The sequence below is a fragment of the Pseudochaenichthys georgianus genome, chromosome 24 (assembly GCF_902827115.2).
Source record: "Pseudochaenichthys georgianus chromosome 24, fPseGeo1.2, whole genome shotgun sequence".
Classification (NCBI taxonomy): domain Eukaryota; kingdom Metazoa; phylum Chordata; class Actinopteri; order Perciformes; family Channichthyidae; genus Pseudochaenichthys; species Pseudochaenichthys georgianus.
In genome coordinates, this window is record NC_047526.1 from 11,347,257 (window position 1) to 11,487,120 (window position 139,864).

A 139,864-nucleotide genomic window follows, 5' to 3' on the forward strand; every position below is an offset into this window, starting at 1 on the left:
TTTGTGGGCAGCCACCTAAGCCCCACCTGGGCCAGGGGCTCGAAGGGAGGAGATGATAGGGCATCCGGCAGCAAGGGCAGGTCCCAAGCCGGAGCCCTCGGGGTGCAAGGGGGACGCTGCTGTAAAGCCCCTCTCATAAAGAGGGACACCGACCTGTGGCACCCCGCCGTGGCGCCGTCAACCCGAACATGTCGGGCAGAATCGCAGCCACATAAATTCAGAGTGGAGTGAGAACGTCCACTATATAGAAGGGACTGTTGTCTAAGCAACAATGTACCTGCTGTCCCCAAGGAACACGCACATGCTTGCCCCCCAGTTGGGGTAGAAAGTGCGTGAGTGCAAGCTGCACGGCCCGAAGCTCTAGCACGTTGACCTGGCGTGCACTCTGCTGGGCAGACCGCTGACCCTGAACGGTCCTGCCCTGCCGCACTGCACCCCACCCTGAGAGACATGCACCTATGGTGATGGTCTCCTGGCGGGATGGGATGGCGCCCATGGGCACGCCTACCAGGAGATAGGCCCTGCCCCTCCAGCGTGACGGAGAGTGGAGCAATGCTGCGACACCCTGACTTCCCTGTGCCTGTGCCACTTTTCGTCCAAGTGAAGGCTGTTCAGCCACATCTGCATGGGGCACAACGACAGCGGGCCTAAGGGCCCAGCGGCCGAGGCAGCTGCCAGTCTGCCCAAGGGCCGGAGGAACTGAATATAAGGCACCCTCTTGCCCGGCCCACGTGGAAGTAGGCATCCCTCGGTTGAGAACCACTCCACCTGTGCGTATGCAGTAGTCAGCATATAGAATGGCAGCACCTTCAGGAATCTGTTGATTCCTCTGAGGTCCAAGATCGGGCGAAATCCGCCGACTTTCTTGCTCACGAGAAAGTATGCCGAGTAGAACCCCCTGGCTAAGCAGAGGGTCTTACTGGGTTGATTGCGTCCTTGGACAGAAGGAAGGACAACTCTTGGCCCAGAGGTAGGGCCCCTGCCGGATCGCTGACGACTGTCAATTAGACCCAGCCGAAGGCTAGGGGCCGGAGCTGCGGTCCGTACCCCTGGGTTAAGGTGAAAACCACCCAAGGGACGGAAGTACAGACTGCCCAGAAACTGAGCTGCTGCTGGGAAAGCAGCCGCCGACCACCCCCGGGATTCCAGGGCCCAGCCCCCCGGACCCTGGAGCCTCTTGGGGGGCTCCGGTAAGGCTCTGGGGCACGAAGCCGCCAGGAAGGCGGGCGACATGGGGCACGAAAGTCATTGGGAGGCGGTTGAGTGGGCCGCTAAGACCTCTGCAGACCACCCCTGTAATCCGGCGGCTGAGTGCGGCTGCTAGAGCGGCCCCTGGGCCTGCTGGGAGTGGGCACAGGTCTGCGAGGACCCGAGTGCTGCTGCCTGGTCTGCCTAGCTTGGGCGGAACGCTCCAGTGCCTCCAGGGCAGCTGACAGCTCCCCTGGCTCGACTGGTACGCTACGGAGGACTCTCCGTCAACCGAAGGAGGTGCGTCAGCCGAAGGAGGGGCGCCAACCGAAGGAGGGGCGCCAACCGAAGGAGGGGCGCCAACCGAAGGAGGGGGGGGTGGACGGTGGACAGGCGGCCCACTAGCAGCCCCTACACCGGGCCCAGGCTGAATGGCCAAGAGGCGACTTCATCATGCCCCTATCGGCAGCTAGCCGATCCACTTTAGAGGACAGCCTGTTTCTAGTCCTTCTATTGGGGGGAGCACACAGCCATCGCTCCCTCAAGTCGCTGGGAACGGCCGTATTGATCTGTAGGAGGACGTGACAAGGAGAGGTGTCTGTTGGCTGCTGCCGAGCACCCGAGGCATGCAGCTACAGCTCATGCAGGCATTTACCGTGAGAACCTCCCTCAGATGCTCGAATTTCGTCCCCACTGACCGCCAGAGGCGGCCGAGGCAGGAGGGGCAGCGGTCGTGGCCGTCCTCGGGCTCAAGAGAAGCCATACAGGCGCTACATGAATGAACCATTCTGTAGGTAGCCAGATGCAGCGTAGCCGGGAGCGGGTGCGGGAACACAGCCTTCACCAGCTACCTGCTTAATGGAAAGAGTAGAGCGTTGCTGCTACTCGCCGAACAGAAAGAGGGATGTAATTACACCCACGTTACCGGCAGAGGGAGCGAGAGCACTGCCTTCACCTGGCTGGATTAATAAACACGGCAGTTCAGCGTCTACCAGGAGCGGGGGCGAGAACACTGCCGGCTGAGTTAGAGACGAATGCCAGATGCAGCATAACCGGGAGCGGGTGCGGGAACACAGCCTTCACCCGCTACCTGCTTAACGGAAAAACAGGGCAGTTCCGCGTCTACCAGGAGCAGGGGCGAGAACATTACCTTCACTGGTTGAGTTAGAGACGAATGCCAGATGCAGCGTAACCGGGAGCGGGTGCGGGAACACAGCCTTCACCAGCTACCTGCTTAACGGAAAGAGTAGAGCCGCGCCGCTACTCGCCCAACAGAAATAGGGATGTAATTACACCCACGTTACCGGCAGAGGGAGCGGGAGCGAGATCACTGCCTTCACCTAGCTGGATTAGTAAATAAGGCAGTTTACCAGGAGCGGGGGCGAGAACACTGCCTTCACTGGCTGAGCTAGAGGCGAGTGCCAGATGCAGCGTAACCGGGAGCGGGTGCGGGAACACAGCCTTCACCAGCTACCTGCTTAACGGAAACCAGGCAGTTTAGCGTCTACCAGGAGCGGGGGCGAGAACACTGCCTTCACTGGTTAAACTAAGACGAATGCCAGATGCAGCGTAACCGGGAGCGGGTGCGGGAACACAGCCTTCACCAGCTACCTGCTTAATGGAAAAAACCAGGCAGTTTAGCGTCTACCGGGAGCGGGGGCGAGAACACTGCCTTCACTGGTTAAATTAAAGACGAATGCCAGATGCAGCGTAACCGGGAGCGGGTGCGGGAACACAGCCTTCACCAGCTACCTGCTTAACGGAATAAACAAGGCAGTTTAGCGTCTACCAGGAGCGGGGGCGAGAACACTGCCTTCACTGGTTAAATTAAAGACGAATGCCAGATGCAGCGTAACCGGGAGCGGGTGCGGGAACACAGCCTTCACCAGCTACCTGCTTAACGGAGAAACAAGGCCGTTCCGCGTCTACCAGGAGCGGGGGCGAGAACACTGCCTTCACTGGTCGAGTTAGAGACGAATGCCAGATGCAGCGTAACCGGGAGCGGGTGCGGGAACACAGCCTTCACCAGCTACCTGCTTAACAGAAAAACAAGGCAGTTTAGCGTCTACCAGGAGCGGGGGCGAAAACACTGCCTTCACTGGTTGAGTTAGAGACGAATGCCAGATGCAGCGTAACCGGGAGCGGGTGCGGGAACACAGCCTTCACTAGCTACCTGCTTAATGGAAAAACGAGGCAGTTTGGCGTCTACCAGGAGCGGGGGCGAGAACTGCCTTAACTGGTTGAGTTAGAGACGAATGCCAGATGCAGTGTAACCGGGAGCGGGTGCGGGAACACAGCCTTCACCGGCTACCTGCTGAACGAGAAGAGTAGAGCGGTGCTACTACTCGCCGAACAGAAAAAGGGATGTAGCTACATCCGCATTACCGGTAGAGGGAGCGGGAGCGAGAGCACTGCCTTCACCTAGCTGGGTAAAATTAAGAAGCTTAACAGTATACGCAAGACGTTAGCCGAGCGGCTGCTGCTAACGATCAAGCGAGATCAAGTCAAATAACACACATGTTTAAGACCAGATAACTAGCTTCTAAAGAAGAGAACAGCACAGAGCCGTAATTACAGCAGTAACCATGGCCAGGGCTCACACGGCATCTAACCGTAGTTACAGTAGTAACTATGGCCAGTACTTACACGGCTTAGAACCGTAGTTACAGTCGTAACTATGGCCAGCACTTACACAGCATCGAGCCGTAGTTACAGTAGTAACTCTGGCCAGTACTTACACAGCATAGAGCCGTAGTTACGGTATTGTCTATGGCCAGTACTTGCACGGCTTGGACCGTAGTTACAGTAGTAACTATGGCCAGTACTTACGACTTAACCCCGTAGTTACAGTATTAACTATGGCCAGTACTTACACAGCTTGGAACCGTAGTTAGAGTAGTAATTATGGCCAGTACTTACGGCTTAGAACCTTAGTTACAATAGTAACTGTGGCCGGTGCCTAAAAGTGTCAGCCAACGGCTGCCCACTAGACAATATAATATTGGGAGGATGGAATCCTCCTTAATGGCCATACATGCAGAGCACACAGCACACAGTGAAGATTGTTCTCTGCATATCGTCCTAGTGCTAGGAGTCTAGTACTAGGAGCAGTAAATACAACGATATAGCGCTACTGCAACCATACCATGCGTTTACCGGGAGCGGGAGCGAGAGCACTGCCCTCACCGGCTGAGTTAAATAATGAAGCTTAATGCAAGGTGTTAGCCAAGCGGCTGCTGCTAACAATCAAGCAACCAAGTCAGAACACAATGTTAAGACCAGATAATTTGCTTCTAAGAAAGAGAACAGCCCGCATAGAACCGTGCCTGGTTACAGTAGTAACCGCACATGCAGAGCACACAGCACCCGCAGTGACGATGTTCTCTGCATATCATCCTAGTGCTAGGAGTCTAGTACTTGGAGCAGTAATACAATGATCTAGCGCTACTGCAATCAAACCCTATGCTACCGGGAGCGGCAGCACTTCCCTGAGTTAGTTAAGCTCAACAGCAAGGTGTTAGCCAAGCGGCTGCTGCTAACAATCAAGCGACCAAGTCAGAACACAAATGTTAAGACCAGATAATAGCTTCTAAGAAATAGAAAGTACTTACCTTACTTTCTGCATCTAAACGAAAAACGGGTTTAAAGTATGACCCTCTGGGCTTCCATACTAAATTGAATGAGGGACGCAGCCAAAGCTGGGACTCAAATGCTAATGACAGCTCGGGCACAACGCCACAAGCAGAACTTTCAAAAGAGCATAAGGGCAACTTTATGGGAGAGGAAGCGGGAACACTGTCGTCACCAGAAAGTCTAAGCCACAAACAATAAGACGGTAATCAGGACAACTTGGCTGGGAGAGGGTGCGGAAACACAGCCATCACCAGCAACAAGCTGACACAAACCTGTCTGTCGAGGCTCTGCACAGCGCACAGCCGGCCACAGCTCCTGGAGGACGCGTTTAATGACCCGTAGCTCCGACTGTCAGTCGCGAAGCTACACGCGGCCAGCTGTTTGCAGAGAAATCCCTCAGATCAAACGTTCAAACCTGAAAGCTGTAGGCTACAAAAATGTAGCCACGGTACCCTCGCGCAGCGAGAAGATGAAAGGAACAGATCCTCTGACGACACCGGCTGATATAGCCGGTGTCACGTGGGTCACAGGTGACTTTGTTGTTATTGGTACTCGAGCTGCGCATGCGCGCGATGGACATATCCAGTGCTAAAGCACCGCCTCTGGCGGTCAGTAGGGACGAAATAGAACTATTATTTTCTGCCTCGCTCATGAGAGTAACAGCTGGCGAAATTACAGCCTCGCCTACTGATTTTAATTTAACCATATATCGAGCCTGATTGTCGATTTCAAATGTGTGCTCAAAAATGATATTTATAAATGACTATTATCATTATTATAAGCAAGACAATAAATGGCAAAGATATGTAGAAAATAAACATATTTAAGATACGTTCATAACAAACGTAACATGGGAGAAAATACGTTTCTAGCTAAACGTAATTGAGAATGCAGTTTAGTTCTGTGGGAACGTAATTTTTAGGAGGCAGGGTTGCTCACACACCCCAAAAACAAACGCAACAGAAAAACGCTGCAAATACAAAAACGATATGCAAAGTCAAAAACACATACAAACCCCAAAACACACAATGCTCCAGGCCTCTAGGGGGCACGTTACGTGGAACAGATTGATGTCTGACCAGACATAGAGAGAACGAACGAGAGTGATGGAAATTGAAGCCGGAGGAAACAAAGTTGATTGAAGTGGACAAAGTCGATATAAGAAGGTACGTTTTGTTTTGTTTTTATACAAAGAGCGTCATATTTACCCAGCTAGCGTTAGCTTGTTTGGTAAAAGAGCTTGCAAGTATTATAGGTGTAGAGAGGAGTTGGTTTATTGTGCCCCAATGTAAATCCTAATGTGAGAGTTAAAGGAATGGTCCACTCATTAGATAATTAATCAAAACTTCAGTATTTAGTGAAACATTATGTTTAAACCATACCCTGAAGAAATCAGCGATATTCCCCGGTAAATAATGATTTTATAGCTCTTTTTTATCAAGACCTGTATATTCCGTCTGGCCGCCGCCATGTTTGCCATTTTCAGTAGTCACGTGATGGTCGTGACGTCATCCATGCGTTCACTTTGTCAACACACAGAAACATGGCGGAGTATTTCAGTTCGGACTCGTCAGCAGAGGAACAAGTTTTGACCAATGTGAAGAGATTGGAAGGGGGAATTCAGCCATACATATCAGTATGACAATACGACACCCTCTGTTCTTAGACCCTCACATCGTACAAGGAAAAACTTCCGAAAAAACCCCACAGTTTAAAGGGAACATGGGAGAAACCTCAGGGAGAGCAACAGAGGAGGGATCCCTCTCCAGGACGGACAGACATGCAATAGATGCCGTGTGTAAATTGAAAAGATAATACATTTGCAACATAGGTAGTCCAAATGTTTGCAAATGCATGTGTGTATAATAGGAAGATGATATAAGATACTATATGTATGCATGTAGTACCACCCTTGCTAGCGATTCCCTCTCTAGTTTAGCATACTCAGCTTCGTTGTCTCTGGCCATAGAATCACGATTTTATGGGGCCGGAAAAAACTGGGGGAAAATACACACTAGTCGGTACTACGCTATATGGAAAGGCCACCAAAAACTGTCCTGGCCTGGACGCTAAAGGACGTGAAAACGGGGCTAGCCGCTGCAATGGAAATGCGCTATAACATACCTTATTCTTACTCCGAGCACTACTTCTGCTCCTCCGTCGCTTCACACTTGCAGAGGGCGATTTCTCAACTGGCCGAACTGGTGTCCTGGTCGGTGATGACACCAGAAAGACCGATGGTACTGCATCTCCATTAAGTAATGGTTGTTCCATAAATCCCATGTTATGTTTCATCATACTCTCAGAGTAGTCGTCCGGAAATTTGAAATGTTCGCTGCATACATGAGCCTGTGAATCTTTCGGTTCGGGCCGGCCACATTTCGCTAGCCACTGCCTCCGAATGTACTTCTTACGCTTACCTTTTGGCAACAGATGGAACCGAGCATTCCGTGGATTGTTCCTATCAGAATTGTGGCAATATTTCGCGATACAGTGAGGCATATTTGAAGAGAGAAACTACAGTAAATAACATGGAGATCAACGTGTCTTCGAAAACCAAACGCATGGTTTACGTCACATCCGGAAAATGGCGGCGCCCACAGTGTTGATGTTATTTCGGTATATAATCAGTTTAAAATCACTGATAATGTCGTCGGATTAAAATAAAAAAAAAAGAGAGTGGCAGAGACTGGTCTGTTTTATCGGATGATAATTATTTAAAAATGAGTGTCATGAGCATACCATTCCTTTAAAGGACGGTCAACAATATAATGTACCTTGGTCCGTTTGGATTTAGCGTGGCATTTATTCTTAATTAAAGTTAATTTATTTTTATTTCAGTCAGTCATTTGTGTGTATGCAGGTGTGAGACATTCCAAATGTTCAAAAAGTGAGCACTCCAAGAATGGACAACAGTTTGGCAGGGTAAAATAAAACATTGTCAACATATTATGTTGTGCCACAAGAAGCAGAATGTTTTAACAGTACAGTAGTTTGAATATATTTTTTGTTTACCTTTATCAGACCTCTCAAGCACCCACAACCAGCGTCTGATTTTCAATGACTCTCAAAGCGCTCCTTACAAATACACATTACACATACATATCATATATACATGTAATGGTCATGGACTGTGGACAATACCCACAGGAGCAAATTCAGGTGAATCGCCCAAGGACACAACGGCTTTACAGACGCAGTGGCGGCGGGTTTCGCCCCCTTGATCTGATAATCAATGCACAGCGCACTGCGCCACACCGCCCATCTTCACACCTTGAAGTCATCAAGGCACTTTACAAGTACACATTGATATCATACATGTACTGTGGACAATACCCACAGGAGCAAATTCGGGTGAAGTGTCGGCCTGACGCAGTGGCGGGTTTCGAACTGGAGTGCCCTCAACTGTCTTCTCACTGCAGCAACTACACACAAATGTGTATGCACCTATCATTATTGATAGCCAGTCTGAGCCAGAAGACAAAATGGAGCAAACTGCAGAGGAAAGGTATTAATTGTTACTATTACCACTTAATTTATTTTTTTAAGCTTCATCATTTAATATTACAATTAGGGCTGTCAAATGATTACAATTTTTAATCAGATTAATCACAGCTTAAAAATTCATTAATCATGATTAATCACCATTCAAACTATGTCCAAAATATGCCATTTCTTTATGTATATTGTTGTGGGAATGGAAAGATAAATGAAAGAAGGCGGATATATCCATTTAACATACAGTAGGCCTATGTATGTATGTTTATTGTAACATTGTTCTGTGTGTCAAAATGAAAGACAGCCCACACACCTATCAATCATCAAACCGTGGGGTCTTATTTCATTACGTAATGTTGTATCGATGGGCCATTCTACCGAATTGGACCAAAGTAAGGTTGGAAATATTTTGACATTTTGTATGTTTTTTTTCCAAAACTTTTTCCATATATATTTTGTCCCATATCTAAATTACACATATCTAGTAAAATAACCGTACATGTTTATATCGTATTTTCAGACTGTATTGGAATGTTCTTCCTCTCCCAAAAATGGTCACTACCGAAACATAGTACATACACTGTAGTAAAAAGGTATTATATGAACCTGTTAAGATTGTTTTACCTTCCCTTCTCTAAATAGTATTTTAACAAATATTTCTTGAAGGTTTTCACAATTATATCAATAAAAGTGAATTTGTAATCAAATTTCAAAGTTCAATTTATACAATTCATAAAAATCTTAATTCATAATACTGATCATATTGATTCCAGAGTTGATGATTGTTGAAATTGAACATACATTAAACCAATCAGTATCATATCATTTTAGTTGATAACTCAATATACTTTATTTTTTACAAAACATCCAGTGTTTCGGTAGTGACTGCACTGTTTCGGTAGTGACCACAGTATTTTGTTCTCAAGGTTGTATCATATTCCCTCAACCTTATTGCTTAATCTTAAATCATTACTGCCTTATGTTGGAAATATTACAAACACAAATGTTTTGGGGTCAATAGAATCATTTTTTCTTTTTGAAGACATAACAATTGTTCATCCATAACCACTTAAAGTACACAGAAAATAATTACCCAGGTGGGTTCAGAAGAAAACATTGACACAATTGATATTATACTGTTGCTGTCAGGCTTCTGAACGCTAACCAACGTATCCCTGAACGGTTTGTAACGAATAGATTCAACATCTAAAAGAAAAATGCACTAGAATCTGAACTGATCATGATCACACATTTCACCACTTGCACGCGCACAATTGTAACAGATCAATTGGTTTTAGTACAAGTGCAGTGAATACACAGTAATACCCTTTCTACAGTAAATACTCACATTTCCCAACACAAAGCTGACTCATGAGACCCTTTAAACACCATATCTGAATACCTGTGATATCACCGTATCACAGTTAATCTGTCATTGACCTTAAAGAGAGAGTCGCATTTGTGGTTGAAGTCCGACCTCAAGTTAATTCTCGATGCACTTTAATTATCCTCTTACCTGTTCTTTCCTTTGTTCACTTGAACACCCTCTAATCCAGTAACACTTGCCCACAAGTATACCTGTGGCTATATTTCCCCTTGAAGAGGTAGCTTTGGTGAAAAATAAACTTCATGCAGTGTTAATGTGGGGTTAGGGGAGGAATGGCACCTGATTTCATGCAATCAATCCGCTACTACTACTACTACTACACACGCTGGCTCAACCAAAGACATTCTTCTCTGCTGTTTTCTTTCTAATCTCTATACTCAGATTACCAGCTAGAGGGCCCGACCAGATGAGAGGAGTACCGGATGGCATGCATGCACGCACATGTGCCCAAACAAACACAAACACACACATACACCAGCTTTACAGACAGGCGACATCTATTGAAAATCACTGCAGTACACTTTGGATGCTACCTAGCATGCATGGAAGACAGCAGTTCCATCTGGTAAATCTATATAGTTTGAAACGGATCTTGGTGACACACAAATGAAATAAAAACACACCAACACACTGAAGTCATTACCTGAAAGCTTGTTTTTGTTCTAAACCCAAAGAAAACAACACCCTGCAGAGAATTCTGAGAGGATTCCCACATGACAGCCACCCATAACACACACACACACACACACACACACACACACACACACACACACACACACACACACACACACACACACACACACACACACACACACACACACACACACACACACACACACACACACACACACACACACACACACACACACACACACAGTACTGTATGTTTAAGGGGGTTTGTCAGACACCATCACAAATGAATTTACAAATTGAGTTTTTTACATACTGCAGCGAACACTCTTGGGCTGATCTGGACATGCCTCTGTGTTACGTTTTCTGGTGCAGGGATTAAGGCAGCGTTTCTCAAAGTGTGGGGCGCAGAGATGTGATAGGTGGGTCGCGAAAAGAAAAAAAACTATTAAAAGAAAAAATCAAATTATTATTATTTTATTTTTTTCACATTTATTTATTATTTATACACTGGTGGAATATCAAAACAACGACCCGCCCGGGGCGCAAAACGCATCAATGAAAGCGACCCTCTACCACACAAAACAACACATGTAGATAACCCAATTTGTGTTCTTTGAAATTGAAAAGGATATTGCATTGTGTTTGTTACTTTCGTTGCAGTTGTATGTCTTAAGTGTAATTTGGCATGCTTTTATTTTGAAGGCGAGTTTACGCTGTTGACAGTTGTTGTTGCTATGGAAACAAGAAACGTTTCACAGCGGGCGGAACTTGTCATAATGTCCGCTATAATAAAGCCCACCCATTTAGAGGGAAGATATGATTGGTCAATTGTACTGTCATTTGACATTACTCTCTCGTTCAGTTACTATAGCTGGCCCTCTGTGAATTCATAGCTGGACGTCCAATCAGCTCCTGTCTTCACAGACTCGCAGAGACGAGCTTCTTTCATTTAACCCTTCACATTCAAATAGAAACTGAATAGGCAGATTCAAAGGATTTATTTCTTTGGAAATGTTATTTTAAATACAATTTAATCATGTTATTTTTGGTAAAACTAATGACAAATATTACTAAAAACATATTTAAAAAATATATATAAAGAAAAATATAATTTGTTTTAATGTTTTTAAATATTATTTTGTAGAATATCTTAGGCCCTCAGAGACAGGCTCGCCACTGGTAAAAATCTCTCATACAGACGTGAAATTCTCTCACAGACACACACAACAGCATTGCAGTCGGGAAGAAAAGCAATGTGGAGCGAGAGAGAGAGCACACCTTTATCTATTTAATAAAGTTGTAAAAAATAAAGTAAGAAATCATTCCAATGTGTACTATAGGACAGTAAAAAGTTTAAAAGGGGAGGGATTATTCAAATATGCATAAATAAAAAGAAAGAATGCTAACTAGGTAACATAAGATAAGAATAAACAAGTTTAAATTATTTGTTGTGATCATATTCTAAAGATGTTTGGATTATTGAAAAGTATACAGCTCCCTTTCATCTGAGTGTTGAGAGCTATATCCATAAATTCATGTTGGGCTCAAAGTAGGGCTGCTCGATTATGGCAAAAATCATAATCTCGATTATTTGGGTCAATAGTTGATATCACGATTATTAAAAACGATTAACCATTTACTTTGAAAAACATCAATTTATTGAAGAAAATAATTTGAAAAGTATGTTTTTAACAGTTGATTACCCTGAACTTTAAGTATAATTCAACTGAAACCCTATTTAAAAAAAAAAAATCGTTTTATTTCGATTATGTTGTTTTCATAATCGTTGCAATCCAAAATCGTAATTGCGATTAAAATACGATTAATTGAGCAGCCCTAGCTCAAAGTGCACCAGATTGATGCATTGAACTTCAACATTTAAAAAAAATCTTCCTGGGGGTGCATGCCCCCGGACCCAGAGGATGTGACGTCCACCACCAAATAAAGCAGGTTAAAATAATTAAATGGCATACATTTTATTTGAGTAAACCCTGAAAACGGGTCCCACAGACCCAAACAGCACTCAAAGGTTAAAGGTAGCATATAATAATGTTAAAATGTGCTAAATATATACACTGCAAAAAAACAAAAAAGAGGAGTAAAAGTAGCTCACGACTTGTTTTATTTTTTTAAAGTAGCCCTCATCCTAAAAAAGGTTGGAGACCCCTGTTATAGAACGATACATTGGACAATTTTAAGCTTGGCCTACCATTTTATTGGAGCGATGAGGAACAGGTGGGGCTTGAAAAGGCCCACCTGTTCAAAGTGGGGAATGACAGAAAAAGTTTGAGAACCACTGGATTAAGGTGACAACCTTGTCCACTGTGTACCAGATCTTGTCCTCTAGTCGCGGCCAACAAAAACGGTTTCGCCCAATGTAGTGCATGACTTTGACCTCAAGGCCACCTGCAGACAGATAACGGACAAAAAAGGACATTGAGCGAGACATGATAAGTTTTGCTTGTATTGCAATCTTATAATAATATGAAGTTATGTTTGATTAAAAGGGAATGGGAATATGAGAATAGAAGATGGCCAAGTGAGAATAAATTGAAAGAGAGAAATATCATGCAATGTAGCTAAATGTTGAAATGTGAGACGAAAAAGAAAAGAATAGAATATATCTTTATTGTCATCACACATCAGTGCAACGAAATTCAGTTGGCATCTCTCAATGCAATACATAACATAAATAAGAACACATCCATAAAATATGTACAAATCATCTTCTGCTATGTCTGCAATGATTCCCGGATATGGGTTATCGTCATATGTGATGACACACCATTTTCCAAGAAGGTCTTTAGTGATGTCATCAACTGGACAGAGAGTCCCTTCATACTCAGAGCTTGGGGTGGAATGGCTTCCATTTTCTGGGGCTGTTGGTTCAGATGTTCTCACATCTCTTCCAGGTTGTACTTGAGGTGCAATGTTGGTGGACGATGGGTGGAAACAGGGACAGATGGCCTCTCTGTTGCAGAAGCAGCTCAGCACTCTATAGTAGATCGTGCCAGGCGTAGTGCAGATAACCCAACCCAGTCTCACAAAAAAACGTGTAATAACTACGTTGGTCCACAACGTAGGACGTAGTATTTCTACAAAAACGCCTCTGAAATTGTAAGATCCCTACGTTTTTTTTCACCATTCATTCCAATGGCTGGCATGTATGTCACGCAGAGTCCTGCATCGGGTCGGGTACCCGCGGGTACCCGACGGGTGACCCGCAAAAAAGGTGATTCGCGGGTGGTATTTTTTCAAACGCCTTTTTCCGGGTTCGGTTCTGGGTAAAACAAAGATAAAGCTGGTCGGGTCGCGGGTATTGCATAATAAATATATTAAAAATAATAATAATTTAGTTTAATGTTTAAAATCCTCAGACCTCTCCCCCGCGGGACCGCACATAATCATAACCTTTGCAGCGCATCAATCTGCTGCTGTGCGCGCCACATTCTAAATGGCTGAGGTGAAGCTCTCTAGCGGAGAATACAGCATTTTCAATAACACTTCCTCAAGAGCGAAATCCAACGTCTGGGAGGCTTTTGGTGTCATCCTAGATGGAGAAAATAACCAACATCCCACGTTTTTGAGACAAATATGCAACTGCGTGTGTTAATAATTGCACGTTTTCACTGCTCATATATATGCGGGTTCGTGTCGGGTTGCGGATCTTGTGCCGACGGGTCGGGTCGGGTTGCGGAACTAATTGGAAATATGTGCGGGTAGCGGGGCGGGTTCGGTATTGCACGTCGCGGGTGCGGGGCGGGAGCGGGTCTTGAAAATCAGACCCGTGCAGGACTCTGATGTCACGTGATCTTCACATTTCTCCCTGCAGAAAAAAAAAAACATGGCCGAACTTCGTTTTATTCTCGGTGTAAAATGCCTATTTAAAGTTACTTTGGCCATTAAAATGCGTTTTGATGTCATTTGATGCGAGAAATATGAGTTGTTATTCCAGATTATGTGTACAGTGGATGTACATGATCTTTAGTTTGCTAGTTATTACGAAGATTACTTCAGGAAATGGTGTCTATACAAAGTTTTGATTGTTACCAAGGTGGTTGCTAGGGACGCTGCTATCAATATTATTTCTGTTATGTTGTGTAACTGTTTAATGGTGTTATCTTTATTGCTACCTCCTTCCCCGTCAAAGTATAGTGTTGGTCAACAGCGCAAACGTATTAGTTTAACAAAATCCGCATCTAAAATGGTGCAGTTCTAAACGTTATTTTCCCCTGTGCAATTCCAGTCTCACATCTCACAGCACATCGTCATTAACAAATACCGGAAACAGACCTAAAACACTTTATTCCGAGTGTTCTTGCTTTTCTCTTTGAAAGTCATCACATAACGGCATTGTAATACACGGTTCGGCTGCATTAAATGTTACATATCTGCTGTAGTTCTCTATGTATAGAGCCCTGATGAGAAGACTTCTAGACAAACATGAGGAACTGCCGCCAACACTGGAAACGTGACGTGGAACATAAATATATCAACAATTAAACAACATCTTACATTTATTTTCACACAATACGTCTCCTTGCAGTATCAACACTAATTCGGCTGACTTTTATATTTGATCCAATTGGTCGATAGGCTGTATTTACACAATAAAGGTGCACAGCTGATATAAAGGGACACCTAGTGGTTAAAGCATGTTATTGAATTTCATTATTTTTATTATTAGATATTAATAGAATCCCTATAAAGTATGTTCATTACTCGTTATTCTCTACTAATAGTTAATTAAAGACTGTATATAATGACTATTTTGCACATCCCTTTCAAGATTTCAAGATTTTCTAAGGTTTATTGACATATCATATACACAAACGGTGTAGTTATGCAATGAATGAAACACTTTGTGTATACCTCCAGCAATGTTAACTATGTTGAAGTACTTATTTTAACTGATATTATACATATGTATTATACTCTTATAAGATGTATGTAGATAGTATAATAAATGTGCAGAATATGACAATTTAATGGTGGAGGTACACAAATATTGATAGATGTCTTGTAATGCACTGTTGAGGAACCTGCGACCCAAGTTTTTCATCTCCGGCCTTGTCAGGTATTAAACAATCAATAAATAAAGAACACAGAATTATTAAATATAAAACACAGAATTTGTGTGATTATACTAAATGATTTACAAATAAACACCACTGCATATTTACAACTATACACATGCTGATGTAACGCAAATGTTCCAACATGGGATCAATAAAGTACATCTTATCTTAAGATGATTGATGGCTACTGCCATATTTGCAAAATGTGCCTCTGAACCTTGACAAGTGCATGTTTCAGGCTCATCAATTAACAACAGGAGGGGTCACAAACATAAGACCAGCTGTTAAATAAAGCTCTTCTGACCTTAGCTGTCGTGTGGGTATATTAATGCTGCCCATTATGGGCACCAGCAATTTTCACCCATATATTAATTATATGTTTTAAATGTGAGTGTTTCCTATCCCCTAAACCTCCAGGGATGTACACAGTGTAATACTGGCAACTTCTTACTATGGGAAATATGAAAACGTCTTTTAAAACTACAACTCCCAGTAGAGACGTGCCATAGATAGAGAACATGTTGCGAAACACAATAGCCAGCATGTGTAGTTCTGGGGACGGGGTGGGGGAGGGGGGGGACGCGGTGGACCCGTTCAAATCCAGTTTTGGACAGTCTGCCGTGGTTCCATCCCATTTCAAGTGCTGTTCGACGCTCTGCACACTCTCCAATCACAGAGCTTGAGGACTATCACGGGGTTTGTCAAGCGAAGCGGAGAGAATACTTACTTCCGGGTGTAATATTCTGTAAAGCAAATGAGCTGCTCCGACCCTCGGTCCTGACGGACTCCAACTTGTGTTTATTAATCAAACAAATAAATAAACACAAGGATAAGTATGTGTTATTGTTGAGTAAATTGAGAATTGCACAGGGGGAAATAACGTATCTATTGTGGTGATTGACATTATTCACCCACGGATCTATGGGTTAGGGTATTGTTCTGCACGGACATTTTAGTGAGCCGGACTTCCTGTCTCCGCCGGTCTTCGCTTCCCGGGCATGAAGCTGTTTACATGTGTTTTGAGATGCTAAATAAAAGTCTAGCTTGTACCTTTGATACCCCGCCTCCGACTCCCATCTCTCGGCACCACACTATGCCACAATTTTAGATGCGGATTTTGTTAAACTAATACGTTTGCACTGTGGACCAACACTATACATTGACGGGGAAGGGGGTAGCAATAAAGATAACACCATTTTACACAACATAACAGAAATAATATCGATAGCAGCGTCCCTAGCAACCACCTTGGTAACAATGAAAACGTTGTATAGACACAATTTCTTGAAGTAATCTTCGTAATAACTAGCAAACTAAAGATCATGTACATCCACTGCACACATAATCTGAAATAACAACTCATATTTCTCGCATCAAATGACATCAAAAGGCATTTTAATCGCCAAACTAACCTTAAAATAGGCATTTTCCACCGAGAATAAAACGAATGTCGGCTATGTTTTTTTTTTCTGCAGGGAGAAATGTGAAGATCACGTGACATAGACGCCAGCCATTGGAATGAATGGTGAAAAAAAACGTAGGGATCCTACAATTTCAGAGGCGTTTTTGTAGAAATACTACGTCCTACGTTGTGGACCAACGTAGTTATTACACGTTTTTTATGAGACTGGGTTGGAGCCACTGGTACCACCATGTGACTTCTGATGTACCAGTACTTGTTGTGTTTAAGAGAGACTTGTTCTTACATGAAATACATTCCCTGTACATGCAAGCTTTAGCCTGAGTGTCACAGCACAACTCCTCTGCGACTTTGCTCAAGCTTGGTGACTTAATAATGCCAAGGTGCTTGAGCCTGTATGCCTTCATTTGGGCATTGTCATGCAGTTTACAGACACATGTCTCCCTGTTGTTGATGTTTGGGGCAACAATCTAAAAAGGTATTTTCCTGCAGAAAAGCTTCAGATGAGGCATCTCCAGCATCAACTTCTGATGCAGATTCAGCATTGTGTCAGAGAGGAACCTCTTTTGTTTCTTCTTTTTGAATCTTGTGATCGTTTCATTTTTCCCTGCTGATGCCCGACTATTGTCATCTCGACTTAAGAACATTTTGACTATCTCCATGGTCTTTTTATTACTACTTCTCTGATAGGTGAACCTCGATTGTGGCTTGTCTAAAGTCTTGTTTAACTCTCTGTGGGCGATACCTACAGTTTTTTTTAGCAAATTAACAAGTTTGTATTTTCTGAGCAATCTGTCTGAGACAGCTCTTCTTAATGCATTTTTCTCTTTGTAGCTGACAGACTTGTATTTGTTCTTAATTTGGTGTAGAAGTGTGTTGTGAAAAAGAAGGGTCTTTCTGATATTAGCAGGAACTCTGTGCTTCTGTACATCCTTCCATGTTTTTGTTCTTGGGGAACAATTTGACCCATCTGATGTCAACTTCAACCTTAACCTCTGGCACCTTTTTTTATATTTTGCTTCCCTCCGCTGCATGTCTTGGACCTTCCGCTCTAGCTTCTGTAATTTTCTGGAGGTACACATTTTTTCCTTTCTCCTTTTCTTGTCTTCAGGTCTATGTTCTGGTGTCTGATCAGCCTCGCTAGAAGTGCTAGTTGCACTTCTCGTCCTTTTCTGGTCTGCAGGCCTATGCTCTGGTGTCTGATCAGCCTCACTAGAAGTGCTAGGTGGTGTGGAAGCCCTGCAAATTGTCTCCATCTCTCTCTGTCGTTTCACAGACACCCTGTGCTTTTGCTGTCTTTTCCTCCATGATTTTCTGACCTTCCTTTGTTCCCTGTTAGATAAATCGCTGATACATTTCAATTTTCCTTCTTCCTTTCGTTTTTTATTTCTTTCTCTTTCCTTTCTTACATATTCTTCGTGTTTCAGTGGGTCATCCCTCACTCTTTGTCTGTATTCTCTCAGCCTCTCTGATCCACTTTTTCTAATTCCTTTTGGCATGTTGGTGTCTTATGATTCTCTCTCCCTGAACAATTTCAGACAGAAATTAGCATTATCTACATGTTTAAACTTTAGTCCACAAAACATAGCCTAGCAAATGTTAGCCTACATAGTTACTTACATCAGAAGACATAGACTAAACTGTGGTCACACTACTTAGGTATGTAGCCCTAAATAGCACTTTAGTAACAGGGCTGAAATAGAGGGGGATGAGGCTAGAATGGGTAATCTGCTTAGTATTTTGAGCAAAACACTTCATAGACTTGTTTTTTATATATCCAAGACCTATAATATATGCTTAAAAATACTATAATAGGAGAACTTTAAAACATTTATTTCAAAATAACCTGCTTACCATTCATTTTTGTCACTACCGAAATAATCATGTCGTGACTGTTTCGGTAGTGACTGTTTCGGTAGTGACGATTCTAGCTAAATTTGAGCATAACTAAAGAATGCTAGCAACTACATGGCTAGCATACACGTTTTTGAAGAGGTTTACACACATAACAACCTAATACTTTGCATAAAACCCCCAAAAAGTTTGCTTAATAGAAGAGAATATGTGTTCGGTAGTGACAATTCTTAAGGTTACACACCGATTTTCAGATTTTGGAACAGATTTATATCAAAAGTATTGGATCGAGCTACTTACCATTCAGCCATGAGGGACAGGGATGCAGTGTCACTGCCTTGTCAAAAATGCAGGGGTGTGGCTAAAAACCAGGCTCAGCCATTGGACTAAAACCCCTTGTGTTTCGGTAGTGACATGAAAACTGGGGACATGATTTTTAAAAAATTAAACCCACAATAAATCTAAATATTCCGACTTCTGTTTGAATGTAATCATAAAGATCTTCTAAATACACCATCGAACAAAATAAAAAAAAATGTTTTAAGTGTTATTTACAGAACATGAAATGTAGATGTCAGGGTTGGGGACAGCTACTTCCCAATAGAAAGTACCCTATAAATGATGTTTTTGTATATATTAAGCTTATCACTATCTAATTTAATACCTTGTGTTTAATAGAACATAACATATTCTTAGTAAATATCTATGTCTGAATACTTAATTGCTTTGTTAAATAGTTTTTCTTGTTGTGGGACTGCACTTTGCACAAATTCGGTAGAATGCCCCATATAGAGATTTACTACAGCAAACGTATTCTCCGTCGGGACTTCCTGCAACAACATCACGCCGTTATCTTGATTCTGATTGGCCAGAAGACATTATCAAAGATGTTCTATTGAGAAGACGATCACTACGTGACAAAAGTTTTCAAAACCGTTTCTAGTCTTCGGTATTTCCAGACAAGTGGCTACTGAAATCAATCTTACTAACTGCTGTCTGTGCAATTTACTCCGCGCGAGTTGGCGGGCTTTATTTAGCTTACTTTAACATCATTTTTCATGCTGGGGGCTAAGCCATGTCTTGGTATGGCTGGAGCCTACCCCAGCGCTGCCACTGGTGGGATGTATGGGGCGGGCCATTCTGCACATGCGTTAAATGCGTTAAATATTTTAACGCAATTAATTCAAAAAAATAATTACCGCCGTTAACGCGATAATTTTGACTGCATTAATTACAATACATCAGTGTGTCTTTCCCAGCACAGAATACCTGACTGCAGAGGACATCGTTGCAGAACTCTCTGCAAAAATAACAAATACATCTTGCAGCAGGTTCAATATTAATAGAGCCAATGTATTCAAAGGTGCCTCATTTGACCCCTCTCATGAGATGTCAGTTAAGTTCACTGATGATGAGGGACAAACTGAGGATGGAGTGGACACTGGTGGTCCCAAGCGTGAGTTCCTGACCCTCCTAATGCCTGAGAATACGAAGAAAACATCATGTCATAGCAACTCTTCTCATTCATAACACTCCGTTCGATGTCTCACTATGGGATGCGCGGAGCAAACAGAAGCATCAATCTCATTACGCCAATCCTGATTGGCTGGTGATCTTGACGTCAACGTCAGGGGAAATCACCCCCTATAAGTAGCCTGCTTCGCAAGAAGACTATAGTACTAACACACCAGTTAGTATTATAAATAATCAACCCCGCCATTCTTCCTCTGGAATTAAGGTAAGGTTTTGATTTTCAAGTTAGCAACACACCCGTTGCTAGCTTGTTTTTTCCCTCACTGCCGACACCACGGTAGCGAGGACGCTTTTTTCTTTTCTCTTCTCACGGAGGAGAAAAGGATTAAAAGAATATTACCACACCAGGTAATATTCTTTGAGAAAAAAGACCCACACCGTCCTTTTTTCTCCGGATTAAAGACAGGTTGGTAACACTTTTTTCTCGACGTACCTGTTACGAGCGGGTCCTCTCCACGCCACGCGGCGAACGAGATGGACGCCTCGCTCCCTCACACCAGAGGAGTCAGGGACTCGGAGGCTCGACTCTGTGGCTGCGGGTTGAAGGTATCAGGCACAGACTCACACCAGGTCTGCTTGTCCTGCCTCGGGCTGGAACACACCCAGGAGGCTATTGACAACCCCGGCTCGTGCGGGCATTGTGCCCGCTTCACCATGAAGAGCCTCCGCCGACGGTTAGCACGACAAGCTAGCTTGTCGGGACAGGAACCCCTCATGTCCATTGATTTGCCGGCTGGCAATCAAGACGCGGGGGCGTCCGCCGCAGAGACTGAGCCCCTCACCATTACGGTCTGGGGCTCATCAACAGCGGCAGCCGCGGAACCGGATTCCCGCACCATATCAGGCAGGGACCCAGTGGCGGCAAGAGACGCGGGAACGGGGCCCCACGCTCTACCAAGCTGGGGCTCCCGGCTGGACCTCACCATGGTTTCACCCGCGGAGGATGTCCTAGAATTGGATTACATGGAGGACGAAGAGGATGCCTCTGAGTTCCTCCTGTCTGATTCGGATGAGCAAGAAGACGACATCTTCATGTCATCAGCTCAGACTGCAAAGCTGGGAGCGATGGCTGCTCTCCCGGGCGATAGCACACCAGCTTCGCCCTGTCTGAGCATGGACCTGCAGGCTGTGTGTCAGCGCACTGCGTCCAGGCTAGACATCCCGTGGCCCGAAATGGCCAAGGAGACCTCCAGGTCCCGTTACGAGGGGAAACATTTTCCCCCAAACAACGAGGACGAAGAGGCAACTCCTTCCGGTCTTCCCGGAGATGTTGGATGAGGTGTCGGTCTCGTGGAGAGACCGGCCCTTTAGCAACAAGGCCCCAATCCAGGGTGCCTCCTCCCTAGACTGTGACGGTATGGAGAGGCTCGGCCTGCTCCGCATACCGCCTATGGAACCGCTGGTGGCAACCCACCTCCTACCGAGGATGGGCCCGTCACCAAGCAGGAACCCCACACTGCCAGCAAAGGCGGACCGATTCCAGTCGACCATGACTGAACGGTCCTACAGAGCCGCAGCGCTGTCCGCCAGGGCTCTGAACGTTTCCTCACTGCTAACTGCATACCAAGCGGAGCTCTGTGAGGATCTGTCGAGCAATCCTGGACCGGCCACTCTGGACGAGATGGCTGCGATCACAGACATTTGTCTCCGTGTCCAACGCTGCGCCGTCCAGGCCGTGGCAAGGCAAGGCAATGGGGATTATGGTGGTGCAGGAAAGAGCTAGATGGCTCAACCTCACCAACCTCCCAGACCGGGAAAAGGAGGATGTGCTTGACATGACCATCGTTCCCGAGGGGATTTTCGGCTCCGCTCTCGCCTCCATGCAGAGGAGATGCGAGTCGAAAAAGAAGGAAGACGAGGCCCTCCACCTCTGCCTCCCTCGAAGGGTCCAGCCGCTGCCTTCACAGCGGCAACCCTTCGCCCAAGCTGCCCGAACCCTGCACGGTTTAAAATACCGAAACAGCAGAGGTCGCAGCCCGCCCCGAGTCCCCAGCCCAGGCAGGAGACGAAGGCGAGTTGGCCTAGAAAGTCTCCGGTTCCGGCTGCAGCCCAGGCTCAGCCAACCCAGACTTTCGACCAGCAGTCGAGGGAAAGAAAAAAAAGCGAGCGGCCTGACAGCCCCCCCTTCTCCTCTCCGTGAATGTGTTCCCGCCGCCTCGAGAGATGCCTAAACACTATCCTCAAGTCTGCACAAACACATGTCACACACTGGTTGATCACTCTGTCATTAAACATTTGCCGCTGACGCATCCAGGCTTCAGGCCGAGGGCGCAGCTCAAAAAAATGAATAGAAAATCAATAAAACCAATAAACAGCCCGCCAATTCTTCCCCTTTTGAGAGCAGCTACGGCATCTCTCAAAAGGCGGATTATTGACGGGTCTGTGAAGGCACCACCGCCACGCGCATGCGCAGTGCCGGTTGGGGCTTTAAGGGCACTACCGTCACGAGCATGCGCAGTGCCGGCTGGGGTCGTGAAGGCTCCACCGTCACGCGCATGCACAGTGCCGGCTAAAGCTGTAAAGGACAGCCCGCCAATTCTTCCCCTTTTGAGAGCAGCTACGGGATCTCTCAAGAGGCGGATTATTGACGGGTCCGTGAAGACACCACCGCCACGCGCATGCGCAGTGCCGGCTGGGGCTTTAAGGGCACCACCGCCACGCACATGCGCAGTGCCGGCTGGGGTCGTGAAGACTCCACCGTCACGCGCATGCGCAGTGCCGGCTAGAGCTGTAAGGGCACCTCTGTCACACGCATGCGCAGTGCCGGCCAGAGCCGTAAGCGTGACATCTCAGCTGGCTCTAAGGAGCAGACAGCAGGAGATACTCACGACATCTGCCTGGGCTTCTCAAAACAGTTATACTTTATCTGTTTTCACAAACCCAGAGAGAGTCAACCCATATTCTGGAGAGAGAGGTTCTCTCTCTCTCCTAGAAAGAAGGGTTTTATCTATAATGCCCACCGAGCGGAGTCAGATTACGGGGGGAAATGTCCTCGTAAAGCACCCACTCAACATGGGCCTCATAATAAAACTAAACCACTCCGCGCCACGGTGTGCGGAGTGTATTGGTTATTATGTAATGCGTAGTGGCACTACACCCGACTTTTCTTGTGCGGGACGCGCCTACGGGTGCTGTCTTTTCACGGAAGGTGGTCACCACGGACGCAGGTCAGACAGGCTGATAGGGTATTTACGAAGGTCGCCCGGTGAGAGGTCCCTAGAGCAGAGACCTCCAGCGGGTGCACGTAAACTACCCGGAGCTTTTAGCGGTGTTCCCCACCCTAAAACGCTTCCTGCCTTCTCTCAGAGGACACCATGTCCTCGTGAGGACAGACAACACTATATCGTGTATGAACCGCCAAGGGAGGTTGCGTTGTCTCTAGTCACACACACTGGCACACAAACTGATCCCTTGGAGCGGCAGACGTCTCCTCTCTCTGAGAGCGACACAGGTACCGGGAGTTATGCACCTCGGGACAGAATTTCTGTCCAGAGGTGCACCACTCTATGCAGACTGGACTCCTCATCCAAGGATCGGGAGTCCACTGTGGGTGCGTTACGGCGGAGCCGCGTTAAGTCTGTTCGCAAAAAGAGAAAATGCTCAATGACAGTTGTTCTCTTTAATGCACGATTTAAACGCACTGTTAGGCGGGGACACACTCGTACACGATCGACCTCCGGGTCCTCTGTGCGTGTTCCCACCCCTGGCTCTGTTACCCCGAACTCTGGCCAGAGTGAAGGAGCAACGCCACACACTTACTCTGATGTTTCCGCCCTAGCCCGCAACGTACGGGCTGGCGGAGATATATCAGCTGTTGTGCGGGCAGCCATGGCAGCCCCCACCACGCAGGGACAGATTGTCTCAGGCGGGGGGGGGGCAATCCTTCACCCACGACCAGAGCGCGGGGCACTATGGGCCTGACCCGTGAGTGGTACAATCTGAATACAGTGGGACTCCCTCAGAAGGTGATAAACACTATTCAGAGTATGAGAGCTTCCTCCACCAGGTCTCTTTACGACTGTGAGTGGAGGGTGTTTGAGGAGTGGTGCCTTCAAGAAGGACACATCTCTTTTCAATGTCCTGTCGGGGTGATTTTATCATTCCTACAGGACTTGATCGATAAACACAGAGCTTTCTCCACGATCAAGGTGTACCTGGCTGCTATTGCTGCATGCCATGTGGGCTTTGAGGGTAAGACGGCTAGCCAACATCCTTTGGTTTGCCGTTTTATGAAGGGAACTCGCAGGCTCCTCCCTGTCTCCAGGTCGCTGGTGCCCTTATGGGACCTGGCAGTGGTTTTAAATGGGCTCAAAATGACCCCATTTGAACCCTGGAAGGAGCTGACATGAAACATCTGTCACTCAAGACAGTGCTGTTACTGGCCCTGGCATCCGCCAAGCAGGTCAGCGATATCCATGCACTGTCTGTACATCCCTCATGCACTCAGTTCGCCTGTGGGCAAACGAGAGTGTTGTTGAAACCCAACCCTGCCTTTACACCAAAGGTGGTTGGTTCGTGTACCCCAATTGACATTGAGGCATTTCCTCCGCAGCTGGTTTCCTCCGGGGAGCAGCAGCAGGATCTGTTGTGTCCAGTCCGGGCTTTACACACATATATGGACAGATCAAAAGAGCTTCGTCTTAATGACCAACTCTTCGTGTCCTGGGCTAATCCTCACAAGGGTAAGCCTGTTACTAAGCAACGGCTCTCCCACTGGATCGTGGAGGCAATTGCTTTGGCCTATACGAGTCAGAATCTGCAAGCACCTTCGGGTCTGCGGGCTCACTCGACTCGGGGCCTGGCTACATCCTGGGCTTTTCTCAAGGGTGTTTCCATCCAAGACATCTGTGCAGCGGCAAGCTGGTCTTCGCCGCTCACTTTTGTCCGCTTTTACAGGCTAGACGTCTCCGCTCCAAGCGTGGCCCGAGCGGTGCTGGGCACCTTGTTGAGTCGGGACTCCACCTGTTAAATTCTGGTTGATCGGTGATCTTCGAGATAAGCTCGTCTGGCAATACGGGAGCTACAATATCCCATAGTGAGACATCGAACGGAGTGTTATGAATGAGAACTATAGGTTACTTACGTAACCCCAGCGCTCAGAGTAACATGAAGTGAGATGTCTCACCAGACGGCCCTCCTTGCTATGGTGAAGCGAGAAGAGGTGCTTATTTTGAATGACGCATGCCTCGTGGCGCAGGCTACTTATAGGGGGTGATTTCCCCTGACATTGACGTCAAGATCACCAGCCAATCAGGATTGGCGTAATGAGATTGATGCTTCTGTTTGCTCCGCGATGAGGCGCATCCCATAGTGAGACATCTCACTTCAAGTAACCTATAGTTTGTGCCACATGGCGGTGTGACTTTCCCAGCCGCTCACCGTCTCAAAATCAGATTTTAAATGTATAATTTTCTCTATAAAGATAGAACTAATACACAATTATTAATGTATAATATAAGCTGTTTTGTGTATTTAGTGTGAATGGATAATTTACAAAGGCTTTAAAAATACAGCAGGAGCCCAAGACAATTATAAAACTTGTCATTATTTCAGTACAGTTCAATTGGTTTTATTTTCATAAACGGTTATCAACCATTAGTGCCAAAGCATTAGGCTATAATATATTAATTACTGCTGTAGACTACAACCACTACTTGTTTAGCTAGCATAAACTCAACAAAGCAAGCGTTAGCTGGCTAACTGATGTTATTTTGCCGCTAAACTGCAGTGCACGATATAAAACGGTGGTCTTCAAAGCGGATTTAATCCTAAATCACAATAATAATATTCAAAGTAATACTGGGCAAGTAATGGGCAAAACTTACCGTTGATTGACGCGCCATGTCAGGGGACTGGTAGCGACACGAACCGTTAGCCATCCGGTTCGACCTGACTGTGGCTGTGACCATAGATATAGAGAACCGCAGTGACGCGTCCTAAAACCCGGATGTAAACTCCTTCCGGTTCCTTCGTCAAAAACGCAATGCAATTTCTCCATAGGATTTTGGAAAATAGCTCGCAATAAGGTCTGTGGTTGACACACATTTAAGAGACAGATCACGTTTTGTTCAGCCGGATAATATCCACATGCCTATCCTACTTTTATAATTTTCGAAGCATAAATCTAGTCGCAAGAACCAAAATGCTAACATTATGCTATAAAGGAACTACAGCAGGGTCGCTGCTTCAACGTCACGCCAACTTAAGATCCATATTCAAACATACAGATTGTAAATGGTACGAGTTGAAGTGTTTGTTTGAACAGTTTGCAGGAGGCAGGTACTTGCTTTCAAGCAGATCAGGGCAAACAAACTTAGCGGGAGTGTTTTACGTGTTCGGTGTAATGACGTAAAACGGCCTGGACAACTTCTGTAGTCCTATTCAGCCACTTGTTAACAACCATTGTTTTTCAGACACGTAAACTCTTCAAAAATCACCAGCGGGGTCACTGCTGATGTATTTAATGTCGTAGAACAAAACGTGATCTGTCTCTTCAATTTGTGTCAAACACAGACCTTATTTGGAGCTATTTTTCAAAATCCTATGGAGAAATTGCATTGCTTTTTATCGAAGGAACCGGACGTGGTAAAAATGCTAATTTACTTCCGGGTTTTAGGACGCGTCACTGCGGTTCTCTATATCTATGGCTGTGACTCTGACTGACTCGAGCCTCCCATCAGAGCCCTAGGGCTCTGCCTCCCATGAGCCTCGTCGTTCTGATAGCTCCGCCCCTTCGCTCCAACCCCCCTCCCTCCCCCACATCTACAGGTGAAAATTACTTTTGCGACACATTTATCGCAAGAAGTGTAGTGCCAAAGCAGTAGGCTATAATATATTAATTACTGCTGTAGACTACAGCCACTACTTGTTTAGCTAGCATAAACTCAACAAAGCTAGCGTTAGCTGGCTAACTGATGTTATTTTGCCGCTAAACTGCACGATATAAAACGGTGGTCTTCAAAGCGGATTTAATCCTCAATCACAATAATAATATTCAAAGTAATACTGGGCAAGTAATGGGCAAAACTTACCGTTGATTGACGCGCCATGTCAGGGGACTGGTAGCGACACGAACCGTTAGCCCCGCAGTCTCCAGTCACCGAGCCTCGTCGTTCTGATAGCTCTGCCCCTTTGCTCCAACCCCCCTCCCTCCCCCCACATCTACAGGTGAAAATTACTTTTGCGACACATTTATCGCAAGAAGTGTAGCAAAAGTCAAGACCGCAGATTCGTCGATTTATACTGCCACAGAGCAGATTCGTCAAGTTGTAATGAATGATTTGAGAGGTTGTAATGACCAAGTTGCAGTTGTAATGGAAAATATATTTAAATAATATGTATTTTTCTGCAAGTGAACATTTCATCACTAAGTTCATTTTTTTTCTACAAGCTACAAAACTTTTTTTTTTCTTCTGTGACTTCAAATTTGGTACACAGTTACGTGGATATGTTATACAAGTGTAAATGTGGTTCACAGTTACGTGGATATTTTATACAAGTGTAAATGTATGCACACAAGCTCAGATTTATTTTCTGCAAGTGCTCACATCAGGTTTTACACGCTCTCGCATTTTGCACCATATCTACCTTCATATCCATGCTTCCCTGGTGGGAGGGACTAGTCGCAGGGAAATGACGCAAGTGAGGGACGCAAGGAATCCATTTAACCGAAGTGAAACGCAGCATTTGTCCACTTCAATCAATTTTCTTTCCTCCGGCTTCAATTTCCATCACTCTCGTTCGTTCTCTCTGGTCAGACATCAATCTGTTCCACGTAACGCGCCCCCTAGAGGCCTGGAGCACTGTGTGTTTTTGGGTCTGTATGTGTTTTTGACTTTGCATATCGTTTTTGTATTTGCAGCGTTTTTCTGTTGCGTTTGTTTTTGGGGTGTGTGTGTTGTATTTAGTTTGCATAATTTCTGTAAATGCAGCGTTTTTTTGTTGTATTTGTTTTCAGGGGTTGTTTTCATTTCATTATTATATATGCGTTTTTGGCCGTTGTTCCGCGTTTGCACCTGCCGGCCACCGTACGTTTGGCATACTTTAAATTCATCTTGTAGGCTTATAAAACAGTTACAGAGAAAAAACTAATGAGGCAGTGCAATTTTGAAATATTCTCAACACATTTGTCAAGGACTGCATTCATAAAGTTCCCACATAGAACGCGTTTCAATTGTTTCAGAACTCTGTCTTCAACCAAATACAATAAAACTCTAGAGATCTTTCAATGGCATCACAGCAGCTGCGACCCCTTTTTTGGACTATGCCTTAATTCTATCTCTACACATCTGTGAAGTTTTGTGAATCCCAATCAGGCCATCAGTCTTCCCAAAAAAATGTGATGAGTTGTATTAAATTGAGTATATTTTTAATTGAGTGGATTAAAAAATCAACAACTGCATTAGATTCCAACGCTCTAACCCACTTACTGAAACATCTCCAATCCCAAGAGACAATCATCCCATCCCATTCACCCACATGACAATAAATGGTGGTTGATAAAATATGATAATTATACAATCATCCCCAAAACATTAAAGCCCTAATGGAGTGTTGGCATCTATTACAGTGGCTTCTGTGTCTGACACCACTCAATTATAACTGCACATTTCCAAATTCCTTGACATTTTGACTTTCAGTGGTACACGCTTTCTCTGGTGCCTATAGCGGAGCGAGTGTTTCCATGAAACTGTACAGCGTGTAGGAAGTGGAGCTGTTCAAAGTGCCTGCATTCATTGTCCTTCCTCTAGTGAATGGCTCTCTGTGTTTTGCCCTGTGAGTGATATTTGTGTTAGGCTGTACGCCTCGTAGCGGAGCTCCGGAGGACCAAGAAAATTGAATCCCATTAGTGTTCTATTCAGCCTGTGTCTCTCAGTGTGTGTACAGCGCGTTCTGAGCCGGGGAGATTCTCCCCTCTGTGCCGTGTCTTGTACTCCGTGCATGAGTAGCATGTCAAACTAGCCAGCTCTGTTGCATTGCTGTTTATTGTGTCCGTGGCACAGAGGCAGCCTTGACCCGGTCTGTTGCGGGAGTCGTACCCCCGTCTGGCTCCTGTTGCCGATCGCTGGCCATTACAGCAATCACATGTTAGATTTATACCCCCGCCTGATGTTTAATGGCTTTATAAAAGGAGATGAAAGTGGATCTGAATGGCTGGAAAGAGAGAGAGAATGAGTGATAGAGGAAAAGAACAAGAGGATAAAAAAGAGGGAGAGGGAGTTCTGTGATTTTCCTCCCATGATGCCTTGTCGTTAAAGGAGAAATTGTCATGAGCCAGCAGTGCAAATTAACTATTACTTTCTGCAGGGAAGAGATTTTTGTGTACAAAAAAAAGGGGAGCAAATACATTAAAAATATTGTCATGGGTCACATCAGGAGCTAAACCAAGATTGCCCCCCCCTTACACAACACACACACACACACACACACACACACACACACACACACACACACACACACACACACACACACACACACACACACACACACACAGACAAACACAGACATACACAATCTCAATCCCAGCCCCACTCCACTTTCCTTGGCTCTGAACGGCAGATGGAAGGCTTCATTACTGCTGTAGCTCTGGAAATGACACACACAAACACACACACACACACACACACACACACCGGGAGATACTGCTAAAAATACCTAAAATAAAACTGCTGGTCGTGCCCTCTCCGCTGCATTCCCACCATTAAACATACCTGTGGATGGTGATAAAAAAAAGCTGTGATTCATAAAATGTAGGGCATAATTCTCCTCTGAATACACACACACCCACACACACTCACACAGAGACACACCCTCACACACACACACACACACACACACACACACACACACACACACACACACACACACACACACACACACACACACACACACACACACACTCACACTCACTCACACACAAGTAACTCTTGCAAGACAGCCATCAAGCCATGTCTCTGCAAAACCATAAGCTCGTTGGTTTTGTTTATTGTTTGTCTCCCGGCACTGGGAGGCCTTTATACACACACACCAGCAGCACACACACACACATTTGCAGGCGCTCCAAATTGTTCGATTAAGTGGGTCATCCTCTCCTACAGTCTCTTGAAAGAGAAAAGAGCTTTTTTGTAGCGTTTCTAGCCGAGAGGCAATCGCACCCTTCCATGGTTTTGGCTGCACCTTTTAAGAGTATTTATGGAAATGACAGTACAGCACTCTGGAGGGCTGCACACTGCTCGGTTGCTTAATGTGTGTGAGTGTGTGTTTGTTGTATGTGTATCCACGTGTGTGTATGCACAAGGAAGGATTTAAAAGCTCAGTTGCGTGAATATCAGCCGGCATCTGTGGTCGTGCACGACTAATGTGTATGTCCAAGTCTAAGGTCTGTGATTGTTTATTTTTCTGTGTCACTAGAACTGGACTGAGACTGCCACACTGCCGCACATTTGGCGTGAGGGTTTTTCCAAATTAACATCAGATTTAAAGGAACTTTTTTATAATTTGAGCATCGGTGTTGTTATATCATTATAATTATTTTGTGAGCTCTAGTTGGCTTTTGTGTACAGTTTTTACTAGTGCTGTCAATCAATTAATCGCATAAAACAATGATCTAAAATACATTTGATAAAAGAAATACACGTGTGGTGTTGTACTTATTAAATGAAAGACAAACTGCAAATTAAAATCATAGGGTCTCTAACTTTATCATAATGTGATTTCTGAATCGTTGGCATGAAGTCCGGTTCAAACTCAGTCATTTGATTAATTTGCGTTATTTTCTTTTTTTGCGTTATCGTTAACAGCCATAGTTTTTACACAAATGTTTCGTTTTTTCCTATAGCTTCTTCATTTTGTATTGTTAGTTGTACCAAACTTGCCCTTTATAGAGTTATTAGACTCAAAAGTACCCTTTATTTGGGGATTTTCTTCTTCTACATATGCAAAAACTTGCTAAAACATTGTTCCCAGGAAATGTTATTATAGTTATATTATCACCAATGCATGCACCTTTTGCATTTTGAGAATATCTTTTATCGAAGGCAAACAGAAACTCATTTATGCTTTTAGATTTTTTACAATTTACATACAATTTCTAAACGTTGACGGCTCCTTCAATCAATCAATCAATGTTTATTTATATAGCCCAATATCACAAATGTTACATTTGTCTCAGTGGTCTTCACAGTGTGTACAGAATATCAGTATGACAATACGACACCCTCTGTCCTTAGACCCTCACATCGTACAAGGAAAAACTTCCGGAGAAAACCCACAGTTTAAAGGGAACATGGGAGAAACCTCAGGGAGAGCAACAGAGGAGGGATCCCTCTCCCAGGACGGATAGACGTGCAATAGATGCCGTGTGTAAATTGAAAAGATAATACATTTACAACATAGGTAGTCCAAATGTTAGGAAATGCATGTGTGTATAATAGGAAGATGAATCCACGATGATATCCATCCAGGACCTATGATCCAGGACCACAGCCACGACTCAAGATCCAGGACACAAGACCGCAGGATCATCCATGTCTCCGGATCCCGGCGTATATAGACACCAACACGAAAGACTTTTGGGGAAGCTGGGTTAATCGGAACATGAGAGTACACAGGTATAGACAGAGAGAAGGAAGAAGTAAGATGTCCCCCGACAAACTAAGCCTATATCAGCAAAACTAGGGGCTGAATCTAATCAGCCCTAACTATAAGCTTTATCAAAAAGGAAGGTCTTAAGCACACTCTTAAAAACGGATAGGGTGTCTGCCGCCCGAACACAAACTGGAAGCTGATTCCACAAATGTGGAGCTTGATAAGAAAAGGCTCTGACTCCCATTGTACTTTTAGAGACTCTAGGAACAACCAACAACCCTGCATTCTTGGAACGCAATGCCCTAATAGGACAGTAGGGTATAATGAGTTCTTTAAGGTAAGATGGCGCCTGCCCGTTAAGGGCTTTGTAGGCGAGAAGAAGAATTTTAAATTCTATCCTGTGTTCTATAGGGAGCCAGTGTAAGGCAGCCAGAACAGGAGTAATGTGGTCCCTTTTCCTGACTCTGGTTAGTACACGAGCTGCAGCATTTTGAATCAGCTGAAGCGACTTGACTGACTTCTTGGTACTCCCTGATAATAAGGAGTTACAATAATCCAGCCTTGAAGTAACAAATGCATGGACTAGTTTCTCTGCATCGTTTTGAGGCAAGATATGCCTGATTTTTGCAATGTTACGTAGATGGAAGTAGGCGGTCCTTGAAATTGATTTTATGTGGGCGTTAAAGGATAAATCCTGATCAAATATAACACCAAGATTCCTTACAGCTGTATGTGTGGTGTTCAGCAAACAATCTGTATCTGAACACAAGCAAAACAAAAGAAATCATAGACTTCAGAAAGCACCGTCCAGAACACGCCCCCCTTCACCTCAATGGAGAGAGAGTGGAGAGGGTCTCCACCTTTAAGTTCCTGGGGGTTCACATCTCGGAGAGCCTCAGCTGGACAGCACACACCACTGCAGCAGTTAAGAAGGCCCAGCAGCGACTACACTTCCTGAGGGTGCTTCGGAGAAACCGACTGAACAAGAAGCTGCTGGTGTCCTTCTACCGTGCGACCATCGAGAGCGTGCTGTCATACTCCATCTCGGGGTGGTATGCAGGATGCTCAGCTGCGGACAAGAAAGCCCTGCAGAGAGTGATCAGGATGGCAGAGAAAACCATCAGCTGCCCCCTGCCCTCTCTGGAACACATCTCCACCTCCCGCTGCCTCAGCAGAGCTAACAAAATTATAAAGGACAGCTCTCACCCAGGTCACAGACTGTTCTCTCTTCTGCCTTCTGGGAGGAGATACAGGAGCTTCAAGTCACGGACAAACAGTTTCTACCCCTGGGCCGTCAGGCTGCTCAACCACCACACATAATGCAATAACTGTAACCATTCTCACACATACACACACTTGTAATGCACTTTATACACTATTTTTTATATCACTATTTTTAACTATTTATTCCCCCGTATTATTGTATGTTGTCTGTCCTATTGCCGTGTTTTTAGTGTTATGTATTTGTTTGTATTTTTTGCACACCGGGACAGAGTTGCACTCTGAATCTCGTTATACTCTGTGTATAATGACAATAAAAGGCTTTAACTTTAACTTTAACTACAGTCTCACTGGAGGCCAAATTAATGCCTTCCATAGTTAGTATAACTTTAGATAATTTGTTTCGTAGATTCTTCGGGCCAAGTACAATAACTTCAGTTTTGGTCGTGTTTAACATCAACAAATGTAAGGTCATCCACGTTTTTAAGTCCTTAAGGCAGTCTTGAATTTTATTTAGTTGATTAATTTCATCAGGCTTGATTGATAAATATAGTTGAGTATCATCCGCATAACAATGAAAGTTTACAGAATGATTCCTTATAACGTAAGCATATATAATGTGAACAAAATAGGTCCGAGCACTGAACCCTGTGGCACTCCATGGCTAACTTTGGTTTGCGTGGAAGATTCATCGTTAACACGTACAAACTGAGAGCGTTCAGATAGATAGGACCTAAACCAGCCTAAAGCAGTTCCCTGTATGCCAACTAAGTGCTATAGTCTTTGCAATAGGGTGTCATGGTCGATAGTATCAAATGCAGCACTGAGATCGAGCAAGACAAGAATAGAGACAAGTCCCTTGTCTGAGGCTATTAGAATGTCATTTGTGACTTTAACCAGAGCTGTCTCTGTGCTATGATGTGTTCTAAAGCCAGACTGAAAATCTTCAAATAAATCATTGTTTTTTAAGTAATCACACAACTGTTTTGCGACCGCTTTCTCAAGAATCTTTGAGAGGAACGGAAGATTAGAAATAGGTCTATAGTTGGCTAAAACCTCTGGATCGAGGTTGTGCTTTTTAAGAAGCGGTTGTATCACTGCTACTTTGTATGATTGTGGAACATAGCCTGATAATAAAGAGATATTCATAATATTTAATAAAGAAGTGCTAATTAATGGAAAAACTTCCTTCAACAGCTTAGTAGGAATTGGGTCTAACATGCACATTGTGTCACGATCACAGGTACAGATCAGAACCCAATAGCACGACTCAGATACAACCAGTATAGTAATGTTCAGTTTATTCCAGGTCAAGGACAGGCAGAGTCAAAACCAGTAAATCCGTCAGACATGCAGGCAGGAATCGAAAACTGGGCAGGACAAAACTCGGGACTAGAGCACAACACTCACTGGAGAGCTTGGCGGAAACGACAAGACAATCTGGCAAAGGACAACTGATAATGAGGTGGTATAAATACTGTGGAGTGATGAGGGAATGAGTAACAGGTGAGGGGAAGGGCTGAGGAGACCAGGTGAGGGAAATGAGCTGATTACAAGGGCCTGGAGGAAAGCGGGATCTGAAATGACAGGAGAGTTTAGATGAGGCATCAAACAAACAATAATAGAAGTGTCTAACTTGTGACACATTGATGGTTTAGAAGAGAGAATCATTGAATGTAATTGTTCAAGGTTAATGGCTGAAAAGCATTCTAGTTTACTATCTAGTGTAATATTAGAACTTACGTTTCCGGGAGCTGTTGATAACACTATACTGGTCAAAGGCAAGAGGTCATTAATTTTGTTTATAAGAGTAACAATTGTATCGTTAAAAAAGCACATCAAATCATTACTACTGAGTGCTATGGGAATAGAAGGCTCAATGGAGCTGTGGCTCTCTGTTAGCCTGGCTACAGTGCTGAAAAGAAATCTTGCATTATTCTTATTCTCATCTATTAATGAAGAGTAGTAGGCTGCTCTTGCTTTACGCAGTGCTTTCTTATATTCATTGAGAGTAATATGCCAAATTAAACGAGATTCTTCAAGTTTAGTGGAACGCCATATCCTTTGAAGTTGTCTCGACTTTTGCTTTATTTTGCGGGTTTCGGCATTATGCCATGGAGCTAATCTATGTTGTTTTATTTTCTTCTTTTTCAAAGGAGCAACAGAGTCTAATTTTATTCGCAGCGCATCTGTAGCACTATCAACAACATGATCAATTTGGGGTGGTGTACATTTTGTATAAGTTTCCTCCCTTACATGCTGACATGCTATCGAGTTAAGTATTGGTGGAATCTCTTCCTTAAATGTGGCTATAGCACTAACAGATAGGTTTCTGCTGCAAGAGCTTTTGACTAATGCGTTGTAGTCTCGTAATAGTACTTCAAAAGTTACTAAGAAATGGTCGGATAAAGCAGGATTATGCGGTTCGACCAATAGCTGCTCAATCTCAACACCATAAATCAGAACAAGGTCGAGAGTGTGATTATAGCAGTGGGTTGGTTTATTTACACTCTGACAGAAACCAACAGAATCTAATATAGAGTTAAATGCAACAGTAAGGCTATTTTTATCATCGTCAACATGAATATTAAAGTCACCTACGATAATTACTTTATCCGTTTTAAGAACCAAAGTTGATAAAAACTCAGAGAATTCTGATAAGAATTCTGAATAAGGACCTGGTGCACGGTATACTGTAACAAATAAGATTGGCTGCAAAGTTTTCCAGGTCGGATGCGTAAGACTAAACACGAGGCTTTCAAAGGAGGTATAATTTAATTTTGGTTTAGTATTGATAAGTAAACTTGAGTCAAAGATTGCTGCAACTCCACCTCCTCGGCCCGTGCCTCGGGCAATATGAGTATTCATATGGCTGGGTGGAGTGGCCTCATTTATGCTGACATATTCTTCATGTCTCAACCAAGTTTCAGTGAGACAGCATATATCAATATTATAATCTGATATTAAATCATTTACCAATATTGCTTTAGATGCTAGAGATCTTGTGTTTAAGAGACCACATTTAATATTCCTGTTTTGTTGCACTGTAGTAGTTGTTACATGTGTTATGTATGACACCTCTATTAGGTTTTACCTTAAATTGTCCTTGGGCAGACACACACACCGCTAATATTGGGTATTTTATTGGGTTCGGGATTCCTATGGATGACTGCCTAGGAGAGAGCGCAGAGAAGCGTGTAAGACTGCGACTCCGCCTCCTGGTCTCAACTCCAGTTTGTCATGGATTAAGTCCACAAAGCCCTGAAATGTTTGCCGAAATGAGATCTGCACCTTCCAAAGTAGGATGAATGCCGTCTCTCTTAATCAGACCAGGTTTTCCCCAGAAGGCTGTCCAATTATTTACGAAGCCCACATTGTTTGCTGGGCACCACCAAGACAACCAGCGCTGAAATGATGACATGCGGCTATACATATCATCATTGATCAGATTGGGGAGGGGACCAGAGAAAATTACGGTGTCCGACATTGTTTTAGCATAACTACACACCGACTCCACATTAAGTTTGGTGCATTCTGATTGGCGTAAACGAACATCATTACCACCGACGTGAATAACAATCCTACTGTATTTACGTTTATTTTTAGCCAGCAGTTTAAGATGTGCCTCAACGTCGCCTGCTCTGGCCCCCGGAATGCATGTGACTGTGGAGGCTTCGGTCTCTAAATTCACGTGTCTCATAATAGAGCTACCAATAACCAGAGTTGGCTTCTCAGCGGGTGTCTCGCTGAGATATGTGAACGGGTTGGTGGAGACCTGCAGGTTTCGCGTTATGACCCTTCTGAACAGTCACCCAGTCTCCCTGCTGCTCGGGAGTTGCCAGGGGACGGCTAAGAGGAGCTACCTTTTGCCGGTCCGCACCGGCTAACATGGGCTTTACTGTAGCTGAGTTACTTTCTAAGATGCGGAGCCGGGCTTCTATGGCTATGATTCCTGCCTCCAACCTAACAACTATACTACATTTAACACATGTATCGGTACCAGTAAAGGAGGTAGGGAAGTAACCAAACATGAGACAGTTAGAACAGGAAATAGCACCCGAGTGTGGGGAAAGAGCCATGGCTAGCTATCAAGCTAAAGTAGCTACCGTTAGCAAACCCGAAAAGAGTGTAGGCAACTGTGGAGTTACAGTCGCTAAGAGAAGGAGAGTTGTGAGTGCTTAAGCTGTAGTAACGTGTGATTATAACGTCAGGCAGTTGCCGTGATCAAGAGTTTTAAAACGATCGATTAAGTTAATAATAATAAGCTATCAGCAACAGAACAGGCACACGGGATACCCGGAGATGACAATGACAACCGGAAGTTACAACATGCTTTACCGCAATAGTGGTCCGTGTATTTTTACATGATCACTTACTATTTAAATACTGCTGCTTATTTTGTACCATTGTGTACTTATTTGCTGATGTGTGCTGGCCTTTTGCTGCTAACCCCCTAAATGTCCTCATTGCGAGACGAAAAAAAGATTTCTGATTTTCTAATAACACATATCTTACAGCATATCGACTTTGGCTGTCTGAGAGAAACACATTGAGAGAAGAGATGAAAGAGTTAAATTGTCAATCTCTCCCTCTAACCGTCCATCCCCCCGTCTGTGTCTCTTTGGACAGCTCCGCGGCGGTCCACTCACATCAGACTCCCTCTCATTGAGTATTTGGACTCATTCGCCTCCAACAGCCACAGCTGCACAGGAAACGTTGATGCTGTGCGAAATAAACAGGCTTCAAATGAAATGAGGGTTGATGATGGATGGTATATTTCTCGTGTTTGGTCAGTGGTGGAGAAATAACTGTTTATGGAGGTATCATCTGGAAGGATAAATGCTGGGCCAAATGACAATTAAATAAAAGCTTTGAATTTCAAAACTTCAGATGAAGGCACAACGCCAGTAGTTCACAATGGGACTGGGCTCTAGAATAAAAAACGTAATTGTAATTACAATGTAATGTAGTTTAAATAACCTTATACGTGTCACAAAAGCATGTGTTACTACATTTTCAGGGCCATTTTGACATTCATTACATTCTTATCAGTGGCCTTTAATTTCATGAAAATTACTTTATTGTTTTTTTCTTGCCTTGTGAGCTTTTGTGCAAAGTTGGTACACGGGAATTTTTTTAATTTTTTCCCTTAGCTCCTTCATGTTTTTTTCTTAGTGAATTGTGAGCCAATAGGGTCCTTCGTTGAGTTATCATACACAGCTAACTCCAATCTAAGACACCATTTACACGGGAACGTGTAAATGGGGTATTCGTTATCAGAAAATGATAACGGCCATTTGGCCCCCCAGAGCATTCCGTTTGCAGATCTATCCACCATGGGACCCGTTATCGTTTCCGTTTCTATCGTTTTGTTATGGCCTCGTGTAAACGAAAGGGCTATACGCAAGAGAAACTATGCGGATACAACCCGTATCGTCCTCGTGTAAACGGGGTCTAAGTACAACTTATTTGGTCCTTTTTCGTCTAAGAGTGTTCTATATACGCACAAACTATTTTATCATAGTTATATTATTACAGTTTCATTAACCTTTTGTCATTTTGAAAACAATCTATCCTAATCCATCACCTGCAATGATGACAGAACAGATAAATTTCATCTCGGCCAGTTTATCAAAAGTGGACACCAGTACAGGTGGTAAAGTGACAGAGATGTCTTGTCTCTCCGAAAAGACTGATGCATATCTTAGGTGTTCATACCCTTGTCTGCTCTAATAGGTGCCAACTAATCTACTATTAGAGTGTTGTTGTCACATTGCATCATCAACAGTCTGAAACAGTTGCATTGCTATTTCTTTTCTAATCAACTTTGTGTCGAATTTCCAAAGTTGGCTCCAGAAGGTAATGCATGAGGCTTAAAGGATCAGTCCCCCTAACTAAATAAAAAAAAAAGAGTTAATTAGGGTTAAGGTTAGGCCTAGATGCTAAACGTTGGGGATATCAGGGTTAGGATTAGAGTTAGGTTCTACTTTCCAATATAATGGAAGTAGATGGCACTTAGCTTGTGGTGCTCAAACTGCAAAATATATACATTAAAACATCTCAATGGCAATAACAGAAATCATGACCTGGTTACCAGAGATGGGAGTAAGTCCTACATGTGCAAGTCATGAGCAAGTCTCAAGTCTTGACCTACAAGTATCAAGCAAGTCCCAAGTCACTGTGGTGAGAGTCAAGCAAGTCAAGTCAAGTCATTAATCAGGTCAAGCAAGTCAAGTCAAGTCATACAAAATTCTGATGAATAAGCCCAGTTTCCGCATTTACATCAGTTAAAAGACAGTGGTTATGAAAATGGATTCAACCCACACTATGATCTTCATTACATACACAGTTAATCATTTGAAATCTAATTTAGACCGATGACAATCATATTAGATTCATATTAACCCTAGAACTGCAGAAAATATAGCTAGGACTCAATCAAAAAGTCTGTTCAAAAAGGCAAAATTCCAGGTAAGAAGTATGGCATTTGCCATTACACATATTTAATTTAAATGTCCGTTAACACTAGAACCGCCAACAGCGTCAGCACCTACATAGATATCATTTTCAAATAATTTAATTTGTTCCTCTTCATAATTTCCTTATAAACTAAGTAGGACGATTTAAAACTCAGTTAATTGGGTTCATTTTGAAATTGCTTCAGTTTATCATCATAACAGATCGGAATGATGCACTTCTACAAACAAAAACAACATAATTAAAATATTTAAACAAACTACTAAAAGTAGATGAACTACATTATTCAAAAGTTTACAGTAACTTCTGATAATACCACAGGGGAAATAAACGAGGCATCTCTTTTCCTCTCTCTCTCTCCTGACAGCCCGTCAGTATCAGGGTTAGTCAAAATGAATCCCTTGGCGGTTCTAGTGTTCATTTACCGTTTTTTCTTCTCTTTGCAATGCTTAATCGATTTGAAACCAAGTCTAACGTAGCTTAAACTTAACGTTAGCTTTCTAACTAACACAACACATGCACGTAGCCTACCTTTCTCTGTGTTTTTTTTTGTAGTGACGAATGAAGTTGGATGTTGTGGTGGTCGTGTCACTGATCTTTATGCTGCAGACCCTGCATACCGCTGTTCTCTTCTTATTAGCGTCATCAACAACATAATCCTTGAATCCAAACTTGACTATTTGTGGAGTATCGCTAGCCGCTGCCATGTTAGTGGGTTGCCAGGTTTGCGCGCATGGCGCTATAATCACCCAATCACATTTCGAAAAAACTAAACGTAATATCTCAATACAAAAACAAACGCAAATATTTAATTTTAAAAAGTCAAATCCTTTCAAGTCATCTGTCTCGAGCTTAGGTCAAGTCTCAAGTCATGAATACCAAGTCAAAGTCAAGTCAAGTCTTTTATCAATGTTAGTCAAGCAAGTCTCAAGTCCAAACATATGCGACTCGAGTCCCCCCTGGTTACTGAAGATAACAAACAGAACTTGTTTTAACCAGTTTAGTCTGAACTACTTTATTTCAACCAAACACCTGCTCATGGTTCACGGATAGTTCAGTAGAGAGAAAATAATCCCACAAATGGTCCACAGATTATTTTAAGTAACTGGTTCATGATTTCTAAAAACAGATATTGCAATTAAGTTTTTCAAATTTAATTTTTGGCGCTTTAAAGCGCCGCAAGTTCCAATTAGTTCCATTATATTTGAGAGAAGGCAGAGTTTACGGCTAGTATCTCCAACACTCTGCAACACACACCAAGATAACCTTAATTGATAAATGGAACTACTTTCAAGAGAAACTATTCGATTTTTGAGTGAACTGTCCCTTTAACTGTCCCGTGTTGAGTTATTGGCCAGTTAAAGTGCTAAAATTCAACATACAATAGGCCTATAGTGGCTTGGACACAAAGTAAGTGACCTTTAAATATTAAGCTACTCTATGACATGATCTCACTTTATTTAAACATTTAATGTGAAAATTAGGTTCAAAAGTTGTTAAAGTAAGTAATTCTATTGCACCGTGTCTGTTTGTTAAGGATAGCAACTGTTAAACCCTGGTGGGTGACTTCATTGTCTACAAGGAACTAATGTAAGTGGTCACAATGTAGGTGGTTTCATCCTTAAAACTGTAAAAGAATATGTATTTTTGAAGTTTTTACCCCAGAAAATCGAACGTGACTTTAATGTATATCATGGCATCTGAGTAGAGTTGTGTGTTTACGTGTGTGTACCTTTGCTGCGTATGTGCACTCTAGCAGCAAGGTTGACATGAAGCTGTGAAGGGCAAAGCACCTCAGGAGGAATGACACAACACATGCGCACACACACACACACACACACACACACACACACACACACACACACATATACAGTACACACAAATACACTTCCTCTCCTTTCCTTTCTTCTCTCTCTTCGATGACTCATCCCACCCAGGGACAGCGAGTGAGGGAGGAGGAAGACAGAGGAGAGTGTGAGGGATGAAAAAGCTACTTTACAGATTCACAGAGGAGACATATGGCTTCAAGCATTTTCTTATTGACCTTTTTATTTCAATGCAAATAACTTTGCCCCCAATCGGATTAGCAATCCGATTGGGGGCAAAGTTATTTGCAGTCGTTTATTCCCGGCAAACACTCGATATGATCCTCCCCAGTCCAACGTGAAGTCTTGTGGATGATTCCCTCGCCCGTTTCTTTTTGTTTCAAAACGCTTTTCATTTTTTGCATCACGCTGGAACAACAGCAATCCTCTTTAGCAGCTCAGCAACACGCTGAGCTTTGCTCCAGCCTGCGCCGCTGTACTCATCTGATGGTATCTGTTAGAGAGAGATCCCAAACTGCCACGCGCTGGTATCACTGTGCATCACAGACTGTTAGACCCAATTCTTAACTCTCTCCAAATCCCATGGTCTCTAATGTCTTTATCTTATGGTGTGAGGGTATTTGAGGAGGGGAGATCGACTCCTGAGGAGCCAGGGATGTTGTCACAAGATGTGATTATACTGCACTGAAGGAGGTACACATACTGCGCTGGCTGTATTGCTGAGGATGTGTCTGGATTGCTGACTGCTGCAAAGCCCAGGGATAGTGGAGTGGTCAGGTCCCATGTGCCTGTAGAGCAACATCCAGCAGATGCCCTGACTGCACCATTATTCTCCCCTTACATATGGTTGGAAACCAGCATGCGGTCCAATTACACTTGTCGTCCCGTCTATCTCTACCGTCAAATCTGCCCACTGGGGGTTCAATTATGGCCACTTTTTGGTTAAAACTGCCATTTTGGATCCTGAAAATGGCAGAAAGGGATTCAGCATCTTCAATAATCCTCAAAATCACTCCAATATTGATCAAATCGGCCACGCCATTTTTTAACCATTAGGGCATAATGCTAACCCAACAATTCCGGGTTCATAATGCTGGCAAGTAGACTAAAAGGTTAAACATAAAAAAAATATACACTATACACCTTACCATTACGTTCCTTGCCTTAGAAAAATAATTTATTCAGTACGGCGTTAAATTAGCCTGAAACAATCCAAAATGAACCTCAATTTGAACTGTGAAATACTCATTCAGGGTAAAAGCCTTTCCTAAATGGATCAGTGTTTCCGCTTTTGGTCATTTTTACTGCTCTCACTTTGCCCCGCAGCGGGATTCGTGGTGCTGCTAGATTGCCTCAGATAATGCAACGCTCTCAGGCGTAGCACAGGTGTGTGTGTGTGTGTGTGTGTGCGTGCGTGCGTGCGTGTGTGTTGGCATGCCTGGCTGCCTCTGAGGGAAACGTTTCTGCCCAGAGATCCAAACTGATCCCCCAAAAAGTCCAACAGCAAGCCCTGACCAGCCCTCACAGCATGCTGCCAAACAAACCCTCCGGAGGGTCTGCTGTGATTATTGGACCCCAATACAAATCATACGCTGCATCCTCTCTGAAAATGTAAAAGCCATTTGCAGTGATTTCTTATATTATGTTCAGGAAATGGGTGTTAATTGGTAAAAGACCCAATGGAGTTACACGGTTTTCAGACCATTAGTTGCATATGTCTTTTTACACTACATAAATGTGCCTGAGGACTAGCAGACTTTTCCTGACTCACTCTTCTATTCTTAAATAGCCCTCGTCACTGCATCTTCAGATGGAAATAACACAATTAAGTTTCAGGCTTCAGCTGCTTTCTCATAACGTTTCTGCACTGACATTGTCGTTGTATTCCTATGAATAGGGCAGTGCCACCAGACTAGGCGCTACCACAAACTGTCGCAGAGTTGCGCTCGAAGTTCAAATATTTTTGTTTTGACCTTGTTTACTGCTTACCTTTCGACACGCAGCTGTATGAAGCAGCACAAGTTAGCAAGTTAGAAACAACATTTAACAAGCCGTTTTTACTCATGCGCCCAAGCTAGTGGTGAGCAAAGAGCGAAACGTGTATTATGTGAAGGCAGCTTTACATTGTTGAAACAAAGAAGCTTCGTTTGGTGTTTCGGTATTGGCGTTTTAAGTTTTAGGGTTATCAGTTTTCCATATTTGTCCCAAACGTCTACTTGGACACATGCATTAAAGCAGGGGTGTCCAAACTTTTTTCACCAAAGTTAACCCATATCCGACATACAGGAAAATATACGAAGGGCTGGGCCAATCACCAGAGGTTAGGTATATTGCCTCATAAGTTAAGATATTTGTTAGCAAAATCCACATTTTGCTTGATACTTGAACATTAAGAAAGTGTTTGCAAATCCCTTAAAACAGAAGCCTCAGATTGCATATTGTTGGAGAAATACTGTTTTCTCCACTCTTTGAGTTGTTTTAATGCACTGATACTGTGGGTGACTCTGAACTGTGTATGACCTTGCAGCTGCCCCTTCTTGTGATAGAGGAGGCAGGGCATTTCATGTGGTTGATATTTATGAGAAGACAGACTTGTTGTCTCCTAAATATCTCTTGTCTATGAGGCGTGAAGGAAGTACGTGACTCTTTCCAGAAGATGTCGCAGATGATCCTGACACCTTTCCGACACCCGCGGTTGATATTAGCGCCACCTCGATTTACGACTTTGTTGTTATCTCCGTTGAGCAACATACCTCATGTGTGTGAGTTAACCCATATCCTTTGTATGTGATTTAACTCTGCTCCTTCTTGCAAGAATAAATTAGTCACCTGATCATTGATTCTCAACCTGGTGTCAAGTGATATTTTTCTAACATATATTAAGAAAAAGAAGCTTTTTTATAAATTCAGATTTTTTTTACTTTAATCGACTGAATGTATTGAAAATTGGGCATATTATCACATGAATACTGTGTAATATATTTCTACATATATATTTGAGAGATACAAGCACACGTTTCATGTGTGGGCCATATTCCATTATACTTTTTGAGTTTTCTGCGGGCTGATTCAAAATGGACTACGAGCCGCAGTTGGCCCCCAGCCGTAGTTTGGACACCCATGCATTAAATAATTGGGTATTGGTGGCTCAAGTTCACATCTGTTCCATTATTGTGAACCCTATATGAAAGGGAATATACAAAAGCGATCTTTTATTACAGAGCTCCATCTAAATTATTAAAAATGGAATCCCTGTTTATATCGGTCAGGGAGGCGGGAAGAAAAAAGTTCCTCTGTGATTGTAGAATTATAAATTCCTGGCAGGACAAGACAGCCAGTGGCTTGGAGTGAGCGTACAGAGAGCTCCAGCCCAGCCAGCTGCTGAGAGCTGCTATCCCCAGAAACAGAGACCTTGGCAGGGGACATTGTTGAGACACACTGGGTCCTCTCCTCCAGCCTGGAGCCCTGTGAGTCCTGCTCAGTGGAGGATAGAAGCGAGCCCAGCCCAACAGGAGGCCTCGCTCTTCAGGCCCTGAGCGAGTTTGAGTGTGTTCTTGTCGTTGTGTATTAACATTTAGTGTCAGTTTGTCTCTGCCGTGTTGCGCTTATGTGTGCGAGCGCAACTCCAGCTGCAGCGAGATTTATAATGTTGCACGCATGTGTGAGTGTGAACGTGGATACTGTCACCCACTGGGCCTCACACACATTCTAAAATAAACGGCTCCCATCGAGGATTACTATCGATCCGCGTGGAGCACTCAGCTGCATTCGGAACGAGAGACTATACAATTTCCCCTCTCTCTCTCTCTCTCTCTCTCTCTCTCTCTCTCCTGAGTCTTCTTATGTGTCTGGCTGTCTGCAGAAAAAGTGTAAGGGATGATCTAAAAACATAGTCCACTAAAGTGTTACAATGACAGACCCCTGCAAGCTGTCTTTCATACATACGAGACAAAGAGAGTATGTGTGTGTGAGGAAGAGAGGGAATGGTCCCTCTCTGAAGTAAGTGAAAATCTTTTTTGCTTGTCAGACGTGAGGGAGATCCGGGGTGAGAAAAAAAGAGACAGTGAGAAGCCGGAGAAACGCACATGGAGGAGAGGAAATAAAGAGGCAGTTTGATTGACAGCCAATACGCCTGCCTGTTTCCTGTCACACACATGATTGCTGACCCACCCCTCTGCCTGGCTGAGGCCTCCGGGTAGACAGGCCAAGATGGCAGCCCCATTTAAAGAATGAAGGATCATGAATGGGTGGACGCCTCCCAGGCCGCTCACTTTCTCTGAGCTGTATACGTGTCTGCGTCAGAGTACTTACAGTAAGTGCATATTACATGTGAATGTGAATGTTAGATTCAGCATTTTACCCAGTTTCACCCTGTTACCATTAGCGTTAATCTCTAACTGTTAATCCCACCAGAATGACCACTGCAATTTGTTTGTTTAAGCATGTGTTGTCCAGCTGGATCCTGGTAACATAACCAACAAATACAACTGTGGTCATGTAAGTGTTATTTAAATGCAGGGAAAAATCTATTTGTCATACAAACCCCATGACTGATAGAGTTAATATTGTTCAGAAAATACATTACGTGCTTTTCCATGCATCTGTTTTTATCTGCATTTTCTATATGCGAATAAAAAAACCTGCGTGGAAAACCCAGAAGTTCAGTCAAACATTTTTAAGCTTTCCTAAGGTGAAATATTTTTTATATTGATAAAATCAAAACACAATGGAAGCAGTTTAAGTGATCAAAATGATTAAACACATCAAGCATGTGACTTGAACGTCCAATGACGCTTCAGCTCAACTGAAGAGAGTGAAAACATATATGAAATGTCTCCTCAACGCTCCATACATCTCTGATGTTCCGCACTTATAATATATGAATGCATGGAACAAACAGAAATGTCATATTTCAATACAATATTTTATTGAACTGGTGCTCTTTTAGGTACGTATTCTTGTTGTGCTGTCTTCTTCCAATATAGAATGGTGCAGGAATGAGTTCCAAATGAGTCAGCATACTGCTCCTGGTTCCCTCGTCTTGAAGTCAATGGTTATTTGAACTTGTTTTGATTGGATGTCTGAAATAAAGTCTGAGGTTAACACGAGCATAAAATAATTTTACGGTTTGTTCTACGGCATAATATACGTCATTAAATACCCCACTACTTGAACGTGTTATGCTTCTATGTGTCATAGGACAGCAGTTGCTAAATGAGACAACTAAACTTCATCCCGCCAAACACGAGTCTGCATTTAGCTTAGCGGTGGTGAAATGAAGTCATTTACTTCTGGTGATGGCATTCACGCTTCAAAAATCATCGAGTGTTGTTAATATGTGGAGATTATCCTGATTAACAAAATGTGTGATATCATACACATTTGCCAAATATCTTATTTTCTGCAATATTCCAAAAGCCACATTGCTTTTGTCAGGGAAGCACTTGCTATGCTAACTTCCTACCCCCATTAAAAATAAGTCATCACTGCACGATCTAATGGTTTTCTAACTAGGTATCAAATGTTCCTGGTCACACCTCAGCTAAAAACTCTGCACATTAATGTGAAACCATATGGCGTTCATTCTAACCTTGCGTAACATTTCCCAAATACTAGCCAAAATCGTTTGGTTAAAATCCGGCAAGTTCAGGTTCATGTCCAAACTCATGTCAGAGTCCTGATGACATGCTATCATTTTTGTCAGACATCTGGATGTGTCTGAATGTCTTCTTGGTCTGGTCTGGTTTAAACTCTAACAACGGTGGCCACTTCCCTAAAGCTTTAAAAAAGTTGATACAAAGTCGTTTTTAGGGCCTTTCTAAAACAAATCTGCCCGACGACCCATTGTGTTTGTCAACTAGTACGACGGCCCCACCTAACTAATGTACTGACTGTAAGTTGCACTATTTAATGTCTTGGATTTCCATACTGCTCTACTTGTGTGATTTTCAATTTAATACATATTTAATGAGCATTGTTGGAGGGAGCCATGATTTCCATTGCCAACGACTGCTTCACTGAAACTGTTGTGTATAATCAAAATGTGGGCATGATGGCATTAACAAGAACATTACCACACTTTTTAATAGCAGACGTACATGCAACGACCAAGATACAGATTGCATGTTTATACCAGATATAAATGGGTATCGCTCATTCTGTTCTCCTGGATTTGATTTCCAACTCTTCACTCGAAAAAACCCAGCCAAATTTGAAACATCTTGGAACACTTTACCTTGATTTTCTGCAGATAAACAGCTGAGCCAATTCCATTGTACTTTTGTACCGTAGAGAGCATCACATATATCGGGGCTTAATCTTACCTTACCTGGACACTTCCTTGTTTGCTAACCCCGTTTTTCTGTTGTCTTTCATCTCTCCTCTCCTATCATATCTTGTCATTTCTTCCTCTCCTCTCCTCTTCTTGGCCGTTTTTTGGGGCTCAGAGATAAGATCTCTTTGGGAGTCATCTTAAAGATCCCCACTGTCACTTCAGCTTAATGCAGCCCTCTAGGCTCTCAGTGCAAACACACACACACACACACACACACACACACACACACACACACACACACACACACACACACACACACACACACACACACACACACACACACACACACACACACACACACACACACACACACACACACACACACACACACACACACACACACACACACACACACACACACACACACAGCCCCAGATGTGTCCCATGCTCAGGTCTGTTTCCCCCAGAACAGAGAAACAGACCAAACTAAACGAACAGAAAGGTAGGGAAAGGCCTCCCACTAATAATAGGGGCAGGGAGAGGCAGACTGGATTCACACCTCTTTCTCTTTGATCTTTATCAAACAAAACCACTTTCCTTGGTGTATTTTATGCTTCCATCTCTCAACTTGAACATGCTACAATGCACTTTTCCCACTTCGATTTCCCCACCCATAAATAAAACGAGAGCCCATTTGGATTTCCTGACTGTGGGCTTTCAGTAGGCCGATCACTGCCACGTCTGTCAGATCCATTAATTCAGAAGTGTGCGAGCAAGTTCTGGTTAACCGTTTCTTGGGGCAACATGTTTACATCTTGAAACACTTCATTTGCATATCTAATTAAATGTGGTTTATTTTTAGCAACGTGCCAGGATTCTAGACAGGCATTACTTGTCTTTTTGAAGGGTTTAAATGGATTACCAAAGCTCATTTTCACCCCAAACAGCACCCAGCAAAACTTCCCTCTGCAAAGCCATGCAGTGCTACTCTGGGTGTTTAACTAAGAATGAGTTCAAGCTTCCTTGTTAAGGGTTCCCACTTCCTGTGTTTGCAGAAAAATAAATAAAAATCATGTCCTTCAGTTTCTGGATCCCATGGTCCATAATGATCTGATCTCTGTCTCCCATAGGCAGGCCGTTGCTATGGCAACCTGATGACGCTTGGAGGGAGAAAAGAGAGGGAGGTGCAGGGAGATGAGGAAGAAGGTAGCTGCACCAAAGATCAGGTACGTTTGAGAGGATGACTCACTCGATTCAAAATACAAGAGCTGTATGCCATTGCTCACATTTGCAGTCTTATTTTTGTCACACATAAATGCTTAATGTTTGGAAACATTTTTGAAAGTGGAAGAGGGGGGATAATATGTATGTGTATGAGTGGAGGGACCTGAGATGGATTTGCACACACAATATAAAGGAAGAGGTTTGAAAAGGCTTGACTAGGCCCTGACATACGCAGACAACGTGAAAATAGTGCTTTATTATCTGAACAAATCAGGTCTTACAGACGTGATCATATGCAGAGGGCATGTCCCCTCCATCCTCCGTCCTGTAATGGTTCCTGCACCCTTGCATGGCTCTCTGCCTCAGCTACTGCCCTGCTGTTGCCATAGCGACCACTCTGGTATAGACTCAAAACAACTTACTGATGAAAACCTACATTTTACCTTTTGGTTGTTAACTGTTCTAAATGAGCCATAGATGGGGTTGAACAGCAGTTATCCATAGCACTGCTCATTTATCTATTTGTTTCTGCAGATGGCCTGAAAATATGTGCCTGTATGCATTTTGCTAATTATGTTTGTGGTGTCAGGAAAGTTATATGCTTCTGATGTTTATTTTTCCTGCACTTACACAACAATTATTACACATAAGGCCAACGCTTTTTGTGTGGTTTTATTCATTTATTCTCTTAATTGCCTATATTGTATTGTATGATGTTGGTGTGTGTGTGTGTGTGTGTGTGTGTGTGTGTGTGTGTGTGTGTGTGTGTGTGTGTGTGTGTGTGTGTGTGTGTGTGTGTGTGTGTGTGTGTGTGTGTGTGTGTGTGTGTGTGTGTGTGTGTGTGTGTGTGTGTGTGTGTGTGTGTGTGTGTGTGTGTGTGTACTCCAAAACAGACTTTGTTGACGTTGTTTACCAAAGCTGCAGCAATGTCAAGATGCATCGACTGATGTCATTCATAGTACCTCATGGTGCTGCCGATAATGTTGCCATGGGTTTCTTTCCCAAGGCTACTAAATATAGATAACTCATTTGAAAGTCTTGTCTAACTTTTCATTTTTCCCTCCCTCACATTTCTAGTTGGTATTTAAAGTTAGTGCTGCTGGTAGCTGTGACAAATATAGCAACTTGTTTGGACTTATTTAGATTATGTACTTTTATTTTTTTAAGGTGTGGACAAAACTGCACAGGGAATGACAGTTTGCATCTAACCATATCCACTACTGGGGATTTGGTAACTGGTCAATGCTACCAATTTCTACAAGGAAAAACAATAATATAACCTCTTCCTGTTTAGCTTGAGCAACGGTTGGCGCACTTCCTTCGTACCGTAAATCAAGCCTTCATTTTCCAGAGATATCGTACATTATGTCCGACAGAATTGCGAAGATAGATCATGTCTTAAAGAAAAACGCTAATGGTGTCATTACTCTACAGCCCTGAACATTTACTTCATAATGATAAGTTAAATAAAGACTACAAAGCTCTGATAGGTGGACCGAACAACAACAGACCTTTTTGAATTTCTGAACCAATCGGGAAGTCCGGAACCAGTCTACCAATAATAGCGATTCAGCAATAAACATGCTATCTGGTTAGCTCGTTAGCGGTAGTTTGCGCATGGTTACCCCATGTGACCCTTACTTTGTAGGTCATGCTTTGTAAGTCAGGGGTTTAGGAGATGCAACAACTGCTGCAATTGAACCAATGCCGTTGCGGTGAAGACAAGTCTCTTCTTCAAATATTTTGTAGGCTATTATTTCTAAATATGAAATGAACAGCCCCTTTTTTCACTTCAATTCAATTCTAAATTGTATAGCCATGTTAACAGTATTGTGTAATGTATTTATTATAATTATAATATATGTAAAGCTTTTTGGTAATATTATAGGAACAAAAATCAAAGATGAAAAATAAGCCCAACAATGTGTGCATGGTGTTGTCAAAACCATAGACGATCTTTGTTTATACCTTCCGTACACAATGGCATTCTTTCAGTGAACCTGACCGGCGCTAGGACCCGGGGCGGGCTCCGGGGGAAGTCCTCTCTCTGCTGCTGGCGGGGCAAAGCAGAGCACAGAAACACACACGTCCCCGCACACAAGCATACACAAACACGCACTCACACACATTCTGCGAGCTCTTCTCCAACAGAGGGGAGAGAGAGGGGATAAACAGAGGGAGAGACTATAGGAACGCAGCGGCTCGTGTGTGTGCGCGCGTGTGGTGTTTGTGTGTGAAGGTACGCTCGCTCGGTGGTAGAAACGACTGGCGGGGCGGATATGGAGGGGCTCGGGAGAAACGCTGGGAACTGACCGAGAAGAACCGAGACGAAAAATAGGGAAAGAAAGAAGAGAGAAAAAAGGACGGACGGAAAGAAGGAAGGAAGGACGGAAGGAGAGGAGGAGAGAAGTCTGACAGAGGAGAGGAAGACTGTGAAGAAGGGGCTCGTCTGGAACACAGAAAGATCCTAAGGTGACTTTATGGGTCTTTCTTGGCTGTATCGTATGCTAGGGTCTGGAGAAGGTGTGTGTGCGGGGGTGTGGACACGTGCTGCTTGGCTCTCTGCACTTAAAGGGGAGAGTGGAGGTGTGTGTCTGTGTGAGGGGTGGGCAAAAAATGTGTGTGGCTAAGTGTCTGTTTAGCCTAATATACATTGTGACTGAGTTTTTCGGGTTTGTTTTTTCCACCAGCTATAAAGGGGACCAAAGTGTGTAAGCGAGCTGAGCTGACCGCTGTGAACTGGAGTGAAGGGATCTAAAGGAGTAGATACTTTTTAAGGAACACACTGATCCCATTCCAGCACACACTCACACACCTTCTTAGGTAGGCTACTTGAAGTTAAGTCCCCATTTTTCCTCCACTGTGTGTGTGTGAGCAGAGTTTTCTGACACAGTTTTCTGGTTGGAGGTTGCTTCAGGCAGCACAGAGTGGATTTTCTGTGTTCCTGGTTGACACTGAATGGGCTTGATACGTAGTAGCAGCTCCTTGTGTGTGTGATATATGTGTGTAAGGGTGCGCGTGCATGTGTGCCATATACGGCAAACAGGTTGAGGGGAGGCAGATCTGATCAGACGCACAGCAACAGAGGAGAGAGCGTGGCACAGGCTGAGCAGCAGCACATTGGATTACACACAGACAGCTACACGCACACACACAAGCTCTGTGGCCAGCATAACAGCTGGGAGAAATGTGTGTGTCAGTGCCTGAGAGCCTTTCACTTAATGCATGCGGCGGCCTTTGCACGTGCAGGACTGTTTGCTTCTATATTATCTTTTGCTCGTGTGTGTGTGTGTGTGTTGTGTGTGTGTGTGTGTGTGTGTGTGTGTGTGTGTGTGTGTGTGTGTGTGTGTGTGGGTGTGTGTGTGTGTGTGTGTGTGTGTGTGTGTGTGTGTGTGTGTGTGGTGTCGTGTGTGTGTGTGTCTGAAAAAAAATTGTGTGTAGCCATCTGAGGCTGTGTAAATATGTATGTGCAGGAAAACAAATGCTCTGTCTCTTCAGACAGACGGCGTGTGTGTCTACCTCTGCCCTCCCCCTTTCCTCTCCCCTTCCTCCTGGTCTGGAGATGAAGAAGGGTTAAGTTAAAGGGGGGAGGAAGAGCGACTCAGATGACGGAGAATAAAGCAGATGAGAAGATTAATCCAGTGGCGAGGATGAAACCGAGACGGAAGAGAGGAAGATGGAGGTTTTTAGGACAGGAAGGAGGAGGAGAGATGGGAGGAAAGTGGAGGAGACGGGGCTGACATGCTCTCTCCAGGAGCGCTCAGAGTGCTGCTCATTCATAATTCACCTCCATGCCAAAGTTCATTCACATATTGACCCCCCATGGCTGCGCTCAATGGAGTTCTCGCCCCCTCCACCTCTCCCTGTCTCTCAATGGACAACCCCTGTGGTGTGGCGTTTCAGTTAGCCGCTTCCTTTTTCACTTTGGAGGACAGTTGTGATTCTCCGAAGACCCCGCTCTGTTTTTTGTCCGGCCCTTTTGACGCCACTTCTTATTCCATCTTTGAGGCCTCTGATATGAGATTGAACTTGTGTAAATTGAATATTGAATTCAGACTCCAACCCTGGACACAGATAATTGGTATGGATGGCTCAGTGGGTTAGTGCGCTCGGAACAACTGTTGTTAGTCGGATTCCCTGAACACAACCCAAACAGTCCATAATGGATCTATAATTCATTTGTGAATGCATTGAACAGTCTGTGTTTTGAATAAAGCACCGACGCCAGCGCATGATTTATCAGCGTAAATACTCTAAAGCGGCTCTTTTTAAATAGTTCTGATTGTATTAGCCGTGCCTGGAGCTACACGATGCCCCCTGCTGATGCTTTGGTCAGCTGTGGCCCCAGGAGCTATATGGCAGAACATGCACAGTCATAGGGCTGTTCACATTAATCGTATTTTAATCGCGATTACGATTATGACTTGTAACGATTACGAAAACAACGTAATCGAAATAAAACGATTATCTTTTGTATTATTATTATTTTTTGGTTTTTTCAGTTGAATTATACTTAACGTTCAGGGTAATCAACTGTTTAAAACATACTGTTCACATTTTTTTCTCCTCCAATAAATGGATATTTTCAAAGTCAATGAATAATCGCATTTAATAATCGAACAATTATTGACCCAAATAATCGAGATTATGATTTTTGCCATAATCGAGCAGCCCTACACAGTCAGGGGAAAAAAGTGTACCGCCAGACTTCATGTAGTTCTAAGAAGTAAACACTACAGAAGTGCACCTTATCAGCAAAGAGATACAAATGTCTTCGTTTCCTTTTTATAGGCGAGCACCTACGCTTTGGCCTTTGTGTGTTTATTTTTACTCACTGAAAAGAGGACAAAGAGTTTTGCCATTGTATCTTGGCATGCCACTGCTAAAAGCTTCATCGTGTTGTTAATTTGTATATATGGTCAAATAGTTCAATACGTTGTTTACCAACGCTGCAGCAATGTCAAGATGCATCCACTGATGTCATTCATAGTACCTCATGGTGCTGCCGATAATGTTGCCATGGGTTTATTTCCCAAGGCCACTAAATATAGATAACTCATTTGAAAGTCTTGTCTAACTTTTCATTTTTCCCTCCCTCACATTTCTAGTTGGTATTTAAAGTTAGTGCTGCTGGTAGCTGTGACAAATACAGCAACTTGTTTGGACTTATTTAGATGATGTACTTTTATTTTTTTAAGGTGTGGACAAAAAAAAATGACAGTTTGCATCGAACCATATCCACTACTGGGGATTCGGTAACTGGTCAATGCTACCAATTTCTACAAGGAAAAACAATAATATAACCTCTTCCTGGTTAGCTTGAGCAACGGTTGGCGCACTTCCTCCGTACCGTAAATCAAGCCTTCATTTTCCAGAGATATCGTACATTATGTCCGACAGAATTGCGAAGATAGATCATGTCTTAAAGAAAAACGCTAATGGTGTCATTACTCTACAGCCCTGAACATTTACTTCATAATGATAAGTTAAATAAAGACTACAAAGCTGTGATAGGTGGACCGAACAACAACAGACCTTTTTGAATTTATGAACCAATCGGGAAGTCCGGAACCAGTCTACCAATAATAGCGATTCAGCAATAAACATGCTATCTGGTTAGCTCGTTAGCGGTAGTTTGCGCATGGTTACCCCATGTGACCCTTGCTTTGTAAGTCAGGGGTTTAGGAGATGCAACAACTGCTGCAATTGAACCAATGCCGTTGCGGTTCTATGCATCTTACCCAGACTCCAGGAGGCTTTTTTTTATTTGTGACATTTCTTCTAACCGCTAATGCATCTTAACTAAATTATCCCGAATCAAATTGTTTTAACTATGGCTCTAAAATGTGCAATATTTAACCCCTTCGTGAGCTGCATTAAGGGCCATCAACGCCCTAACATACCCTTTTTTTATTTGAAGAACAGGCAACACAAATAGACTATGATGTCGTTAGGGTTACTTACCAGCTGTAACAGAGAGTGACTTTGGACCCACTTTGTTTCACTATAAAACAGATATTGCTGTTTTACACATTTTGTGCCACTTTCTGTTTGGTTTCCCAAAATTAGACAAGTGGATTACTGAGTTTGCAGTAGTTCATTATTTATTCTCCATCTTTTCTTCACCTTTCATGTGCTGGTTCATATGTTAAAAGAACCAAAGAATTAAAAGCGAGGTTTTAAATAGCAGAGAAAACACAGCCAGCCTGAGTGGCCAAAATGGCTTGGAAGAATAATGCTCTTCTGAATCCCCCAGGTTCTAATTGTCTTCAATAGGCCTCCTGCTGATTCAGAATGGATTCATTGTCCACAGTGATGGGCAACTCGGCTCAATTAGCCTCTCTGTACTGATTCATGCTGCGCGTACTCTCACACGTGCACACACATACACATACAGAGTAGCAATATGGAAAGACGTCAGCGGGTGTAAAAATAGACTTAATAAACGGAGGGGAAAAGGGTTTTATATTTACAAGGAGTGATGTCATGTTTGGTTTAGGTCCATAGCTGACGAATGGGAGGGCAGCTGTGTTCGAGTATTAGCCCCTTTTTTTTTTTTTTTACTTTGGCGTGGCTATCTGTAGGCTACATTTCAAAGGAGTTCAAGGAGTTGCTGTTTCTGCGCGTCTTCGTGTGTTGTCTTCAGCGGTGGAGGCATGCACACGGTGACGCTGCTCTGGTTGCCGAGCAAACACAGGAACGTGGGTGGAAGATTTCCTGTCCTTAGGAAGCTTTGTTTATAAGTAGAGGGGGGTGAGAGAGGCTGTATGTATATGCGTGTGTGTAGATTTCAGTGCAGTGTGCAGTGTTTTTAATGCACTCCTCGCCTCAAGTAAAAGTGTGAGTGGAAAGTCACTTAACACACTGTGTATACACTACACACACACGGAGAAAAGGCAAAAAAAGGCCCTTTAAAAAAAAAAAGGCCCTTTCTCGTATGTTGAGTTTGATTTGTGTTGCGTAACTCCTCTGTTTTGCAGCGCGTCCTCTCCTCACTCTTCGCCATGGTCAATGTCACCGCCCCCGCTAATGATGTCATCAGCATGCCTCATTTTATGTCTCCTCCTCCTCTGCACATGAGATTGCATTATGTGTTCTTGCCCCGCATGCGATCACACACACAAAAACAAACACACAAAGTATGCCCGTCCTGCAGGCGTTGGACCCCTTGATTACGTAATTGACATTGAGCGAATGGGGTGACGTCAGCTTCTCTCTGACTCTGCTGTGTTGTGTGTGTGTGTGTGTGTGTGTGTGTGTGTGTGTGTGTGTGTGTGTGTGTGTGTGTGTGTGTGTGTGTGTGTGTGTGTGTGTGTGTGTGTGTGTGTGGTGTGTGTGTGTGTGTGTGTGTGTGTGTGTGTGTGTGTGTGTGTGTGTGTGTGTGTGTGTGTGTGTGTGTGTGTGTGTGTGTGTGTGTGTGTGTGTGTTATATAATTGTGTGCTCCTCCCCCTTCTTTCTTCTCCCTTCTTCCTTAAAGTGAAAGACTTCACAGCAGATTTTTATTGTGCTGTTTGTGTTTGTTTTTTTAGCAACATGAGACATTTGAAAGATTCACAGAGACATTGTTGCGGCCCCCCACGAGAGAGGGTTATATTTGAAAGGAATATCCCACCGTTGCGCAATTGGAAACTCCATCGCCCTTCTGCCCTCTGTCTGCGAATGTCTGACCTTTGTTGATTCTCAATCCCGATGCCCGCCAACAATCGCAGGCAGGCAGTGAATGAAAGGAGAACGAGATGATTCTGGGTCGTCTCCACAGATACTGTACGTGCCAGTTCTTATTTTAGCAAGAGAAAACACAGCGTCATGGAGAACGAGGAATGATTTGCTGGTTTGCCTGCTTCGGCTCTCAACAGAACATATCTGTTTTTAGCGAAGCACTGAGGAAGAGTGCTCTATTTGCATCTTGGGTTGAATAGGCCGCCTGTTGTGTTCCCACGTGTTGTGGCTGAACATCAGCTACCTAATGTTGGATGGGAGCTTTTAACACACCCAAAGACGTACACACACTCTTTGTCTCTCTGCCGGCCCTTTTTTCTTCCCATCTCTAACCTCAAACCATAAACTGTAAGGAAATCACACCAAACAGTGACTAAGCAGTTTATGAACGGAGCAACACACAAACAAATAATATAAACACACATTACACACACTATATGCGTATTCCTTCGAATAAAGTGATTAGCATTAGCTCGTCCGCTTACACCAAACCACAAACGGTCCTCGGTACATTCCACTAACCTCACAGGATGATTTGATACACATGCATAAATATTAACAAAAGACAAAAACAAACCACACATACGACAACAACGCAAATAAATCATAGTACTCAGGACAGTGCAGATCTCAGCCAGGTGTGTTTCAGCTACACTGTCAAAGTAAAAAGAATTTCATTTGAATTGTCCCCCCAGGCTCACTTCCTCTTAAGATGGCTGAAGATAACATAAAGGGGAGTTATTCATTTCTTGTCATGCCTAACTGTATTGGATAATAACATGGGTATGGAAACCATCTACAATATTCTGGTTTGAAAGGAGATAAAACTTTTCAATGAACGTCAATTGCAGGCTCTTTACCGGTCAGTGACAGTTTGAAACAGTCTATACATTTATTTTTATTTTCTGGGCAATATTGGAAAAATGAAGCATTGCAATATTACTGATCAGATGCCCAGTTATTGATATTACCATGTTATTGTAGAGTTGCCTCCTGGTGCTTTTACAATGGCTAAGTGGGTACAAGTATTGTGTTTAGCAAACAACACAACAGCTAGATGTAATGTAATGAGGAAAACACAGCTATGTAATATTATCAATAAAGAGTGGTGCAGGAATAAGTCCTAAAACCCAGAAACATTTGGTTCCCTCGTAACAACAGTGTTTTAAACCTGTTTTTGTTTAAATGGCTGAAATGAGATCTGTGGTTAACACAAGGATTTTCACGCTGTGTCAGACGACAGCAATGCGACAGTGATGTAGATTGTTTATAGACCAACGTTAGCTCTCACATCTGGCAAATGCATTAATGCAAAAGAAAAGTCTAAAAGTGGTGTTAACATGTGGAAAGTATCCTGCTGAAAAACACTTGTAAGTATCATAAATGTGGAATGGAATATTCTTAAACCTTTGGAAAAATCCCATTGCTTTTTGTCGAGTGACACCTCGTGATGCTAACCGGGTTAGCTAACAAAAGTGCACTGTGCCACTCTATAATATCAATATATTTCCCAGCCCTATAGACGGACAAATACACTCACACATGCAAATACAGTCGAACACATCACCACCCCCCCCCCCCAAAAAAAACCTAGCCTGGCTGTGATAACAAAGTCCGAGCTTGACTTCAACAAGTAGGAGTTGAACACGGATCAACTACAGCAATTCTATACAAATGCACACACAAACACACATGCACAAGCCCCTGCACCCCACCCCACCCCCCAGGAGTCCAAGGGCCTTAGTCAGCGTCTGTGTGTCCATGCGTGGGCCTGTTCCCTGGCAGTGCGAGGGGAAAAAATACCTTCCCATATGATGTAAACACCAAAGTGTGTGTGTGTGTGTGTGTGTGTGTGTGTGTGTGTGTGCGCGTGCGTGCGTGCGTGTGTGTGTGTGTCATTCTCCGAGATAGGATTCGCTCTCTGTGACAGTTTACCAAATGATTCCACAACACTGTGCAGTTTCTTTTTAAAGATAAGTTTCTCTGCCATCGCTGCTTTGTTCCACTGCACACAGTGGAAAGAGACGGCAAAGATGGAGGAGGCACGGGGGCTGACATGTGACATCAATAAGTAACGGAGGCAGTAAGGTAAAAACGGAGGCCACTGTTTTTAACTAGATTTGTAAAAATGTATTTTACAGCACTTTGTTGCTGCGAGTAATGCCGAAAAAGGGAACTTCATTATTTTCACTGTTTTATAGGAAATATAGTTATTGTGGAGGAAAACAGTGTGTGTGCAGGTACTGTGTATTCTCACAGACAACAGTAGAAGCAAACCAATAGACCAGGGAAACTACGCTTGTGTATAAAAGCAACTTATTACAGCTATGATTTTAGCATATTGACGGCTGCAAAGGTGAACTAACTAAACACTTCTAATAATAATCTGTTGCCATTGGATCTCGGCAAATCTGTGTTTTTGCCAACCGGGGTGTCAGAACTGAGTCAACCACTGGTGCGACCATATCTTTTTTTGGCATCGACACATTCTAATTTCTCTCATATCGGAGAAACACTTCCAGAGCCTGGTTGTCATTAGGGCTTTGCAGCACTCGCAAGCTGAGGTGGACAACAGGGTAAAGTTTGATAAAGAAAGGTAGGATCGGATTTGGACCAGCTTTGATTTGCCCATTAAAATAGGCCTGGATCAGACTTGATACCAATCCTCACGATCGACTTGAAACGTCCCCAGTTTTCCAGTGCTACTTGTTGCGGCTAATTGTCCTCAGAAAGAAAACTCAAAATCAAACTGCTACCAAGTAGCAAATCTTAGGCAGGGATATAATCCAGGGCGGCTTATTGTCTTAAATTTCGACAACACAATACAATACAAAGAACAATGGCTTTTTTTACATCTCCCTTTTCCCCGGCTTGCCCCGTTATAAAAACAAATGCCTTTCCTCCACCTGTCAACCATTAAATACCATTTAACCTTCTGTCTGAAACTGCCTTCAACATTAAAGCAACAAAACAATAAAAAAAGCTTAAATAATGATCAAGTTACTAAATACAAAGTCAGAGAATAAATGTTTGTCCATTAAATAATACAAATCTCTAACAGGACTCCATATATCAATTGGTATATTGTCCCCTCCAGCAGACAATAAACTGCTGCAAGTTCTGCATTTCTATTTGGATTTCTACCAAACCCAAAGACTTAATTACTTTTGGCAAATGATTAAAAGAGTGCAGTATGGTGGTGTCGGGGCGCAAATCAGTCGCAGGCGGAATTTACAACTTAGCATGGATTCGGAATAAAAGCACGCCTGCTGTGTAAAACGTGCGGGGGGCTGCGTTGGTGCGTTTTTTAATGCACCACTGAGAAATCAGCTGGAATTAAAGATGAATGCATGTAAAGGTTTATCAGATCCCAGCCCAGCGGTTTGTAGCACTCACAGATATGATTTAACAACTGTGGAAAGTCATCATGGCAGCAATTATTTTATCTTTAGTTGCAGAAATTGGAAGGTGAACCATAGAAAACCTCGCGATACAAAGTCAACCACCAGGATGTTGTGCTTCCATGCGTCGGATTGGCCACCGCAGGGCCTTGCTGGATGACGTTACGTCTAGTTAAACTGTATAGCTCAAATCCCCTGCGTTGGCCCCCTGCGGAGTTGAAACACTGGCTTTATTTAAATAAATGTCAGTCTGAACGCAGCCTTGGACAAGTGCTCTTTTACCAAACATACGATTGTGATTCAGCTTTCGCAGAACCCCCAATTGTCTTCCCAGCTCACTGTTTGTGCTTTTGAACACCACCGTACTCTGTGGGATGGAGGTAGGGAGGACAGGAGCCTTGTTCCTGTGATAGCCTATAAAGAATTCAGCACACAGATGCGCTGTGCTGACTGCAGTCCTGAGGAAACACACTTTAGTAAGTTGCATTCAATGTCACTTTCCTGTGACTGTATTAATGTTGTCCGCAGGGGTGTGTGTACAGGGTTACAGTAGAGCAGGGGGTATGGTAAGCCTCAAGGGACAACATAATAAACAGTTAACGACATCACCGGTTGCAAACAAACTGAACTTGCTTAAAAGTGAGAATGTGGCCTAAAACACTGACTAGATGCAACTGACCATGCTAACCTCCTGAGTGTGGAGTGCTAACAATAGCTGAAGATGGATTGCAGTCTATAAGGATGCGCCAGCACATTCAAACACATTTCTGTGCTAACGTTAAGAGCCGGGTGCGAAATAATCATGGCCTGTCACCGCATCCCTCATAACCACATTCAGATCTGGTCAGGGGTTCACACGGGAGATCACCCCGGGAACTATATGTGCCCTGTGTTTGTTGCTAGGCAACTTTGTCACAATATCCCTGTGACCTTCCGACCCTGCCAAGTGTGGTGTTACTGTCCCCGTCTCGCACCCGTGTGCGTGTGTGCTATCTGAGACGATGGCGAGACTTGCCGCATAGCAACTGAGAACAGCTGTGATTTCACGTGTGTGTGTGTGTGTGTGTGTGTGTGTGTGTGTGTGTGTGTGTGTGTGTGTGTGTGTGTGTGTGTGTGTGTGTGTGTGTGTGTGTGTGTGTGTGTGTGTGTGTGTGTGTGTGTGTGTGTGTGTGTGTGTGTGTGTGTGTGTGTGTGTGGTGTGTGTGTGTGTGTGTGTGTGTGTGTGTGTGTGTGTGTGTGTGTGTGTGTGTGTGTGTGTGTGTGTGTGTGTGTGTGTGTGTGTGTGTGTGTGTGTGTGTGTGTGTGTGTGTGTGTGTGTGTGTGTGTGTGTGTGGCTGGCTGTGCAGTTTTGTTTGTGTGCGTTTAGGTCTGCGTGAAGCCGCCTTCACTGTTCATCTATGCACACACCCACAACAACATAATATGGCACGCTGTCAGTTCCACAGCGTGATAGCAGCATTGACTCAATCAGCCAAAATGCAACCCCCCCCACCACACACACACACACACACACACACACACAAGCCTGTTGTCAAATCGCAGCGGAAAATAGAGAGCAGAGGGAGCGACTGAAGCAGTCATTTCCCTGAAGATCCATTCATGTAAAATACTGTTATTCAAACCTCCCTCCCCCTTATTCAATCGTCTTATTCATCTCTCTCTTGACTGCAAAAACCAAACACGCCTTTTCTTCTGCCTCCCCGCAAGAGCCTTTGTGCCTGCGCTCATTTGTGTGTGTGTGTGTGTGTGTGTTTTCTCCGCTCCTCTCCATTAGAAGAATGTCCTTGGCCTGTCCGACCTGCATGCTCCCACTGAGCCCTCCGTCAAACACCTGGGGCGGGCTCTCCTGCGCAGCCCCAGCCAATCAGCAGCTTGAGCAGTTAATGACATCAGTTAGCGGAGGATCTTTTAGGACCGGCCCCTCGAGGTGATTCGTCGGAGGGAGAGTGCTCTTATTGTTATGATGATTAAGTGTTATATGAAGGGCTATCAGAGGAGAGCCCCTTAATGAAAGTGGAGCGCAGAGAGCAGAGGAGGCGGTGGTGGCGGCAGAGCTGTGGAGAGCTACACGGGGAGGCAGGCAGAAATTGAGTGGATTGGAGCAGGGGAGAAGGGGAAAATAAGGGGAGAAGGGGAAAATAAGGAGAGTATGAGGTGGGAGAAGACAGCGACGGTGAGGGCAAGCAAGAGCGCGGGGCTGAATATTCAGCAGCTGTGTCCAGACTTGCTGACTCTGGGTGTTCATGCTCTGAATGTGCCATGAGAGGAAGACGGCGTGCGAATGAAACCACTGTAAAGGAGCAATAAAGGGGGAGAAGAGGAGAACAAGTGCATGTATGCATAAATGCCTACAAATGTGTGTTTTCATGCATCTGGGCAGGAATGCATGTGTGTGTCACTGGAGTTTCCCTTGCCGTTTGGTAAAAGAGTGGAACGCCCTGCCTCAGAGCAACATTCCTTCCTTCGCTTTTGTAAATCATCAGGCTGGTATCTCGGACACATTCTGTTATCCTGTTGTCATTTGCCTTTTTGGTTGTATCCACTTTCCCTCAGCTTGTCTTCAGTTTGATTACAGTTCCCAGAATTCCTCTTGATGCCCCAGCCCAGCTCCCCCCCCACCTGAGACTGGCTTTAACTTGTTGATTTTTAGCAGCTGCTGAAACACGTCTGTTATGAGAGTTGTAGCAGGGTTTATGTCCCCGGGAAAAGTTAGTTGCTCCCTTTCAACACGGCATGTCTCGCGATTGCAGTGCATTATGGGCTACCATGAGTGCTGTCAGTGGCAAAGTATGTGAATATGACTTCTACGTGATGTGTCGCTCCGAGTGTCAACGCGTGTCTTATTGCTCTTTGATCTTACAAAGCAGAGCCCAAAACCCTCGCTAAACGACAAAATGGGACCAGACTCCCTCCAGGTTTTTATGTATTTAAAGTTGGATTTTTCTTTTGAGTAGCTTCCAGCACACTTTAAACTATTTCATTAGTACGGGTTCCACTGGAGAGCTGAAGTGTCTGATCTTGTTTCCTAGGCTTTTCCATCCTGACAAGAACATAATTATGGAGGAAACCGTGGAGAACTTGGTTTTATTTCCCCGTCTAGTTGATGGTTTGTCTCGATGGCTCACTTTTTCTTGGAGACTGAAACTTTTTGGCTAAAGGGCTGATGAACTGGAAAAAATGAACCTGCGAGTGTTCCTTGTATGCAGCCTCACTAAAGCTATGACTCGTACAGTACATAAGTAATATACATTTTACATTTAGTTCGTTACCGTGCTTATTTTCTGTGCCATTTTGTGTATAGAATAATAAACTATGTTTTCATCTCAAACCTTGCTTGAACAAACAGTGGATTAAGTGAGTAGCAGAACTGAGGTATAGTTTTGAAGTTTGAGAGAAGCAACAACAGGAATACTCTGCAGTAAGGCATTTAAATGTTGTTATTAATAGAGTTCACTTAAAGAGGAGACGCACACTTAATCCTTGTTTGCGCTATCCACATTAGCACATAGATAATGTGGTGACTCTTCCAACAATACGAACACTGTGTGCACAAGATGAGCTTGCATCGGCCTGATTTGACAGTTCAGCTCAGCCCAAATCTCATAAATGTGCTTCGAGGGACTGTTTCAGTTCCACAGGGGTGTCAAACTCAAGGCCCGGGGGCCAAATCCGGCCCGCGACTTCATTTTATGTGGCCCCACAAGAGCTTGCAAAGAATATAATATGTTTATTATACGGTTACATGCTACTTTACAGAAGCACGTTGCCCATAAACTACATGTCCCACAATGCATCTCAAATTTGCCTTTTTTTCTCAATTTGCCTTTTTTTCTTCAAAATATGCTTTTTTTCTTAGAATTTGCCTTTTTCTCAAAATGTTTCTTCTTTTTTTTCTGTTTTTCCAGAATTTGGCTTTTCTTTTTAAGTAATTTTGTGACATGCACACTGAAGAGACTTGCAATTATTTGCCCTAGACTTCTGCTTTCAGACGTATCTGAAAATAATCCAATGCAGAGGCAATCATGTAATATAATAAATGATGTTATATATATTAAATATTTATATATGTATTTTTATATAGTCTTAAAGTTACAACCGGCCCTTTGAGTGAAACCATAACGCTGATATGGCCCGCGATGAAATTGAGTTTGACACCCCTGCACTAGACTCCCCCTGTGAGCAGTGTTCAGTCAGTGTCCCCATGTCCCCTGACTCTTCACATCTCCTATAGTCCCTCACTCCTCTGTTTAGGTATTCTGGGAGGGAGGGTTCTAGCAGAATGTGAGGCTGTAGTTGCCCTTTAACGCTGTGTGCACATTATAAGTGACCTGATCTGCACTGACTCAGTACTTAGAGTTCAGCCAAAGCTGATTCATCATAAATTCTGTACAAGAGCTACAGCTGCAACAATTAGTACATCCACAGAAAATGAATCCCAAACTATTTCAGGAATCTTTTCATCTTAATTGAAAATATTATTTTCTTGTCAGTCTCTCAACTCCTGCCTTTTGTCATTTTTGTTATTATATTGAACTGAATACCTTTGGGTTTTATGCTGATATAACAAGACATTAAGAATTCACCTTGGACCTTGCCTACCACAAGCCCCCTCTGGTTACGCAGAACTTTTTTTGGTCTGACAAACAACCTTTTTCTCTCTGGATATCACAATGCTTATGCTTCTGTCAATCAGCTGTAATGAGATTGTCTTTGACAGATCAGCAATGCCTAGGGTTAAAAGTCTCTGTAGAAGACATTCAGTTTCATCCTCATTCTTGAACATAGACCAATGCGTCCAACTTTAGCTCATCATCTTGCCTCTCCTTACATTGGTGAAGACATTTCTGAAAGCGCACAATCCCGATGGATACGTTCACAGTCTGAACTATCTACAGTTCTTCAGTTTACCTCATATTTGATGTTGTGACTTAAGGATTAAATTCAATTCGGTTTATCTCCCTATTGAGGTACCAATGGGAAGTGTTGGCATCTGATGAGGTGCCAATTCATGGTTCTACTTCTCCTACATGGTATTTCCTCGTCTCAGCAGTAACATCGTCTTTGTGTAGGCGTTTTGCTCAGTGTGTAGGGTTAATCTTAGAGTGGGTGTGTCTCTTTGAGTAAGTCTGCTGCCAACAGATGGACCCTTCTTAGTTTATCCAACAAACACTACTATCACTGGAATTTATTTAGCAACGGGCAGATGGAAACTTCAGACTTTTCTCCAGAGTCGAAGTCAGGAATCAAGATGTAAGATGAACTGCAATGTAGTAAAGCAGAGAAATCTACAATAACTGTTCCGTTGGAGCTTGTGTTATGCTATCATCAAAGGCTGAACAAGTGGCAGATAAAGCATCAGTTGCCCTCCGCTTTACTACGGAGGCTTCACCACATATGTCGCACTGACAGAGAAGATGCCAGCCCCCTCCCCCCTTTCCCCTCTTTTCTTCTCCCACACATCACCCCTGGCTAAAGGAATGTAGCGGAAAACGAGGGACTCGAGATAGAAGATCAGAGGCCTTAATACGAAACAGATTGTGTGTTGTTCTCCTTGTTTCCCATCTCCTGTGTTCTCCACATCAGGAGTGAAGTGGCCTTTGATGAATATCTACAAAGAGATTTGAGACTCATAAAGAGCGGCAATTTAGCCAGGTATGTTATCTTAAGCCTGGTAATTTGGGAATTAAATTCTCTCCTAGGGGGAGCCTGTGGTGTTTATCAGTTAGTCTAGCAGGAGGACCGTGCATTGGAATGAAAAGACTTTCAGGGCCATCTTATCAATGAGTGACCATCTCTTAAGACTGGGGTTATCATATATCTTACCCTACTTCTTGGTGCTGTATGGTATGTGTGCTGTAACCATGGATCAGGCTCCGTCTTTCCCGTGAGTTACGCGTCTAATCACGCCACCATCATATCTCGTCCCTAATTCTGTTGGCAGGTCCTGTCAAACAGCATACGCTGGAAAGCTGGGTGAAATGCTGCTAATGACCCTAGGATATAACTACCCTCTGTGTTTTACTCCCACCCACTCTTCCTTTCTTGTCCACTCCTGTCATATACACTCGCGGTCATCCTCTTTCTTGTTCAAGAACTCTCTGGATCTGCTAATAAGAAATTGCAACGCATCAGACAATTTTTTCTGTGCTTCATTAAAGGTTAATATATGGACGTGTTTCTGTCCAAATGTCATTTACTTAATCTGGGCAGCCCCACGGATTAAAAAATCTCCTCTTCAAAGGACCAAGACGCAGCAACATAACACACACAAGTCTTAGGAGGAAAAACACACAAGCAAAAAAACAATCAAAGGAACGTAGCCGAGAGACCACTTATAAGCGATCCAATAGGCAACACTTCAGCGTCAAAGCAGCAGGCTCTTTGCCAAGCTTATTTAAATCTCGACTAAACAAAGCAAAGACAGCTCCTTATTGAGTCTGCCACAAGAACCTTCATTAACCACTGAGAAGGCTTTCGGCTTTAAATCCTTTTGCAACCGTTTCCACGTACAGGGAGCAGAGTATATAAAAGTACTTATTTTCCTAATTCGGCTTTTGACCTCAGGGACAGCAAAAAGTATTTATTCAAGGACTTTTTTTTTTTTTAAACCAGTGAATGAATAGACTGTGAGTGGCCTTATGTATTTATATAGAAAAGTGAAGCAGGGAATAAGCATAGCAGTGGACAGGGTGACACTGATGAGACCGAAGTAGAACTGGTAATGTAGCTCAGTGCTACAGTGGCTAAGACGAGAAGGGGTGATGCTTCTGAATATAAAACAACCTAATCTCAGGCACTAGCGGGGCTATAAAAGCAATAATTCTGTCTCCGCAAAAGGAAAAAAACCATGACTTGTGTGTAAAGAACCTGATTGGCCAAACCTTTTTATACATCAGAGTCCACTTACTACTTTGCAAAAGCTTTTCCTACTTACCAGGCAGACATTTTTTTTCCATTCATCTTCAACGGCAACAAAATGAAATTGCAAAGATTTGAAAGATAGGCAATCCATCACAATGAGTGTTTCTTTTTTTCAAAGTGGCTTTATCTTCTACTAGACCCTCCAGAAAAACGCGGACTAAAATCCTTGATTATGCGATCAAACATGCGGGGTTTTATGTGATTTTATGCGGTGAAATTGCGGGAAGTTGCGAAATATGCGGAAAGTTGCAAAATATGCGGAAAAAATAAATATTGGGCTGTCTTATTTATTTATTCTCTCTCACACACACAACCTGCCACTAACGTTAAACCCCTTTAATATTCAATTAAACACATTCAATGTTTAAGCAATTGGGCTATTTTAATCACACTCTCTCTCTCTCACACACACACACACACACACACACTTCTCCGCCTCATTCTGTTTTCATTTACTCGTTCGTTATCTGACCAGCTTCAATCTTGTAGGCTTCTCACCTCGTTTCTTGTAGCCCTCGAAAGGGTTTTGGAGGTTGATGCCTCGGTGAACGTGAGTTGTTTGGCTTTCTTGTCCGCAGCAGCAGAATGCATTTTCGAATGTTTGAATGAATCAAAGTGGGTCGTCACCGTCGATGTTCTCTTATGCTCCAACACACAGTTGCACGGGGTGCAGAATAGTTTCCCCCCACTTTCGTGCAAGACATCGGAGAACTGCTTTGCCCGGTCTTTAGCAGAAACGTTCGTCGGTAAATGAGATGGATTAGATTTTTTCATCTTGGTGTTTTCTCTCTCGTGTGAGCTCCACACGTTCACTCTACGGTGTTGTTTACCTTCTGTGATGCGCGAGCTGATGATGTCGCGTCATCATCATCACTTCACGTCAAGACGAGTTAACTTTTTTCTTTCTCAACTTTGTGTGGAAAAATGCGGGGATTATGCGGCCTTTTGATAAATATGCGGCCTTTTAAAAAATCTGCGCCATTTTGCTGATTATGCGGTAAATTCTGCGCGTTTTTCTGGAGGGTCTATTCTATAGTCGTTTTAGTGGGGTTCACACATCTTCTAGTGACCGTTCAAGTCGACTCCCAAACATTCAGAGAACTGAGAAAATACAATCAAATTGTCCGGGTGTGAAACCTTGTGAACCTAGCTTTTCTTTTTTAATGCTTAATGTCTTTCATTTCTTTTTTGTAAAGCACTTTGAATTACCCTGCGTCGAAAAGTGCTATATAAATAAACTTGCCTTGCCTTGCCTTGATCAAAAATATTTCCGGTTCAATTTCGACAGTTACTTTTGTTTGAATGTCAGCTCCCCCTTCTCTTTCGGAGCTGTCATTTTTAGGGCAATATTGTATGTGTCAAGTTCAGAGTCTACTGTCATGCTTGTGGCTCTGTGAGGCTGTAGTTTGGATCTGTGGTCTGTTGAGCTAAGCGCTAATGCCAGCATGCTAACATGTGTACAGAGAAGATGTGAAAGATTAGCTGGTACAAAGTTAAACAAGTCTAGTTTTGAATGCTCACTTGAAATATCAACCTATTGATGCCTACAAAATGTTTTCTACTAGCAATAGGGTTTTGTACCAACACTTTAATAATACTTTTAATAAAATCTTAGATACAAATTTGAAATATTAACACAATACTTTTTTTAAGCTTAAATTGAACACTAAAAAAAATATATTGATTCTCTTCAACAACAGATATGACTATGAATCTAAACCCAGTATTTGATACTCGTTTTTTTTGTACTTAATGTATGCCTAACTTTTAATTTGACAAAGTATTGCAATGTTGTTACCCAGCACCACACAAACATTGAGGAAAGAGTTTGGCTTCTTCTTATAAAAAAAAAATAATAAAGTTACCGTACCTAACTTTAATTAGTGAATTTGCATGCACCGTTGATCTTTGGGGACTGTGAAAATATTCAGATTAAAAATAAGACGGATATACTTTGAAAGTTGTCCGTAGTAAATAAATTCTGCATGCAAATTATTATTTAATTGGATAAAACATGCATATTAACTTCCCAACAAGGTGCTGGAATATGTGAAGAGAAGCATTTGATACTCCCATACTAGTGTGACTCCTCATATCACATTTCTCTCCTTTTTTGGCCCGATTGTGAGTTTCCAAATGTGGTTTTGTCAGCATTTGGGACACGTTTGAGTTGACATAAGGTATCTTGTGCAGTGTTAAAAACAGCTTGTGGAGTGAAGGATGTTAGCAGAGTTGTATCATCAGCAGAAGCGGTGTAAGTGTCGTCAGCAAAGGCAGTCCGGATAGGTGTGTGTAGGTTCCTGACAAACTGCTGCCTCTCTCCCTTCTGCTTTTACTTTTTCAAATTCCACTTTCTCCACTCAACCACAACACATTCTTTGTGCTCCAATCACCTTTCTTTGCCAAGGGCAATCTAATAACTCTTCAAGCCTTTTAGAGCGGTGCAGTGTTGAGGTGTTTTGTAGGCCGACCTGTAAGTTGGCATCGCAAGGGGTCCCATGTCAAAAAGCAATGCATTTGTTGTTATGATATTGCAGAAATTAAGCTCTGTGGTAAACAAAGATTTTGAATACTTACACAGCAGGATAGTCTCCATATATTGACGACACTTTTATGATTTTTGAAACTTAAATGGAACCCCCTGAAGTAAAAAAGCTAACCTTAGGCTATGAATAAACTACATCATGCTGGCTTGACTTGACACCATTCGCTAAGCTAAAGGTGGTCTCACTTAGCCACTCAACCGCCGTTTCTGACACATAAAAGCTTCAGACAATCATGAGTGGTGTATATTCCCTGATGTAGTGTGAGTTGTAGCACGTAACGTGAAAGTCTTGGGACCTTGGATTAACCACAAAATGTATTTCAGGCACCATCCGAAAATATTCCCACGACAAGCAAACCGAAAATGCTAACATTCTAACTCATTCCAAGGGTTTTAGGAATCATTGCAGCCCCCACTCCCACCCATCTGAACCATCGGCAGTGCAGCTTATCAACGACAAACTTCTCTCACTTTTCCTCATTTGCTTATTGATTCCAATCTACCGTTTCAGCCAAATGTGCACAATGCTCAAAGCGCAGGGCGAGTTGGAGAAGCCAGAGAGGGCGGACCTTTGGAACCGGACAGGCTCTTGCAGCGGTTGTTGCCATGGTTTTTTGTTGTTGGGACAAACTGTCGGCCAGTGGCTGAGAGCCTGAGCTGCTGTTTGTTAAAGATAAGTGGAAAAGCCAGAGGGGGGAAAGAGGCAGACACAGAGAGGGAGCGCTGCTTAATTTGTTCCCCTATTTGACTGCAGGACATCCAGCTGAAAAACACTCCTCAAAGCTTCACCCACCCCGCTCTCCCCCTCTAGTGAGGGGATCCCGACAGATCACGCTCCCCTCTTTAAGTATTTCACCGAGCCGTTCTCCCTGCCGTTTTTCTGACCCACACCCCTCCCTGCCCGCTATCAAAGCTCTGTTGGCTGTGCACTGGGCAGCTTTGATATCCTATAGTGTTTCTGGCAGTCTCCCTTTCTCTCTTTCTTTTACTCACTCTCTGTCTCTCTCTCCTTTCCCACAATATTGTAAAAGAGCACAGAGCGCCAACAGGGACCTGCTCACTGTCAAAGAGAAAAGACAGGGAGGCCTTAGAGGGAATGAGGGAGGCGAAGGTTGCAACAGCGAGAGAGCGAGTATTACCTTTGTGTCTTGTTGGCATCTAGGTTTTTTTAGGCTTAGCTTTAACCTTTGTAAGTAGAATAACAAATATCAAACAACAGGTTTGTACTTCTGGATTTTATTGGACTTATTTGTGGACCTAATTGGACACTTGTTATGCTGTGGTCCATGAATGTTTCAACAGGAAGTCTCAAACTACTCAAATAGACCATACCAAACAGCAATAGCTGATCATTCCACAAGATAATACTCAGACATTTAGTTTGATATGATATCAAACCAAAAAAGCCGAAAGTCTCCATACCACATTTGATGCCATTATTGAATACACAAATTAACCAATTATTCGATTTAGAAAATATTTGGTGATTATCTTTCTTATCATCAACTATGCTGTTGGTCAACTTGTTGAGTACATTATGTGAATTGTTTTTAGCTTTTGCTAATATTACTTTTTCAGAGTGAAATAACATGTTTTCTGTTAGAATATGAAACTAGAGCCAGAAGGTTAGCCTAGCCTGGCATGAATACTGTCAACAGGAGGACAGCTAGCCTGGCCCATAACTTTGACCCAGTTGATCAGTTCAATCTGTCCTGACTGAGCACGCACACCTGTAACCTTGGCTGCTGTGCTCTCAGTGTTTTGTCTCCCTGTTCCTGCCTGCTGGCGTCAGCTGATAGAGGTGTTATGATTCTATCTTGTTATGCAGCATGTTGATGATGCTCTCTGAACTAGCTAAACACACGGGTCTGGGGTAGAGTTCTTCAGAATTGACGTGGCAACTCTACCGTGAAGTCAGAACCTCTGACTCTTTGATTTGTTTTGTGAATTCTCCAGCCGAAGCTCCAAATCAACCCATCAGTGTTTGCCAAAAATAAAGGATAAATAAAAAATCAGAGCTCCAGCTCTCCCCGTGTCTCCTTTGAGTCGGTGACTCCTCCTGCATTGCTGCACAGAAGTTTCCCCCACAATGTATCCAAACAGTCACGCCAATACAATTGTCTCTGGTGTACAGTGGAATGATGTGGAAAAATGTGGAATACATTTCTGATGTATTTGGAATACAAGATACAATTTAGCTCATGCTACGCTAATCTTATAGCCAGCTCTACTCCAAAATAAAATCATTGACTCTTTCCCAAAGTATCTCAACATTTAGAAATCAGCTCGGAGGTTCACATAAGGAGACTCCCCGCTCTGTTGGTCTTGTTGAACTGCAAATAAACAGTCCATAATAACAAAGTGGTTCCACAGAGTTCTGCTTCTTCCCCTAACAAATGATCTCTGGCGCAGTACACCCTGCTGCTCGCAGGAGCACATTAACAAGACAACAGCCGGGAGTTTCAGCTGGGCCTTTTGGCTACATTTGTCATCTTAAGCGGCAACAGCAATGATCAGCGCTCGGTACAATGAGAGGTCTGGGACTTGCATGTGTTGCACATTAATTGTTCTTTGCTGAAGGAGAGACAAACGACTCAATAATAGATTTGTTCTTAGTTTATCAGATGGGTATTTTAGCAGTTTAGAATACCTTAATGTTACATTAGTAGGGGTAATGTTATTTTCTGTTTTGTGATTAAGTCTTTATTGGTTTACCCCCCCCCCCCCCATTATTATTCAGTATGCAGGAGAAATTCCATAAGAAATATCTACTTACTGAAATATTGTATTGACAATTCATAACACATTTACTTCTGTTCTCTAAGGTAATCAAAAGTGCATTAGAAAATGTACATACATTTACATGGCGTGAAATAACAAATTTATAATTGGATCTTTTATAGTTTTGATCATTTTGGCTCTTTTTTTTTTACCTACCAACGTAGGTAATGGTACAGCCCCATTTTAACATATTGAATAAAAGTGAAATCGGCATGAGGAAAGCTAGTAACTTTGGCTGTTAGCAGACAGATATAGCGGCGCTAAAAGCTAACGTTTACCGGTTGCATTGAGCTAAACTAAAATGCGTCGACACATCTGTATCTACCACACATTAGCATTGGGTGGAGGAACATTATAATGTTATCATGAACTATTAAATGTTATCTTGTCAAATGTAGTTCTTGGTAAGAATTGAGAGTTGAATTAAAAACCTATGGTTGTTCACAGCGATACAAAATAGATATTAGGAAAGGAATTATGATCTGTTTAACAGCCAGCTCTAAGCAGCTTATAATACATAATTAAAACTACTGATGCCAAGATTTATTGTTTATCAGAATATTTAAATCAAAGTCAAATATTTTACTTCCTAATCGTTTGTAAAAAGTTATTTTAGGCAAAAGAAACATTTTAGATTAAAGTAAAAGGAAAACATTACTAATTGTTGGCGCAATAAACAGACTTCAGGGACAGTTGGGAAAAAAAGTAGTCTTTAGCTGAAGGGCCCACTTTTGTACATCTGGCCTGTTTGACGTTAAACAGGCCCTATAACGATGTGGGGATGTTCACTTCCCTGTGGTGTGGTGTATAGGTTTGTGTGCATGTAAATGGTCTCCAAAGGCTAACATCCCAACGTTCCCTCCAGCACTGGTAGTATGAGAAAAATAAAGAGCTTCTTGAACATGTAAACCTGTCACAGTAGAGGCACACAATACAATTATTCAACCTGAAAATGAGCATAACGTGTCCTCTTTAACAAGTCAGCTGGTGTTAATGTTTCCTTCTAACACAAACAACACATGTTGTACGCCACACCGGCAGAACACACTGACCTGACCCAAAACGAACGACTGAGAAAATAAAGGGCTCGCCGAATGAGCATTGGAGCGTGCACAAACGTGTCATTGCATGTGGTGTGTCACCGCCATTATCGTGGAAGTCTAGAGCCTTGAGCCTGGGCTTTCTTTAAGCTTGACCTAACCATCCGAGTCAGTCCACCGCACGCACGCACACACACACACACACACACACACACACACACACACACACACACTATCCCTGTACTCTACCACCTCCAGGCCGCATACAAACAAGTCACCTTCAAGCGTCCGTATCCTAACATCTGTGTGTGTGTGTGTGTGTGTGTGTGTGTGTGTGTGTGTGTGTGTGTGTGTGTGTGTGTGTGTGTGTGTGTGTGTGTGTGTGTGTGTGTGTGTGTGGTGTGTGTGTGTGTGTGTGTGTGTGTGTGTGTGTGTGTGTGTGTGTGTGTGTGTGTGTGTGTGTGTGTGTGTGTGTGTGTGTGTGTGTGTGTGTGTGTGTGTGTGTGTGTGTGTGTGTGTGTGTGTGTGTGTGTGTGTGTGTGTGTGTGTGTGTGTGTGTGTGTGTGTGTGTGTGTTGTGCAATCATTTTTCAATGTGAAAGTTCTGGGACTCAGCTCCCCTAAATATATCGTACACTATATGCTTATTATCTGCTCAGTTGCTTGCTAATAGACACAGAGGCAATGTTTAATCCTCTAGCAGAACAGGCTCTGTGTTGTAACTTATAATGTTTAGGGCGCAAAGCCATGACCTTGACCTGTTTTCACGTAAGCCCCAGTAATTGCGTTTTTTTATACACTATACATGACAGCTATGGCTCATGTTGCACTTCGGACAATTTGTGACATTTGAATAAAACAATTGGTATTTAACAAACCGTGTTTAATATGCTCAAAATGTATAGGATTACTCAAATCAATAAGAAAACGTCACATCACAGAATAATGTGTTTCGCCTCCATTAGCTAACGTTCCTGCGGATAGATCGGAATGACGAGATAGATCTTTCTCGGAAACAAACACAAATGACGTGGGAGACAGCCCTGCCCCCGATAAAGCTCCTTATCAAACGGTGAGGAAATATGAGCATACATCGGGATTTATAATAGCAGGCAGTGATGGGTGAGGAGCACGAGCCGATTATACAGCTGACATTGACATTACACATATTTACAGCCTTGTACATATTTCCTTTTTTTTGCGATAGACCCTCATTTGTTTTTACTAAAGTGTGTCTTAAGTTAGAAAAAAACTGAAACTGTATATTTTTCTATTTATATGAACAATACAAATTAAGAAAATGTACTTGTTTTGTCTGAACAGTAAGACAAAATAGCCCAAAACTACAATATTGTATTTACTAACATAGCATTTAACCACTTTATATGAAAAAAGTCCAATTACAACTTTAAATATCTTTGACGGTTTCCACAGACTTCATTGACACTTGACTGGTTCTTCGAATACGTTTGGAGTCTTTAGCCTTGAAAGAGTGGCCTGAATTTGTACATTTTGCAACTGAACTTATCTTTGCTATAAAAGAGAAAGAAAATGTACATGTCTGACTGTTTTGTCAGATCAACTGTCCAATCTTTTGAATTTACAATGATGTCAAATATAGTTGAGCAATTATTAGCCTTTCAAGTATAACCAGCCCAGTGTTGCTCTGGTGAATGACTCCTCTGCACCGACTCTAATCAACCCTGGGAAGAAAAAGCAAAGAAACCCTGTGCTTCTCTGTTTGTCTGCATGTTCATGAGTGTGTGTGAGCCGGGAGCAGCAGCCAGGGCCGGGGGGTTATGAGCAGTCCTCTGGGACACCCTGACCCCCGACCTCTATCCCATAACTCGTTGCCACTGCGGATGATATAAAAAGGAAGACACATCCAGACCTCATAGGATGTGATTGCTCGTGCTCTGCTTCCTTAAAGCCCCCTGGAATCCTGACATTTGTCGTTAGGGAAAAGCAGGACATACAGAAGTGGGGGGGGGGGGGGGCTGAAAATGGAGAACATCACAAGGCCTCATGCAGCCGGTGTTGACATATAGCAGAAGTTATTATTTCCCCGTCTCTCAGAGAGTTCTCATTTTCTCCTTGCCTCTGTTGGTCTTCCTCTCCCTTTCCATCCATCCCGTGAATGTGTAGGAGGGATAAAGGTCGTCCTTTTGTCATCAAAACTCCAGATTAGTTTTGCCTCGGTGCATCTGACTCTGTGCTTTATCACTGTGGCCAGAGGAGCCACAAGGTTCAGCTCAGCCCTCTGTAATAACTCCTACCAGCTACTATTGCATTCTTCGCCCGCTATCTCCTACACTACTATTACTACCCCATTCTGGGATCGGGGGGATTATTTTCATGGCACCGGCTTTATTGGGCTGTATATGGAAGACTGACTGGAAAGCAAGGAGCGGGAGGATGAGACACGCGACGTATGTCACGAGTCGCGATCAAACCGACAAAGTTGTAATAGTCGTTTGAGTCCGCCGAGGCCCAGAGCCGAACATAAACGCATCGCTGACAGCATGTCACGGGCAGATCTGTTGTGTTTTTTATATTTCTGCATTGATGTGGTTTTTGGTGGTGATGACGGGGATTTCTCTGGGAAATAAAGATCTTCTGAGGATTACGTAAATGTGGCATGTGATTCAGACACGTATCTGCGAGAGCATGAATGCAATGTAAGATGATTACGCCGTTAATTGGAGCACATGAATTAGCCGACAACATATCCGCCCTCAGAGGGGTTTGCTCACCTTCTCTCCGCTGTGTAAACACCAGTGGCCCCCGCTTTCACCGGTAAAGCCTTTGGAGGGTTTCCAGCTGACCAGAGGTCAACAGGGTTACCTGGAAGTCGATGATATTCTGTAACATTAACTCGTTTTCTGGGTTAAATGTCATCCAATTTACTAATCTTTCAAACCAACAAACAATCCAATAAAGCATCCCAGTTCATTGACATTTCAATGATTGCCAAAAGACAAACCTCATCAGTTGTTGGAACATGTTTGATTGTGCTATGTAAGCTATCGTATCTGCTATCTTATCCTAAAAAAAATGTATGCAGATGACAACAGAGCCTATTGATCAATCAATAATTGTTTGCTTTTAGTTGCGCGATATCATTAGCAAAGGCTCGATTAGCTGAAGCCAAGCAGCACACTTAAGATGAAGACCTTTAGGTTTGTCATATCTTGATAGACAAGCAGGCAAACGCCTGGCAATACAAAAATATAAGTGACTACAATTCTGAAGAGAAGAACGCACAGTAATTTCTGTCTCCCAATTACGTTTCTTACTGGTTCATTTAGCGATAATGTTTTTCTATAATTGTAAAAAACAGAGCTGGAAATGGTAGTTTCTTATAACGTTCAAAATGTTTGGTTCATTTCTAGCAATTTCTAGACATTTTTATGACTAATTTTGTTAAGAGATTAATACCACTCTTATGTCTATACAATAAAGATTAGGCTAGTAGACAGTTAGCTCTGCTTAGCATAGAGACTTGAAACGGGGAAACAGCTAGCCTTGCTGTCTTATCCAATATGCCAATATGCTCAATAATTATTTATATTATATTTAGTTTACTTAACTTCTAAAAAAGGTAAAAAATTGAAAATGGTGCTTTCGTAGGGGCGTTGTAGCAGACTATTTATTGGACAGGTGCAGTCACTCCCTGCTTGTGAGGTTGCTAGGCAACCAGTGGAGACTATAGTAAGCCAACTGGCTGCCACACACACACACACACACACACACACACACACAGAAAAGGTTAGAGAAAAAAAGTCACCGTCACCATCATTCCTGATGAGGTGCTAGGTACCACAAAAGAAGAAGTTACAAACGCATAGGGAAGTGCACCGTGGTATCGATCATCTCATCTTACTCCCTAAATGTTGAAATTGTCCTTTAACATCCAAGCCAACATTATGTGCTATGGATAGATCATAATTGGTTAAGACCATGTGATTATGGTAGAAAGGTCTGAACAAAAATGAATAAGTCGACTTTGAGTCCGAATTGTTTGGTGGAAGTCAAACAAAATGTATTAAAAAAAAAGGCCTAACACAGGTTCCCAGAGCCCAAGCATACTTCCTTAAATGCATTGATTGACCGTATAGATTATGCTCTATATATTGTTTATATACAACAATATAAAACAGCGCGTTGTTTGAGACGTTGTTGAGACGTTGAAGCATATTTGTTGAAGGTTATCATTTTCCGCTGTCACTTATAATATAATAATGTCTCTGAGTAGAGGATATTTTTACTTGCGGAGTCTGAGGAAGTTTAAGTGTTCAACACAGTTGCCACGGTAATTTCCAGCCTTTGTTACCTGTCAGAGAAACCTATATTCATGGGAGGCATAATAACAGAAACAATGTGACGTTAGTGTACCACCTACCTCCACGCCAGGGTTTTCCGAGTTAGAGAAATTGCTCTCTAGTAAAGGTCAGGAGTGTTATAATGTATAACTTGCTTTATGATTCAGTGACTCAGTATATACTGTATTAGCCAGGAGTTATGTCAATAACTGACAGTTAAATTAAATCAATTACAATGCAATAAAATGTCAGCAATATTCATTGTCAGTTTTCAATTTGAACTGATGGGATTATAATTGTCCTTCTGTAATGATAACTAGTTTCTTTAAATCTCCTTTCAAGTTAAAATAACAGCTGCATTTAAAAATTAAATACATAATAGTGAGCTTTAAAAATCCTTGGTTAAAGAAAATTAAGTAAATAATTAATAATAACAATTTAATTCATTAAAAATGTTAACTGAATTTCATAATTAAATACTCAAACTTTTTTTATAAATAATCTCAAAACATTGTAAAAATTGAACAGATTTTCTCCTTTTCTTTTTCTTTCACTTTTCTAAATACCATTCCTCCACTTTCTCTTATTTACTGAGAGCAGTGAGTTTGTCCTGTGAGTATTTTAAATCTAATACTTGAATGAAGTTAGTCTGTCCATACCTAATTTAAATGTCCATTGTCACTGTCTACTTGTCCCATTTTAGAGCGCCAAAAGAAAAAGAACATCCTTTGTTTTTTTCCTTTCACTCATCTCACCTCTCACCTCCTGTATGTATCTCGCCTGATTTGATTATCGAAAGCATTGATTTGATTGGCTGAGATGATTTTCTACGAATCCATTGGTCTCTGGGAAAGTAAAGGTAAAAAACGTTGGCTATACTGTAAGTCAGGGTCTAGATAAGATCTGGTCTGGACTTAGATCCCAGTACGCTTCATCTCAGTGTGTTAAAGAATAGCGTTTCAAACCGAGAAAGCAATTGACTCTAATTGAGTGTTGTCTTTTTAAGTCTGTGTTATCAGGGTGCAGAGAGCAAACAGAGCCGGCATGGTGCCCGGGTCACAGAGGGAGCGAGAGCAACACTGTGCAGATTCCAGCTGCTTTAAATCGCATTAGTATGCACAGGGACTACGATGGGAGAATGTACTTATAGACAGTGTACTTACAGTCCGATGCAAACACATACTGAAACACCGGGGAAAACACACTTAGCCAAATGTGGACATGCCAAACAGAGAGGAAAACAAATCAAAACAAAGCATGCAAACACAAAAGAGATCCAGGGAATGAAGAAGACAGAGAGAATAGCACAGTCCCATCTGTCAAACAAATGTGAGGATGCTTCTCTCACACACACACACACACACACACACACACACACACACACACACACACACACTCAAACACATGCACACACACGCAGCAGGCATCATTTAGTCTGAATTTGAGCGATATCTGCCTTTGTCCTTTAGCAGTTGGCCCCGAGGGGCCGCTGTAGAAGTTGCATGAAAGTTTGTTTAGGGCTGAGCAAGTGTGTTAAGCTTTATGAGTGCCCGTGGGAGACATGCTGGCACACACACACACATACACACACACATACACAAATGAATCTACTCGCACACACTCCGGCACGAGGCTTGGGCGGCAGTTTGCGCTGGCCCCAACCAACAGTGAGGAGTTTGTTGTCATAGCAACAGTAAAATGAGATGACTTTACTGTCAGCCGTAATGTTTCATGGCCCCCTTGCCGCTATGGCAACATAACAAGGAAGAGGAGATGGAGAGAAAGAGAGCATCTCTGCATTCCAGCGGACTCCTACCAGGAACAATGTCACTGCGATGCCCTTACTTCCTGCCTAAGAGAAACACACACACATACACACATACACACATGGCGTGACAAGCCTATCAAACACACGCATGAATACGCTCATACAAAGACACACACACATATCTTGAAAAGCCTGTCAAACACCCTCGCCCAACCCTTTGATTATGCGCTCACTATTTTCAGCTATCGTCGCCGGGGCAATTTGAATTCATTACGCTCAATGTCAATATTGGTGCAACAACGGCATACCTCAGACAGGTACAGCTTGTTGAATGAGCGCGCCTGCTGTCAGAAAGTGTGAGGAGTAGAAAGGGAGGAAGTGGAGGGGGGGGGGGGATCAAAGACACGCTGCCGAGCGTTTCCCATCGCGGCGGAGAGAGTCGGATGGAGCAGCAGCACAGCAGCTATACACATTTCTATATTTAGCCCAGTCCTTCTCCAGCCTATCAGGCGCTGTTAGGCAGAGTTATCGGCTGTGGTAGGGAAAAAGTGAAAAGACGGGGGTGGATAGGTAGACACAGAGAAGAGAGACATAACCAGAGTTGTTTTTCTCTGTTGCCATGGTGACACTTCGAGTGGAGATGCTGCGAATTGACAGTTGTCACGGCACAGCAGGTTGCCAGGGGTGACATCTGTCAGTCAATCGCGTAGAGTGAGGGGACAGATCGGCCGATGATCACCTTGGATTAGAGGAAGATCGCACAACACGGCCCAGCGAGGGCATATCTGGATTGAATCTGTGTATGTGTGTGTTCATGCTTTTAGACTTGAAACCTTTTTCTACCCCTGTCGGGACCTTTTTGTCCGAATTTGTGTGCATGCAAATGTAGGTTTTTCTTTCTGCGTGTCGGCGTGGTACATCCTATCGAGGGTGTGTATTTGTGTCCAGATTCTGAAACGTGTGCACACAGGGCGAGGGTCCTTCTTCCCACAGCTGTCCCTACTGCTAGAGGACAATCAAGGTTCTTGCTGTGAGCCTTCTGAGCGGGGTGTGTGTTACTCGGACCCCGTCCCCGTCAATAACCACTCTTCCTCTGCTGACGAGAACACAAATGCTCTTATGTTGGGAGAATGTTGATGATTAGGAATGTAGAAGTTGTTCTTTCCTTTTTTTCTGGCAGATGTCTTAATTGTGAGGATGTGGTCATGGACAGGTTAAAGTTTATTCAGCACGCCTACCTTGGATATGTTCCTGTTATAGCGATGTCAAAGCGCTATTAGACCTTTACCAGGGTTCACATGTTATGACAGCAACCTTCGTATAATGTCAATACTTTCCTGGTACGCTTGTAATTAGAGGGTAGTTGTACAAGGCAAGATTTCCTCAACCAATGAAGCACTAAATGTGCCGTTCCAGCCGGAACTGGGTATAGAGCCCCAGAGAAAAACGATGATGTATACTTTCCCCCTCAGATCTGCCTAATTGGGAATGTGGTCAAAATCTTGTTGCGTGTCTCCACCATTTGGCCTTTAAGAAAAAGTCTTCATGTGAGAAAGCTAAATGAATTTCACAAGCTGACCTCGTTTCTTTTTTCCTCTTTTTCTCTTTCCCTCTGTCCTACCCTTTTCCCTCTCTCCAGGAGTGAGCCCTGGGCTGGATGGGACCCACCATGCCCCCCAGTAAGAAGGCCCAAAGCCCCAGTAGTGGCGCCAGTGCCTCGCAGGGTATGACCCCGCCGTACCGACAAGGGGACGCCGCCACGGCAGCATCCGAGGCCGAGGCAGCCGACCTCTCGCTGTCCCTGTCCGCCTCCTTCTCCAAGGCCGAGGACGAGGAGCTCACCAGCCTCTCCTGGCTCCACGAGAGCACCGACCTCCTCAACAGCTTCAGCCACTCGGGGCTTCGTAGCGTCTCCCCCCTGCAGGACCCCGACGGTCAGCACTCGCGCTCGCCCTCCTCCTCGTCTCCTTCCCTGGAAGACGCTTTGCTCGGCGACGCACATTCGGCGTACGACTTGGCGGCGGGAGCCAACAGAAAACCGCCGTACTCCTTCAGCTGCCTGATCTTCATGGCCATCGAGGACGCGCCAAACAAGCGGCTGCCGGTGAAGGATATCTACGGCTGGATCCTGGAGCACTTCCCTTACTTTGCAAGCGCCCCCACAGGCTGGAAGAACTCAGTGCGCCACAATCTGTCGCTCAACAAGTGCTTCAAGAAGGTGGACAAAGACCGGAGCCAGGTAAACACATCTGCAGTTGTGTGGAGAAATGTTGGATAATTTTCGCTCAAATGTAGGCTTTCACATGATACGCAACTTGTTCTTTGGTCACTGCGAGGTTGGGCGCAGAGCCTTGTTGTGAAAACAGTTGGTAAATGTTTGTTTCTATTGTTACGTACATAGTTTGTGATGCTTTAAACATCTGTCAAAAGATCAGAGGACATTGAGGTCAAGGTTGAAAGGATAAGGGTTGGCATTAGTGTTGGGTCACGGCAATGGCAGTGCAGAGCCGTTTTATGCCTTTAGGTATGGGTATTAACGTGTACTTTTTAGTTACCAAACAAAGTACTCGAGGTCCTAAAATGTATTCATCAAAAATATGATCCCGTAGAAGATTTGAGAAAATAGATGGTAACAATTTCTATCTTTGTCTACACAAGGGGTGTATCTTTTATTTACACAGCAAAACAAATCAAGAAACCACCATTGGAAAATGTTTCTCTCAACACTTATGTAGCCTGTTTCTGTGTTAGTGTGAAGGTAAAACTAAACGGAAAAGGCACGTAAGGGTATTGCTTGTGTTTAACCACGAATAATGGTCAATTATGTTCTGAAAGTCCTCGACAATTACTTTTTTTTAAATATATTTTCTGACCTTATCGGAAAAAATTGCCGATTTGCAAAAGCTTTTGTATGACAGCCGTATACAAGAATCGATTGATTATTAAAGCTTGTTTGGTTAGATTGATAATGCGTTTGTAGCAACAGCAAAACAAGTTGTTGTTTAAGGATCAAGGGTTGATCCCGAAACAGCCACGGTGACATAATAACCGTCTTAAAAACATATAAATAAAACCTGTGACCTAAATCCGTCCCCTTAAGGTAAAGGGCAGAATTAATGCTCCTCATTTTTACATCTTATCTGCTGGAGTCGATGTTAACTTTGTGATTCAGTCACACTTGAATTCCAAAATGTTCTCTGCCAAATGTGCATCATAATTTCTGAGCGCTCGGCCAAAGATTGTCAAAGCAGTTCTGTATTGTGTAAACATTTCAAAAGATAGCGAGTACAGGACTGAGCAGCAGCTAAGCTAACGCTAACTGAGCAGCAAATGTAGAACACTCCTCACTATACAAGGCCACTTTTGATGTGAAAGTATTTAATTATTACCCAGTTACAAGTATCCAGGTAATTAAGTTATTATCTCAAACACTATATGAGCTATTTGATCTGTCTTCTAAATGGACTCTTTGAAGATGACTTCCAAGTCAAATATGAAATTAAATACCGATAGCATATTTGTCAGTGGCACCATTAGGCCATCTTGGAACAAAGGATGTGGTCAACAATATTAAATCTTAGGTTTTAAAGGTCCCCTATTATACTGTTTTTCATCAATATATTATAGATCTCAGATATATACAAAACATGTCTCATACCAACAGATCATTGCAGCATTACCCATAATCCCCTCTGTTTCGGCCCTGTTTCCAAAGTGCTGATTCTCTGTCTGTTACTTTAGATGAAAATAAGGTGCCACGCCCCTCTGAGAGAGATTTGGTTAAAAAGAACACAATGGTGCTCTAGGAGGAGATTCAGGTGATAAGGTGGGGGGGGGGGGGGTTACCTTGGTTGGTTATTGGTTAATGGTTACACAAGCCAAAACATCGTTATGACATCATAAAGTGGCCAAAATCTGAAACATTCAGAATGTCTTTACACAGAGGGGACATGTTTGGATGTATAAAATACATGAAAAAGTGGATTTTGCATAATAGGTGACCATTTTAAAGGGTTGCTTTTTGGGGTTTTCCCTTTCTTGTACTGTGTCATATAGGTTTTTGTGCATGTAAATGGTCTGCAAAGGCTAAAATCCCCAGCCGGCCAGCGACTGTAACCAATCAGAGCAGACTGGGCCCTGGTTTCAGACAGAGGGTGAAAAGAGGTGCTGCAGCACAAGCAGTATGAGAAAAAATAAAGAGCTTTTTGAACATTAAAGCATCTTAACACGTCACAGAATACAAATATGCATCTGAAATTAGCATAACATTCCCTTTAATTAAATTAAATTTAATTAAAACATCAATATAAATTATTTCTAATTAAATATGCCTAATATTGATTCATTTGTTATTTAATTGTTATTGTGTAGGGTTTTTTATTTTATTGTGAAAATTCATTTTTGATAGTCCGTCCTCAAATATAGAACATTTCAAATTGCCCCAATTCAAACCAAAGCAGGGATACTTTTGAAAAATTGCTTTTCATTTATCATATTTTCAACATTATTGAAATATGCCATATGGTAAATACCTCCCATTAGTCACTCTATCATGTGTGCGTATAAGTTCTTTCACAGCCAGACAGTTATCAGCGGTTTGCAGGCATATCCATATTACATAATATAATATTACATATAACATATTCTGTATTTTGTCTACAGCTGTACCAGATTCGGCCTTATCAATAGTTGATGATCTCTGCTTTCATAGTTCTCTTTCCCTCAGACGTTGTGCGCTCCCCCAGTGGGAACAGCGTTTCACTTTTGATTTAAGTCTTGATACAGTCTTTTATACCGGCTCCCCTATCCATATTTTCCCTCCATTAAATACTCCGGGTAAACGTGGAATTAATCCCTCACTCAATTAGTGCAAAATGAATACTGGGGGATTTAATAACACAGATGCCAGCAGACTTTAGATGTCCTCTTGCCCGGGGGTGTTGGGGGTTTGTGGGGGGGAGACAAACAGCGAGGATCAATGCTGGCTTTGCTAGTTTAGCTGATTGAGATTATACCGGAGGATATGAGAGCTCTTTATGCCTTGACCAGCGTGTGAACCTAAAGTGTGTGTGTGTGTGTGTGTGTGTGTGTGTGTGTGTGTGTGTGTGTGTGTGTGTGTGTGTGTGTGTGTGTGTGTGTGTGTGTGTGTGTGTGTGTGTGTGTGTGTGTGTGTGTGTGTGTGTGTGTGTGTGTGTGTGTGTGTGGGTGTGTGGTGTGTGTGTGTGTGTGTGTGTGTGTGTGTGTGTGTGTGTGTGTGGGTGTGTGTGTGTGTGTGTGTGTGTGTGTGTGTGTGTGTGTGTGTGTGTGTGTGTGTGTGTGTGTGTGTGTGTGTGTGTGAAAAAATAAATAGTTGTGTGAACACACCCTCACACTATGCTGTCATCTGGCCCTTGACTACAACGCTGCAGAGTTTCTCTTGTATACATATCGCCATAGTAACTAGGTTGCAGTTGACATAAAAGTATGCTGTTGCTGTAGCAACGGGAAAACTGATTTGGCTTTACTGACTTGTGTGTGTGTGTGTGTGTGTGTGTGTGTGTGTGTGTGTGTGTGTGTGTGTGTGTGTGTGTGTGTGTGTGTGTGTGTGTGTGTGTGTGTGTGTGTGTGTGTGTGTGTGTGTGTGTGTGTGTGTGTGTGTGTGTGTGTGTGTGTGTGTGTGTGTGTGTGTGTGTGTGTGTGTGTGTGTGTGTGTGTGTGTGTGTGTGTGTGTGTGTGTGTGTGTGTGTGCGCGCGTGTGCAAGTGTATATGAGCTTTAGATGGACACTGAGGTGCTGAGTGGGGGAGAATTAGTGCATGTCCTCATTCTGTGTTATATGCATTTATGTACGTGTGTGTATGTGTGTGTGTGTGCAGCAGCTTGTGTAGAGGTGATTTTGGCAAGGACAGCCTGTCTTGTCTTCCTGTCGCTGCACACCGTTTAAGACAGACAGCATGCTAATTAACCCTTCAAACCTATTCCCCTTTTTCTCTCTCTTGCACACACACACACACACACACACACAATCTCAAGCATGCATGAATGCTCAAAAAGGACTCACACACACATGCACGGTGTGGAAATGAGGGCACATCTCTGCAGACTCCTACTCTACCTGCCAAGTGCCGTGCTTTATCTGAAGCTGCAATTACAGAATCTCTGTAATTTCAGTCAGACTCTGCCATTCAAAGCTTTTTACTTAGAATATCATGTGCATGCGTCTTCTTCTCCACCCAACCCCCCCGGCTCTGGCTTGTTCCTTTACCTGTTTATGTCTATTTGATTTGAGCGTGCAATTACGGCGTCTGACGTTTTTTTATGTTGGATTATGTGTAGCTCAAGTTATCGTCGTGAGTGATAGATATAGACACACACACAGAAAGAGGTGGAAGCAGGGAGACGGCAAACGCACCAAATCATATTTCCATCAATTTACAGAGGTGGAGATTAATATGACAGTGGCCTATTTGTTCCAGTCACTGTATTTCTGGGTCATATCCAGGCAGATGACAAGATGGGGGACTAGTTTAGAATAGGCTCACTGCTCAGTTCATGTGTGTGAGTGTGTGTGTGAGGGCAAAGTTGCAGGAGAGAGCGTGAGAGAGTGTGCGTTCTACGGTTGCCATGGCTTTGTTTACTAACAGGATTCTTCCCCCGTGCAGAATGACATGCCTTTAATGACAAGTGTTGTTGCCCTCAGACTTCTGGATCACTGCTGAAGATCAGTGTCGTAACAGCACAACACACACACACACACACACACACACACACACACTCGCAATGATATATTTCTCAAAGCCTCTTGTGAAATCAGAGGAGAGACAACAGGCGGTTTTGTAATCTAAGACTCGCTATGAAGTCTCTCGGTGCTACACTTAAGTGTGTCACCTCTAACTTAACCTTGCCCCGCTCACATGAGAGGCGCCCTTGATACTTTTTTGCGTTTTAACTGGCAGTGCTATGAACTGTAGCGTCTGGGGTGAACGTTGGTTCGTCTTTGCCTCAGGTGTTGTTTTTTGTAACGCTCATTCATCAGCAGGTCGCTGCAGCTGATGTATCTGCAAAAATGAATATCATTTTACTGTGTTTGCTCAAAATACACATGGTACATCTTCAGGTTAACTTTTTTGTTTGTTTTGAGTTGTTGAATGCATGCGGAAGAATACTTGCATATAATTAACAAAGACTCTAATGACAGGATCACAAAAAAATAAATATTAATGAATGAGACATTAGGCAAATGCTTGTGGGCTTTTCCGCCAGGGGTCGCTGTATACCTAAAACCGCCAACGGGTCAAATGTACCCGCTATTAGAATGTATTGATTTTCAAGGTACAATGTTCTTTTATTTATCATACTAGAATACAGGGTGAACAGTGAGTTTTGATCGCACATTGATGAAACTTATACCAATAGAATATGATATCTAGTGTGCAGATCATGAAGTATGAAATATCGCTAAAAGTGTCTCTATCTATCTATAACTATCTATATCTATCTGGCGCTGATGTGTATAAATGGCAATTATTTTGGCAATTTTTTCAATCTGACTTCATATTGAAGACTTGAATATTTTATTGAAAAAAAGTTACATACAATCAAGAAACAGCTGCGGGTAAAATGTACCCGTTGACGGTTCTAGTGTTAAAATAAATCTGTGTCAGCCATTTTCCATAAATCAAAACTGTTTCAATTCAAACTTGCATCTCGGGCAGGGATGAAATTAAATATCATAATATTTTTGCTGTGATCGTGTTGTCGCTTTGACAAAATGTTTACACAATGAGATTTTTATAAATAATCATTATTAGTGTGGACATAATGAGTGTGGACAGTCTAGTCAGTTCAGAAAATGACATCCCTTCACTGGTATGCAGTCTTTCAAAAAAGAGAAAGAAAAAACATTATCATAGTATTTTACATATTACAATTTGCTAAATCTAAGACGATATCCAGTTGTATAACATTATGCTGAAATAATATTGTTAGATTCGCTCAACCCACCATTTTTTAGGGATGAAATTATAAAAACGTAAGAGATATCCAGCTATAATGCTGCAACACTTTGGTTAGCTAGAAGCTACCATTTCTTTGTAGGCACATTTCTTTTGAGCTGCACTAATCAATATGTTGACAATAAAAAAAGTAATTTACTATTTTCAATATGAAAAGGAACACCCATGGGGACAAAATCACAGAGAGTCCACCTGATCTGGCATTTCTATCGAACTGTTTAGCACCTTTCAGCTTGTTGTTTTGGTTCAGTTTTAACATTTTCAGCTGCAGCAGGGTAGTTTAGTTTAGAGAAAGAGCTACGATTAACCCAGAATACGCTACCTGCCATGCTCCAAACTGCAAACAGAGAAGTCTTTGGAACATTTAGAAGCTAAAATGCCTTATTTCCCTTTTGGAAGAGGTGGGGACCAAAACAGAGATAAAAGGAAAAACTCAAAAGAAATGCTAATGTTGCATTGTGTGCTGGATTGGTACAGCCAATTGTTTGCTTACATGTTTGCCATATCAAATGTATGCAGAGTTTATATGTCAGACCTGTGTTCTTGTTCTGCCTTTTTAAGTAGCCAGAAAATCAGTTAATACTATTTTTGTAAGCTATCAATATTTACTGCCAGTTAGATTTACGATCTTCAACTATTGTCATTGTAAATCATGAGACGACAATATTTGTTGTCAAATACCATTTGTTCAGTGTAGCCGAAAGGAAACTATTTAAAAATCTATAAGACTGGTTGTTTCGACAGAAGTGTTTAATGGACGTGTAAACTATGCCACCATGACACGCTCGGGAGGCTCAGAAACCCAGAGGAGTTGACTGAAATTAATCGCTAAGTGACAACTTATCGTAGATGCTTTGGGAGTTAAATACATTGGATTTGGTCCAGTTTGTGCCTCTCATGTAATCAGTGTTTTTACATTAAAGACTTTTACATTTCTGATTATATTCCAGTTTTGGATTGAAGTTTATTTGACAAACATTGTGAGATCGGAACTGGACTATATGTTTTTGAGTGTCTTGGGAATTGTTACATACCGTCAGTGTTGGCAAATGAGCTGAAACATTTTTGGAAGTTTGCCTTGTGCTTTACTTTGAGGAAGACCTATATGTGTGACTGGATGGTCAAATCCAATGGAAAGACGGTCATGTATAAATACATACAGGAGAAGCACAAACTAGGGCAAATATAGCTTAAATTAGAACCACCTGGGTTTTGGTACATTGTGGAAGGAAAGTCAATCCGTAACACCTGTAGGACAAATGTCCACACATAACCCGCCCCGTTTTTCTATAAATATATAATTTTGTCCAACCATCGCGTAACTTTCCCTCTCAACTTTCCCGTTCACTCTTTGTTGTCAAATGGCCTTCGACAAGAACAGAAATGGCCTGTATTAAGCAACTTTATCAGAAGAAATCCCCCCCCCCTTATTCTTCTTCTTCTTGTCCCTCTTTCTGACTCGTCTTCTTCTTCTTCAAAAAGATCTCTCAGAACATTTGCTGTAATTCTCATCTCTCTCACGCTTTCCCAACAGACCTCAAATTGTTTTTGTTCAAATGTACTGAATATCCTAATTGGTGTTCAGACATGTATCTGGTCCACGCCATGTTATTAATCCTCTGTTTATCTGTTCCTGTTCAGTAAGTAAAGATGGATGCCAGCATCACAGTGGGTTAATATGGATTAAACACAGCCCGGGTTTGATGCTTTTACTCCGACTGTGGATGTCCATCATAGAAATTATAGGCAGCTGTAATACTTTAGATTGGTAGGGTAGGTTAAGTTATATTGCACATGGAAATGCACTGGACAACAAAGCCTCTTACGCTGATGCCTGGCGTGTTTCTCTGCACAGAGAGTGGCAGCTCCGAGCGCTCTGTGCATCATACATCTTTTTTAATCTCATTTCAGTGCGGAGTGGAAAACAAAATTTACTTTCTCCTCTCGTAATAGCCAATATGAACCGTTTAAATGGGTCTCTACAGTATATGGATGCCAGTTCTGATTATGATGAAACTATTTTAAGCTGTAGTTTTGCTGGTGGGAGGTAAAGCGGTTGATTGAGGAGATGTGTTTTCATATTATCATCAAATAGGACAAAACCAACAATGAATCTATCTCTCGATACTGACTTTCATATTATGTCTATGGCACTGAGCCTGAAGCCCATTAGTTCCAGGTGAAAAATACAAAGTAACATTTTACAAAAAGTGTTGTTGCTAGCAAACATGTTTGGATCCTTTTTCAGCTGTGAAATAATACAGCTTTGGTGCTTATTGATTATATACAGCACAATAGCAGTGTTTGTGGGGTTGACAAAACTAGACTACAATGCAGTGGTCATTGTAATAAAGCAACACACCAATCTGTGCAACAGTGTGGCTTATTGATAGCACAGCAAAACCTGTAAGTAGCATTCATTTTTAAAGTTTTACTCAAGAACAATATGGATTCTTTAAAGGAGTTCGACATTTTGGGGAATATGCTTATTAGTGTTTTTGCTGAGAGGTGGATGATAATGCCATTGTTACCATTACAAATAAAAATGAACAACTGCTGTTACACAGTTAGCATTGCCTAGCCTAAAACATGGAATCTCCGGAAAGCATGCTAGCAAGACTCTTAAATGTGTAAACACTAATTCAGTTCAGTAATGTGTTTTTGTTTTTGTTGTCTTAATATTAATTAAAAAACCCAAAAGTCTAGTTATTGTTTTTGTATGCATTAAAAAATAGATATATATAATGTGTTAATTGATAAGCTTTAGTTTACCCCGTTTCAATCTTTATGCTAAGTTAAGCTAACTAGCATTAGCTTCATACTGTATGTAGCGTACAGTAGTATCAATCTTCTCATATAACTCGGCAAGAAAGTGTATTTTCAAAAATGGCAAACCAGTCCTTCAGCTCATTAAACTATACAATAAAGTACTTGCTAAATTCACAAAATATAGTTAGTGATAATATGAACATTTTATTTATTTATTATATATTTCTGTGAATTGTGTTTTCTGAAATGAACCGACCTTACAAATTTCAAGCAATGATATACATTTTGATGTGGGGTGAATGTATATGTGAGAAGATAATGGTGCAGATAGGAATGCAGTAGCAGTAGTGTAGTGTTACTAGCGGGGTCAGTGGCAGCAGGACTTTTTAATATCTCCCATTTCCATTGGGGACCAGCCCCCACAGCTTATATAACACAGGAAACAGATGTTGGCAACACACAATCACTCTCTCTCTCTCCACCTCTCCCCCTCCGCCTTTGTCTCCTCTTTCTTCCCCTTTTGTCTTTTACTCACACTATGACGTGTCCAAAGCAGTAGCCTATGTGTTTTCTCCATCACGAAAATATCTGTACATTTGCTCAGGATTGTGCAGATTTATAACACCAACGCGTTTCAAAATGTCCTGCTTTCTTGATTGTAACTACTACTTACTTGTGTAGTGACACAGATACATATAATTAGGTTGAGTTTAAGTTTAATATCGCTTAAACTTATGATTTGAAGATTAATGCTGTGCCGGTTTCACACTGTGTGAGATATTTCTTGAAGTAGGGGTTTCGAGTTGTGGATTATTTGTTGTGTAATCCTGCTCTTTATCTGCAAATGGTAGAGAGATGTGACTATTTTCCAGCATGCACAAAAAAACCTATCATCCAGAAAATAGTGCCCGTAGCTGAGGAGTGAAAGCAGCTGGGATCAGAGGATGGAGGGAGGAAATAAACACAGTTTCAGGTCAAAGTGAAAACCAGGGTCCTCTATCACCTGCTGCAAGATACAAGAATAAAAAAAACTGTATCAAAGTTGAACCCCTCCGAAAACTTGAAACCAATCTCTGACCTGAAATACTTTTCGTGATAATCGATTTCGAGACATGCTGCCTTTACCCAACTTTGCGAATTTGCGAGAAAATGAAATGTCGCCTCCTCTCGTTTCCAAGCCCAGATGATGCCTGTTGCCAAGGCGACCACTATAACCCAGGTGACAGACCCTTCCTGTGAGCCGTACCCTATGATTGGCCTATCGACATGAGGGGGGTCTACACATCTCGCTTTATGATTGGCTGTCTGGTTGGCAGAGGAATGGGCCCCAGCAGACAGAGATTTTGCAGAAAGCATTGATTTAATCTGGCTGGCAAACTGCCACACACACACACACACACACACACACACACACACACACACACACACACATATATAAATATATATACACAAACTGCTGGAGGTGTGAGGGGAAATTTGGCCCAGTGGGGGTCACCTCTGTGGGAGCGAGTGTATGTGTGTGTAATATCATGCTCTCCAGGAGAGGCGTTGCTGGCAGTAATAGAAGCACTCCCAGGAGCACACCACGCTGGGTAATATCACACTCCCTAGGGAACTTGCCATACACACACTCACCCCTCTTCACACACACATACACACCAGGCAAAACACGGCACATATGGCCCGTGTTCAACACCGCTCACATACTAATGCAAAGATCTCAGCGGGGGGGAAACGAATCAACAGTGCGCACACATGCCATTAGCTCCTCGCGTTCTTACAAGGTCACATGGTGTAGTGAGAGGGAGCACAGGTCTGGCCGATTCACTGGACATCCTGGGATCAGGGGAAACGCAGAGAGACACTGACCACAGAGGCTCTGCATGCCAATAGAGAAAGGACAGTGTGTATTGTCCTATAGTATGGAGAGGAATGTATTAAACAAAAAAAGGCAGACATCTAAGGGAGGGAAATAAAGATGAAGATTCTTTTTGAATTTTGTGTAGACACTTTGTGTAGTGCCAAGCATTAAATAGTGCATCAGAGTAGAATTGGAATATGTTGATGTTGATAATACAATAATTTCTTTTAGAAAAAAGTCAAACTTTTAGTTAGTGAAAGGCATAAGAAAAATAATATTTCTTTAGTGATGAAAACATTTCTTATTTTGAAATTAAATTCTAAATGTCCAAAAATTATTCAGAGGAGAATTTATTTTATATCAAGAATAAAGTCAGAATGTGCTGAGTAAAGTCAAACTTTCATTTCTGCCAGACGTAAGAAGAAAAGAGTCAAAGAAAGGAACTTTTCCTTTGCTTTTTATATTTAGAAAATAAAGTCTGAACATTTGAGAATTCAAAAAAGTTTGAGATCGCAGAAAGATATATATTTTTTAATTAAATTCTAAATGTCAAAAATGTAACTTGACATTTAAAGATTAAAATCAAGTGTTTTGAGGATTATCAAAACACTAGTGTTTGTAAATACTAAAGTTCCAAATGTGTATCTTATATTTTATTTTTGGCACGCAAGTTTGTTTGTCCTTTGCAGTTAAACTGTCAGTTTTGTACTTTGTTTAATAAACAATATTTCAGGTTCTTTCGATTTAGAAGAACAGGTAGTGAGCACTTCCTGTCAAAAGTTGAATACAATACTTGAATAGAAGTCATTGTAACACATTAGTGCAGTTTACCTGGAGGTCGTGGCCTGTAATCGTATCAAATTGAGGACTTACAATTGGACATTTCTAAACAAAACGTTTCACTGTTAGCCCTGCTAATAAGAATAAAAGCAAATGTGTTTAATCTCTTCTGATTCCATTTTTTATTTAAACTTACATCTCTTTTTCTGGGGTCTTTGGGTCTGCAGTATATAAACAAATTAATGCAAACACCTTCTGAAACATTAGCCTCTATTTGAAGCTGCTTCTTTCTTAAGTTGTTATCGTCAAAACACATTTGATATAATGTTACAGAGGCTTTTTCTTATGTTCCTTCAGGGTGCAAACATTCCTTTCATCCCTTTTTAGACATCCGAGATGTATAGATTGTTGTTTATGGTGTGTTTAACTCGCTGCAGGGCATGTTAAAGATTTCACACATTATGAACTTGAAAAATGTAAATAATAACAACATTAATAGAAAAAGATAAGATCTGAGAAAATGTAAGGTTTGTTTTAAAATAGGTGAAATAAATCATTGGGAAGTCTCTATTTCTCCTATTTAGAACGTTGTTTCCTGTACTCGCCTACTAAGAGGCAGCTAAATAAACTTGAATTGTCACAAGATAATTAACATGATATTGAGGGAAAGCCTTAAAGACAACATCTGCTAATGTTTATTTTTCTTTAAATATTGTAGAACAATATATAATTTGGCAAATGTTTTCATGATTTACTAAAAAAATGTACCAAAGAAACAGTAACATGTCTTCGCAGAAATTGTGTCCCCCAATAGTCTAATGTAGGAGCTATGCTTTGGTAGAAAGTGGTTCCAAAGAAAACAGCTCACGATGAGGTCAGTGAATTATCCAGACTTAAACCCTTTCACACTTAACAAGCGACCTCATGTGTTTTAGGAATTACTCAACCACATTCACACAGGATAACATAACACGACCTACGCAATTATTAGTAGAAGCAGTAGGGGTGTCACAAGAAGCGATACTTTTGGTACGTAGTCGATCCATGGAACTCACACTATTTTTCCCCTGATTATGCTCTCTGAACATTATATCAGTGTTGAAAACGGCAGTAGGTGAGCTTGTTAACGTTAGCTGTTAGCCATTGTCTGTTAGCTAGTAGCTGTTAGTCGTTAGCTAGTAGCTGTTAGCCATAGTGATGGCGAGATGAAGCCTTATGAAGCTTTGAAGCTTTCCAGCCAATTGGTTCGCAAAAGGGTTCATCTCATGAGGCTTCATCATGGGCTTCATTTGAACACAAACCCCCTGTTGGTCAAAGTGTGTAAAACAGGCAGATTGGACATCTCAACAGTGTGCTCCATCTCATACCGAGTTCCCAATGAGTAAAGCCTTAGAATACCTCTAAACAACGAACATTAAATCATATTTTCATGTTAACAATATTGTATTTATTACAGTTTAATGATTGTGATTGAAAATCCTAAGGAGGCTGGTAAACATTGCAAAGAGGGATTTGTATTCCTTAATAATATTCGTAAACTTAACCATGTTGTAGCCGGAGAAAGGCTAAACCATATCAAAGAATACATTTATTAACTACATTATCTCATTTAGCTGTAGCTTTTATAAACAACAACAAATGTCATGAGTCAACTGCTTTCCAGCTGAGCTACAGCACACACACTAAAGCTCCCTGAAAACACTGCAACATATGTATTCCTGTATTTATTGATGTTTTTATTCCTACATTTATTTATGCTTGTATCTATTTATACTTATGACATGTTCCGACCTCTATATGAGTGAGGGTCTGAGCTCTCTTGATTCCATCGTGTCACCGGGCCCGGGTACAGGAGGAGTAATATGGTTCTTATTATACATCCATGGGTATTATGAGTGTTGTGGTTCAACGGTTCAACCGATCTGAATCGCTTCCTGAAGCAGTCACGTGGTATCGACAGGCAGCGAGGCTTCGTTTGTCATCGGTGACGTCACTGGCCCAAAACGATACAAGCCTCGGTACATGCTTCACAAAAAGCTTCGGGGATTACTCGACACACGCTCCGAAGCCTCGGCACAATACATAACATCACTAGTTAGCCATAAACTGTTAGCAGTTAGCTATTATCAGCCGCTAATTTAAAATGTTCCTGTTGACTAACATTTGAATGGAAAACTGTAGAGTTGCATTGGTATTGGTAACAATTACATACTTTCTATCCCTAATCCTGTGTGAATAGGATTTAACAATATTAATTATGAGCTTTTAAAATGTGGCAAAAACATCTCTTACAACTCTTAACCAGGGTTTAGTAAACTGAAATGAGCTGCATGGCAAGACACTACTAGAGATAAGTGAGTGTTTTTTTTATAATTTTAGTGACTGATCCTCTGATGTGGATAGCATTAAAGGTGTGTATCTGGCACATCTGACGTTTCCCTCTTAAAATATTTCTTGCAGTATTTGTGGAAATCAGAAGCCTGCCATCATGACACCTCCCCACCTTGTAGCCTGTACCCGTATCATATCACAGAGCACTACAAAGTGAGCTGAACATGAGCCAACATTTCATTTTATATTTAATTCCCCCCCCCCGGCAATTCTCAGCGTCTGCCGTACACAAACTCCATATTTCGCCACGTTCAGATGACAAGGCAGATGAAAGTGCAGAGATGGAGACAGGGGATGTATTTTCATCCAGATCTCTCCCTCCGCTATAATCTATAGGCTGGTTTCACTCAGATTGCGAGCCGACAGCTTCATTAGGTGAGGGGGAAAGCTGCTTTGATCTAAAAATACGAATCATCATCGCCTCTGGAGTGAAAAAAAGTTCAAGAGTTTCCCTTTTATTTTCCGAGGAAAGGCAGAGGATTGGAAAAATGTTGAGCACGGTGGTATTGAGGATGTGTTCATTTTCATTCCTCCGAGTGTTATGTTCATTTGGGAATATGGGAATAACTGCTGTGTGTGTGTACAGGTGGTTTGGTAAATAAGGCTCCGGACTTTGAGCTTGTGTTTGGGCTTTGGACTTGTTGGCTGACATCCGCGTGCCGCGCTGTGTTTGTGCTTTGAGGGGCCCACCGGCACTTCCAATAACGTCTCTCATCTCTCTTCCTTTCAGAGCATAGGCAAAGGCTCTCTGTGGTCCATAGATCCCGAGTACAGACACAACCTGATCCAGGCGCTGAAGAAGACGCCGTATCATCCTTACTCACCCGGCCTGGCCACCCCCTCCACCTCCCCACCCACCCTGCCTCTGACATGTCACCACAGGTAAGACGGATAAGCTGATTAGCTAATGAATTATTATGAAATATCTCTCTCCTCGTGAGTTTTGATTGGGTTAATTTGCGGTATTTATAGAGTTTTGGAACTAAATGCAACGGGAGTTTTTCATTGGGTTGTGGAATATTGCAGAAGTGGCAAACGCACGTGTACGATTACTTTTCATTAATAATCTCATTCAGAAAACCATTGACTTTGAGATGATGAAATCCAGAGGTGCTAAGATGCTAACTCATTCTAAGTTTATGAGTCACCTCCCACTCATAAGGCACTCATTTATTTTTATTTTATGCCATGCACAGGCATGTTGACTTAATCCACCACTGGAAAAAATATGTTGGTTTGACTTTAGAATCATAATGCCCTAATATAAATGAATTAGTAGGTAAAATATACAATTGAAATCAACTATAATAATTGATAAAGCTACAATTAACGTTAATAGAAGGGCACTCTAGTAAAGTACGATTAAGTGAATGACTCCGAAAAGGCCCTGCCCTTTTCAAAGTTTAAAGAAGTGAAAAATAAGTATCTGCCTGGGATTAAGTAATTTGCTCCCACATGTTATGGTTTCTTCCGTGGCCCATGCAACTACCTTCATCTCACTTGCATACATATCGAGCCAGTGCTTTTTCCATAACCCTGCTGACATACAGAGGATCAAATGGAACCCAAACGGAACCTTTGAAAAGAAACCGAATAAATGTCATCACCCTGGTGGCTCGCCAATTTCCTGTAAAGTTTGAAAGTTTTTCTTAGATTTTATCTTTATTTTTGGCATATGTTGGCACAGCAGCAAAGAGTTCAATAATGTAGTTAGTAGAAAAGTTCAGACAGCTATATCTGGGTACTTATGCATGTTTCTGTCCAGCATCATGCTCTATGGCGCCCAATGGTTCGCTGTTTGCATTCTATTCCCTTGTCTAGTATTTGTCACGTTCCCTGGCCCCAATCCATTTTATTCATGGCCTCCTCTAACTCCATCTCTACCATCCCCTCTTTATTTCTGTCACAGTACGCCACTGCAGCTGTGCTAGTATAACATTTTATGATGTGTTTTTAATTGTTTTAGGTCCCCTTATAGCAACTACAGACACTGTTAAATGTGTAATGCTTTCTTTTACGGACTCGCGACAGCAGGAGTTCTTTTTACTCATGGGCGACATTTTTGTTTTGATGAAACCGTTTAACAAACAGGGAGCTTTATATGGTCTGTCAGGGGGGCGTTGGTATGCCAGTGATCAATCCCACAAACATAGACCCACTTGTGAACAGGTCGCAGGTTGAAAAAAGTGATTTATGATTTTGTAGTGAATCAGATTTGGATTATCGAGTCAAGCCTCTAAGAAAAAAGTAAATTAAGTTATAAGGATTGAAAGAATAATCATTTACTCAATCAATCTCGATCAAAAGACTTAAACAAATGTAATAATCAGATATAAATTATTTTAAGTGTTAAAGGTCCCATGTCATGCTTTTCCGGTTCTTACCCGTCCCCTTGTTTGTTATGTAGCTTTTTCTGCATGTAAACGGTCTGCAGAGTCACAAACCCTCAAAGTACACCCTAGAGAGTAAAACTCTAACACAGGAAAGACCTGTCTGTGCTGCCCCAGAACGCCTCGTTGGAGATTTCCCATTTTCCATTGTTTACTTCTTGGGTATAGTGACATATTTGGGTATAGTAACGTCCGCGGAGCCGTTACGTTTGGACCAATCCGTGGACTTCCTCACACACACACACTCGGCGGGATGTTGCGAGGCTCGCTGCTGCGAGGAGCGGGACACTGTGAGCTGGCTCACTGGTGTGGGGTCGGCGAGACACTGTGGAACTCAGCCTGAGCACACACACAAACTCCCAGCCAGTCTGCGGGTGTGTGTGTGTTTCGGCTGGGTTTCGCTGTGTCTCGCTGTCTCGCAGACGGCCACTGGGCTCACAGGGAGGGGGGGGGCAGGAGCTCCAGCAAGCCGTTTAGGACAGAGAGTGAATACACATACTATACAGAGATGCTGTATGAGAAACCAATGTGAGTTTGGAACATTGCACAATATAAATCTATTTTAGTATACCTCGACCATGGAATTATGATCAGTAGAAATGACCGTGACATGGGGCCTTTAAAGTTTTTTTTAACTGTGGTTATTTGTTATAAATGGTATAGTTGTGCTTATTTGGTTTAATTCTTCATTTGTGTTTTTTTAATTGAAATGCTCGGAGAACTGTTTTCTTTTATTGTGTGTCAATACATTATAGCCATTTATTTAATATAAGTGGATCTGCAGAATCAAATCACTTCACGTCAAGCCTTTCTGAATCATAATCAAATGGAGAGAGCAGTCACATAAATCATATTAAATTAAATATTTTTGAGATTTCAACAGTTTTTTCTGATAAAACAAGCAGCTATTCATCACTGTTTAATCATATATTTCCCCTGATGTATTTGCTTTAAAAGACTGAACGACGGATAAATAAACATTCTATGCATAAATCAAGAATATAAAAATAATCGGTGTTTGCAGCTGTACTGCATAGAGAACATAAAACACATGCACTCCTCCACCTCTCTCCTTCTCTCTCCACCCACCTGCCCCAGGCATTATACATCTGACCCGCCCCATCCTTTCCTTAAATCTTTTTGCACGCTCTTTTCATGCAGCTACACTTCTTCCATCCCTCCTCCTATCTCCTTCCCCCTCAGGCTCTTCACAGGTAAAAAACGCTGCTTGCCTTTTTTCCTCTCTCTGCATGTTCACTAGTTCCCTCCCTCGCCCTCTCCCCGGCATATCCTGTCCATCCCTCCTTTCCTCCGGCTCCTCCGTTCCGCTGCTCTCCCTCTCTTGTCTCCCTTTCTTTTAATGTCCCACACACACACCCTCTCGCTCATCCTCAGGCATACATTACAGCTGGTGGGGAACCCGGCGCTCCGTCTTCTTTATTTATCCCTGCTGTGATTTATCCCTTCTCTCCCTCCGCTCTTTTCACTCGATCTGCACCACTTTATCATTCAATTAAATCCTCCTTTGTCTACATCCACTTCACTCTCACGCCCCGCACACCTCTCCGCAGCATCAGCATCCACCTGTGTTGTTTCCCTCTGCTGACCTCTCCTCCAGCCTCCACCCTCTCCCTTCGCTAACTTCTCCATTTCCAGCTCCCCTGCCCATCCCCGTGGACATGTCAGCAAGAGGTACTATTAGTTGTCTTTTTTCCCTTTCTTCCGCTTTCTCTCTTTTCTCTCTCTCCGCATACCCGACCACCTCCTCCCCCCCACCACCACCACCACCACCCCGCTCCCCAGTTGATCCGGGCAGGTTGGATTGCAGAGCCAGCGGACTGTGTAAGACAGAATAATTGGTTCACCATAAAATGTAAAAGTGTCATTTTGAACAATGAGGTATGGGGAAGTGGAACAAATTGGAGGCCGGATTCGGAACATGAGGAGGAAGGGGGGCGGGGGTGTGGAGTGAGGAGAGGTTGGGAGTATGGAGGGGAGAGAGGGGAGCTTGTTCATTTGCATTGTGACACAGTGGGGAATGAGAGAGCAAGTGAGGAGAGTCCATTTCTTGGATCGAGGCTCCTGGTGATGTAGCACCTGAGCGATCAATTCATCTGACAAATATATTCCTGATTAATCGAGTGGTGCAATGGAGACGGATTTGGGAGGCCGACGCCAAGTAGGCCTTGCAAGGGTTCCCGTCGACAAGAAACTATGGGATTGAGTTGAAGCGTAAATGCGATTGCTAGAATTATAGAGCTAACGTAATGCTTTAAACGAACTACGTCAACAGCCACTTGTTGGCAACCGCCGATTTTAAGTCACATATGTTATGGAGTACAACAAAATGTAAAAAATCTCATAAACATGAATTAACCTGAGACCTTATTTTGAGAATCGAGACAAGGGGATTTGGAGACAAGGGGAAGTGATACAATGGGAAATAAAACCACTCAATTGTTTGGTCTGTAAAATGCCATAAAACAAGGGGACATTACTAGTTTCACTAGCCTAAGGTAACATCTCGTGCTGTTAGCAATGTGTGTTTGAAGTCAGGGAGAAGTTCCTGGAATTTATCAGTGAATGGGTTTTTTTGGGGGGCGAAACATGAAGATCTTATTTTGATAATCCAATGAACAACTATTTAAAAACATACATTGGCTTCAAGACAAGGGAACCTGGAAGTGCTACAATGCCAACTCATTCCTGGGATGAGGACTAATTCCTGCACCACTCTATCTCTTTAAAATACCATAAAAAAGACCACATCTGTTTTGCTAGTCACAGCTCGTCATATACCCACCATTTGTTTTCTCCGACAAAAGTCTCACTACAATTGGGGTAATAATTTGACTGAATCAAATGTAACTAAATATTTACTTTGAAGGCTTCTAAATGTCTCACCTGTTATTGAATAACAGGCAGCTTTCAAGTCTCTGCAGGCCTCATCATATCATCCTTAAATGAATGGAAACCAGCGGCTGCCTGGAAAGTCAAATGGAAATCAATCTAGGAATTGATGGTGTGCTGTTGAAATTGGCCAACAGCGACTTAAAGCAGGCGCACAGCATGTACAGTATGCACAATTTGTTGCTAATGGGCTAAAACATGAACACCACTTGTCTGCTCCTTTAACCTCTCCATCGTCAGTAAAGCTGCTGGATCCACAGCGCCGCCGGGTCCCAAACATATTAAACACGTCGGCTGTGTTAGGAAACCGTGTGTAAGAGTAGGCCCCAGACATCTGTAAGCATTCCATTTGATGTACTGGCACAACAATGAAAAAGTGATTTATTTATCATAAGCACGACAAGCATGAAGAAGTGGTCGTTGGAAATCAAGATCTTAAGGCTGCCAAACAAGGCTGATTAAATATGTATAAAAATTCATTTGCACACATGTCTATAAAGTATATGCAGAGGTTGTAAAACAATAACTAAATAAAAGGTACAGCAGCTTATATAATGCTATCTTTGGTTTGTACGGCGTTCAAATACCGCACTTAATATAAATAATGTACAGTATTTTCTCACTTTAAAGCCACTTAAAGTAATACATTAAAGGGGAAATCAAGGTTTTATGGGCTAGGGATAATGAATATTACTCTTTAAAGTTATATTTAATAACTCGCAACAATAGGGGCAATGTCGACAACTGCTTATGCACTTTTGTTCACTTGAGACAACAAAGAAGTGCGTATTGCCTGGGGCCCGGAGATCACAGCTGTGGACAATGCGCATGCAAAGTAGGGATTTGACAACATGCAGACGTTTCATGAAAACTTTTTGTATGACACAAAAAGATTAACGGATGAAGGCCATGGGATACGACTGAACGCTTTGAAAACTTCTCTTTTAACTTTATCCCATATACTGTTCAGTGTGCCATACATTAAAATAGACAATTCAGTTAACATTCATACTCATGGCAAATCATTTAACAACCACAATGTTCAAATCTTTAACGTAACAATTTACTTTTAAAAGGTCATCACAGAAAACTTTGAGGTAAAAACGAATTATTTGTATAAAATTAGGCATGTATTATTGAGTCTTACAGTTTGAATTGTATTGAAAGTAGGGTATAAATGTAACAAATCACTAAATCAAATGTACTACCTATGAAAGATTTAATTTTTCAACTCTTTATTTATTGTTATATGTACTTTACTGTAATGCGAAACAAAGAAACACGCCTCATCAAATACCTTCAAGACAAAGCATTTTCTTTCTTTACTGTTTGTGGAAGATGAACCGTTTCCCTTTTTTACATATCTTTGACCGCAGAAGGTACAATCAATCTATCACAATATCTCTGAAGAGCTCTCACTCTGAAGAATATTATGTTATGAAGTGTAATGACGGTGTGGTTGCACCGTGTCAAGGACCGTCTCAAGCAGTTCTACGCACTCAGCAGTGGAAGATGGAGAGGGAGAGAGAGAGAGGGAGAGGGAGACTTATTTGTCCTCTACTCTTCGTGTGTGTGTGTGTGTGTGTGTGTGTGTGTGTGTGTGTGTGTGTGTGTGTGTGTGTGTGTGTGTGTGTGTGTGTGTGTGTGTGTGTGTGTGTGTGTGTGTGTGTGTGTGTGTGTGTGTGGTGTGTGTGTGTGTGTGTGTGTGTGTGTGTGTGTGTGTGTGTGTGTGTGTGTGTGGTGTGTGTGTGTGTGTGTGTGTGTGTGTGTGTGTGTGTGTGTGTGTGTGTGTGTGTGTGTGTGTGTGTGTGTGTGTGTGTGTGTGTGTGTGTGTGTGTGTGTGTGGGGCTGTGTGTGTGTGTGTGTGTGTGTGTGTGTGTGTGTGTGTGTGTGTGTGTGTGTGTGTGTGTGTGGGGCTGTGTGTGTGTGTGTGTGTGTGGTAGGTATCCTATGCATGCATTTACAAATGGGTGTCGTGGATGACACATGCAAGGCTGTTTGTGAGGAAGGGAGAAAGAGAGCATGCTGGGTAGGAGGTCAGCTCCATGGTGCATTCCTTCACACCCCTTCAGCATCTGGATGAGAAGGAGGGTGGGGAGGAGATGGAGGGAAGGGGGTTGGGGAGGAGCTTTCTCTCCCCCCCGCTGTTTCTTTATTTCTTTCTCTCACCCCCCTCATTGGAGAAATAATATAAAAAAAGACGTTATGGGTGGATAAGGGGGGGGTTTGCAGAACGAGCCACGAGTTTAGCCCCTCGCCCACTACATTAAATGCACAGGGTTGCCTTGGCAACGGGAACGCCGCCATGGCAACACATGTAGTGTAAGGCAGGTGCTGTCGCGCCGTGGAGCCATTTGGCGGGTGAGAGGAAAAGGGGGGGGGGGGGAGACGGCGAAAATAGGAAGAGTGAGAAAAGGGAGAGGGTGGGGTGGTAGGGAAAACAGACAGGCTGTTAGCGCAGGAAAAATATGTTATCGCCGTGGCAACCCAATGTGGCAACTCTCCATGGCAACAGCAGGTGGCTCAGGGCTGAAATTTGCGTTCGCTGCTTTTTGGTGTGTGTGTGTGTGTGTGTGTGTGTGTGTGTGTGTGTGTGTGTGTGTGTGTGTGTGTGTGTGTGTGTGTGTGTGTGTGTGTGTGTGTGTGTGTGTGTGTGTGTGTGTGTGTGTGTGTGTGTGTGTGTGTGTGTGTGTGTGTGTGTGTGTGTGTGTGTGTGTGTGTGTGTGTGTGTGTGTGTGTGTGTGTGTGTGTGTGTGTGTGTGTGTGTGTGTGTGTGTGTGTGTGTGTGTGTGTGTGTCCATCTCTCCCCTTGCATCTGGTGAGGTGAGAGCCACATCACAAGTGCAGACTTCCAAATCCTCTCATTCAGCAGCTTAGCCCAACATAAAACAGGACTCTCATTACAAAGGGAACTCTCCTGATGAGTGGGAACGAGTGGGCTGCTTTTTCTTTTTTCTCAGAGTTCACAGCGTCCCCAGGTGTTCCCTCCTGTTTGCTTTGCACGTGTTTGTGTGTGTACATATGACCAAGAGTTGTCAGACACACGATGATTTGAGAACAGCCTGTGAGAAAAAGAGAGGAGCAGTCAGACGTGTTGTCTAATGTGGAGCTAAAGACCACTCAACCTGGAAAAGCTCTTACACCCCCCCATTTCTCTCTTCCTCCTTTCCTCTATCCCTCCATCTTCCTCCTTTTAAAAATAATGGATCCACCAGCAGAACTGTATCCATTGTCTTCTCGTGTGTGTGTGTGTGTGTGTGTGTGTGTGTGTGTGTGTGTGTGTGTGTGTGTGTGTGTGTGTGTGTGTGTGTGTGTGTGTGGTGTGTGTGTGTGTGTGTGTGTGTGTGTGTGTGTGTGTGTGTGTGTGTGTGTGTGTGTGTGTGTGTGTGTGGTGTGTGTGTGTGTGTGTGTGTGTGTGTGTGGGTGGGTGTGGGTGTGTGGGTGTGTTGTGCAATCATTTTTCAATGTGAAAGTTCTGGGACTCAGCTCCCCTAAATATATCGTACACTATATGCTTATTATCTGCTCAGTTGCTTGCTAATAGACACAGAGGCAATGTTTAATCCTCTAGCAGAACAGGCTCTGTGTTGTAACTTATAATGTTTAGGGCGCAAAGCCATGACCTTGACCTGTTTTCACGTAAGCCCCAGTAATTGCGTTTTTTTATACACTATACATGACAGCTATGGCTCATGTTGCACTTCGGACAATTTGTGACATTTGAATAAAACAATTGGTATTTAACAAACCGTGTTTAATATGCTCAAAATGTATAGGATTACTCAAATCAATAAGAAAACGTCACATCACAGAATAATGTGTTTCGCCTCCATTAGCTAACGTTCCTGCGGATTGACATTGAGCGAATGGGGTGACGTCAGCTTGGCTCTCTCTGACTCTGCTGTGTGTGTGTGTGTGTGTGTGTGTGTGTGTGTGTGTGTGTGTGTGTGTGTGTGTGTGTGTGTGTGTGTGTGTGTGTGTGTGTGTGTGTGTGTGTGTGTGTGTGTGTGTGTGTGTGTGTGTGTGTGTGTGTGTGTGTGTGCTCGTATGAGTGAAGATGCCTCCGTGAGAAATGCCGTCATTACCTCCCTCATTAGTGGTGCAATGATCACCTAAAGTGAGTGCGTGTTCCTCGGCGCGTGTGTCTGTCTTAAACTCGCGACACGAGTGTTAAATGTGTGTGTGTGTTTTACACGAGGTTTTTTTTCCTTCTGTGTTCATGTGTGTGAATGGACTAGTGGCGGGCGGTGGGGGTTTGTCATGAGAAATTACCCCCATGGACTACAGCGGCGAGGCTGTAATTCTCCGAGGTAATCACAGGGAATAATGGCAACAGTGGGACACCCGGGAATCTAATCACTGTAATCAGAAGCTCTGGCTTATGGGCTCAGATTCCTGCCTTGCTATCTGCCTCGTGATGAAGCCCGCCGGGCTGCTTTGACTGCTGCAACATGATCAAATGGTTGACCAGTTTTATCTGTTTCTCTCCCCTCCCTGCCCTCCTTATCCCTTCTTCTTCTTTTCTAGTCCTCCATTGTGGTCGGGAAGTCCCCTCTTCAGAAAGAACGGAGGAGTTCTCCTACAAGGTACGGTTTCACCTCAAGTCTTGTACTGCACACGTGTGTGTGTGATCTCCTGCCTCTTCTGTTTTATTTCTTTCTCTCTCTGTCTGTCTCACCCTCTTCCTCCCTCCCTTCCCTTCCACTCTCTACGGATATGCCAACTCTCATCATCTCAATTCCAAATCCCTCTTTTTAGAAGCGCACCTTGAGAATACCGAGTGCTGAGTTCTGACACTTGGCTCGGCGCCAGAGGAGGAGAGCTTTTTTTCCGACTGAGGCGTGTCTGAAACTTAAAAAGAAGTGATGGAGACACAGCAAGTGAGGGAAAGAAAAGAAAGGGGGAGAAAACTGATTCAAATCAGCCAATCCCCTTGCCTCCTTTCCTCATTCAACACTTTTACTCCTGTACGCCTCCTTCTCCCTGTATTTCCCATTATTCCTCTCCTCCCCCCCCCCCTGCCTCCTCCCTGGTGGCTGGACGGCAGTTTAAATGGACATTCAATCCCAATCAGGGAGCACTCCAGGAGCTCACTGGGCTGCCGAGTTCTAAATGGAGGGGGAAATGGATACATTAGGCGTCTGTGGCGCGCCCTCCATCGCCGCTGATAATGGAGTAGTAATGGTCAAGGAGCCGAGGATAGTGAGGAGTGTCTGGAAACCTGGACTCCCTCTAGACGATGTGAGAGTGATGCGTCTGAGCGGGACAGAGAGAAAGATAGGCGGAGGGAGAGCACGGGGGAAACTTTTTTAAACGTGTTTTTGAAAGGGTGCGGAATGGCCGGGTGTGACATTCATAGGCAGCGAGGGGGAAGAAAGAAAGAAAGAAAGTTGTGTCAGACAGCCAGAGGCAAAGACAAGGAAAAAGATGAGGGGGGGGGGGGGGGGGCTGTCAGGAAGAGTTCGGGGCTGTTAGTGCCTCCGTTATTACTTCCATCTCCCGTTCCCAGAGCTCTCAGAGCCGGGGTGGGTGAGATGTGCCTCTCCCTGTGGCCTAGCAGCTGCGTCCTTAATCCTTACCATCCGCCCAGAGTTCATCATTCAGGAGCTCTAGATTATACAGGATCTCTCCCAAGTGTTTCTCTTTTATTCAAGTACCTGCTGTAATTTAAAAAAGAAGCCCTATGCGTTCATTTACAAACTTTATTAACCTGTCAACTGTAGAGGTGGGCTGTTTCCAAGTTAATAGAAACATTTTTCTAAATGTTTGATTGCAGCATATCAGCACAGCACAGCCGCTTTGAGTTCCTGCTTCTCTTGAGTCACATTTGAAAATGATACTCCTTTGAAACTAACAGAACAGGAAAGTCTGAATATTAAGGTTGGGCTTTGGTGCTTTTTGTTTTTGCAGCTAGATAGCAGTAGTTAATGTATTGTTAATACAAATAAGACCTTATAACAACAAATGTTTTGAACGGGCAGTTTTGAGAAGTACATTTGAATGTACTTACTAGAGTATTTCAGTATGCTCCTTTATGCATACGCCACTGTTATGAATTGATCTTGTAAGCATCATATTACTATACAATGCCTCAACGAGAGCAAGACAGAGGTCATCTTTTTTGGACTCCAACCTCTCTGGTTGATATTCTGGGCTCTCTCAATAAAAACATCCTCCCCTCCGTCATGAACCTTGGAGTGACCTTCACTAGCACTTATAAATTCGACAAGCCGGTCAGCACCGTAGTCAATTCCTGCTTTTTTTTTTTTAAATAAGACTATTGGCTAAGACCAAGTCGTTTTTTATCTTTTAAAGACCTAGAAAGGGTTATTAACGCCTTTGTTACCTCGAGACTGGATTACTGCAATGCTCTGTATGTGGGTATGGACCAGGCCTCAATAGACGCCTGCAGCTAGTTCAGAATGCAGCTGCACGTCTTCTGACTGGCCACAAAAAGCGTGCCCACATCACCCCTACACTGGCTTCCAATTTGGTTCCGAATTGATTTTAAAATCATTTTATTTGTTTTCAAAGCCCTAAATGGGCTGGATCCTGCCAATATAGCCGAACTCCTCCATCGCCACACCCCAGGCAGAGCCTTGCTGGCAGTGCCCAAGACCAGGGCACTGAGCCTTCGCAGCAGCTGGCCCCAGGCTCTGGAACACTCTGCCCCTCCATGTGAGGTCGGCCCAGACCCTAGGGGTTTTTAAATGAACACTAAAAACTAATTTCTTCTCCCTGGCCTTCTAGTCAGAGCGGAACATGACACCTGACTATTCCCTGTGTTTTTGTTTTTTATATTTATGTTGTAAATTATTGTCTTTTATTGTGATTGTAGTAATGTGTTTTTATTACATGTACAGCACTTTGGCTCGACCAAAAATCGCTTTTAAATGTGCTTTATAAATAAAACTTGATTTGATTTGATACAATACATTTTTCTACAAAAAGTCAAACTTCCCACAAGTTTTAAAATGTGCCAGTAGCCACAGTAGAATACTGCTTGGATGTTAATGCATCAGTAACAACAATCCAGTATTATACCTATGGCACAATTAATTTCACAATCAATCAAAGTTGTATCGCATTATGGATTAGTGCAAAATGCAGTTTGCACACTACACTGAAATAACTATTACATTGACTTTAATTAAACGTCAACATATTCCACTCGCTTGTATTAGGTTAGTTGAAAGCAAAATATTAAGTTGAACCTTATATTGTTTTATTTAAACGTAATATTATTGCTTTCAACGGACCTAATACAAGTATGTGGAATCTGTTGGCATAATACAGTTAATTAAAGTTAACGTTTCAGTTAAGGCAAAATATGTGAACATATTTGAATCACGTATTGAGGTGCTTTCGGCCTACAAACGATCCTCTTTGATAAAAAGTTAATTTTCTATCACTTTTTAAATGATAATGTCAATTATGTTTCAAATAGATTATTCCCTATATTATGCAAATCATATCGCAAATGCAGTCAATATCAATAAAAGAATCACAATTAGTCATTTTTCCAAGCCGTGCAACCCCCATTTAAACCATAACATGTAGGAAAGTACAGAGTCTAAATGAACTGAAATACCTACAAGAACCTTATATCTGCATTCAACTCTATGGCATTCAGGTCCAGTGCTACAGTTACTGGCAGATGAAAACACATCGTGAGGAGAAAACTCAACTTCACGGGTAAAATCATTTTCATTTTCCCTTTTAGATTTTCCAGGCACATTTGAGATATCAAAGGAGCCCAAATCAACTCAGCTCAAACAGGAGGTCAAATATTAGATTTTTTTTAAATAGGTTAGGGGAATAGACTCAGAAATCAAATGAAAGTGTTCCATAAATACTGGAAAATTGTATCAATAGAAAAAAAGAAGTTAACCAGTTGTGATGTAGTAGCAGGTTTCCTGCTGGCAGTGGTGGTCAGTAACTACGTACATTTACTCTAGTACTTAAATAACATTTTCAGCTACTGAGCATATTCATTTCCTTTTTTCCCTTTTAAGTTTCTTTATACGTCTAGTCCAGTGGTTCCCAAACGGTGTGCCGTGAGGCAAGTCCGGGTGTGCCGTGGGATTTTGTGACAACCATACGTTATTATTGCAATACTACATAAAAATAATTACTTTTGAATTTACTATATCAGTACTTTGTAGGTTTATATGTACGTAATCTGCGTGACTTGTGCGTCCACATCTCCACGTGCAGTGCTGCATAAACATGGCTGAGTCAGCGATAACTTTCGAGGGCTGGAGGTATGCCCATTATTTTGAGTTCATCCGAAGAATAGACAGGAATGTGACGGTGAGGTGCAAACTGTGTCCAGGCCAGCAGCTGTTATCCACTGCTGGAAACACCACGTCAAACACCTGCAAAGAACACATGCTAAGGTGAAGCTAACGCACACGTTATTTGTTGTTTGTTTATATCACGTAGTCTGTTCTTCTTCTCTGTCTTCCGGTTGTTGTCTGTTTTGAACAGACAACAGTTTTTATATATACAGTCTATGGTTTTGAATGACAAATACACACTACCGCCGCCTGCTGGTAAGGAAAATTATTGCCACTCACGCATGCGCAGTTCGTACGTGCTCGGCGAGTAAAGTAACGAGTAAAGTAACGAGTAAAGTAACGAGTAAAGTAACGAGTTACTTTATATAGATAGTAACGAAGTAGTATAATATATTACTTTTTTTAAAGTAATATGTAATATATTACATTTGTTTAGTAACGACCCCATCTCTGGAGTTGGCGTTCTCTACTCTGATTTACATGAAGAACAACAGGAGGTCACGGCTCTCTGTTGAACAGGACTTGCGAGTGGCCCTCTCCTCAGTGCCACCAAGGATTAAAAAAATCTGCGCACCCCAACAGGCACATGTATCTCACTAATTTGTAAGTCAGCAAAATATTTACAATAGCACATGTTTCACTGCTGATTGCTGAAATGTTACATTTATAATTTGTAGTGCAGGACCATGGACAATGCAGCTTCCTTGCATTGACAGTTCTCTGTGCTGAGTTTCCTTTGCCTCATTTTTAATGTTGTGACCTGTCTGGTTTAAATGAGTGTGTTGCTGCTTTGATGAAGCCTAATTTGATACAGTTTCAAATTAATTTCTGAAATATTTCGTTAATAAATATTTCATGAGTAATATAGTTGTCTTTGTCACATTTTATTTGGCATTAGTAAATAATTATGCACATTTACAGATATTTTACATGATATGAGTGATAACACGTGTTATAAGGGCTATTTTGCACAATAGGTGTGCCTTGAGATTTGTACTTGTCCTTTGGTGTGCCTTGGGCACAAAAAGTTTGGGAACCACTGGTCTAGTCCACTTTAATTTACACTACTAAGATTTAGAATAATGATACAAAATATAATCAACAAAACTAGTGTTTCTCTGTTTGCAAAATACTTCACTCTGGACAATGCAACATAAAGTGAGGAAAATCAGCGTATATATATATTTTTAGCTAAATCTAAACGGAGCAGATTAGAGGCGGGGATTCGTTGACAGATTAAAAAATAAATAAATCATTCAGTCCATTTTGGCTTCATGTGCCAACTTCATTTGAATGAACAAGGCACCCTTCCAATTAGTCCCTATATACAATACATCCATAGTTCAGCCTTATATGACCCATGTTTGTAACCCTGTTAAAAAGTTGTTTTACGTTAGCTTACTTAAGTGTTGCTTAATTAAGTGTTGCTTTTATTCCCCCCCCCCCCCCCCCATTCCCCTAAATCATTGCACATGTCAGTCAGCCTGCCTCTTAGACACTCAGCTGGAGTGTCAAAATTGATGAGCCAGTTAGCCCTCCAGCTAATCTGCAGCCAGTCAGTAGACATCCTGCCCTCAGACTGTACTCTGTTCAACACGGCAGATAAACAGGTGGGTGGGGGGGATGAGGGGGGTGTTTCACTGAGAGAGAGGCCACTTGTGTCTCTCTGCTGGGAGTGACCTTTGAACTTTAAACCGAGTGTGTTTGTGTGCCTGTCTGCTCCGCTCCTCTGCCGGCCTGAGAGGAGACTGCAGCCTCCAGGGCCATGTGGAACTAATTTAACAGGAGAGCAGAGAGGAGGGGGCGGGGGTTCTGAGGAAAACAGGCAGACGAAGACGTAGGAAGCAGACAGAAAGGCAGAGCAGCTGACCAGACATGGGAAGACAACCTAGAGGATATTTTCTCTCCAGGAAACAAAAAGACGGAGAAGCGGACAGACACCGCTCCTCTTCTGTATTTAAATTCCCTTCCCTCAGTGCGCCCCGCTTTCAGAGCCGAATGTTGTTGTTTTTCCTTGCTTTCAGCTTGTAAAATGTATAGCTCAATCTCAGTGAGTGAGGACGGTCTTTGCTACCCCCCCACGCCCCCCACATTTAGTTTGTCACCTCATCTCCTTAGCATATGTCCCAGGCTTTTCACCTGCGGGGCCCGGCGTTCATGACTCAGTAGGAAAGATGAGTCACCACTGTACATGGGATGGAAGCGAGATGGATGGAGGAGGAAGGGGAGGAAATCAACAGGAGGGGACGGAATTAGAAAGACAAAGAGAAGGGCTTTGCTGAGAAAAATCGAACGTGAGGAGGTGGAGATCTAAAACACGCACACAAGAGGAGAGTTGCTTGCGCTAGGTGTGTGTGTGTGTCTAGGGTAAACAGTGGCGCTCAGGAGTGTGTCGCTGAGCTATGAGAGGCCATGTCAAACAGAGCTCGGTATTTCCTTTCCCCCTTTTCTTTTCTCTCTGCTTCTCTCTATCACTTTCTCTGCTGATGCATGATCTACTACTCTGTGGCATGTGGAAGGGGAGCCGTTGCTATGGCAACCCAAAGCCTGACTGGAGCGAGGTGGGGAAGCAGGGGCGGGAGGCACATCAACCCGGGGAGACCTAATGCACTGTCCACACACATACACACACACACGGCCATGCAGCGAGTTATCAAGATTACAAAAGAGACTCTGTGCAGGGACCTACTTATAAGGTTATGGAGAGCAGAGCTGGAGATATCAGGGGCCGGGCCGCACTAACTGGAGTCAATAAGATTACTGTGGACACAGCCGGCCAGGGGAAAGGCTGAAAGGCTACAGCAACACACCGACTATAACAAACGACAAACACAACCGTCATATCTCATCCGCTCCGTTGGAAGAAATACACGTTGTGGGAGTGTTTTCCGGGGGCCCTCGCGGGACAACTTGTATGTTTTAATGAGCTTGCGGTTCCTGGGGTGAATTACATGTATCCTCGTAACATCAATCATGAATAGAGTGGTGCAGGAATGACTTCCCTCATCTCAAAGTGAATTTTTTTTTCAACAGGTTTTTGGTTTATATACCTGTAAAAAATTTCCGTGGGTAATATAGGCACTTTTTTAAAGATGAAAAATGTCAGTAAACAGACCTTTTTCTTAATATCTGAAGCTCCTATATGTCACAAAAAGGTGGTTGCAAACAAGTGACTAAATAAGACTACTAAATATCATCATGTCAAACGTTAGCTGCCGTTAGCTTAGCAGTGTTGCAAAGTGATGCGACTGTGATGTATATTGTTTATAGCCAAACGTTCACTTTTTACTTCCGGCATTTACGCTTCAACTGTTATAAAAATATTTTAATATGCGGCGATTATCCTTCTGGACAAATGTGTCAATATCATCAACTTGTGTTTGCCACATATCTTATTTTATGCTATATTCCAAAAACCAAGGGGAAAATCCCCTACTTCCGGGGCCACCTAAAAAATACATCATCACTGCACCACGTTTTATAAAAATAGAACTCAAGCTACAGTTTATTCAGCTATAGTTAAATATTGCTTCTGCTGCAGAATAAGCAAACGGCAGGTCGTCATGTGCAAAATTCAAACTGACCCCCGAGATGAAAATGACAGCTGTTTTACTGAGCTGGGATGGCGGTGGTGGTGATTCGCCGACCCTGAGTAATGAGAGCTTTTGGCTCAGATGAACACACGCACTCTCCTTTTCACCTCTCTTCTCCTCTGCAACACAGACAATAAAGATATAGATATAGATTTGCAGCTGTTGCAGAGTTGAAAGCATCCACATAGATCTCCCTTCTCCCCTATTTTTTTAAAATGGTCAGGGAGTCATGACTTTGACCTTGATGGAAAATATAAAGCTGAATAAAAAAAAAGCTATTATCTGATGGTGCTTAAAAGGGTTATTCTTTTTTTAATACTGAGACAGTTCTGAACCAGAAAGATGTTCCACTGTCATCAGAAATCCCCCTGGACACAATGGAAGGTTAAATTCATTCCATGTCAAGTTGATTTTAAATCTTTATGGCATCACAAGTTGAATTATTAAAATGTTTTTTATTCACTCATAATCCTTATTCATTATGAAATAGTGAAAACATACAAATGTTAAAAAAAATGTAGGACATTTTGGAAAATAAGTTTATTCACTAGCTTGCTGAGAGTTGGATGAGAAGATTGACACCACTCATGCCATGACTGTAAAGCGCATATGAGGCTTCAGCTAGCAGCCTGTTAGCTTAGCTTAGCATAAGGATGGGAGTCTGTGGAAACTATCCTGGCTTTGTCCAAATATATCAAAATTATGTATCCAGGCACACTAAGAGCTGACTAATAAACACATTATATCTTGTTTGTTTAATCTGTGAAAAAGGTGTAGAAGTGACACATACCACCTTTTCCTGTCTTATGCTAAGCTAAGATAACTGGCTGCTACCTCTAGCTTGTTGTTTAGCATACACACACAAGAGTGGTATCTATCTTCTCGCCATAGCCAGTAAGTCGATCTATTCCTTAGGTGCAGATGTATTAAAAATCCAAACTGAAATGTCACTACAGTATGCAGAATACATTTACAAGGGACTACAGCTGTAAATCCTGCGTCTACCAGCTGTCTGATTGGATTAGGAGTGTTGCTGCACTGCGATCCTCAGGTCTCCCCACAGATTTTCAAATGGCTTCAAGTCCAGGCTTTGGGTGGGGATACTCAAGGACATTCAGGGATTTGTTCCAAAGCCAGTCCATTATCCTGGATGTGTGCTTCGGGGTGTTGTGTTGCTGGAAGGCAAATCCCAGTTCTCTGCATTTTTCTTCGAGGGCCTGTTTGTACTCGGCTGTGTTTTATATGATGGAGCCAAAGTCGTGCTATGCAGCGTAGTGACACCAGGTGATAAGCAGTACGTGTTTTTTCCCGGTTGAAATTTCAGACCCGAGGACTCAATTTCTGTCTCATTAGATCAGAGAAAGCACTATTTGGTAAACTCCAGGTGGGTTGCCATATGCTTGTTCATTCCGCAGAGTGAAATGGCTCTTAGATGGAGTACTGGAGAGTTGTCCTTCTGGTAGATTCTCCAGTTTCCTTGACAATTTGTTACCAAGGCCATTAGACCATTTATTCTCCTTTTTGCTCCCTGACCAAGGCCATTTCTGCCTGGTAAGTGTTGACCAGATGGACCATTTCTGGAAATGTCTTAATGATGGAGCCCACTGTGCTCCTGGGAACTGTTTCTGTCACAAATCTGTCTTTTTCTGTCATTCTTAGTAAGCTGTCGGACTGATTTATACAGATGCATTTCTAATTCATATCTTGTTCACCTTCAAGTCAGAGTGTCATTGATAGAGGTAAAGGGAAATGGTGTACCTAATTAGGGCTAAAGCAATTATTTGACTCGAAATTAATAGCCGGCAAGAATTGTAATAATTGATTACCCGTTTCAGTCATTTTCTTTCAGGAAAAATGCCCCCATTTCTCTGGCCTCTCAATGTTATTCAACTAAACATTTTGGGGTTTTGATTGATGATTTTGGGCTCCTTAGACTTTACTTTGTTCTGACAATCTTAATCTCAGGTTTAATTTAGGTTAACAATTCTTAAACATATTGTCCTCATTGATTGTAATGTTGTGTTTTTTACCTATTCAAATCGCATCGTATGGAAATCGAGAAAATAATAAACATTGGAAAGAATCTTACTCAAATACGACTAATAAAGGTATACATTTTGAATTTGGAGTAGTGTATGTGGCTCACTAAAAAAATGTCATTGTATGAGTTTTATCCAAGTTTCAAAGACAAATGTGTAATTTCTTGCACATTTTCAAAGGTGCGGTATCGCCCTTTAACTTCTCGCTGCCTGCTGCTCAGTCCACAGCCTCAGACAGGCCGGACTCAGCCGAGCCCAGCGGTCGTTGGTAATTGAATGATTCGCAGTGGCCTTAACTCATTTATGACGCTTTCCCGCTCAATTTAACCTTGCCTTGCTCATCAATATTGGCCTGTTGGCCTCCTCAGTCAGCCAGTGAAGTCTCATTGAGCTGCTCCCGGAGTCTTGGTCCGATCGGGTCTTGAAGAATCTTTCCTTCCTACTTTGAAACTGATGTTTGTGTTGCATGTGATTTGTGGTTTTATCTGTGTGTATAACTTCTAACAAGTGCTTTTTTCTCTCTCTTTTAGTTCCCCGTGGTGTGATCCAAAATGGCGCCCGTATCCGTAGCCAGGCATTCTTCCCTGTGATAAGACCCCTACCTGTAAGCCCTGTGGGGAGCAGAACCTCAGCCATAAGGTGGGTTTACTTTTCTCCTGTTTCCTGTATTATCAGAGGTGGAAAAAGTACTCAGATCCTCTACTTGATTAAACATACTGCTCCCTACTTTCACCCTCTGTCTGAAACCAGAGCCCAGTCTGCTCTGATTGGTTAGCTAGCCGGCTGTGTTGTGATTTGTTAAATGCTTAGAGCTGTCCCGCCCCTTAGCCTACCACTTAAATTGCTTTCGAGTGCTAACCATTAGAAGCACAGGTGTTACGTAGTGATGTCATTATTACATTACATGTCATTTGTTAGACGCTCTTATCCAAAGCGACTTACATACATTCAGTACTGTGGGCAATCCCACAGAAGCCATTTGGGGTGAAGTGTCTCAGGGACACAACGATATGCTGACTGCAGTGGGACTCGAACTTGCTATCCCCTTATTCGAAGTCCAGCACACTACCCACTGAGCCACAGCCTCCCATTATGTTACAGAAGTAAACAAAGGAGTCAAATGGAGGCTTCTCAGGCAGGGGAGGGAGTGTGTGGGTGAGAAACTCCCTCTAGAGGGAACTTTAGGATTTTAGCCTTTGCAGATCATTTACAACTACACAAACCTATATAACACACTACAGGAGAAAAGTATAATAGGGCCCCTTTAAAGTGTTCCGTCAAATACAGGCACACCCACAAGCTCACACAGAGTAGCTCTCAAATAAACACAAATATGCACGCGTACACAAACCAGACCTCGCACCAAAAACTTTCCACGGAGAGTTTACATAATTACATCTTTATTATGTCCAAAAGTCAGAGGCATTCACACGCTCCTGGCTGTTCCAGACAATTCATCCAGGTGTGTTTTATATAACGGTCTCACACAAAAACACACACAAACAGGTTTATTAGAGGGAGAGGACTCGTGATTCAAAGAACATTCGGAGCATGCTTGGACATGCACATCCATCATAGCAGCACAAGAGTGTGATGGCCTGCACCGCACAATGAATTAAACATAGCCAAAGTCTCACTAAAGGTATGCAGTGAATATTTGATCACTGTAAAGGGTGCTTGTTTTTCTTATAAGATATTAATATGCTAACTCTTATTCTGAGGGTGGGGGGAAATGTCCAGGGGTACAGGGCAGGCTGCAGAAGCTCCTTTTAGATGTATGGCTTGTCAGAGAACACCCCTGTCCTTTCACTCCGTACAGAGCAAAGTGTCTCCTGACCACAGGAGCAACAACATGTGCTGCACTGTAATGCGGCGGCTGATGCAAAGCGCATAGCGGTTAAACGGCTGCAGAATCATCATCCTCACTTCAAAAGCTTCTTCATGTGCTCAGCGTGTTTCAGCACCTCAGGGAGCATGCTCAAAATGCACAGTGTCATGAGGAAAATGCATAGGTGGCAATCTGAGAATGAGTCATTTCACCAAAAAGAAAAAAAAGGGAAGGCTGACTCTTTTTTTCGTAGGTTTGAATCTGACCTGAAAAATATGCACATTAGGCCCTAGGGGCTATTTGAGTTTGATAGATTATCACATGGATTCTTTTTGCTTTGCAGCCAAATGCAGAGCCTCGGTGGAGTGGGGGGGTGCAGCGGGCCACCTGGCTGGCAGTAACACTTTCTCCTGTCCTTGCCTCATACAGATCATCCCTGGGAGATTATCTAAGCCGAGGACAGGACAGCCCGTCCCGCTACTCCCCGCCGCTCTGCAGCGAGGACCTCCAGGACGACCACACTTACAGCACCGCCAAATCCCCCAGCAGGCTTTGCTCCCCTTCCTCCGAGATGGACGACGACGACGACATCATCGCAGTGGAGATCCAATCGGACGTCAAACCCGAGCCCCGGGAGATCCCGTTAGATTCTCACATCACCTCCGCCGCCGCCGCTGCTAACTACATTTCCCAGCAGTCCCTGCGCGGACAGAGACGTAGCTCGGGGCCGGGCGCTGGGACTCTGGCAGGGAGCAGTTTGTGGACCAAAAACCGAGCGAGGTGCATTAGCGACACGCTGCCCCTGAAGAAGCGGCGCGCGGCGGCGGTGGAGAAGCCGCCGGAGAGCGACGACGAGGAGATGAAGGAGGCGGCAGGGTCTCTGCTCCACCTGGCGGGGGTCCGAGCCTGCCTCAACAACATCACAAACCGCACCGCCAAGGGCCAGAAGGAGCAGAAAGAGGCCCTGAGAAACTAACACACACGTAGTCACGCAAAATGGACGCTACACACACACACATGAACACACGTACACAAATAGGTCAACAGGTAACTACAGCATTAGTCTCTACGGACACGTCTCATCTCCCTCTATCTATCTGCAGGGCATTAGGTGAATCCTACTTATTTGTGGCAATATCAAAAATCTATGTTTTCCTACATGTTCAGCAACACTAACATCGATGGGTCTTTCTCATGTGTCTCTGTTGTTTTCGTTGTTTAAAAAGGGGATGAAAGCCATACAAAAAAACACAACAACGCATGTTTTGTCACTAATTTGGACGACGCGACAAAACCAAATCACATTGAGGAGCGCGCAGTGCACGAACACAAAGGATGGCTGTTTGTCTTACCTGTTTGTTTCTATGTGAATCTGTAGCAATTTCGCAGTGATGCCAGCAAAAAAAGACGACGGCAGCGGAGCCTTTTTCAAAAACGAGACTTGGCGCTCTTCCCCGGGACGCTCGCTCGCATCACTTCTCCGACATCCATGAGCACAAATGTGAGACTGTGCCAAAGATAAAGCGACCAGGTTGCTTCATGTAGCCGATTACGACAGCTGACAAAAAATGAAAAAATATAAAGAAGGCATAGCGGTAAAGAAGAGCTAAGGGAGGACGACCTCAAGCGTCAAAAATAATTGTAAAACCCAATGTGATATATATTCATGCACTTAAGATTATTTAACACCACTTATAATAGAAGCATCATGGGGTTTATTTCAAGAGCACTCATAGTATTTAAGAATAGATATTTTAAAATGAGAAAAAAAATGGTCATGTTTATCACCATAGAGATGGATAGTGTGCCGGGTCTGAGGCAATATCTCCTTCATTTTGTTGTTGTTGTTGCATAATGTAAAACGTCCCTGAATCTTCCCCAGTACTTCTGTCCATAGACGTAGACACTTGGTATAGATATGGTAGCTACCAGTTAGCTACAACCACCTTCCTATTCATTTGACAATGTCAAAGAAACTATATACATGAACTGTGGGTTTTTAGATTTCTGTTTGTGTCTGTTTACCCTCACTCTTCCCTCATAAAGATATAAGCAATTTGTCCCACGCGGGCAACTCTGTAAAAAGGTTAGAAAATATTTTATTTTTTTCCTTTCTTAATTGAAGCAATTTGACCTGCAGGACTTTCTCAGTTATATTGCATGGGTGCTTGTAAATAAGATAAAAAGCAAATCTTTTTTATTCAAAAATCATGTAAGATAAACAATGTATTTAGCATGAAGCATGACTTATTTTCATATAAACCTTGATCCTAGAGGAAAGAAAAAAAGTTTTGCCGCCAATTCTTATACCCGTGATTATAATGGATTTATTTTGTTTGTTTTTTGTTTAGTTTGAATCTTTTTGGGTTCTATTTTTCCTCTGAGCGGGCTTTCAAAGACACGTCTTCAGGGAGGAGCGGGGGGGATCACTCTGCACCTCTCGGGCTTCGGGTTCAGGCTCTGTAGGCCAGCTGGATCACCTCTTAGGGGTGGGCTTCCGTCTTCTTCTGCCTGTACAGTGATTTTTAGGTGTTCAATGTTAACCCCAGTGTTATTTCAGAACACATCTGTAGAGTGTGTGAGTTTGTTTGTGTGCCCAGGAACACACACCCTTTAACATTGTGCCTGCCTGCCTGCCTGCCCTCAGTACCTCTGTCGTCATGTCCCCCCCGACATGTCAGAACGTTTCACGTCTTTATTTATAACAGTATTGTGTGTAAATGTACATGTGTCCTTATTTTCCCATCGGCATAGTCAGTGTAAATGTTTGGATCGGACGGGCATGGGAAACTTTGAAAGAACCTCATATCTCCAAACGTAGGTGTTGAAAAGAAAGAGGAATGTAGGAGATGGCATCGTTTTTTTTATTTACAAACAGTATTGTACCCTTTGATTAAAGGAATCACTTGTGGATGTCAAGCTTGTATACATATTTATCTCAAGAGCTCTGTCTGGAGGTGTTTATTTAAATATATTTTGCCAATCTACAAGACAATATCATGGAAATCCACAAGGGTCAGTTGGGGGCTTTGACATTTTTGCATCAGAAGTGATATAAATACCACACTGCCATAGAGTGGTGCGGTGATGACGTATTTCTGTAGGCCGACCGGGAAGTTAGCATAGCAAGGGCTCCCTCGACAAAAAACAATAGGAATTTTCCATTGGATTGTGGAATATTGCAGAAAATATGATCTGTGGCAAACACACATTTATGAAATGTATACTTTTTGTTGAGCAGTATTATCTCTACAAATTAACACCCCTTTGATGATTTTTACAGCATAAATTAAGTAAAATGCCAACGTTATGCTATAAAGAAAACTACATCACGCTCGCATGACTTCACTACCGCTAAGCTAACGGCGGCTAACGTTCGACCTGATGACGATTTGTAGTTTTTTGTTTTAAAGAAATCGCAATTTTTACGATACCAGTGGGGTTTTTTCTGACTTATTTGATGTCGTAAAACACAACCTGAACATCTCTTAAGCTTGTGTTCACCACAGATCTTATTTTAGGCGTCCAAAAAGACGTTAACTTCCAAACGAGGGAATCAAAAATGCGAACTCAATCCTGGGTTTAAGGACTCATTCCTGCACCACTCTATTATTCCGTAAACAGTAATGCATAAAGTATTGAATCCCCTCCACTTGCAGCTTTTCAGGATAAAATCAGGCTGGGTTTTGGTTGTAGCAGCAGTCACAAGTTTTATTTTGTTTTCTTTGTCGAGTGATAGTCAGCGAGCCAAGCAGGCAAACAAATGCATGTCCCATCCTCCGGTACAATCTTTTGCCACCTGTAGCATGCATCACTGGCTTCGCATTTGTATGGTATCCATGCCGACATATTAAAAAAAGGCTAAAAGGAGACACTGTCTTGTTGTGTGCCATCCGTCTCTCGTCTGATATTTGTCATAGAGTGCTCCCGCGGCCCAGGTCAAGCACTCTGCTGTATTTGTGGCAACAATCCACTGTTGTGGTGACTAATAACGTGTTCAGCTGGCAAGAGGCATGTCGAGGGGGAACAAAATCCACCTTTTCCCCCTCTGACTCACTCGGTGACATGCAGGAGGGATGAACTCCTGACCTTTGAGTCCTGCAAAAACACACAAATATACTATTAAAGCAAAGGAAATATACTTCACTGCCTAAAAAGCCCCTTAAAACAAGTGTTAGTTACAAACCTGCCAAACATACAAATGAAACGCTCTTAAAATATACAGTTGCCATTTTTTTTTTTTGTTATGCGCGTTTTCATGTTCTGTTTTGTTTTTCTCTCTCTGACAAAATTATCTACAATACTGCCTTTTTTTTTTTGTGACTGTCTGAGTATTGGAAAGCCATAGGTTAGAGATGTCAAAATGCAAAACTGTTATTGATCTGTGAGATGTGATGCAGAGTGCTCCCGGGTGTAGTTGTTTTTTTTTGTTTTTTGTTCAGTTAATGTTCAATTCTCTCCTTATTGTGCAATCATATTGCCAAAGAATGATTTCAAGACCTATTTCATCACTACATGTAAATATCAACGTTGTCCAATACCGTGGCAAAAAATATATAAATGTTGTTTTATTTTGTTTTCCATTTTCTGAAAAACTGCAATGATGTTTATGTGATGTATTGTCTTCCAGTTGGTTGCAATAATAAAAAATACAAGTTGCAGAAGATTAGTTTGGCTATTCATTTAAAAAAGATTATTGAACCATAATCATAGATAAATAAAACCCATGTTGACTACTGTGACGCATTTAAAGGAATACTTTACCAACAAAATGACCATATGAATGACTTACCTTAAAAACATAAAAAACGTTTTCTCGCAAACCTTCGCTATGAACGAAGAATGAAATAACAAATAAGCAATTTCATTAACATCTTATTAAGGTTTTAGCTGTGTTTATGTATGGGCCATATACTGTACACCAAGGGAAATTCCTTGTGTGTAAACCTACTTGGCCATAAAGCTGTTTCTGAATCTGATTGCATGGACATGTAGTGCACCTTTCTAAGCTTTAGACTCTATCATTAGAAAGTTTTTTATTGTAAGGGTTTATTTATTTACATGTTGGGAGCGTATGGCTGAATAATCCAGATGTATACTGCACGAGTTGTGTGAGAATCTATGAAAGGGATTATTCATATTGTTTTTCTGTTGTTGAAAGTGTCCCTCATTTATTTTTAATTCATCACAAATTTTGATTCGTTTTTTTTCTCAAGGAAGCATGCGAGAAGAATAAAGTTTCCTTCAATAATTCAAGGTGAGTTATTGATGTGCAAAGGTTCATTTCATGCGTGTAGTTTTCTTTAATCACTGCAGCACTGGTGCACTTCATGTGGGCAAACAAGCAGCAATTTAACCGTTTTCCTCTCAAAGTTCAGAGTTAAATATAGTCAAGGATTACAAGAGAGCATATCACTCTTTCTAACCCCCTCCCTCCCTTTCACCACTCCAACATGCAACACACAATAACCCCCATTTACTGGCTTTGTGAGACTGGAGACTCTTTAATTTGCTCTCAAGACTGACCCCAATCATTAACCTCACATATTCCCATCAACAAGGGTCTTATCATAACCATGCCTCTTCCGCCAGTTAATTATTCATTTACTTCCTCCAATCATTGAAGTTCAATACTTCTGATTAAAGTCAAACTCCAGGTGTAAAAGAGTGAAGTGTAGCAAAGAGTTCCTCAATGTCTTATCAGCCTGAGTGGTGCCATGTTATGGGCTGTGTGGCAGTGGGAGCCCATTCATAATTGAAGCCGAGACAGGCTTAATCTGGAGCCAGTGCCTCCCTGTGCAGTGCGCTCCCACCACCAACACAACTGGAGCTAGCAGCTCCTCTGTTGCTATGCAACTACTGCAAAGAAAGAGGGGGGAGAAAAGTGTGCATTCTGTAGATCTTTAGAGGGCATCATACCACTCAGTTACCAAGAGTGAGACTCAAAGAAAGGTATGGCGACATAAAGCTGCTTTATGTCTGATCACATGTCACAGTTTGAGAAAAACACTCTTTTCCCCAAAGATGTATTTTACAAGTGAATCCAAAACCATATTGTCATCAGTGCGAGAGAGACCTTTAATTTCCCTTCAGTGAAATACATTTAAATCAGTTGTGTGACATTCAATCTGGGTGCAGGAAGTGCTGAGTGGATGGATGCACACAGAGCGCTGCTCCCCCTTGGTCTAGCATCCATATCCACAGAATGACCAGTGAGGCAAGTTTCCATGGAGACAGAAGTGGAGGTAACGTTCTCTTGTCAGCTCTCATTTACTGCAAAGCTTTATTGTTTTGGGGAATGCTCCCCTGCTAGTCAGCACATGTGTGTTTTTGATTAAAACACAAAGAAGCTGTACACATGGCTTATCCCAAACATCACTTCCATCCTCCCTTTTATTGAATTAAAATAGTTGCGTGCTACACAAAGTGAATAGATTGTGTGTGAGGTGTGTGTGTGTCATGGAATCAGAAGACGAGCTTGTTTTCTTGGAGTTCTGCAACGTGATGTGATTACCCTCTTGTGGCTACAAGATGTTACTACAAGAGAAGAGCTCTGGAAAAGAAAAAAGATTTACATATTCCCATTTCGAATCACTGCTGTAGGCTACTACTGAAATCTCATTTCAAATCTAACAAACTTAATTGTATAAAAAATTGAATTTATTTTTTGGAATAATCCATTTTAAGTGGATCGGAGTATAGTAAAAAGTATACAATATTCCAATATAGTGGAGTGTAAAAACGTGTACCTTTAAATAAGTTTTCAGGTTTTATCATTCATTATGAATAATAGGCTTCAAAAGGGTTGACATTTGAAAAGTGTATTCTTAAAGGTGTTCACTATGAATTAGTAAGAGCAAAAATATTGATTAATTTGTAACTTAATGTAAAACTAAAAAAAGAAGGCAATAAGACAAGAGATAGGGTAAGATTAACCTTTAATAAATTAGCAACAACATCCCTTTTTCCCTATCAATATTATATAATGATCCAGGCCTGGCCTGTTAAGTGGCCTGGCCTGCTGGTCTGGCGGTTTTTGTTTTGTTTTAATGTATTGTGAACGCAACGCTGTGCAAATGTGGGTTTGTCTCACACAGGTTGACTGTCTGTCTACATCATGTGGCCTGCCGACATGGTCACTTCCATACCGATCAGGCACATGCACAGATAGACATCAAAGTGGGCTTGAGCCCCTGCCCTTTTTCTTCCTCCAGAGAAAGTGCCCTTCTTTTCCCCTTTTCATTTTTTTTATGAATATATATCTACTACAGTTTCCCTTTCCAACAATAAATTGATTGAATACAAAATTAAAATATCAGGTCGGGAGATTAGACTGTGAACTTCCGATGCTCTCTCTTTTGAAGGTGAGTGGTGATGAACAAATTACTATACTGCCAGTGCCTCGAGTTTACAGCTAATCAGCTAAGAGACAATAGAGAGGCGAAGTCACGCCCATCTACTTCCGGTCCATGGGACCCCGGAAGCGGAAAATTATACATTGAAGTCAATGGAGAGAGAAAAGTTATCTTTTGATCCCGTTTGAATTGTGCCACGAATGAATGACACATATGATGTTTGTCAATCTTAAACAATCATTTCCATGTAAAAAAAGTCACAGTTTGTCGTAAAACTGTTGAAATATAAGACTATGAAAAATACGCAACTAGAAAGACTACAAATCCCAAATCCCATTTTTTGGGTCGCGTAAGTGAAGTCATAGGCGATAAAGACTGGTTGCGACTCGCAATTAAAGCAAAGAATAAGAAGAATATCTCATAACTGATTTATTCCCTCCAGAGATTGCTCCAATAAATTCACTTTTATAAGATGCCTGTGTGCTTTGTACCAGGTTGGAATCACAAAAGTGATCATACCACTTGCTCGTTCTATCGCTTCCCGTCTGATGAAAGGACCAGGAGTCGTTGGACCAAACATATCAGGTAATATACATGTTTTGCATGGAACATAGTCAAGTTAGCTACCTAGCTAGTAGCGAGCACGTTAGTTAGCATTACATTACATTACTTTGCCTTGTCATTTGTATTAGCCTTAACATGAAGTAAACCAACATGTTAAACAGTAAGAGTAGTCATGATGGTAAGTATTTTGTGAAACATTTGAAGAGTAGCCTATCGCCCCCTCCACCAGGTGCTAAGGGGGCGGGAGGTAGGCTAACGGCACATTAGCATCGGCGATCTTTTCTACTTAATGCTATCTGCACAAATGGTTAACATTGAACATTAAAAGATCAGGCAGTTCAGGGAGAGTCGAAGGAAGGCAGGCAGGCAGCTTTGCATGACATTCTTCTGGACGTGTTTCATTGTGATGACAGTAAGGGTGAGTCAATCTGTTTGTTGGAAAGACAGTAGTTGAGTGATTACTGAGAGAAAATTATTAAAAGAGATAATGATTCAAAGTGTTGTTACTGACCTTTTTCTCTTTTATTTCCTTTACCTCACCTGTAACTGCTGAGACCCTGAGGAACATGCACACTGACAACCTGATTTCCACTGTACGTAATAGTATTTGGTTATGGTATATTATTTATATACATCAAAGGCACAATGCACCCCCCAGAGACACACATGTATTGAGTGTGATATTGTGCATAGGTCAAGTGAAATCATCTTTACACACTAGAAAACTGTAGGAGCGGCAACTTGTTTTGAAATTGAATTTTTAATATCTGATAATAAAATTGATCTGTTTCCTTTATTCTTCTCTCTTCCCAGCTCCATCCATCACCGTGCTCTGTTCCTGCAGGTCCTGCTTGCTAATCAATGCTCATATTTTTTTACACAATTACAAATAAAGCCAATGTATTGTATGACATGAAGTTGTGCCTCATTCTGAGTCAATAATAAATTCATTCTGCCTTCAACTGCATAGCTGCCCCCCAGTAAGATGAACCAAGCAAAGTTGACATACTCAACATACAGCTGTGCTCTTAGGTTTACATGAAGAATTTGTGAAATATTGGTAATAACAGGTTTAAATGATTATTAGTAATTAATCATATAATTTTCTCATTGTAGACGAGCAGACAGGGAGCCAGATGAGAAAAGCAGAATATGCAGCTGCCATTTTCCACATGGAAAAGAGAAAGGGAGCTTAGCTGTTTTCAAACTGGTTCATGTATCACTTAGTTTACTGAACCGTGATGAATGAAAGAAATTAGTGAGGTAGTGGTTTAAATAAGTTACAAAGACATTAATATATGAGTAACAGGTCAGTGTAAACACAAGCTTCTGTCAATTATGGATCATTCAAACTATATAAAAATATGTAATAAAGTTCTAAAACAAGTATTCGGTATATTCCTTGATAGCTTTTGGAGAAGGTTGTTTTTAAGTTTACTAAAATCTATCGTTTCAACTGCTTCACTTTATAAAAAAGGAACAGGTGAGTTTCTTATTCTGTCAGTAAATTATCCAAATGAAATGTTTTTCATTATTTTAGTCAACCCTAAACAAATTGATTGTACCTTTTAATAATGACCTTACATGGTCCCCAAAGTTAAATTAACTTCAGAAAATCAAATCTGTTCTGAGAAAAAACTAATAAATGTTTAAAGATAGGAACTTGCCATCCCACTGAAAAACAGTCCGTAGAGATTTAAAGGTGTAGTTGTAGTTCAGTCCAACGTTTCATTTGGATTCATTTGACAACAGTCAACTATTTTCATAAAGAATATATATATTTTTCAAAGTCAACTTTATTGTCAATCTTACTCAGTTTGTGTTTATAGACAGATCAAAAAGACGTTTCCAACAATCCTAAATACGAAAAATTAAATTATACAATTTACAGATAGGTATACAAATATATATATATATATATATATATCCTATATACACCATCATGTATAATGATGGTGTATGATGTAGAAGGAAGTGTGGTAGATAACAAGTAAATATAGAGTTACATACAGATCCATGTTACAGCAAAAGATGGAATAACTAAGAAGCACGCAGTATAATAATAATTACATGCAACAATTAAATAACTGCTCAGCGTCTCCACCACAATCCCAATCTGCTGTGTCCTGTTTTCCTCCCCTCTGCATAACACCCCATCACACATACGGAACACAACGCAGAGTCCGAGGGTGTTAAGAGTATGTTTATTTAAATGTCCTCCTCTACTGGCCAACACAGGGAGCATATGCTGGGTGAAGAAGTTCTCCAGGAGGAGGAGATTTCCATGCCATGCAGGGTCTTTGGGGATGGGGATGATGATCGCCTCCTTCGTGGTCCACACATCAAAGTAGCAGAGACTCACGGAGACAGAAGGATGGTAACTGCACTGCCTCCGCGATGGTCATGTTCCTCTGGCTGTGTGGACACTTCACCTCCAGCAGGGCAGATGGCTGCACAAGTCCATCGGGTGATGCTCCCAAAACACCCGACTCACTCACAAAGAGACCAGACTCGAACACTGTCACCCGATAGGCCTGCACAAAAACCTTCACCCCTTCGGCCTTGTTTACAACCCCCCAGTTGACAGCCATGACTCTGTCCAAGTTGTACCCCCCAAGCACCCTCTTCATGAGGGATGCGCATGGAGTGGATGAAAGTCCCAACCGCAGCACAGCACCAAAATTGTTGGCTGTCAACCTGCCCTGCCTGTGTAACTGCCACTGAGGATTTGTCCGCTGTCCTACGGTGGCTGTCTGGATGGCAGCTTGCTGGTCTCTGCTCAGTCACATTGAATCAAAAATTGCCCCCGACCCCCATGCCCCTTCACCAGCTCTGTGACAATGGCCTGATGTTGAGGCCGCGGCTCTGGCTCAGGTGAAGCCATGCCACACTGTGCGCCCCTCAGTGCAGACCTGAACCAGTCTACATCCTGAGTGGCGATGTCTCTGGCCAGTGGGTTGTATGTCTCCTCTCACTGTTGGTAAAGTTGAGACACCGGCTGGACTACTTTGGAAGTGCCAGGCTTCCTCCACTGGCACTCAACATCTGTGGAGCTGATCTGCCACATGGCACATATTGCCAATGCTGCAGCGGCTGCATTTGTACATCCCCCGGTCCCGCTGCTCTTACAGAACCGACTAACTCCCCTTTCGTGTATGTACAGCTCTCAACATGCCCAGACTTATAGTGATTTTCACCTCGTTTTATACTTTTCGCCTCATTCTGAAAGAAACAGGTGAAATTTGCTAACGTGACGGCCATCTTTGTGATGGTGACGCGTATTGTGCGAGACCAGAGACCTGTAGTGCACTGAGCGGTTTCACACACAAACATTTTGACACATTTTTATTTTTTTGACTTGCAAAATGTTCTTTTAAATTGACAAACAGCATTATGTGTCATTCGTGGCACAATTCAAACGGGATCAAAAGATAACTTTTCTCTCTCCATTGACTTCAATGTATAATTTTCCGCTTCCGGGGTCCCATGGAGGCTCCTGGAAGAGGAGGGACTTCGCCTCTCTATAACACATATAGTTAACTAAAGTAGGCTAGCTAATGGATAGGTTAGCTCAGTGGTTCCCAAAGTGGGGGGCGCCGCACCCCCTGCCTGCCGCTAGGGGGTGCTGCAGCGCCCTTCAGCACCCCCCTTCCCGCGCCCATGGCTGAGAGAGGTATCCATAGATCTCTTAATGTTGCTCTCAAATGCCCCTTTCACACCAGCGCCTTTTCAGCTCCGGCTCGGAGCTAGAGCCTGAAAAGCGCCGGGTTTTCCTGTTCACACCGCAGCGGCGCCGGCTCTTAGCTCCGGAATCCGCTTCATTTCCAGCTCCAAAAAACTGTCGGTCCAGAGGCAAGAGCTTTGGAGCTAAGAGGTGACGTCGCTTACGTCTCTCTTACGTCGAGGCGTGCAGGAAACTAAACCCACCTCCCATGGGTCGACTGTTATGCCTGCCTACAAGCAGTAGTGCCTATAAACACACTTTATAAAGTCAGGCAACACTAACCAGGCTTCGTGTGATTCTGTTTATTTGTACCTTACTTTGACCATCCGTTCACTGTTATCGATCATTGTGGAGAGAGGCAGACGTGTTGTTTTGTATTATTGCAGCTATCGGATGCAAGTAGTCAGTTTAGCTTCGGTTGCTATGCTAACATCACCCGTTTTATACCAGAGAAACTTTCATAACAGCGTTGTGTTACCAAACAGCGTCAATTCAGACTGACACACATTCACTTAGGCTAAGGGGAACTGGGGATATGCATCAGCTGCTTGTGTGAGTCGGACAGTGAATACTTTAGAGCCGCCGCTGCAGTGTGAGCTAACCGGGAGCTAACGGGAGAATAAACTCCCGTGGAAGAGCAGCACTGCAGCGGTCGGTAAATGCTGCAGAAACACATTAATAAACAATGAACCACGGCACTCTGGAGCAAAGTATAAGGTTAGAGAAGTCATTATTCAATTTATTCTGGCTTCGTGTGATTAAAAGCAACACGATCATCGACCCGACGCAGTTGTTGTTGTTGTTGTGAGCGCCGTAATGGCTGCCGTTGGGGGGCAAATCAGCGATGTAAACGGTGACGTCATGACGCAGCAGGGGCAGCTCTGGGGCGCCAGTGGGCGGTGTGTACAGAGCGGGAGCTGAAAAGGGAAACCGGAGCTGAACCAGAAAAGCTCCCGCTCGGAGCTAGAAACTGAAAAGCGCTGGTGTGAAAGCCGCAAAAGTGCACCAGATTGATGCTTTTAACTTCAATATTTAAAAATAAATCTTCCCGGGGGAGCTTGCCCCCAGACCCCCCTATGTGAGGTCCACACAACACCTATAAAAATAGCACTTTACCCCTGCTTACACCTATATGCCGTGAGCTGATTATCGAGCCTTCATTGTAACAGTTGCGGGTACATTGTGTATATGCGTAGGGAGTGTTGCAGTAGAAAATTCCACTGTAGCGCCCGGTACATTAATGGGAAACCTTAAATGTTTGAGCGCCCTCTATGAAACGTCAAGCTACCCCACAGCACTCAAAAATAAATATCTGGCACCGCCACTGGCACTGAGCCTGACTATAGTGTTGGGGGGGCCCGACTTATTTTTTCCTCCAAAGGGGGGTATACTGGCCTCGCCGAAATCTCCTTCTCGGTTAACCAGCGAGATAAACACTCTCACAAAGTAAAACTCAGGACCACGAGGTGATGTTTTGAAGCTTTACTAAGCAAGCAGTGTGAAACTGAAGGAATACAGAAACAGGAGCAATTGTAAATATCAACTACATGACATAATAATTACGTATACATAGATATATATCCAAGACGGCATGAAATTAGGTCAGTGCCAAAGTACAGATGCAATGTTTAGGCTATATTGCATATACAGCAACTACAAAATGTCAGCTGGGATCAAATATCACAATAATGCACTCAAGGTAAAGATATATAATGTAGAAACATAAAAACTTACAGGAAATGCCTTCTCAAGGGCTATGAATGATGGATGGCACAGGATGAACAGACGCCACCTTAGCTGGAGCACACATGCTATTCTGAAATGTCTCCTGTCACATGGGAACTAAAAATAACTGCTTCATGCAGTACGGGAAGTCACCAGAAGGAGTCACTATAACACACAAAATAATTGGCGGAGCCAGAACAGGGGGGCCTGACAGAAAAAGTTTGAGATTACCACTGGGTTAGCTCAAGGTTTAGCTAAAACAATTTATCATGGGCATGCAGGCTAATGTACTGTACTTAAGGGGAGACACATAAAGTGAATACAGTCAAATGTGTATCTAATAACGTCATCACAATCGCCACATTGATATGCAAATTAGGCGTTAACTAGGCCTAATTAAAATGCGCTAATTTGCATACAGTTACCAAGGCATTGCAGGTGAAAAGGTAAAAACAAACAAAAAAACATCACCTCACGACTTCCCCAGACAGTTACTTATGTCAGTGGTTCTCAAATGGGGGTACGCGGACCCATAGGGGTACGTTGGAGTACTGCAGGGGGTACGTGAGATTTATTTTATGTTTAAACCACATGTATGTGTTTTCTTGTCTTTGTACATTACAAATGGCGTGCTTATTATTTCTAATGTTAATGTTTTCTAAATTAATTGTAGACCTCCTATTTGCCAGTGCAGCTTCAGAATGTTAATACTTGGACTGTGTCAACAACATAAAACTCCAACATCTTTAGGTGAACTAAATAACATATTTCAATAGCTCTGAATTTCTGACAAGCATCTGTGTTATTCTTAAATCAAATCCTTGAAATCCTATTTAAAATCTAAATATAATAATGAACTGCTAATGTTTCTGGTAAAGAAACACACTCATGTTGTAGATTAAAAACAACTAAAATCCTGATATTGTCAAAGTGAATACTGCTTCTACCTGTCAGTGCTTAGATATTATCAAGCTGAAAGAATGAATACAGAATTCCAACATACTGTCATCAAATGTCTTTCTATAATGAATTTCTATTGCCCTTGTGAAACTAGTATCGTGTTCATTTCTATCCCCATAATGACCTAAACAATAAAGTCTATGGCTTTTACTTACTAATTATTTACCAGGCTAGAGACAGGATGTTGTCTAAATTAAATTCTGTCTCATTACATTACTATGTTTTAGCTTAACTTAACTGTAATATGTTCTTTCTACATTTCAAACCCAACTTACTCTAATATCTGTTAAAATATTACAAAATGGTTTCATTATCACAGGTCAACTTCTTTGGTATTCCCATTCTGGAATTACATCTCTCACAGTAGCCCCTTGGCCACTGCGTCTGCATCTGCTTTACAATCAATATTTAGAAACATGTCAACATTCATCAAACAGTGTCTTATGGACATGGAGCAGGTTAATTAAGTCAATCAATGGTCAGTCTGAACATCTGGGTTGGGGTGGCAGGTTTCTTTCAATCCCTAAAAGAAAAATGTAAATTGTGAATTTGACAGCCATGTTGACATTATACACACTCCCCCTTTTTACACATGAACTCATGTGTAACAAACTCCTGTATGGGAAGAAAACCTTCAGGTAATCATTGATTATAAGAAAATACAAAACATTATTCACCAATTTACATCCATTTTTTTCCACAGTAAACACTCCAGTGAAAAGAAGTGTTTCTCTCCATCGTTCAGTCCTAAAAGAAACAGAATCTTCAGATTTTAGTTTGAGCTTCACATTTTGCAAACCGCCACCTCCTGTGGGAGTAAAATAGCATCAAGTAGATTAGAAACGGGTCACAAGTGCGGTTTTCCAATTTTGTGGAATTTTAGGAAACCTCTCATTTCCCACAGAGCCCCAGAATAATGTGCCAGTCCAAAAACATGCTTGATTAGTCATTGTTTTAAATCATGCAGTTACACTTATCACATGCAGACAAGGTCAAGTTTGGTCAGATTCACCCCAGAGTCAGTCATTGACAGTGCTTTACTCAAGTAACACTGTCAGTCAGGGTCAAAGGTCATTTGGTCTCAGTCTTTTTGGCCATGTGTCGTGCTCTGCAGAGACTTTGATATTTCAGCATAGGCCAGTATCCTTTGTTTACAAAATCTGTCAGATATGGAGCGCCATCATTTATTACTTCACGATTACAACTATAATTTTCCAGACATCTCTAACTTTTCATTGGGACAGCTGTTTCCCTCATTTCCTGAAATTTGTTAGCAAAAAATGTCACTTCCTTATAGTACTACTACTTTAGTTTATTAACACCTAATCTATATTAAAATGTCTAATAGATCTATTTCAGAAACTTGTGCATATAATTATTTTCTTGAGTCAAAACATTATTAGGATCTGTAAAGCTCTGCCATGTATTTCATAACTCATATTAATTTATCTTCAATTCTGGTCCACTTAAGGAAACATGTTAACCTCTTTAACAGTATGTGGAACCATAGGTGTCTGGACATGTAACAATTACTCCTTCCTTTATCAATTATTTAAAAACAGAAGTCATTTCATCAATGGTTTGTAGTTGAATTTAGGAGTTTTCACTATGGCAGGTATATTTTTATAAATAACTTCTCTAAATTTCAGCTCATCACTTATTAAATGGATGTCCATTGGAAGGTGGTGACGCTTGTCTTTTAAACTCATAACCTGGTCCCGTGCACTCCCTTTAAAGCTGCAAGTAAGATTTATTTTTTTAAACAACTGCAGGGTGGGTTGAGTGACCCCTTCTCCCTATCAGATATTGGTTGTCAATAATATGCACCTTTACAATGGGTGATCCAAGGCCCCACATTTGTTTGCTCCCAATTATATTGTTTTTTCCAAATTAAATTTGCTGTTTTTTATTTTTATTTTATTTTCATTTCAAACCATTATTTATCTAGATTGTCCCTTGAGATCATAGATCTCTTTTTCAAGGGAGACCTGCACATTTTAAACCTCTACATATTGGACTACAAACAACAGTTATCTCCCCATAAAAAGTTCTCATGTAGTAATATATGCTACAATGGTGAAACCAATAGCTCAAATTGAAATACTATATTTCGTTTGGAACTAGCTTTTCCTTCAACATGACCTATATAAATAAATATTTGTCAGATCTTATAGAGTGAAACTCTCCCTTTAAACTGTAGATTAATACTGTACCAAATTAAAACACTACCAAATTCACACATGAATAAAAGCTCTAAATGAATAATGTGTCCACATTGAAGAATATGTTCTACTCTGTACTCCTAACTCCAAAACACCCACTGCTTAAAGTGTGGTGAATATTTCCATCATGTCTCCCCCTTTATCCCACAGTATACTACCTCAGTATGTTTAGGTTTATTTTCTCATTTTACTTTAATAGTTTCCTCTTTACTGCTATTTATAATTTACCAATTGATTAATTCATGGGTAACACAACTATTTAATCTTTACTTATTTATCAAGTCAATTCAATTTCTTTAAATTTGGTTCTTTTTATGTGCATTTGTGAATAAGTGTGTTTATGTGCAAACTCACTCATTCCGATTGATTCCCTTCCCGTCTCCTCTGGTTTATCTCGAGCCGTGACCCCGGCCTCCTCACATTCTGCTCGACCAACTCCTCTGATTCTGACTCCTCCCCCTTTGTCCATCAGCTCTTGAATCCATCCGCTGTAACTATGCTATCCAGCCATCTGACCAGTTACATCTGCAGCCCCCATCATGCCACTGTTCTTGTACTGCTTTGCATTTCATCTCTTCCTTTACAGTCTATTTGCTGCTTTATGGAGCTTTGGTTCTGGCTGCCACAGGTGGAGATTGTTCTGGATGCAGTCTTGTTGTTGTTGGTTCAGCTGTGGTTCTCTCTGTTCGATGGAGAAGCAGCAGTGTCCTGCTTGGGTTAGGTCTTTGTTTGCTCTGGCGCATCGGGGTCTTAGCCGTCTGACAGGCAGAGGGACAGTCCAGGTCTCGGACACATAGAAATTCGAGCACACTGAGGTTCAATAAATCCAACCCTTTCCACTCTGTCTTTTTCTAATCATAAATGCCATCTTAACAACAAAATGAATGTCTCCTAATGATATAGAGCGAAATTAAATGATAAGTGACTTTGTTATAGATATCAGGGAATTCAATTTTTTAAATGATTATTTAAGTTTATATTACATTGTTGCAGTTTCTTCATCATTTAATCAGACACACAGGTAATACCTGATTTATATTTCAACTCTATACTTAAGAGTTTCAAATAGGATCTATTAGGGATGCTCAATTAATCGTATTTTAATCGTAATTACGATTATGGCTTGCAACGATTACGAAAACAACGTAATCGAAATAAAACGATAATTTTTTTATTATTATTATTACTTATTTTTTCTAAATTTTGTATTGGGTTTTTCAGTTGAATTGTACTTAAAGTGCAGGGTAATCAACTGTTAAGAAAATTCTCCAATAAATTGATGTTTTCAAAGTAAATGGATAATCTTTTTTAATAATCGTGATATCAATTATTGACCCAAATAATCGAGATTATGATTTTTGCCATAATCGAGCAGCCCTAGGATCTATATCTTTTCCCACAGATAACACTGATGGGATAATGTTTTAATGCTAATACACTGATAACATCTCTCTTATGTAATATATATATATAGATATAATGTTACAAATATTATAACCTAATTGGTTTATTAATTGTGTTTTATTGGATGCCCTCATCAGTCATGCACATCCAAATATTAATTATTTTTACATTTAATTATGAACATCTCTAAAATTGTCATAGATTTGTATTCATTTCACTGACAGTAAAGGGTAGCCAGCAAAGACAACTTTTACTTTATTAAGATTATTATTGTTTGAATATTTTTAAATGCATTAGGTCATATTTACTTAACTATTATTTTTTGTGAATAATCTTGGTTTTAAAATGTTTTAATTTAGTCAATTAATAAGTTAATTTAAGTCTCACTTTGCTGTCAATAAATATACGCCATGAGGGAGGATATGACATGCATGTCTATATATTGCTGGTCAATGGGACACTTCTTTTTCTTGTATTGGATTACACCGAACACTCCTTTTGAATGTAGGGAGTTTATGTTGATTGGTTATGTTGGTATGTCTGGATCGCAAAATAAATAAATGCTGAAAATGCGTGTGACTGCTGTAAACTGTGTACATTTGTTGCTGAATTTAGCTGGAAAAGCTGAATATTTTATTTGTTGAATGGTCTCTGTAGTTGCTTTTAGCTACAATGTATTTTATTTTATTTTGTAAAGCACTTTGAATTGCCGTGTGCTGAAAGGTGCTATATAAATAGCCTTGCCTTGCCTTACAGAACTCCTTTTAAAAATTATTTCAACCATTTGTAGCATATTTACTCAAAATAGCTCTTTCAGTAAACCATTTTCTCCTATAAATTGAAATACTCACATGTTACAAACACCATATCTGCACAGACTACAAAAAGAACATCTCCATATATTCCTCGTTTAAATCCCACTGTTACTTAGAACAACAGTAAAGGAGCATACTAACAGATCACACAAATTGAAATTGACTCAATAGTAGGCCTATGTTTTCTTTCTATTATAATTATTACTATTATCACTTTTAGTGAACACTTATTCGTATTATCTAAATGCCCTGTCCATAATCCAGACATGCAAATTGTTTGAGTGTAAAAATGTGTTTTTTCCTATCTGTTTATACTCTAAAGATTCTTTAAATTATTATGGATTAATTACTAATCCCTTTTGTACTTCTGATCAAAATTATTGATGTGTAATGCTTTAAATATACAAATATGTGTTAAATGTAATAGTTCTAAATTTGAACACAGTGTCGTGTGTGGTTCTAGTTCTGACTGAAATAATATACAATATGTCCAGCAGATGAAGCCAAACCTTAATTTATCATGAATCTCTCTTTCTTATGTGCCACACCCTGTTGCATATGTTCTTTTCACTCCGACTTCTCCATTTTACAAAACCTCTCCTTATTTCACACGTTCTTATCTATTTGTTCTGCTTTTAATCAAGCAGCGTAAAAAGTCTTGGTCATTTAGCAACAAAATGCTAAATTTGCTGTTCTTTTAATCAAACAGCGTCAAAAGTCTTGGTCTTTTTTGCAATCAAATGCTATATTTTCCGCCCTAAATTGTCCCTGCCACCATTTTTAGGATATTATAGTAAGTTCATAGGAATGAATGAAACAATCATCCTTGATGCTTTTATCTTTATCACAGCATCCTTGATGCTTTGGTCTTTATCTCAGCATCCTTGATGCTTTTATCTTTATCATATTTACGAGAAATATATCCCTTGCTCTCCCACAACAAACAGCCAACTATATATTTTTACATTACCTTCTCTTTCTTCCATCAACACTCACAGTTTGTAACAGTCCTATTATACCTACAATGTTGGTATTTACAACAGGCTTCTGCTCACCTTTGATTTTGGCCCTGTGAGAGGAGGTCTCCGTCGTCCTTCAGTCCCTCTGACTCGAAGTCGGGAGTTCCCAATCGTCTTTTTGGAATCACGTCGTGGGTCTCCATTTTGTTTTGTTCAAAATTCCAGGAAAGACAAACGACTTCTAAGTTCAACTATTTATTAAAAAAGAGCAAAAGATATTCACTTGGCCAAGGACTCCGTCACGTCATAGAAATCACAGGCAGCCAAGCTGTAATCTGTGAGTCTATTTTCGGACAAGAGCCTCGAACCTCGTGCGTGCATACATTTTTATTACACGGGGCGTTTGCCCGTACATTTATGATTGGTCAAGACTAGCTGAAGATATACCATGGTTTAGACTTGGCAAGCCGCATTTGCATATTCACCTGTCGCGGCGCGCCCAGTGGCTTTTTAGTGGGCGCGTCAACAGGATGCGTCAACGGTGGTTCTCACGGGAGGAGGAAGCCTGTGTGTGGTGAATGCGGGTATTCAGCGGGATAGTTACGTGTTCTCAGCATGTATATATGTTCAAATGCAATGGGGAAGTAACTGAAAGTAACCGTATGTGGATATTGCATCGACCGACCTGGAAGCACGTCTCCTTGGAGAGGACGCGCACAGATAGAGAGAGCTTCTCTCCGACACAGGGTGAGATCGCTCCTTTGTGCCACGCTGGACCTCGTGTTTCCTTTTTTGTGTGGAATATAGCCTGAAAAGGCCTACAAACATTTCTGTTTTTGCCGCCGACGGGCGCAGGAGCAACAGCCTTTTTGGTCAATGAACAATAGCCTGGATTAGGCAGTAAAGACACTTTTTGTGTATCGCAGAGCGGACTGTTTAATTTTGTTTGTGTTGTTTGGCTGGAAAACTGTCAATATAATGGATCCATGCATGAAATCTGTCTCTGTTTATTTAGTTTAAGGGGCAGATTATCCGTTTATTATTTCTGTTTACCTTTATAATATTATTTCATTCAAGAACCCCTTGTGTGTTTAATTAACACAACTATTTTAGATAGTTGATCGTTACAGATGGTGGCCAGTATGGGGAATGAAATGTGATTTAAAAATCGGATATTATTTAAAGATTTATTTAAATTATTTAAACATTTTTGGAGATTTTGAAACTGCCAATTGAGATATTTTTGTTTACTGAGACACTAAGCCTATGTGTTGAATTGTATTGATTGGATGAGAAAAGAAAAACGTGTTCTGTACTTGTGTAAAATAACCATAGTCAGGCAATGGCTTCTGAAGAAAATGTACAACAGAATATGGAAGCACAATTAGAAGAGAATGAGTCTGAAGAAGGTAGTATAGTACAGGAGACCAGTGGGCAACACCATGAAAATAGAGGTGATGCATGGATAACAAGAAGAAAATCTATTACTGATATTACCTCTTTGATCGGTTCTCTTTATATATCTGATGCAGAGCAAGAGGAAAGTATAGGAGATTGGGATAATACATCTTACCATGCATATCCTGCTCTTGCATCTTTCTCCACAGACTTGGGAACAGTTATAGAGAGAGTTAACTCCCTTGAGGCTGATTTTAGAGATTCAGTTAATAGTGCGCTAAACCGAGAAGATAGCATCAGAGGCCTCGTGAATAAGAATGTTGAAGCACTGGAGCATCATGTGATGTCAACTTTGAAAAACGTTGAAGAGAAACTGGTGGACTGTTTACAAAGGCGTGATGAAAAATGGAAGGCAGAAATCCAAAGGCTGAAGCGTGCCAGCCTCCCTGCTGTCCATAGGCCCTTTGTCAGTGCTGGTGCTAGTTTTCAGACGTCTTATGGTCGCACCACTCCAGCTCAAACACCTCTCATTAGTGCCACCCATGCTCCATCTCTTGGTACTGACACTCAGGTGTCGGGTCCTCATATTAGTTATCCCACTCCTACTCATTCAGTTCCCTCTGCTGGGGTTTCTGTCGGCCGAGCAGAGATTGCCAGAAGAGAACTTGATACTATTGATGCTGCGCCACACGGCAGGACATCATTCACTGACTTACTTCCGCTGGGACAACCACCAGGAGTCATTGACAACATAAACCCCATCACACCTGTAGGAGCAGTATACCGCCATCCAAGCCATACGCCGGTGGTGTATTCAAAGCCTGTCATTCATATGGAGTTCCCCTCTTTCGGTGGTTCCAGGGAGGTTGGAGAGGTTTTGAACTTTGTGGATCGCTGTGAAACATTCTTTGAAGTTAGGCCATTAACAGATGCAGAGCTAATAGGGGCTTTATCTGGGGTTCTTAAGGGGCCAGCGCATAGTTGGTGGTGTGTAGCAAAAAGCACAGTACACAACTGGCCAGAATTCAAAGAAGCTTTTCATGCAGCTTTCCTACCTCCTGATTACCTCATGGAAGTGGAGGAGAAGTTGAGGGATATGGTGCAGGTACCCGAACAGTGTTTGAGGGATTTTGCCTATGATTACCGAGCCCTTTGTCTACGATGGAAACCCGATATCACCGAGGCGGAGTTGGTGAGGAAAATACTCAACAACTGTAATCCCAGAATAGCTGGTTGTCTTCGGGGCACTGTCAGAACCGTGGACCAACTGGTGTCAATAGGCACATTAGCGGAAAAAGATTGCACAGCTGCAAAAAAATATTGGGGGAAAGTGGATCAACAAAAAGCAAAAGAGAAATTGAACAAAAGGCCCCAGGAAAAGTGGAGCGCTAAGAAACCTGCTGATGTAGTGACCATAGTGCAGAGAGGGAAGAGAAATCCAGTAAGTCTCCTACATGTCCCCGTAGAGGTGAGAGGAATGCAGTGTAAAGCTGTTTTTGACACTGCATGTACATACTCCCTCATGCGACAGAGCCAATGGCTGGATGTAGTCTGTAAAGGAGAGCAACTGAAGCCCAGTGAGAACCAAAGCTTTGCTTTGGCTGATAGGAAGAAATGCCATGGAGCCTTAGGAAAGGTACAGCTACTCTACGGCTGGCATGACATGATGTGGTCGCTAGAAACATACATCATCGATGACAACAACCTGGCATTCCCCATCATTCTAGGCTTGGACTTCCTTACCAAGACCTCAACCATTATCAACCTGGGAGACCGAACATATGGAGTAAAGGGGCCAAGGGATTACGTGTTCTATTCATTCCTTTCGCAACCTGCTGAGATCCCGGCAGCTCACCCCAGTGTTAGTCTCATAATAGCACTTCCACTGTCCAAGTCATTTCCTATTCAAGAAGAGACTGCCCCAGATTTTTCAGCTCATCCACCAGAGGTTAGAGAAATCTTGAAGGCTTGGCCAAAGGTGTGTTCAGGCAGTTTAGGGAAAACTAAGGTAGAAGAGCACAAGATATTTACTACAGACGAGGTTCCAGTGCGCTGCAAAGCATACAGGGTATCACCCCACAAGCGTCAGATCATAATAGACCAGGTAGAGCATATGCTTAGGGATGGCATTATTGAACCGTCACAGTCAGCCTGGGCGTCCCCAGTGGTCTTGGTGCCAAAACCTGACATGTCCCCAAGATTTTGTGTTGACTTTCGACCTCTAAATGCTAAGACTTGGCAAGATGCATATCCTATGCCACTTATTCATGAGTTGTTGGAGTCATTGCATGGAGCCGCCTTCTTCAGTACCCTTGACCTAAAATCAGGCTACTGGCAAGTGGCAATGTCAGAGGAAAGCAAGGCCAAGACAGCAGTAATCACACCGATAGGCCTCTACCAGTTCAAGTGCAGGCCATTTGGGCTGAAGAACGCCGGTGCATCTTTCCAGCGATTGATGGAAAAGGTCCTGGGAGAGCTGAGGGGAAATTCTGCTTTGTGTATATTGATGATGTCATCATCTTTTCACCCTCACAAGAACAGCACTTCAATGATTT

At 42.4% G+C, this 139,864-nt stretch overlaps 1 protein-coding gene across 2 annotated transcripts; it reads left to right on the top strand.

Moving 5' to 3' along the window:
* Nucleotides 1-50,907: 50,907 nt before the first annotated feature.
* ches1 (checkpoint suppressor 1) lies at nt 50,908-120,847 on the top strand. 2 transcript variants are annotated; one of them, XM_034075805.2, is made up of 6 exons: nt 50,908-51,304; nt 80,969-81,568; nt 95,854-96,005; nt 104,951-105,009; nt 114,886-114,994; nt 116,613-120,847. In XM_034075805.2, exons 2-6 carry the CDS (start codon nt 80,987-80,989, stop codon nt 117,157-117,159), a joined length of 1,449 nt encoding a protein of 482 aa, XP_033931696.1. In that variant the 5' UTR covers nt 50,908-51,304; nt 80,969-80,986; the 3' UTR covers nt 117,160-120,847. The 2 variants fall into 2 exon arrangements, with proteins under 2 accessions (XP_033931696.1, XP_033931697.1); XM_034075806.2 differs by lacking the exon at nt 50,908-51,304 and adding an exon at nt 58,540-58,640.
* The last annotated feature ends 19,017 nt before the right edge of the window (nt 120,848-139,864 follow it).

Bases quoted from the DNA above. Each gene is read 5' to 3' on its own strand.
- ches1 (XM_034075805.2), top strand. From the start codon at position 80,987: ATGGGACCCACCATGCCCCCCAGTAAGAAGGCCCAAAGCCCCAGTAGT. The intron at 81,569-95,853 runs GTAAACACATCT...TCTTCCTTTCAG, and splicing joins TGGACAAAGACCGGAGCCAG to AGCATAGGCAAAGGCTCTCT. The intron at 105,010-114,885 runs GTACGGTTTCAC...TCTCTCTTTTAG, and splicing joins CGGAGGAGTTCTCCTACAAG to TTCCCCGTGGTGTGATCCAA.